This window comes from Rhinolophus ferrumequinum, chromosome 7 (genome assembly GCF_004115265.2).
Source record: "Rhinolophus ferrumequinum isolate MPI-CBG mRhiFer1 chromosome 7, mRhiFer1_v1.p, whole genome shotgun sequence".
NCBI lineage: Eukaryota > Metazoa > Chordata > Mammalia > Chiroptera > Rhinolophidae > Rhinolophus > Rhinolophus ferrumequinum.
In genome coordinates, this window is record NC_046290.1 from 90,021,530 (window position 1) to 90,165,708 (window position 144,179).

A 144,179-nucleotide genomic window follows, 5' to 3' on the forward strand; every position below is an offset into this window, starting at 1 on the left:
CTTCTTTACCTAATCATCTATCGAAGGAATCACACTTTGGTTGCTTCCTTGACTTGGCCACCATAAATAATACTGCTATGAATATTGGAGTATATATATCTTTACAGATAAATATTTTCAGATATTTTGGGTAGATACCCAGGAGAGGGATTGCTGGGTCATATGGTAATTCTATTTTTAATTTTTTGAGGAACCTCCACACTGTTTTCCATAGTGGTTGCACCAACTTACCTTCCCACCAACAGTTTATGAGGGTTCCTTTTTCTCCACAGCCTCTCCAACACTTGTTATTGTTTGTCTTGTTAATGATAACCATTCTAACAGGTGTGAGGCTGTATCTCATTGGACTATATCAAACTGAAAAGCTTCTTCATAGCAAAAAAATCCATGAACAACAAAAAAAACAGGCAGCCAACCGAATGGGAGAAGATTTGTAAACAACGCCTCTGATGGGGGGTTAATATCCAAAATATATAAGGAACTCACACTACTCAACAAAAAGATAAACAATCTAATTTAAAAATGGGCAGAGAACTTCTTCCAATAAGACATAGAAACGGCCAACAGATATATGAAAAAATCTTCAACTTCACTAGCAACTAGGGAAATGCAAATCAAAAGATCTTTGTTTTACCAGGCTCTGTATGCTGGCCCTGGATGAGACCAGCCTAGGGTCAGGCAAACACTTTAGGAAGTTACTGTAACAATTAGGTTAGACTGTGAAGTCTTTGCCCTTATGTTGCAACATACCCTGAGATGCCTATCTTTTTCTTCATCTTATGGATCCTATTTTATTAATATCTTTCCAGGTGGTCTTCTGAAATTTACCTACCATTCCTTGATTCCCCTTTCATTTCTTGGTTTCATCTCCTTTTACTTTCTGCTTTCTTGGAAACCTAAATGATTCTGATGGTGACATGTCAGAACTGTTTGTAACAGTTCTGCTGACTGTTTCAGCTGACACCAGCAGTTCAGTGAATATACTATTTAGTAATGGGTAGAAGGATGAGCATGTCGTTTTGGGGTCATAACTAGCTGTGCAGTATTTTTGCAACTACAGTGGAAGTGTGCTGGGAGGTGTGGAAGGAAATGTTTATACCATATGAGACCGACAATCTGCTAAGTTATTTCAGGAGACCCAAACAAGCCTATGGCGGGCTCAGTTTGGAATCACAAGGTCTGGCTCCATCCTCTGGATTCATGGTTTAGTTGCTTGGGCAAGACTCCTCTCCATCCTGAGCTCCTGTTTCCACATCCGTATAGTGGGAGTTAAAATTATCTCAACACTACTTATATCACAGGGTTGTTGTGAAGGTCAATTAATAGACATGTGAAAGAACCTCTTAAAATGTATAGTGCAGTAGAAATGTTAGAGGTTAGTGTATCAGGAAAGAGACACTCTGGGACAGAGGAGAAAGTGAGCAGCCTTGAGGAGTCCTTTCTCCTCTTTCCTTTGCTGTAAAGTCTACAGAAGTGCTTCTACTTCAGTGAAAGGGGGATTTTCTGTACTGTACGATGTGTGTGTGTCAGAAAGGATATACCCCTGCCTCACCCCTTCCCCCCTTGATGGGCTTGTTAGGGTGTCTCAGCTTGTCTCTGTGTTGGGCTAGAGCACTGGTCACTATTCTCTCAGAAGGCCTGGGCTCTAGTGCTAGTAACACCACGAATTCTTGAGCAAGTGAGCCTGGTTAAAGTTAAGACCTTGGGCTCTAAAGTTAGACAATCTAAATCTGACAATCTAAGTTTGTCTAAAGTTAGACAAACTAAATTAGTTATGCTAGTAATTAGTAAGGAGAACTGTATGATCACTTAACATTTCTGTGCCACAGTTGGCTCACCTTTAAAACAGGGATCATATCTCATAGGATTATTTGGGTGGATTGAATTAGTTAATGCAGCCTAGTACTCATTACAGTAAACATTATCTATCGTTTCCTGAGGTTAGGTCTTGGGGTGTGTGTGTATGTGTGTGTGTGTGTGTGTGTGTGTGTGTGTGTGTGTGTGTGCTGCCCCTTAGCTGAAGTCCTAGTTGAGAAAACACTCTAGAATTAAGAGCCCAGGACTTAAATGGGTACCTGACTTCACTTAGGTGCATCCTATTCTATCTTTGTCCTCAGGTGCTATCGGTTCCTGACTGGACTGGGAGACCTGGGGACCCTAAATGACAAGAAGGAGAATAAAAGAGGAGGATGGAGGATTTAGAAAATCCAAGAGGTACAGAGAGCCTGAGAGAGGCCAGCAGTGAAGGGGCCTTATTGTTTTCTAGATCCTCTGAGGTCAGTTCTGATCAATTTCCCTCACAGACAGGTGAGGAAACAGGCACAGCCATGCCCAAGGTCACACACTTCCAATGATCCAAGTCCTGTTGATTCTGTTGTCTTCATATCTTTCAAAGGAGAAGAGAGTTTGAGGAAAGAAAGGTCAACTGTGCCAAATATTGCTGCTTCATAGCACGTGTCCTGATTAATATTCAATATTTATTTGTGTGGTGAATTGTTTAATGTCTCTACCTGTTTTGCCTTCATGACAGCAAGGATCCTGACTCTTATATTTAGTATGGCACATGGCCTAAACACAGCAGGCACAGAATCCAATGAACACACATTGGGAGAGATTCCCATCTCCTCCAAGGCCAGAGAGAATGTCCAAAGACCTGCCATGTCGCATCCAGCGAGGGAACGAGAAGGGCGGCTTTAGGTTAAGTTTTAAGAAAGAAAGAAACAGAGACTTAATGCAGTTGAATCTCAGAGGACCAAGAGTCTCACAGTCATGAAAGACTGGAGCGCAAAATCAGGCCGACTGGTGGCTTTTATTGATTATACAAGGGAGTAAAAATTATCTTATCTCCGGTCTGTGAAACTCATCCATCATATCACAAAGGTGATTTAATCCAATTATCCCCACCTGCAAACAGCCGGAGCAGAAAGTCCTATGACTTATTTAAGGTGTGTACCCTCCTGGAGATAAGTCTCTCATGATAAAACTTTGTTGTTGAGCTAAACAGGGAGAGCTGATATTATCGCTCTCCTAACTTCTCTCACAATCAGGTGAGAGGGAAAGCCCATGTCAGCCGTGGCTTCCTTTAAGCAGAGGGAAGAGGAGGCAATGCTCCTTCCCATATTTTCCATAGTAGCTCATTGGGGGTCCCCCCACGGTTCCGCCTGTCTTAGGTTGTTCCTCACATGAGAAATCTTACCCATCCTTGGCTGGCAAACCATCTTTTGGGGACCAGACAGAGAGACATGAGATGTAAACATAAAGATGAAGCAAAGTCCCAAGAAGGCACAGTCTCACAGACTCTTCTTTCCTTAGGGAAGGTTACGAGGGGACAGTCAGCTACACTGCTGCGTGACAACACCGCCACTTTCTTCAACACTCCTCCACCAACTAAAGGCCCAGCTACCAAAACTTAGATACCAACTGGTTACAGTGAATTGGCAAGATCAAGTTTTGTGCTATAGAGAAGATGGGGAGTTGAGAGCTGAGTTATACATAACTTTGCTTTCATTTTTTGCACATTCAAAATTATGACCTGTCTGTTTTTCACAATGGGTTTGCTGCCAGAACACAGATGTAGTGAAAACCCCTGCGAAATCTAATCCAAAATGGGAAAGGAAAGGACACACATCAACATCGTTTTCACTGGACACATAGATGCCAGCAAGTCTCCCAGTATAGGTCATCTGATCTACAAATGTGGTGGGATCGACAAAAGAACCATCAAAAAATTTGAGAAGGAGGCTGCCGAGATGGGAAAGGGCTCCTTCCAGTCTGCCTGGGTCGGGGGCAAACTGAGAGCTGAACGTGAGCCTGGGCTCACCATTGATATCTCCCTGTGGGAATTCGAGACCAGCAAGTATTACGTGACCATCACTGATGCCCCTGGACACAGAGACTTTATTAAAAATATGATCACAAAAAAAAAAACATGATCACAGGCACATCTCAGGCTGACGGGGCAGTCCTGATTGTTGCTGGTGAATGTGAGACTGGTATATCCAAGAATGGGTAGACCCGTGAGTATGCCCTTTTGGTTTACACGCGGTGTGTGAAACAACTAATTGTTGGTGTTCATGAAAGGAATTACACCGAGCCACCTTACAGCCAGAAGAGATATGAGGAAATCGTTAAGGTCAGTTACTTCAATGTGAATTCTCACATTTATAAATACTGAAGTATTCCAAAGAACCTAAAATAAGGCTTCAGTAATATTGAGTATTGTCTTGCTGCAGTGAATTGTATCCAGCTTCTAGGAAAAATAAGCGATATTGGAAGTTAAAAAAAAAAGTGAAAAAAAGATTGTGACCTGTGAAATTTGAATCTAACACATTAATCATTTCAGAGCAACATTTCCTCCTCATCCAGTGAGTAATTCTCTGGGTCACTGCATCTCAGAAGGGTCATCCCAGAAAAGGTGCCACTTGGGCTAACATTAAAAAAGACAGAAATATCAGACTGATCATGCTCCTTGTATCACTGAGTCCCAATTACCTACCATATTGTACTGATATCTGAGCCTAATGCTTCCCTGAATGTTATTTGAGATTCAATTGACCTTTCGCTAAGTAGACAGAGAATGCAGATAAGCCATTCTCTGTTGATGAGGACATTTTGTATCTCATACCCATTACTTTAACTAGGCTATAAAATAATTATCTGTTAATTGATCTCTAAAGCAACCTGAATAATATCTGGGTCCTAATCATATTTGTACCCTAAGCATTTAGAGCAGAGTTTGAAAAGTAGGTGACGAGCACATAAATATACAAATGAGTAGTTGAGAGACAGGAGATGTGTGTGGTGTTTCTCTGACACACAGTGTATTTATTCACACATTCAGCACAACTCTTAGTATGTGAGTCTCTTTATGTTAGATGTTTCCTTCTGTGGGAGGAAGGGGCACAAAAATCATACCTTCTATTATTTCCACTTGAGGAACAAGGCCATTTGCATTGGTTAAGACACAGTGCTGGCTACACTTTAGTCCCAATGAATGACTAGTCTATGGCTGCTGCAATAGATTTCAAGCAGCCGGACCAGTCCATGAGGTGAATAGGACCAGGGGATGGTCTTATTAGGTTTCGTTGTGAAATCACTGCAGCCAAGTGTGACCTTGGAGGAAGGTAAGATATTAGTTTTCACAGAGGATTTGTTTCCAAGAAGAAGAATAAAGGCTTTGTGTTTAGGTGAGTGAATTAAGTTAATAGATATAAGATGACACCTAGTCTTTCCTTGTTTGGATGTATTTTGTGTACCTCTCTGGTTGGGAGCATAGATAGGAGACCCTACCCAACAGTACCCTTAGTATGGGACCCTAGTAATAGGGTCATGCTACTGTCCCCAGTTTATAGCTGTAGAAACTGTGATTCAGTGACTGTAAGTGGCTTCCCAAAAGCTATTTATCACAACACATTACAAATAAGCTAATATGAAGGGAGACTGAAAAGTCTTGCATTTGTCTTTGTTCCTGTTGAAGTGAAGTGGAGTCCTTTCTTCTGAAAGACCCATAGGCGTGCTGCTATGGGGGTCACTGTGGGGAGCCAGAATTTTAACCAATTGTTATTGCAGCCTTGGATCTTCACTATTTCCCATAGTGACCCTTATCAGGGAACGGCAAATGTTGACTACTGGCATTTAGCAGAAGACTTTTCAGTCTCCCTTCACATTAGCTTATTTGTAGATGCTGCTGTAATGAGTACCTTTTGGGAAGCCACTTGCAGTCACTGAGCTTCAGCTTCTACAGCTACAAACTGGGGACAGTAGCATGACCCTATATAACAGCACCCAGTGTGAACACCAAGAGGGGAAAGAAATGTGTTGGAATTCCTGGGACTTTCTATCCTACTTTTCCTAGGGATCATCTTTTAGCTTCCCCTGTCTGCCTTTTCTTGGTATTCAAGCTTGCAGCCCCTTCTTACTTACCTCTCTATAGGGCTCTATTATCCCACACTTTGCAGAGGTAAGCCACTTTCTCAGAAACATTATGTGTCTCTCTCCCTCCACTGGGAGGCCACTCCCAAGGACGGGGACTGTATGGCTTGTAGCCCACAGCCTGGCACGATATGACACATAACATTGACCCACTTGTCCTTGACTCAATGCGTGGATGAATAGATATATTTGCGCATTACACTTTCCAGTGGCAGCTATGGAATTTAACATGTCCTCCTGGAGAAAACCTTAACCCAAAGGTGACAAACCATGATGGTAGAAATTTCAGCTGCATGACAGGCTTCCAAGTAAATAAAAGGAAGTGGGTAAGATAGTTGGGACTTAACTGCACTTACCAATGAGGCATCCACCTACTCAGTCCAGTGTCAGGCAGCCCTGGGGACCTTCAGGCCAGAGGGACCTAAAGAATTGGCAACGGATGAGTATCACTTCCTGCAGAAGGGCTGAAAGTGAGAAAGGATGCAGAGAGAAGGAAGTGCACAAACACAATTTCAGTGTCTCCTCTTTCTTTGTGTATTAAGAAACTTTGAGGTTTTGTTTGTGACATAATCCACAGGGTCTCAGTCCAAGCAGACACAGAACATGCATCTGAGTGATGATAATGAGCCTGTGGAAATTCCAGATGCTCAGGCCTCACATTTCTCCCATCAGGAATGTGGCAGGGGTGGGGCGGTGGGGTTCTGGAGGGTGTCACAGGTGACACTGATTGCTACTATATGCCTTTCCTTACCAGCTCCTCAGTGCCCATTAAAAATGCCCCCACAGATCTGAAAGCAGGAAGTCACCTCTGCTATGACCCCTTTTGCCCCAGAAAAAATCTCATGTCATCTTTCTGCAGTCCTGTATACTGTGTGTATTACCCATAGTGACATTTGCCATGTCTGCTGTGGCTTAGGTGATCAGCGTCTAGTTGGCAATCCAAGCTGCTGTTCTTCTCTTCACACCCATTGTTCTTGGGCTTGTGGTGTTTCCAGAGAGAGGGAGCCATTCTTTTGTCATGAACCTGTCTGTTTTTCTACTGTAGGACCCTCTGAGGGGCAGGAAATAAAGTAACATGAATTGATAAGTTTGGTGTAGCCATCCCCTTTGTCCACATGTTGCCTCTACTTCAGGGGCCCTTTGTCAATGAAATCCTGATGCATCGGCCTGAACTTGAAGTGATGGTGGCTGAGGCACAACCAGGCCTTCTTGTTGTAGTAACAATCCAGGAAGATGGTGTAGTCACCAAAGAGCCACAAGGAAAGAATGCACTGGGCACACAGTAACCTCACCTCTACCAAATCAACTCCACCACTCTGCATAAAGTGCTCTCCTAGGGACTAGGAACATAATGGTAATTAATACCCAGACTGTGCCCTTGACAAGCTCTCAATCTGTTAAAGGAACTTGGTGGGAAGACCAATAGTGGTGCTGGAGGGTAGAAAGGACAAGAGAAGACTTGTGTACAGAGAACAGAAATTGTCCAGAGGAGGAAGTGATTTTACCTGTTCAAGGAGTTTGGTTAAGAAAAGATTCTATTTTTTCTGTCTGACTTATTTCACTTAGCATGATAATTCTCATGATCCATCCATGTTGCCTCAAATGGCAGTATTTCTCTTTACTTACAGCCGAGTAGTATTCCATTATGTATGTGGACCATGTCTTCTTTATCCAATCATCTACTGAAAGCTATTTTGGCTATTTTTATGTCTTGACCACCATGAATAATGCTGCAATGAAGATAGGAGTACATATATCTTTAAGGATAAATGTTTTCAAATTTTTTGGGTAGATACCCAGAACCGGGATTGCGGGGTCATGTGGTAATTCCATGCTCAATTTTTTTGAGGAACCTCCATACTGTTTTCCATAGTGGTTGTACCAATTTACATTCACACCAGCAGTATATGAGGGTTTGTTTTTCTCCACGACCTCTTCAACACTTGTTGTTACTTGTCCTGTTGACAATAGCCATTCTAACAGGTGTGAGGTGTCATCTCATTGTGGTTTTGATTTGCATTTCCCTAATAGCTGATGAGACAGAAAATATCAACAACCCTATGACTTCACTCATATGTGGGATATAAAACTGAAAGCAAGAAACAAACAAGACAAAAAAAAACAAAAACTCATAGACACAGACAACAGTTTAGTGGTTGCCAGAGGGTAAGGGGAGAGTGGGGGTGGTAGAAGAGGTTAATATATGGTGAAGGAAGGAGAACTGACTCTGGTGGTGAACACATAACGCAACATATAAATGATGTATATAGACTTGTACACATGAAACCTATCTAATTTTACTAAGCAATGTCACCCCAATAAACCTTATTTTAAAAAGAAAGGGGGTGGCCTGTTGGCTCAGTTGGTTAGAGTACAGTGCTCATAACACCAACTTGGCCAATTTGAGTCCCACATGGACCAGTGAGCTGAGCCCTCCACAACTAGATTGAAAACAATGACTCCACAACTAGATTGAAAACAATGACTCCACAACTAGATTGAAAACAACTACTTGACTTGGAGCTGATGGGTCCTAGAAAAACACACCGTTCCCCAATATTCCCCAATAAAAATTAAAAAAGAAAAAATAAAAAGAAAAGGAAAGAAAGACTTTAACAGAGAAGGTTCTGTCTGACCTGAGTTTTGAAGGATGAGTAGGAGCCTTCTAGGGGGCACACAGACATTTCTTGGCAGAAGACACTGCATGGGTAAAGATTTGTAGACCTACCTTGTTTGAAGGAATTCAAGTATTTTTTAGAGCAGGTAGCCATGGAGTCAAGGGCAGGTTAGAGATTTCAGGCCAGTGGCTTTACTTGAGTTTCTGTAACTTTTGGGCTTGCTGATAAGACTGAGTGAGTTGTTTATTGATTTCTCTCAGAACATGAACTCAGGGGTGGTCAAAGTGGAGTGTCCATGATGCTTTGCCAACTTTCAAGGTGGAGAGGGCGGGTGCAGCACAGATGGCCTTTCTACTGGCTGCAGCTGAAGCCCCACCCCCTTTCCCAGCACGTAAACATCCAGTCTCACTGAATATCCACTGGGGAAGGGAAGTTCTGTGCGCACAGGCTGGCAAAGACTGGCAGACACTGCTGAAAGGGAGCCTCAGAGTAGAGGATCTTAGAAGAAAACGGCCATGAACCTGATCCCAAGCTTTTCCACAGAGACCTGGCTTCTCCTGGCTACCAGCCTGGTGCTCCTCTATCTGTGAGTAATTGTCCAAATATGTGTCCTCTGCAACCCTGGACTTGGGGAGCTAATCAGGCCCCCTTTCCCCTATCTGTTTTGAAGATCAAACATTTAATGAAGGGGTAGCTGCTTACGCATCGGGCACTCAAACACCAAAGGGTTATTCTTGATATTACTCTAATCTGTTGAAGGAGTATCACCCCGTGACCCCCAACTCCTAATTTCTATAACACAGAAGGTTTAGTGACATTATTTGCTCCTGGGGATGATCTTTTGACTGACTGCCAGTTTGGATGGATCTAGACTAATCAACCAGAATTCAGCAGACACAGATAAAATCAACTGGCCTCTGTGCAGTGGGGTCCTCACTCCTTTCCCAGCTCTGGGGATCCTGGAGGCAGAAGGGACTGAACAGGGTTTGTGTCCCATTACATTGACTTTCCAAGCTCTGTATCTACTCTAAGAGATGTGTAGGAGGATTAGGGCTTGAGTAACTAGGTTGTTTCCTGTCCCCGCACTCCCACTGCCTGGCAGCATTTATGCAAAGTACCAGAGTACACCCCAGATTTCGTGGGGGTTGCAGACTACCCCACCATTCTCTTCACACTGGCTCTTCCCTCTTTTCTGTGTCCCTCCCCTCGTGCTCCCCTCCTAGGATTCATTCCCCCACTATGTAATAGACAGAAATATCTATCCTTAAATGAGAAATCTTTACAGCGAAACAAACTTGGCAAAAATCTTGAAATCATATTCTTTTCTTTCACCTTTTCCTTCCTGGTTTGGGGAAGGTCATCATCAAAATAGCGATTTATGTTCCCGCAATATAAAATCTGCTAACAGCGTGTAAAGCCACAAACCTACAAACCAATTGGAATTTAAATACTTTTTTTCCCTTGAAGTTACAGTACAGGAGGATGAATCAAATCACCTAGCAGAGGAATTCCGTTCAAGGGCGGGATTCTGGGCATCATGGAGCAGGTTGGGAGAGGAGTTATTTTTTATGTATGGGTAGAGAAGGCCCCCTCCATTTCCCATTTTCACTTTCATGAAGAGTAGGAAATCATGATGACATGAGTATACAAAATATAAACTTTGTTTCATTCTTTGAATGAAATGTTATGACGACAGGGTATTGTGGCAACATAGTTTTCATCTGATCACATTTTAAAAATATTGATGATGTTTAATTTTATTCTATTTAATGCTAGATTATTTTACTGAGATAAAACTAGTCCCAGCATGTTCTTTCTGGAGGATAAAAATAGGGCTGTTGATTCAGGATCTGTGGCTACAAAGTTGTATAAATAACCTTACCCTTCTAGAATAATGTCAGGAAATGAGTCTAGTGTACAAAATATACTTTTATGATATAGATTGTGTATATGTTTTTAAATATACCTGCTCAGCTGGTTATTTTAATCTCACAGTGCAGGTGATCAAACAAGATTGTGAGCTACTGATGGTAAAAGAGACATCCAGGCAGCAGTCTGGATGAAGTGGGAGAATATTTCCCCCAGATACTCTGGGTCCTGGCCCACAGGAGGTCACTCACAGGGCAGCAGGGGAAGCATCTCATCTGCTTGAAGCCTGGGGTCAGAGACACCATCTAAATCATATTATGTGACAGTATCCACTACTGTCACCAGTGGATACACAGCACTCTAGCCTTAAGTAACACTGGTACAGCCAAGGGTTGGTGGCTGTAGAGAGTATCCTCTTATGCCCACACAATGTAAATGCAATAGAAATGATTGGCTTTATGTTAGCCCCTTCATTTGTACCAAAGCAGTATTACTCTACCAAAAAGAGGGAAGCTGGAAAGAATAGTCCCCCCAGCCCACTCTCTGCCTTGATATGGAAACCTGTGAGTTTAGACCTTAGGTTTTCCCTTGGGATCAATGTTGCTGACACTTTCATTCAATTGCTTAGCCTCACTTGAGAGTTTATGTAACATGAAAGTTCAGAAGCAAAAACTGGTTATTTGATTTGCCATGGTTGTCATGGTGAAGGAAGGAACTAAGATGGCATGAACCAAGAGTACCCCATTTTTGACAGTCAGGGCTCACATTTCTACCAACTTTCTGTAGGAAGGATCTAAACACCCAGCTGTACTTGGCCGTACTGCCTCCATTGTGCCTTTCAGCATAAGTCGTTTCATGCAATTTGGGGGTTTATTTAATCACATATTATAAGATTACCTAAATTTGTACAGAATTTTAGGGTACCATACTTTCTTAAAGAGTAACCACAAAAAAAGAGCAGACAAGGTCTTAATTCAGCTCTCTGGAACATTTTGCAGTTACGAATTTTATGTTGTATAACGCGTCTTTTGCTATCAACAGGAAGGTACCCTGTTTGCAAGGCCACCTATCTTTCAGCTGAAAGCATTTGTAGGGTGCATGGGACCATCATACACAGCCTGCTTTTCAGCCATAATTCCCTAATCTGCCTCTATGGGCTTAGTCTTGTAGGCCTAGAAGCTTCATGGTTAAAATAGTTGCCAACGGCCTCTTCCTCAGCCTCTCTTCGTCCTCCCCTCTGACCTCTCTCAATAACCCTGGAGTGGGAAGGCTTGCAAGGTTCCAGAGCCCCCAGCTGTGGGACTCCACATATGACACATGGAGATCAATTTCAGGCAGGCCTGCCGGAGGAAGCACCAGCTTTAATGGGATTTTGAGATAGTTGACACACAGAGCCAGTAAACCAACTGCGTGGTGACTGGCCATCATGACAAACGGCGTGAGCCTGGCACTGCTTAGCAGGTGACCATCATAGGCTGGAGGACCAGATGCCACCAAGGGAAGAATGGTCTGGAAATGCATTATTTAGTCATTGGTTCCTTTACACAGTTTCATTCAGGGCACGTGTGGGACAATCACTCTTCTCTAGAGCACAAGGCACGAAATTTCCTGAGAACATGGGTGTAGCTGAAAGGCTATGAGGACAATGGAAGCCTTGAACCCAGTTTCGTGCTATAGAAATGAGCACACTGTGGCTAGTTCAAGGCCTCTTTGTGATTATATATTTAAGAAGATCCAGATCCTAAAACAGGGTCAGGAGCTAGAGGGAAGGAAAAGCATAAAGTCACAGAGCAAACTGTAAGAACACTGTCTCGGTGGGCTCTCACTAACCTTCAATCACTGATGGATGCAGTTTTGCAAAATCTCATCATTGGAGCAGAAAAACCTTTTTCCTTTTTCTGCCTAGAATTAGAATCTACAAAATCATGGAAGTGTCCTCTTACTAAATAGATGTGAGTGAATTTTCTGGAAGAATTCCAACCTGAGCCTCTTGGGAGCGCTCCAATCTGGAAACATTTATCAAGCATTCACTCTAGGATTGGGGCCCTGAAGTCTTCAGCTCCTGTTAGCTGATCACCATTAGTTTTTGTGACTCTCCCAGTGGAAGTGAGAAAGGAGATGACGAGTGAATGGAATTATTGCTGTTGGAATTGCTTTATTATTTATCATCTACATGTTACCTCCCCTTGACTGTTTCAGTTTCCAGTCAGAGACTTGCGATCTCTTTTACTTTATAGATATGGGACCTCTACACATGGACTTTTTAAGAAGCTGGGAATTCCTGGGCCGAAACCTGTGCCTTTTTTTGGAACTGTTCTGGGTTACCGTAAGGTGAGTGGTGTTTGGGCTCCCTCTTTCTCTCTTTTATTTTAGAGTACCATTTTTGTTTATAGTCTTTTTTTTTATCATTATTAGTTTCAGGTGTACAAAACATTGTAATAGTTAGACATTTACATCCCTCACGATGCTAACCCCCCGCCCCCAATCTACTACCCCTCTGACATCTTATATTGCGGTTACAATTCCATTGTCTGTCCCAGCTGAGTTTCATAGTCAAAGTGCCCTCCTCAGGAGGACGTTCTGAGGTTTCGCACTTTCCGGAAAGGGTGTCATATGCCCCACCCAGCGCTGGGCCAGGTTTACCCCAGGGCTCTGTTGTCAGCTGTTAGGAGTCTCAGGTCTTGCCTCAGTTGGGCAACAGTGCCCTCTGGCTGGTGCAGCACAGGACTTGGTGTTCCCACCTGTGAGCATCGTGAGAAGCATTTTCTTGCAGCCAGGTGAAGACCCCTAGACAGGCGTAATCGTACTTACTATTAGGTGAAAAGCATGAAGGAGGTGAGTGGCACTGCCTCATTACGGGTATAGGCTAGAGTAGACTTCCTGCTCGTAGCATGAGCTCCTGGTGGCTCTTGCTCCCTTCCTCCTGGATAGCTTCGAAACTTCAGTGTATTTGGCAGCCCAAGTGTTCACCATCGGGGAATTTGCCTACATGAATTCTCTAAGAACTGCTAAATGCCTGTAGTTATATCCATGGCTCCTACTCACCCTTTGCTCACCTTGACGACTTTGGGGAACAAGAGAAATGGAACAAGAGCTTTCTGCTTTACTTCTCTGCCCTCAGAGGAGGCACCTATGGGTGAGTCTGAGCAGGTATAACTGAGGCAACGTGGGGGCTGTCTATCAGCTGCAGATATTTAACCTCTAAATGAGTTGTGTGGGGTTTTTGTAAGTGAGAAAGAATTACTTATACAAAATCACTAGAAAGGAGATTATTTGACAAAATAATAAAAAAAATTGAATTTAACTGAATGGAATATAGTAGTTGACATATGGACTGTGGATTTTGGTGCGGACTTCATGATATATCCTCCCCTTATGCTTCACCCAGGGTGTGGCCCCTGGACAAAAGGTTACCAGCTCACATCCCTCAGGCCAGAAGGCAGAGCCTTGCGTGCTGGCTGCTCTCTGCCCAGATTTCCTTTCCCAAACAAGACCAGAGGTTTGTTTCTCAGATCCTAATTCTCCTCCAACTGAGGTCTTCAGTGTTTCTATTAGTCTAAAAACTTCCCATAGTTTTTACCTCTGAAAAAGCAATAATTTCCTTTCCACCTTGCCTGGATCAACTCCATATAGATGTACCCCTAGACCCGTATTTCTGGGACCTTCTTTTGCATAGTTAAAACATCTAATATCACAGCCGAAACTTAGCAATCGGAAGATTTGTTTTTTAAGTGACAGAAGTAAAAACTCAGAACAAGTGTGTTAATTTGCTCAGACCTGGTGGAATGGTGCCATCTCCCCAGCTTTTCCACGTTGAGCTGGAAAACCAGAAGGCAAATCCACTTTGTCATTCATTCATTCCCTCAGTCAGTTTCTTACTCAACAAATGTGTCTCAGATTTATTAAATCTGCTGGAGTAAAAGGGGTCACTGGTGTGTCAAACTTCCTAATTCTGCTGGAATTCTAGAGAGGGCTCATGAGATAAATGAAAATAATGCTTAACCAGGAGATCAAAGAGTGCGCAGGCCACTCTTACTTTCCCTCAGCTTCAGTTCTCAGTGTCCATGGAGGTAATAATTCTGGGGTTTAGGAGATTTTAGAGGCAACTCATGCACAACAAAAGCCTTCAGAAAGACAAGGAGTTAGTTAATATCATAATAAAGGAAGGGTAAGTCATTCAGTATCTGTACTAGTCACAGAAGTTTCAAGAGTGATTTTAAATTCTCCATTTCAAATATCTCTTTTATTTTTTCTCCATTTCCCAAGACACCTCTGAGTAAGAGTTTCCCTCTACCTGACAGTGAAAGACAGTAAGCCTGATTTCATGAACTTTGAATTATTCTCGTCCCAATTAGAGATAGGTTTCAGTACATTTAGATTAATAATCTAATTTTGTTTCTCTGCAGGGTTTATGGGATTTTGACAAGAAATGTTTTGAAGAGTATGGAAATATGTGGGGGTGAGTATACTGGAAACTTCCATTGCATAGCCTTGCTGATCTAATGAGACCCCACACCCACCCCGTGGTGTTGAAGACAATCTCAGCCTATAGTATTATTATAAACCTTTTGGAGGCTTATTCTACCAGGGATCCGATATGTCACCAGGTGTCCAGGTCTACATTCTGAATCGGCTGGAGAGGTGCCGGTTATCACTAGACTCCAGATTTGGTGGCCCAGGGACTCCTGACATCTCTCTCTGTCCAGGGTTTAATCGTTCTCCCCTTCTTTATTTTTCCTTCCTTAGGTCACCTTTAATTGGATAAAGTGCATTATTTCAGAGTTTTTTAGTTTATGCTCATAAATGCATGTCATGAGCATTTCCCACATGATTCACTATTAATTAAAAATCCAAACATTTTAAAATAAAATTTGGATTTATTATGTCATTTTAAAAATGGGCTGTGGGTATAGGTACACACAATGGAAAATTATTTCTGCTCAATGTTTTTTACTCTCTGGGCAAGTATGGAGTTTGGAATTTTAAATGAATTTAAGGCCAAGACTTTTCAATAGAAGTTTAGATTATACAAGTATTGCTTTATCTACCCTATTCTCCTACTTTGAGGAGATGTAGCATATTTCCAAACCACCCTGTTTCCTGGTGAGCTGGTGGACTTGAGGATTGTATGGAGTGGCCTAGGCCAGTTCCAGCAGCTGGTCCTCTTCGGAGCTGCTGGAGGTGTGGTGAGAGCAGTGGGAGAGGTGTAACATGGTGCTTGCATGCTAGAAGCAAGTGGGAGAAGGCTTTATCTCTCTGTACTGGCCATCTTCTCTCAAGTCGACAGAAACCATACAGTTCTACTGAGTTGGCGTGGCCCAGAAAGTCTGCGTGATGGAGTAGAATGAACACATAGCACTGGATCACCTCTGGTCCAGCTCAAACTGCCCCTTCCAACATTTCCTACTTGTGAGGTCTGGGTGGAGTCTCTTTCTTTGTTTAGCAAATGGTTCTCATGCTTGGATGTATATAAGAACCACCAGGGAGAGCTTGTTAATAACGCAGATTCTTGGGGCCCACCCCCTAGCAACACTGAATCTGGAGGATCTGAACTGGGGCCCAAGAATCTGAATGTTAACTAGTAGTGGAAGAAATAGTAAGGCTGGTATGAGATCATGGATATAAAAGGTGACCGAAAACCACTGTCTCTCCACCCAGGTGTTTTTGTAAAAACATGATGGGGAAGGGGACTTATCCAAGAAATATGATCAATTTGATCGACCCAAGTGCCACCACAATCACTTATGTCACTGCTTCAACACTAAATGTATTCAACACCTACTTAAACCTTCTGAGTTTTAGAACATTTTTTTTTTCGGAAATGGGCTGCATTAAGGGCAGTGGTTCTCAACCATTTTTATATTTGATCACAAAAGCATTTGAAATTCCTCCATGAAGTCAAAGAAAGAATAGTGAGTCTTGTGGAAAAATTTCCATTTTGTTCTAGCTGATGCAACTGATTTATTGTAAACAATAAAATGCCAGAGGATGGTGTAATTAAACTTATAGCAAACCAGTCAGGAGATCAGGCCACATAAGAATGTATCACACAGAAAGAGTGCACTTTACGTGGTACATATGTCAAAAGTGGGCTTGCCATGCTGCTAACAGATGTCACCCACATGGAGCTAAGGGCCCCGTTGACCCACATATAGAATAAATATAAGCAATGAAAAGAAGATATGTTTAAATTAATTGTGCATGCTCCTCTGTATTTTTTTATTCTCTTTGTCTTTTTGTTTTAAAATTTTCTAATCTTAGTCCTAACCAGGACTCAACTTTAATAGTTAAAATAATATTTTTTTAAAGGAATTGTAAACTACTAAACAAATTTTGGAAAATAGGGTAAATAAATCATTCATATTCCTACTAGATCTTTTTGAGCGTTTCAAGTCTTTTTCGTTTGCAGACACATTTTTACATATTTGTGATCAGTATGTCTGTATATTTCTGTGATCAGTATGTCTGTATATGTCTGTATATTTCATGTAGTATAACGTCATATGCATTTTTCATGTTTTGATGTATCTTCAAAAGTGTATTTTTAAATGACTGAGTGGGTGGACTCTCATTTTTTTCTGTTCCCAGATAATTTACTTTCCTTCAACTGTTTACTAACCTAATTTCTTTTTTGATTAATAAAATAATTAACACTCCCTTACTATGTTCCATTCACTGTTCTAAGTGCTTTAGATATATTAACTCACATGTTTAATAACATACTTCTTTGTGTGTAATAGGACAATAAAGTAATCACACTCTCATTTGTTGTTATTGGGTATATAAGTTGGATATAATTTCTAATGTGTGCAATATGGTAATATCTATTAAGATTACAAATGTATATAACTCTTTGATTCAAGAGTAACATTTCTGAGATTTCATTATTCAAATATACTTGCACACAAGCAAAATAATGTGAGTAGAAAGTTAATCATTGCCTCATTGTTTGCTGTAGTAAAAGGTTGGGGTGGAATCTAAATGTTCATCAGTAGCTAATTACACTGCAGTGTAAATTTATACAAAGAATTATTTTGCAGCTCAAAATAATGAGAAAATTCTCTGTGCTGATAAAGATTTCTAAAATATAAATTTAAAAAAGCAAGATAAAAAATAAATATTTCAAACTTACAAAAAATTATATATGATGGTATAGAAAATGCCCATGTGCACACCACCTGGACTTAAGAAATGTGCTAATATTATTTCTAATCATGATCTGTAGAAATATGGATTATGTAAGATCAAAGGAAAGTCTGGACTTCCAAGTGTGGCTGCGTCTGCAGATATTGGCTTGTTAAATTTAATCAACTCTGTTTTCCCGACACAGATTCTATGATGGTCGACAGCCTGTGTTGGCTATCACAGATCCAGACATGATCAAAACAGTACTGGTAAAAGAATGTTATTCTGTGTTCACAAACCGGCGGGTAGGCATTCATTCTTTTTTTAATTTAAAATCTATTTATTTGTTTATTAAATTTCAATTTTGAAGTAATAATGGATAAACAGAAAGTTGCCTAAAAATCCAGGAAGCTCCCATGCTATGTACCCTTCATTCTGTTTCCTCCATTGGTAATATCTTGTATGACTATAGTACAATATCAAAGCACAAAATTGATATTGGTACTAGCCAATATCAATATAGAGCTTATTCAGATTCATCAGTTTTCTGTGCACTATTTGTGTGTGTGCTTGTGTCTCTATAAAAATTCTCCTATGTGAAGATTTGTGTAACCACCACCACAATGAAGATACAGAACTGTTCCATCAACATAAGTTTCCCTCTCACTATTTTTCTTAGTCACAATGTGTAGCTTATCTTTTCCTCTTATCAGGGCCTTTAGCAAAGCAAACATTAATTTTGATGAAACCAATTTATCAATTTTTCCTTTTATGGGTTGTGCCTTTGGTGCTAAGTGTGAAAACTCTTCACCTAGCCCTGGGTCCTGAAGAATTTCTACTTTTCTAAATGTTATAAAGATTTATGTTTTACGTTTAAGTCTATGATCCATTTTATTCTAATTTTTATATAAGGTATGAAGTTTAGGCCAATGTTTGTTTATTTGTTTATTGCCTATGGATGTCTAATTGCTGCAGCACCATTTGTGGAAAGGCTAGCCTTCCTCCTTGAATAGTTTTTGCACCATTGTGATAAATCAGTTGAGAATATTTCTCATTCTCTTTTCTGTTCATTGATCTATGTATCTACCCTCCACCAGTACCACATAATTTTGATTACTGTATCTATATAGTAAGTCTCAACATGTAGAATGAATTATCATCCCACCTATTTTTCACAATTGTTTTAGCTATTCTATGTCTTTGACTTTCCATACAAAGTTAAGCTAAGATAATCTAGATTTACCAAAAAAAAAAAAATTGCTGAGATTTTTATAAGAATTGAAAGTAATCATATAGAGCAATTTGGAGAAAATCTGTATCATTGCTAGGTGAAGTCTTTCAATCCATGAACACAGTACTGTATTTTCCCATGTATAATATTCTTTCATGTATAATTTGCACCCACGTTTTTGGCCCAAATTTTTTTGGGAAAAATCTTTTGTTTCAATTTTTTAATTCAAAATTTTGTGTGTTTACATTTAGGTACTTGTTTTTTGTATTATGAAGAAATTTTAGCGTTATTTTTTAACATATTATGGTACAAGAAATTTTATGTGACAAATAATTACAAAACACAAGAACAAATACAAGGTTCAAGAAAATTTATATACCAATAACAAATTTATGATATTTATGCGTCATAGAAGGCTAAGAACTCTTTGTAGTTGCACGTTCATCGTAAGTTCAACAAAACCGATTATTGCATTCCAGAGTGTTATTTTGCATACATATTTCTAGAGCACCTCTTATAATTTTCAGAGTCTTATAATACATATTTCTAGAGTTCCACTTTTTTTTTTACAGGACTTTATTGGGGAACAGTGTGTACTTCCAGGCCTTTTCTCCCAGTCAAGTTGTTGTCCTTTCAGTCTTAGTTGTGGAGGGCACAGCTCAGCTCCAAGTCCAGTTGCCGTTTTCTAGTTGCAGGGGGTGGAGCCCACGGGACTGGAGGAGTCAAACTGGTAACCTTGTTGTTGAGAGCCCGCACTCCAACCAACTGAGCCATTCAGGAGGCAGCTCAGCTCAAGGTGCTGTGTTCAATCTTAGCTGCAGGGGGCGCTGCCCACAATCCCTTGCAGGACTCAAGGAGTTGAACTGGCAACCTTGTGGTTGAGAGCCCACTGGCACATGTGGGAATCGAACCAGCAGCCTTCAGAGTTAGGAGCATGGAGCTCTAACCTCCTGAGCCACCGGGCCGGCTCCTAGAGTTCCACTTTTAACTTATAGGCATAAATAAAAGAATTAAAAACACTTATAGAGATATGGAATTAGTACTCCCATGTATAATGCACATCCTTAATTTTCCCTCACAAATTTGGTCAAAAAAGTGTGCATGGATCTAATTTTTCCTGAAACAAATTTACATTTCTAGGATAAATCTTGCTTTTTTGTGGTGGATTTTTAAAAATAATCTGCTGGACTGAATTTGCTAATTCTTCATGTGACATTTTATATACGTGTGAATAAATTTGGCCTGCATTTGTGTATTCTTGTACAGACTGTCGATGTTGGAATGTACTAGTCCCTCAAATGAGGCAGAAGCTTTTATTTTTTCTTTTCTGAAAGTTTAAATGAGGTAGAGATTGTCTGCTACTTGAGGATGTGTTAAAACTCAATTTCAAATAGCCTGGGAAAACTCAGTTTTTTCATAGTTCTAGGTTTTCTGTTTCCCCTTAAATAAAATTTGAAAACATAGTTTTCTGGGGGAAAAAATGGCAAAATATGTGGCAAAATATGGTATGTCTCTCGATTTATTTAGGTTTTCTTTGATTCCTTTCTCCAATATTTTGTAGTTCTCAGCATAGGAATTCTATCCATGTTTTGTTAAATTTACACCTCAAGTATTTCATTTTCTTTGGATTGTAAATGGTAGTGTTTTCAGATAGTCATTGTTATTATATAGAAATGGGAATGATTTTTCTGTTGACTCGTATCCTACAATCTTGCTGAGCTCATTTATTAGTTCTAGAGGTTTTCTTTTTGTATTCCTTGAGATTTTCACATTGACAGTTATGTTACCTGAAAACAGGGATGCTTCGATTTTTTTGCTTTCCAATCTCTATGCCTTTTATTTCTACTTTTTGTCTTACTGCCCTAGCTAGGACTTCCAGTATGATATTATATAATAGTGCTTTGAGTGGACATTTTTGCCTTGTTCCTGACCTAAGGGGGAAGCATTCTGTTTTCACCATTTTTGAATTTTTATATATTTATTTTGACAAATAAAAATGTATATATTTAAGGCACACAGTGTGATATTTTAATATATGCATACATTGTAAAATGATTACCACAAATGAATGAACATATCCATCACTTTTCATAATTATCTTTTTTGGTGTGTGGTAAGAACATTTAAGATCTACTATTCTTAGTAAATTTCAAGTGTTGAAAATACAATATTATTAATTATACTCACCATGCCTTACATTAGGTCTCCAGAATTTATTCATCTTATAATTAAAGTTTGTATCCTTTGATCGATATCTTTCCTTTCCTTCATGTTCAGATAACCATTCTATTCTTTTACTATGAGTTTGGCAATTATTTTTTAGATTCTGTGTGAGATTATGTGATACATGCCCTTCTGTATTTGACTGAATTCACTTAGCATATTCTCCTCCAGTTTCATCCATGTTGCCGCAAATGGCAGGATTTCTTTCTTTTTAAGGCTGAATAAAGTTTCATTGTGTGTGTGTATGCACGTGCCCACATATGTGCGTGTACACACACACACATATACACACATACACAACTACATTTTCTTTATCCATTCATCTCTCCATTTGTATAGAAAGCAATTATTGATAGATAATGACTTACTACTGCCATTTTGTTAATCCGGGTGTGTCATAGATCCCTTGTTCCTTCTCCTGTCTTCTTGATTTTTGGGGGGAATTTCATAATTTTCTATAGTAGTGTGCTTTGATTCCTTTTTCTTTTCTGTATCTACTATAGGTTTTTGCTTTGTGGTTACCAGGGGCTTACAAGAAATATTTCATAGCTGTAACAGTCTATTTTAAGCTGATAACAACTTAACTTTGTCCCCATTTTATGTTTTGGTGTTAATATTTACATCTTTTTGTATTAGATATCCATTAAATTATTTGAGCTATATTTATTTTTAACCTTTATACTAGAGTTATAATTGATTTGCCCACCACCATTATAATATTACTGCATTTTGAATTTGACTATATATTTACATTTGCCAGTGAGTTTTATACTTTCATATGTTTCACTTTATTAGTGTCCTTTCTTTCCATCTTGAAGATCTTCCTTTAGTGTTTCTTGTAAGGCAATTCTTATGGTGATGAACTCTTTCCACATTTTTTTGTCTGATAATGTCTTTATGTTTGCCTTATTTCTGAAGGACCACTTTTCTGAGCAAAGTGTTCTTGGTTGGTAGTTTTTCTTTTAATCTTTCAGCACTTTGAATATATCATCCTACTGTCTTCTTGCCTTGAAGGTTTCTTCTGAGAAATCTGCTCATAGCCTTATGAGGGTTCCCTTGTATGTGATGAGTCCTTTTCTCTTGCTGTTTTCAAGATTCTCTGTTTTTGATTTTTGACATTTTTATTTTAATGTGTCTTTGAGAGGTGTTTTAGATCAACCCATTGGGGACCTTTGAGCCTCATGTGCCCGGCTTTCCATGTATTTCCACAGGTTTGGGAGGTTTTCAGCCTTTTTTTTCTTTTTCATTTTAAAAACATTTAAAAAATTTGTTTTACATGTTCAAAACAACATATTGATTAGATGTTTACCCACAAAGTGACAACCCCACTAAGGCTACTACCCATCTGACACCATACATAGCTACTGCAATATCATTGACTATATTCCCTGTACTGCACTATATACAGGGGATGCCAAAAAATGTATACACATTTTAAGAAAGGAAAAAAACTATTAAAATTGTAATATTCAATATATACGAATAACAAAAGATGAATACAAGTCAAGTTTGACTTGTATTATAAGACTCTGCAATTATAAGAGGTGCTCAAAGTGGTTACCATCAGCGTCCAGACACTTCTGGTTACGACAAACTACTGCTTGAGCAGCAGTGACCAAAGTGTCCACTTGTATACATTATTTTGGCACCCCCAGTACTTACAGGTGTATAGCACAGTGGTCAGGCATCGACACCATCCATGAAGTGATCTCCTTGATAAGTCCAGTGCCCATTTGGCACCCCACATAATCTTTACGTAATTGGTTATATTCACCATACTGTATTTCATATGCCTGTGACTATATAGAGACTACTCGTTTGTACTTTCTAATCCCCTTTACCCATCCCCCAACCCTCCTCCTATTTAGCAACTATCACTTTGTTCTCTGTATCTATGAGTCTATTTCTGTTTCATTTGCTCATTTATTCTGTTCTTTAGATTCCACGTATAAGTGAGATCACATGGTATTTGTTTTTCTCAGTTTGACTTATTTCACTGACCATAATATACTCTTAGCCCATCCATGTTGTTGCAAGTGGTAAGATTTCATTCTTTTTTTATGGCAGAGTAATACGCCATTGTATCAATATACCACAATTTCTTTATCCAATTGCCTGTTGATGGGCATTTCAGTTTTTCCATATCTTGGCTATTGTGAATAATGCTGCAATAAACATAGGGGTGCATATATTTTTTTGAATTAGTGTTTTGGATTTCTTTGAATAATACCGGGAAGTGGAATTGCTGGGTCATAAGGTAGTTCTGTTTTTAATTTTTTTGAGGAAACTCCGTACTGTTTTCCATAGTGACTGCAACAGTTTGCAATCCCACCAATAGTGCACAAGGGTGCCCCTTTCTCCACATCCTCACCAGCACTTGTTCTTTGTTGATTTATTGGTGATAGCCATACTGACAAAAGTGAGGTGGTATCTCATTATGGTTTATTTGCTTTTCTCTGATGATCTGAGCATCTTTTCATATGTCTATTGGCCATCTGTATGTCCTTTTTGGAGAAATGTCTCTTTATGTCCTCTCCCCATTTTTTAATTGAATTGTTTGGTCTTTTTGGTGTTAAGTTGTATGAGGTTTTCTTTATATATAAATTGTAGATGGTAGTCCCTTATCAGATGCATCATTGGCAAATATTTTCTCCCATTCACTAAGATGTCTTTTTGTTTTGTTGATGGTTTCCTTCGCTGTGAAAAAATCTTTAGTTTGTTGTAGTCCTGTTTGTTTATTTTTTCTTTTGTTTCCCTTGTCCAAAGAGATATATCAGTAAAAATATGACTTAGGGTAATGTCTGAGGGTTTACTTCCTATATATATTTTGAGTTTATTCTTGTATACGGCATAAGAAGGTGGTCCAGTTTCTTTTCCTTTCTTTCTCTCTTTCTTTTTTCTTTCTGTCTGTTTTTTTTTTTTTTGCATGTATCTATTCAATTTCCCAGCACCATTTACTGAATATACTGTCTTAACCCCAATGTAAATTCTTGCTTCCTTTGTCATAGATTAAATGACCATATAGGCATGGATTTATTTCTGGGCTCTTTATTCTTTCCATTAATCTATTGTGTCTCTTTTTATGCCAATACCATGATGTTTTGATTACTATGGCCTTGTAGTATAATTCAATGTCAGGTGGCATGATACCTCCAGCTTTGTTTTTCTTTCTCAGAATTGGGAAATTTGGGATCATTTATAATTCCCTATAAATACTAGTATTATTTGTTATAGTTCTGTGGAAAATGCCATTGATATTTTGATAGGGATTTCATTGAATCTATATATTGCTTTGGGTAGTATGGATATTTTAACTATATTAATTTTTCCTATCCAAGAGCATAGTATGTATTTCCATTTATTTGTATCATCTTTAATTTCTCTCTTCAAAGTCTTATAATTTTCGGAGTACAGGTCTTTTACTTCATTGGTTAAATTTATTCCTGGGTGTTTTTTTTTTAATGCAATTGTAAATGGGATTGTTGTCTTAATTTCTCTATGTGATAGTTTGTTATTGATGTATAAAAATGCAACTGATTTTTGCATATTAATTTTGTATCTGCTACTTTACTAAATTCATTTATCATTTTAATTGTTTTTTGGTGGAATCTTTGGGGTTCTCTCTATATAGTATCATGTCATCTGCAAATAATAACAATTTTACTTCTTCCTTTCCAACTTGGATGCCTTTTATTTCTTTTTCTTGTCTGATTGCTGTTGCTAGGACGTCCAGTACTATGTTGAAAAAAAGTGGTGAAAGTGAATATCCTTGTCTTCTTATTCGTGATCTTGAGGAGAATGCTTTTAGCTTTTCCCCATTGAGTATAATATTAGCTGTGAGTTTGTCATATATGGCCTTTATTATGTTGAGATATGTTTCCTCTATTGCCACTTAGCTGAGAGTTTATTTCATAAATAAATATTGGATTTTTTTTCAAACACTTTTCATGCATTTGTTGATATGACCATACGATTTTTGTTTTTCATTTTGTTTATGTAGTGGATCATGTTAGTTAATTTGTGGATATTGAAAAAACCTTGCATACCAGGAATGAATCCCAGTTGATCAAGGTGTATGACTTTTTGAACATATTGCTGAATTTGGTTTGCTAATATTTTGTTGAGAATTTTTGTATCTACATTCATTAGAGATATTGGTCTATAGTTTTCTTTTTTTGTAATGTCTTTGCCTGGTTTTGGAATCAGCGTAATGGTGGCCTTATAAAATGAGCTTGGGAACCTTCCCTCCTCTCGAATTTTTTGGAATAATTTGAGAAGAATAGGTGTTAATTCTTCTTTGAATGTTTGGTAAAATTCACTTGTAAATCCATCTGGTCCAGCACATTTGTTTGTTGGGAGCTTGTTGATTACTGGTGTGATTTCATTAGTCCTAATCGGTCTGTTCAGATTTTCTGTTTCTTTTTTATTCAGTCTTGGAAGATTGTATGTTTCTAGGAATTTATCCATTTCTTCCAGATTGTCCAATTTGTAGGTATGTATTTGCTTGTAGTAATTTCTTAAAACTTTTTTGTATCCGTTGTCACTTCTCCTCTTTCATTTCTGGTTTTATTTATTTGAGTCCTTTCTCTTTTTTTCTTGATGATTCTAGTTAAATGTTTGTGAATTTTGTTTATCTTTTCAAAAAACCGCCTCTTGGTTTCATTAATCTTTTGTATTCATTTTTAAAAGATTTTTATTAAAATATTGCTGATAATATTATATTAGTTTCAAGGTTACACCATAGTTGTTCAACATTTATATCCCTAAAGAAGTGATGATCATAAGTCCAGCTACCGTCTGACACCGTACCACGCTATCACAATATTATTGACTATATTTTCTATGCTGTATATTACATCTCCATGACTTATTTGTTTCATACCTAGAAACTTGGCCCTCTTATTCCTCTTCACCTTTCCCCCCCTTTTACAATTTTTCAATTGTAGTTGAAATTCAATAATATTTTATATTAATTTCAGGTGCTCAGCTCCTGGTTAGACATTTATATAATTTAAGAAATGATCCCCTTGACTAGTCTATTACCCACCTGGGACTATGCAGAGTTATTACCATATTATTGACTATATTCTCTATGCTTTACTTTGCAAACCGATGACTATTTTGTATCTACCAATTTACACTTCTTAATCCCTTCACCTTTTTCACCCTGCCCCCAACCCCCTCCCGTTTATCACCCCAACAAATCTAATACATACCCCAACAAATCTAATACATACCTGGCACTATACGTAGTTATTACAATATTATTGACTACATTCCTGTGCTATACCCTACATCCCCACAACTATTTTGTAACAACCAATTTGTACTTCTTAATTCCTTTCCCTTTTTTCACCCACACCTCCAATCCCCCTCCCATCTGACAACCATCAAAATGTTGTCTGTATTTATGTGTTTTTGTTTGTTTATTTTTTTCTTTAGATTCCATATATAAGTGAAATCATATTGCATCTGTATTTTTCTCTGACACTCCACTCAGCAATATATCTTCCAGGTTCATCCACACTACTGTAGATGGCAAGAACCCATTCTCTATCATGGCCAACCAATATTCCATTATAGTGTGTTTCCCCCAAAATAAGATGTAGCCAGACAATTGGCTCTAATGTGTCTTTCGGAGTTAAAATTAATATAAGACACAGTCTTATTTTACTATAAGACCAGGTATAATATAATATAATATAATATAATGTAATGTAATGTAATGTAATATAATATAATACAGTACAGTACAGTACAATACAATACAATATAATATAATATAATAATATAATACCGGGTCTCATATTAATTTTTGCTCCAAAAGACGCATTAGAGCTGATTGTCTGGCTAGGTCTCATTTTCGGGGAAACAGTATATGAGTATATGTACTATCTTTTTCTTTTTTATCTATTCACATCGATGGACACCCAAGCTGCCTCCACATCTTGGCCATTGTAAAATATTTTGCAATGAACATATCGATGCACATGTCCATTTGAAGTAGCTTTTGGGTTATTTTAGATAAATACCCAGAAGTGGGATTACCGGGTCCTTTTTGTCTCTTGTTATACTCTTAGTTTTAAAGTCTGTTTTGTCTGGTATAAGTATTGCTATCCCAGATTTTGTTTTTATTTTTGCTTTTTCATTTCCATTTTCGTGAAATAACTTTCCATCCCTTTACTTTCCATTTGTGTGTGTCTTTCCATCTAAAGTGAGTCTCTTGTATGCAGCATATGAAAGGGTTTTGTTTTCTTATCCATTCAGCCCTCTTAAGTCATTTTATTAGAGCACTAATCCATTTACATTGAAAGTAATTGTTGCTAGATATGTCGCTATCGCCATTTTATTATTCATAATTTAGATTTTTTTTTTTTTTCTGTCTTCAAGAAGTCCATCTAAGATTCCTTGTAATACTGGTTTGGTGGTGATGAACTCCTTCAGCTTTTTCTTGTCTGTCTAGGAAACTCTTTATCTCTCCTTCAGTTTTCAATGATAGCCTTGATGGGTATAGTAACCTGAGTTGTACGCCCTTATTTTGCATCACTTTGTATATTTCCTGCCATTTCCTTCTGGCCTGCAAATCTTCTGTTGAGAAATCAGCTGATAGTCTTATGGGAGCTCCCTTGTAAGTAACTACTTGTCTTTTCTCTTGCTGTTTTTTGGATTTTCTCTGTCTTTAACATTTCCCATTCTCATTATAATGTTTCTTGGTTTGGGCCTGTTTGGGTTCAATCTTGTTTGGGATGCTTCCTGGGCTTCTATGTCTGTTTCCTTCACCAGATTAGGTTTGTTTTCAGTCATTTTTTTCTTCATATATGTTCTCAGTCCTTCTTCTCTCCTTTTGGTACTCCTGTGAAGTGAATGTTGATGTGATCCCACAGGTCCCTTAAACTATTTTCATTTTTTTAACTTCTTTTCTATTTTTGTTGTTCCAATTGGGTGTTTTCTGCTACCTTGTTTTCTAAATCACTTATTTGTTCCTCTGCTTCATCTAATCTGCTGTTGATTCCTTCTAGTGTATTCAGCATTTCAGTAATTGTATTCTTTACCTTTGACTGGTTCTTTTTTTATGGTTTCTATGTCCTTTATGCTTACTATCTCTTTGTTGATTTCTACTAAGTTCTTTAAGAACTCTTTTTTTTTAAATTTTTATTGGGGAATATTGGGGAACAGTGTGTTTGTCCAGGGCCCATCATCTCCAAGTTGCTGTCCTTCAATCTAGTTGTGGAGGGTGCAGCTCAGCTCCAAGTCCAGTTGCCGTTTTCAATCTTTAGTTGCAGGGGGCACAGCCCAGCATCCCATGTGGGAATTGAACCAGCAACCTTGTTGAGAGCTCAGGCTCTAACCAACTGAGCCATCCAGCTGCCCCACCAGAAGCTCAGCAGCAGCTCATTGTCTTCAATCTAGTTGTGGTGGGCGCAGCTCACTGGCCCACGTGGGAATCGAACCAGCAACCCTGTTGTTCAGAGCTCATACTCCATCCAACTGAGCCATCCAGCTGCCCCTTTAAGCATTTTTATAACCAGTATTTTAAACTCTGTCTTGGTAGGTTGATAGCCTCCATTTCATTTATTTCTATTTCTAGAGGTTTCTACTGTTCTTTTATTTGGGACATGTTTTTTGTTTCCTCATTCTGATTGCCTCTCTGTGTCTGCTTTTATGTATTCAGAAGATCTCCTGTCTCTCAGTCTTTGCCAAGTGACCTTATATAGTAGGTGTCCTGTGTGGTCCAATGGCACAGTCTCCCTGATCTCCTGTGTGTATGTTTCAGGAATGTCCCTTGTGTGTGTTGTGTATATTCTCCTGTTGTAATTGAGACTTGATTGCTTTTGGCATGTCAGTGGGTGGGATTGACTCCCAGGCTGACTGACTGTGATGATTGGCTGTGGCCACAATATATGAGCTGCATTGTGGGGGCTGACACCCTCAGAGGGAGATTTGCCCCTCTGGGGTCCTGTGCCTATTGATACTATTATTGGGGTGTGCTGTTTGTGGGGCTAACCAGGTAGTGCTCTGGTGTGGTCTGAAGCCAGCCTTTGGGTGTTGTTTCTGGTGTCTCTTGGGAGAGGCTCACATACAGGCCAATTTCAGACTTGCCTGAGACAGGCGCAGGATTACCTAATAGGAGGCACAAAGTTATATGTGGTTGGTTGTTGCCTGTGCTGGACCTGGAGGCATGTAGTGTGGCCTCACTGTAACAAAGCTGGCTTCCACCAGTATTGGGCCTGTGGCAGCTTAGCAAAAGACCCAGGGCCCCCTAGGTTTGTTGTCACCTTCTGGCTGCCCATAAGGCTCAGCCATTGCAAGACACTCCATGTTGGTTGATGCAGTATTAAGAGTGCCCCCGGCAATGTGGCACTAGCTGGGTAAGGTAGTGTCCTGGGAGTTCTGAGGCATGGCTGGTGGTTTTTACAAAGTTAACGCAGATTCAACTCTTGTGCCAGTGCCTGGCCTGTGACCACTTTGCAAAATGACCTGAGAACACTGTGGCTAGCCACTGCTGGTCTTGGGTCCCTAGGTCCCAGAGAGCAGCCCAAGAGTGGCTGCAGCACAAATTGTGGCTTGCTGCTAGCCACCAAAAGTTTCCTGAGCAGCTGTGGGCCATCCACTGCTGTAAAAGTCTTCCACAGCTTGTGGGGCAGGGCTGGCCACTCAGAAGCCAAGAGTGCCCCAGGCGATGCAGTATTAGCTGTGTGGGGCAGAGACCCAGGGCATCATGAAGGTGGTGTGCATTCACAGATTTTACCAGACCAATATGGTCTCCAATTTGGCCCTTTGGGATAGGGTTCAACATGGATAAGATGGAGCCCTCCTGTAGGCTACATATGAAGCCAGCTCCACACAGGAAAAATGGCAGCTGTCTCTCCAGAATCCACACAACTCAGTTTTTTCCATATGTTTCTGACACCTCTTGCATTCCCTTCCCTCCACCAGAGAACAGGTGTTTGAAAGTGAGTGAGTCTGTGTGCAGGCCATCTAAGCAGGGGTCTGGGTTTCCAGCTGCCTTCTGTCCCACCAGGACAAACAGATAGAGTCCTTGGTGATCTTTTCTGCCAGATATTGTGGACACTCCTCTTCCTGGCACAGGACACTTGGGCTGTGGAGCCTGTTATGTGGCTGAGACCCTCCGTCTTCTGGGGGAACCTCTGCTACCGAGATGTCCCTGCTGGTGTTCATCCACTACGTTAGTGTTTGGAGTCAGCCCCTTTTGTATCTCCACCCCTTCTAGCATTCTCGATGTTGCCTCTTTTTAACATCCTTAGCTATATGGATTCTGTTCAACTAGTCTTCAAATGATTCTTGAGGTTGATTGTTCTATAATTTAGTTGTAATTTTGGTGTGATCCTGGGAGGAAGTAGGCATAGCATACCTAATCCTCCATCTTCCCAAAATCCTTTGACAGTTGTCTTAGCCATTAATTTTTAAAATAAGCTTTCTGCCCCTTTGTCTCTTCTCCTTCTAGGACTCCAATAATGATAATATTGTTTCATTTAATAGTATCCCATAATCCTGTAGGCTTTTTCATTCCTTTTCATTTTTTGAAAGATCTGTCTTTGAGTTCACTGTTTCTTGTTCTGCATGATTGACTCTGCTCTTGCAGCTCTCTGTAGCATTTATTTATTTCAGCCATTGTAGTCTTCAGCTTCAAGTGTTCTCTTTGTAATTATTTATGTTTCATATCTCTTTGTGGTACTTCTCATTTTGTTTTTGTAATTTTTCTATTTTGTTAAACTTTTAAAAATTAAATTTATTGAGGTAACATTGGTTAACACCCATGCACAGACACCATTGCAACAATCACAAACAATCAGGGACAATGACACCAAATGATCTTGTTAAATTTTTTTATCTGTGTTTCTTGTACCTCTCTGGATTTTATTGGAAAAATTATTTGGAATACCCTGTAAGACAATTTGTGATTTCTGTTTCTTTGAGGTCAGTTACTACAAGTTTATTGTGTTTCATTGGTGGTATCATCTCTTGCTGATTCCTCATGATCCCTGTGTCTTGAAACAATGTCTGTTCATTTGAAGAAGCAGTCACCTTTTCCAGACTTTATGAACTAACTTCAGAATAGAAAGACCTTTACTTTTGGGTTGGGGCACAATGGAGTATGCTGTGACCCTCAGTGTAGTGGTGTGTTGCTATTGTGGGGAGTGGGGTGGCTCCAGGTTAGTGAAGCATTGTTGGCCTATGCTGCTGGGGTTCACCACATCACCAACTGCATGATCCTTGGCAGCAAGAGCTGTTGAGTGTCCACGGTAGCCAAAAAGTGTCTTAAGCAGCATCAACAACTGCAGCAGTAAGGGACTTAGTCAGGCAGCCAAAGTTGGTGGTATGCAAATGCTTATCAGTGGGGGCTGACTGCAGGCACGTGCCCAAAGGTAACGGCCAGGGCTATTGGCAGGGGCTGGGGCTAAATGTGGGCATGGAGGTAGAATGCTCAGGCTGTCAGTGTGCACTCACATGACTGCAGAGGCAAGCTGCAGGTGCATGCACAGCAGTGGGGGCTGGTGGCTGGTGTTGAGGCTGACAGTGTCTAGGTGTGCAGATGTGCTGTGGACGCATGTGGCAGTTTAGTCAACTGACAGGAGTCAGGGTTATCTCTAGGTACCTGAACAGCTACAGGGAACTGGGCTTGAGTGATGCACATGCCCAGCCACATATGCCAGGGCTGGTTGCTTGTGCAGATCCTGGGGCTCAGGGTGGAAGCACTACTTGGGGTAGCTCTGGTGAGGATGGAGTGTGATAGGGCAGGTCTCAGTCTGTTGCAGTGTGCAAATGTGAAAACCTGTGTGGCAATCAGCAGCAAAACCTGCAGGGTGTTCACAACAGCTGTGCTAGCTCTTGCTTTCCTCAGCAGAAAAGGCTGTTGAGGTCTTCTGTAGAGCAAGAGAAATAAAAGCACAGTGAATCCTGTCACAAGCTGATCCTGGCAGTCCTTCCTCTTCTTCTTCATTCTTAGCAGCCTCTAGACTGCTCATCTATGCCGATATATTATTGGGCATAGTGAAATCATTTCACTATGGTCATTTGTGCAGTGCTCTGAAAGCCTGGGGAAAATTATGACTCACCCTGTTATTCTTTTCTCAGCAAGGCAAAGTCTCTCAGGCTGGGGAGTTCCCTCTTGGAACTGAGCAGTGCTGGCTGAGGGATGAGATGACGCAGGCAAAGTGAAACCATCCTCCCTATTTATTTTGCACAGTTATTCTTGCTTTTTTTGCTCCACTTTGTTGTTCAAGCTTCTTAAGTGAACTTCTGCTCTCTCCTCAACTTATTTTTGTTTCTGGACAGCTGTCTAATTGTTGCTCTTTGTGGGCCACAGAGGCTAGAGTCTCCTCCACCATGATCTTGGCGACGTTACTCCCGGTTTTCATCATTAAGTGTGATGTTATCTGTAGGTTTTTTTGTAGGTGCTATTTATCAAGTTGAGGAAGTTTTCTTCTCTTTATAGTTGATGTGTTGTTGTTTTTTTATCATGAATGGATATTGGAAATATTCATTTTAAAACAAAATATAGTGTTAGAAGTTGGAAGAGTCTTAAGCAGGTTGTTAGATAGGCCAGTCCCAAGCTGACAAATAGAATTACTTCCTTCTTTTTCCTTCTATATCTGGTGGAAATAGGTAAGAGAAAAGGATTTCCATGTAATTATATTATTTTATTTTCAGAATAGCAATAGATTCCTTATCTTTTAAGTGTTACCTACTGTTTTATTTTTAAAACCCACCATATTAAGACCTCCCTTTTTCAAGTTGCTCATGCTGTAGACCTAAGCAAAGCTAGAACTGGTCTGAAGCAACATAGAGTTTGCCTAGGCTATCTGGCTATCTGTCAACAGTCCCTTTTGTATTCTACTCAGCCCTGATAGGTGTACTATATCTTATTCGTACCTATTCTTCCTGGAAGAGTAGTTTCCCTAACTCATGTGTTATTTGAACTGAGAAAGAGATCGGAATACAAATGCTGAATACCATATTAGATGGCTAAATGTCTCCTCCACCCTTACAGGAAACTAAACATTTGGTATAAATATATATTGAGTCTCTAGCGTTGGATTTGCTATTTAGTAGACAGCCACTAAATATTCGTTGAATAACTGATGCCCATTTAACAAATTGTCCACAACTGTTGAGACCTCCAAAACTTATGTAGGGCAAAATGTCTTTTGCTTTTGCCTCTAGTTTTTGGGTCCAGTCGGATTTATGAAAACTGCCATCTCTCTGTCTGAGGATGAAGAGTGGAAGAGAATGCGAACATTGCTGTCTCCAACATTCACCAGTGGAAAGCTCAAAGAGGTAAGAAAATAGAGGACTTTTAATTAGAAACTTAAAGAGCGCATCTGGGGACAGGTAGAAAATAAGGTAGTTTCTTTCCAAGGAGTAGCCTGCCAAATTTGAGCTTTCTAAATATAGTCCTAAAAGTGACATTGTAAGATTCATTATAGGAGTTCCGGTCAGGATGGTGGAGTACTGAGAAGGTAAACATTGTGCTTCGTCCTCTCATGACCACATCAAATTTACAACTAAACTACAGAATAACCACCATTGACAATCAACTGGAGTCTAGCTGAATAGATGTCCTATATGAGGTGTGATCAAAACATACAGTGAATATGAAATTAAAACCATATATTACATTAAACAACACATTGTCATTAATCCCCCTCAAAATACTCCCCCTTGCTTTGAACACACTTATCCCATTGTTCTTGGCATTTTTTGAAGCAGCTCTGGAAGTCCCCCTTCATGAGTATCATTACTTCATTATCCATGATTACAAGGCTGCATGTCACTCATCGCTTCTGGTTGGCAATTTCTGTCAAATAAAAACATTACGGTGTGTCCTCATCCACCTTATGCACTGGATCTTGCACTGTGCAACTTCTGGCTCTTCCCCACAGTCAAAATGACCATGAATCGATTCAGGACATCAAGGCAGCCATGACAGCACAACTAAAGACATTCACAAAAGAGGACTTCCAGAACTGCTTCAGAAAGTGGTAAGAACAATGGGATAAGTGTGTTCAAAGTGAAGGGGAGTATTTTGAGGAGTTTAATGACAATGTCTCTTTCACTGCAATAGATTTTTTTATTTAAACATTTACTATATTATTTTCTCACACCTTGTAACTAAAGATATATAGCAGAAGCCATGTCAAGAATAGTAGGAGAGCAGAGATATGGAACAGGTTTGTCCCACACCCATATGTGGCAGTTGACAATCAGGAGGAATATCTCAGCTGCAGAGGTCTGCCTAAGGAGGAAAGGGTACCCAGCCCAAAATCAGGCACCCCGTCCCAAGGTTCCAGTGCTGGGAAGCAAAGTACCCATAACTTCTGACTGTGAAAACCGACGGAGATTGCAGCTGAGTGACATGGAGGGCTGGTGGAGTCCCAGGCCTTTCTTTTAAAGGGCCAACACATGGACTTACTCACTGACAGACTCACTCACTCTGAGCTCCATTGCTGGGGCAGTGGCTCAAATGGTACTGGGAACATACAAGGAAGAACTGAATTATCTGACTTCAGAGTGAGAACTACAGGGGCAGATTTTTCCCAGGCAAATGTGATCACAGAGGCCATTGTTCCTTTGTTGAGCTTCCCACACAGCATACAGACTCAGGCACCATATCTGTGTCTCCCTCACCCTAGATATCACTGTTCACCCTGCCCTCAGACCCCAACCCTACCCCCAACTTGCAGGCCCACTCAGGCCGCTTCCAGTGGATTTTCCATAAAAATGGCCTGTCTTGCCTCATGCTGCAGACATTCCTAAAATCTCTCAGGGGTTCACAAACCCCAACAATCAGTATCCAGCCACAGTGTGCTATGTACCTCTTGGTGTACAGCCCTAAGCCCCACAAGCAGAAGTTGGCCTCAATTCTCAGCTTAGCCTCTCCCAGGCAACACCAAGCCTAGTACACATGGCAACCATCTTCACATCACTTTGTAACTCACACCAAGTAGACCTGGGCTGGGTACAGGCAATGGCTGACTATGGCCTACAACACAGCTGCAACCAAGTGGCCCCAGAACCAAGACATCTAGGGGACTGGCTTTGGACAACCTTGGGGCATCACCCAACCACTTCCACAGGCAACACACCCAAAGGGCAGACTGGGCAGGCACCTGAGCCCTACTAAAGTGAATCCAGCTCCATAGGGTCAGCCCTTACACAACATCTCCTCCACTGTAGTCACAGCCAATCCTCACAACCAATCAGCCTGAGGACCAATCACACACATTGATGAACAAACATCAGCCAAGGCTCAACTACAACAGTAGAGCACACACAACGGACACACCTGGAGCACCCAGCTGAAGTGACAAGGGAGACAGCACCACCTGACCCCATAGGAAACCTCCTACATAAGGTCACTCTACTAAGACTGGGAGACATAACAGCTGAACCTAACATAGAAACAAACACATGGAGGCAGTCAAAATGGGGAGACAAAGAAACATTTTCCAAATGAAAGAACAGAATAAACCTGCAGAAAAAGAACTAAACAAAATGGAGAAAAGCAATCCACCAGATACAGCGTTCAAAACACTGTTTATAAGGATGTTCAATGATCCAGTGAGAACATCAACAAAGAGGTAGGAAACATAAAAATGAAGAGAGAAAACATAATAAAAAAGAACCAGTCAGAAATTAAGAATTCAATAATTAAAACGAAGAATACATTAGCGGGAATCAACAGTAGATTACATGAAGCAGAGGATTGAATCAGCAATTTGGGAGAGAATGTAGCAGAAAACACCTAATAAGAACAGCAAAAAGAAAAAAGAATCCAAAAATAAAGATAGTTTAAGAGGCCTCTGGAACTACATCATGTGTACTGACATTTACATCATAGGGGTGCCAGAAGGACAGAGAGAGAGCAAGAAATTGAGAAAAACTTATTTGAAGAAATAATAATGGAAAACTTCCCCAACCTGGTGAAGGAAATAGACATGTAAGCCCAGGAAGTGCAGAGAGTCCCAAACAAGGTGAAGCTAAGGAGGACCACTCTAAGACACATCAAAATTAAAATGCCAAAGCTTAATGACAAAGAGAGAATCTTAAAAGCAGCAAAAGAAAAGCAGTTAGTTACCTACAAGGAAGCTCCCATAAGACTGTCAGCTGATTTATCAACAGAAACTTTGCAGGCCAAAAAGGGGTTGGCAAGAAATATTCAAACTGGGGGGCAGCAGGATGGCTCACTTGATGAGGACGTGAGCTCTGAACAACAGGGTTGACTGTTTGATTCCCACATGGGCCAGTGAGCGGTTCCCTCCACAACTAGATTGAAGTCAATGAGCTGCCACTGAGCTTCTAGAGGGGCAGCCAGATGGCTCAGTTGGTTAGAGCGCAAGCTCTCAACAACAAGGTTGCCGGTTCAATTCCCGCATGGGATGATAGGCAGTGCTCCCTGCAACTAAGATCGAAAATGGTGACTGAACTTGGAGTTGAGCTGCACCCTCCACAAGTAGATTGAAGGACAATGATTTGGAGTTTAGGCCCTGCACAAACACACCGTTCCCCAATATTCCCCAATAAAAAAATAAAAATTAAATTAAAAAAAAATCAAACTGATGAAAAGCAGGAACCTACAACCAAGGTTACTCTACCCAGCAAAGCTATCATTTAGAATCAAAGGACAAATAAAGAGCTTCCCAGATAAGAAAAAGCTACTACAGGAGTTCATCAGCACCAGACCAGTATTGCAAGAAATGTTAAAGGGATATATTTTAAAAGAAGAAGAAAAACAAAGATCATAATATGAATAATAAAATTACAATAACTACATATCTATCAACAATTACTTTCAATGTAAATGGATTAAATACTGCAATCAAAACACATAGGGTGGCTGAATGGATAAGAAAAAAATAGATGATGTATTACAGAATTGTACACCTGAAACCCATGTAACTTTATTAACAATTGTCACCCCAATAAACTTTAATTAAAAAAAACCAAACCCTTGCACATGATGCTTATAAAAGGCTTACTTCAGATCAAAGGACAGATGCAGACTGAAAGTAAAGGAATGGAAAAAGATAGTACATGAAAATGGAAACAAACAAACAAATAAAAACAGCTGGGGTAGCAATACTTACTCCAGACAAAATACTTTAAAACAAATGTTAGAGAATAAGTGACATAGAGGACCCAGTAATTTTACTTTTGGTTATCTATCTGAAGATACCCAAAATACTACTTCAAAGTAACTAGCATTATGTACAACAGCCAAGATATGGAGGCAACCTGGGTATACACCAATGGATGAATTGATAAAAAGGTGGTACATGTTGTGTACAATGGAATATTACTCAGCCATATAAAAGAATGAAATCTTGCCATCTGCAACAACATGGATGAACATAGAGGGCATTGTGCTGAGTGGAGTAAGTCAAACAGAGAAAGAAAAATGGCAAATGATTTCACTATTGTGTGGACTCTAAAGCAAAAAATAAATGAACAAACAAAATAGAAACACTTGTAAATACAGAGAACATTTTGATGGTTCCCAGATGGGAGGGAGGTTAGGGATGATGAAAAGGGGAAGGGATTAAGAAGTACTGGTTGGTTGTTACAAAGTAGTCATGGGGACGTAGGGTATAGCATAAGGAATATAGTTAGTAATATTATAATAACTAAGTATAATATCAGATAGGTACTAGATTAATCAGAGTGATCACTTCATAAGTCATATAAATGTCTAATCACTATTTTGTACACCTGAAACTAATATAATATTGTATGTCAATTGTAATTGAAAATTTTAAAAATAGAGGGAAAAATTCATTATAAAATCTCACTTAATGCTGTAAGCTTGTGAAAGCTAGGTCCTTCTAGCACTGGAGTCTTAGATTTATCTTCAGGTGGTATTGTACTTTGCATCTAGATGTTCCCCATCATTGGCCAGTATGGAGATGTGTTGGTGAGAAACCTAAGGAAGGAAGCAGAGAAAGGCAAGCCCATCACCCTAAAAGAGTAAGTATGAGTGCAGCTGGTGGGATTCTGAGCTCTGCCCCGAGACGCTTCAGCTTCCACCACAGAGCTGAAATACCCACTGTGGACTTACTCTCATGACCAAACAGAAGTAGGTGTGTAGTGTTATAAATCCAAGAGGCCACCCAAGAAGAAATAGCTTACCCCTAAAGGCAAAACGGCCAGAAGGATAAATCTTCTGTACACATGAGCCAGGATTAATATATCTGCTTAAGTGTCACTTGGATATGCCAAAAAAACAAAAGTACATAGTTTAGAAAGAAGAAACATAACTGTAACCAAGTTTTGAATGTAGAGTGTATGGAATAGCGGCAGGGGAAGACACTTGGTACACGCTGGCAGGTGGTGGGGAGGGTAGGAAAGTTACAATGTGGAACTTATAACAACTTAAAGACCGCTTCATGATTTTCTGAGTCTACTAGCAAAATACTACGTACTAAATTTTATCACCACTTCTCCTTTCTTCAGTCTCAAAAGAGAGAAGGTCCTGTATAGACTATGATGGGTAGAGTGGCCATATCATTTGTCGTCTAAACTAAGATACTTTTTAGTTATGCAGGAATAATAGGTGTAAACTGGGGCTGATCTGGGATAAGTGATAACTGATTATATGTCCATTACCTATGGGATTTCCCCAAATCAATTTTGGAAATGAATTTTATATACATATATATATATGTATAATATATTATATATGTAATATATAATATATATGTGTGTATATATATACATATATATACATATATATATAAAATATATAAATATTCTAAACTAGGAACATTCTTAATTCTTATATTTATACAGAAATGAGTCTGCCCTCAGGGGAACCTCAGATCACTGGAGTTGAGAGCAGGTCTTTCACCTGCTCACCTTAGCAGGGATGTAGAAAAGGAAGGATGACATTCCTGGCAACTCAGACCAGGGTGCTGTTGCTCTGTAATGTGCTGAAGAGGAATCAGCTCAGCATAGACACTGTGGTGACACAAGACCCAGATCAATGTCGCCTTTTTTGACTCCACGAGGAAGAGTTGCTTTTTCTACCCTTTGTCCCCCTCAAACACAGTGCAGCTACTATTGCCCGCACTCAAAACACACTACTGTCATTTGTCTGATTATGGTCTCCATCCTTCTGTGACTGATCTCCTTGAGCTCACAGGGGGTGTAACTTGTCGTCATGACCCCATTACCCCCAGCACAGGACCAGCTACATCAGTGCCACCCGATAAACACCTCATGTGTGAGTGTGGCAAGAGCATAGAGCATGGACTCTTCAGAAGGTCCAGCAGATGGTTTTACAGCACATGGCTCTTTACCTGTCTGCCTGAGCATATGATCTTACATGCTCTTCTTGCTGCAGCTGTTGGATAAGGATAGCAAAGAGGTGCGGATGTTAATTTCCCATGTCTGTCTTTATGCAGCATCTTTGGGGCCTACAGCATGGATGTGATCACCAGCACATCATTTGGAGTGAACATCGATTCCCTCAACAACCCACAAGATCCCTTTGTGCAAAACATCAAATTGCTGTTAAAATTTCATTTCCTGGATCCACTCATTCTCTCAATAAGTATGTGGACTACTATATTTTTCTTCCTTCCTTCCTTCCTCGCTCTCTCCCTTCCTCCCTCCCTCCTCCACCTTGCTCTCTCCCTCTTTCTACAAAAGCTTTACTGAGATATAAGTCATATACTATATAATTCATCCATTTCAAATGTACAGTTCAATCACTTTTACAACCTAGTGTCCATCAACAGATAAATGGATAAAGAAAACGTGATATACATTCATAGAAACGCACACAATAGAATATTATTCAGCCAAAAAAGAAAGGAAATTCTCCCATTTGAGACAACATGGATGGATCTTGAGGGCATTATGCTAAATGAAATAAATCAGGCAGAGAAGACAAATATTGTATGATCTCACTTACATGTGGAATCTAAAAAAACACACAAACTCATAGAAAAGCAAGAAGTGATTTTTGGTTATCAGACGCAGGGGTTGAAGGTACAGGAATTGGATGAAGTTGGTCAATAGGTATGAACTTTCAGTTATAGGATAAATGAGAGTGTACATTCTAAAAGTTCCCATAACAAGGGAGAAAAAATTTTTGTATCTCTATGAGGTTATTTATATTAACTAAACTTGCTGTGGTAATTGTTTTGCAATATATGTATGTCAAGTCATTATGCTGTATACATCTTAAACATATTAGAACTGTATGTCAATTATAACTCAATAAAACTGAAAAAAAATGGTTTTACTATGTTCAAAAATATGTTCAGCCGTCACAATATTAATTGTTAGAACATTTTTATCAACTTAGAAACCCTGTACCTTTTCACTTTCAGCCCCCACTCCCTAAGCAACCACTAATCTACTTTCTGTCTCTATAGATTTGCCTATGCTAGACTTAATATAGATGGAGTCACATAATATGTGGTCTTTGTGGCTTGCTTCTTTCGTTTAGCATAATGTTTTCAAGGCTCATTCATGTTGTAGTATTTAACAGTACTTCGTTTCTTATTGTGGCCAAATAATGTTCCATTGTTTGGACATTCTGCATTTTGTTTATCCATTTATCAGTTGATGGACATTTGGGTTGTTTCCACATTTTGGCTATTGTGAATAGTGCTGCTATAAACATTTATGTACAAGTTTTTGTTTGAATACCTGTTCAATTCTTTTTAGTTTCTTTTGGTTTTGATGCTACCACTCAGGGACAGCATTGCTGAATTATATACTAATCTGCATTTACCTTATTAAGGAACTGCTGAACTTTTTTCCATCATACCTATACCATTTTACATTTCCACCTCTTATGTATGAAAGTTCCAATTCCTCCACATCCTTGCCAACACTTGGTCAACATTTTCTATCTTTTTGATTATGGCCATTCTAGTGGGTATCAAGTGGTATCTCATAGTGGTTTTGATTTGCATTCCCCTAATGAATAATTATGTTGTGCAACTATTTATATGTCTGTTGGCCATCTTTATATCTTCTTTAGGTAAATGTCTGTTCAAATCCTTTACCCATTTACAGTTGGATTGTTTATCTTTACGTTGTTAAGTTGTATGAGTTCTTTATATATTCTAGATAAAATTTCTTTATCAAATATATGATTTGAGAATTTTTCTCCCAGTAGGGGTCTTTTCTCTTTCTCAATAGTGTTCTTTGAAGTACAAAAATTTTAACTTTAATGATGCACAATTTATGTATTTTTCCCTTTCTGCCTGTGTCATGTCTAAAATCAGTTGCCAAATATGTCATTAATATTTACCCGTTGATTTTCTTCTAAAAGTATATAGTTTTCACTTTTATGTTTAGTTATTTGATCCATTTTTATTTTGTTTTTATATGTCGTGTTAGGTAAGAGTCCAACTTCATTCTTTTGCATGTGGCTATTCAGCTGTCCCAGTATGATTTCTCCCATTGAATGGTCTTAGAACCCTTCTCAAAATTCAGTTGACCTTAAGCTGAATAGACATTTCTCCAAAGAGGGCATGACCCTTAGATATGTGAAAGAATGCTCAGCATCACTAATCATCATAGGAATGCAAATTGAAACCACAAGGAGATGTCACCTCACACCTGTCAAAATGTCTATCATCAATAAATCAACAAACAAGTGTTGGTGAGGATGTGGAAAAAAGGGAACCCGCATGCACTGTTAGTGAAATTGTAAATTGGTGCAGCCACTATGGAAAACAGTATGGAGGCTCCCCACAAAATTAAAATTAAGCTACCATATGACCCAGCAATCCCACTTTTGGGTATTTATCTGAAGAACTCCAAAACATAAATTTGAAAATATATATGCATTTCTATGTTCATTGAAACGTTATATACAATAGTCAAGATATGGAAGCACCTAAGTGTTCATCAATAGACAACTGGATTAAGAAGATGTGGTACATATATACAATGGACTGCTATTTGTCTGTAAAAAAGAATGAAATCTTACTATTTGCCACAACATGGATGGACCTAGGTGGTATTATGTTACATGAAATAAGTCAGACAGAGAAAGACAGATATCATATGATTCTACTTATATGTGAAATCTAAAAAACAAAATAAACAAACAAATAAAACAGAAATAAACTCATAGATACAAAGAACAAATTGATGGTTGCCAGATAGAAAGCATTATGGGGTAATGGGTGAAAATGTTGAAAGGGATTAAGTACAAATTGCCAGTTATAAAAGAAATAGTCATTGGATGTATACTATAGCATAGAAAATACAGTAAATAGTATTGTAATAATTATGTATGATGTTAGATGGGTACTAGACTTATAGGGGTGATCATAAGGTATACAAGGTCTGACAATTAAGTTCGTGAACTTGCCACCGTGCGCTTACATTGGCAGCACTGTACAAACAGCTCGGTAAGGTTTCATAAGCTTAGTATACCAGTGTCTCACAGCTGTGCTCATGTCGACGCATGGCGGTATCTTGCTGAGTGGCATTCATTATTATTGTCACGTGTCTTTGTGTGCTGTCCCAAGAATGTCTGAGCTTGAATTAGAGCAACGAACAAACATTAAATTTCTTGTTAAACTTGTCAAGAGTGGAAGTAAAGTCAGGGACATGTTAGTCCAAGTTAATGGAGATAATGCCATGAAGAAAATGGCAGTGTACAAATGGATTAAAGTTTTTCTGAAGTGAGAGAACATGCCACTGATGAAAAGAGGTTAGGGTGGCTATAACGAGCAGAAGTTCATCAAATTGTGCATCAAAATCGTCGGCTGACGGTGAGAAGTATAGCAGACCAAGTAAACAGCGATAAATAGTTAGGAAAATCTTAACTGAAAATCTTGGTATGAGGAAGTTGTGTGCAAAAATGGTCCTGAAGGAGCTCACTGATGAACTAAAGCAAAGAAGAGTTGAAGTTTGCCAAGACCTTTTGGAGAGGCAAGACGATGTTTTGGGCTGTTATCTCCGGTAATGAAACATGGGTGTACCAACACGACCCTGAAACAAAGCATCAAAGTACACAATGGAAGTCAGCCAATTCTCCACGACCAAAAAAGTTTCGTCAGTCCAAATCAAGAGTCAAAATGATGTTGCTGACTTTTTTGATATCAGAAGAATTATTCATTATGAATTTCTACCAACTGGACAGTTAACCAAGCTTACTCATTGGAAGTGCTGGAAAGGCTGCATGAAAAAATTAGACAAAAAGACCTGAACATTTCGCAACAATTCATGGCTCTTGCATCATGACAATGCACCACCTCAAATAACACTGTCTGTGGGGGCGTTTTTAGCCAGTAAACAAATAGCTGTATTTGAACACCCTCCCTACTCACCTGATCTATTCCCCAATGACTTCTTTCTTTACCCGAAGATAAAGAAAATATTGAAAGGAAGACATTTTTATGACATTTAGGACATCGAGGGAAATACAACAACAGCTCTGATGGTCATTCCAGAAAAAGAGTTCCAAAATTGCTTTGAAGGGTGGTCTAGGCTCTGGCGGCATCAGTGCATAGCTTCCCAAGGGGAGTTCTTCGAAGGTATCCTTAGTAATACTCAGCAATGAGGTATGTAGCACTTTTCCCAGGATGAGTTCACGAATTTACTTGTCAGACTTAGTATGTAAATGTCTAATGTATATTGTACACCTGAAACAGATATAATACTTATCTCAACTGTAATTGAAAAATAAACTTAAATTTAAAAAATTTGCTTGACCTTAGACACATGGGTTTATTTTGCACTCTAAATTCTATTCTGTTGGTTTGTATGTCTGTCCTTAAGCCAGTACCACATTGCCTTGATTATTATAGATTTGTGGTGAGTTTTGAAATTGGGAAGTGTGAGTTTTACAACTTTAATCTTTTTTTCTGATTCATTTTGGTTATTCTGGGTCCCCTTCAATTTCATAAGGTTTTTAAATTGAACTTGTTGTCAATGTATACAAAAAAACTCAGGTAATATTTTGATAGGGAATGTATTAAATCTATAGATTGATTTGGGAAGTCTTGCCATCTTGACAATATTAAATTTTCTGAGCCATAAACATGGATGGTATTCTATTTACTTTTGATCTATTTTAATTTATTTTAACAATGTTTTGTAGTTTTCAGAGTATAAATTTTGCACTTCTTTTATTAAGTTTATTTATCATCTTCTTGCTGTTATTGCAAATGGAACTATTTTATTTTTTTTTTGAGTTTTCTTTAAGATTATTGGGGTGACAATTATTAGTAAAGTTACACAGGTTTCAGGTGTACAATTTTGTAATACATAATCTAGATATCACATTGTGTGTTCACCACCCAGAGTCAGTTCTTTTTCAAGATATATTTGATCCCTTTTACCCTCATCTACCACTCCTCCTCCTTACCCTCTGGCAACCACTAAACTATTGTCTGTGTCTATGAGTTTTTGTTTCGTCATTTGTTTGTCTTGTTCTTTTGTTGTTTGCAGTTTTATATACCACATATAAGTGAAATCATATGGTTCTCGACTTTTTATGTTTCACTTATTTTGCTTAACATAATAATCTCTAGATCCATCCATGTTGTTGCAAATGGCACTATTTCATCTTTTCTTATGGCAGAATACAAATGGAACTATTTTCATAATTTAACTTTTGGATTGTCTATTGCAGTTTATAGAAATACAATTGACTTTATATATTGATCTTGTATCATGAAACCCTACTTGTTTATTAGTTCTAATAGGTTTTTAGTGGATTTCTTAGGATTGTCTATATACAAGATCATACTATTGATAATAGAAAGAGTTTTTCTTCATTTCCTATGTCAATACCTTTTACCTATTTCTTTTTCTAATCTACTTCCCCTGGCTAGAACTTCTAGTACAATGTTGAATAGAAGTGGTGAGAGAGGCATCCCTATCTTGTTACTAAACTTAGGGGAAAGCATTCAGATTTTCACTATTAAGTATGGTGTTAGCTACGGGTTTTGCGTAGATGCTCTTTATCAGGCTGAGAAAATTCCTTCTATTCCTAGGTTGTTGAGTGTTTCTGTTACAAAAAGGTGTTGGATTTTGTATTTGATTTCTCTGCATCTATTGAGATGAACACGTGGTTTCTGTTTTTTATTCTATTGGTATAATATATTACACACCCTGCATTCCTGGGATAAACACCACTTGGTTATGTTGTATAGTTTTTTTGTTTTTATGTTTCTAGATTGAGTTTGCTAGTATTCTGTTGAGTATGTGCATCCATATTAATAAGGTATGACGGCTTGTAATGTTCTCCTCTGATATCTTCTCAGGTTTTAGTATCAGGGTAATACCATCCTTGTAGAATGAGTTTGGAAGAGTTCCCTCCTCTTCTATGGTTTAGAAGTGTTTGTGGAAAATCGGTGTTCATTCTTCTTCAAATATTTAGTAGAATTCACCATTGAAGCCATCTGGACCTGAGCTTTTCTTTGTGGGTAATTTCATGATTACTAATTGAATCTTTTTTCCTGTTATAGGTCTATTCAGATTGTCTTTTATTTTTTTCTTAGTTTCTGTAGTTTGTGGCTTTTTAGGAATTTGTGCCTTTCATCTAAGTTACATGATTTATTGATATACAATTGTTCATAATATTCCTTTTATTTTTTAATGTCAGTTGTAATCTTTCATTTTTTTCCACATTTCTTCCACTTTCTTTATTTATTTTTATTTTATTTTTATTTTTTTATACCTTAAAATTTTTATTTTATCTCAAAACACATTTTTTTATTAGTTTCAGGTGCACAAAACAAAGTAATAGTTAGACATTTATCATTTATATCCCTCACACTGTGTCAACCTCCCTTCCCACATTCACTATCCCTCTGACATCGCACACAGCCATTATATTTCCACTATTCCTAATGCTGTACTCCACTTCTTGTATATATAAAATTATAGTTGACATTCATTATTGTTCAGCTTCAGCTTCAGCTGTACAGTGCAGTGATCAGGCATCTACATCTTCCCTGAGGGTGGTCTCCCTAATAAGACAAGTGTCCATCGGATACCCTACAAAATCTTTACAACGTTATTGATTACATTCCCCAAATTGTCTTTCGTATCCCTGTGGTAATCTTGTGGTTACCCACTGTGCTTTCTAATCCCCTCAACTTCCCCCTTATCCCCACCCTCACCCTCCCATCTAGCAACCCTTAGTTTTTCCTCTATGTCTCTGAGACTGTTTCTGATTAGTTCATTCTTTATTCTTTTCTTTAGATTCCACATATAAGTGAGATCATATAGTATTTGTCTTTCTCTGTCTGACTTATTTCACTTAACGTAATGTTCTCTAGGTCCATCCATGTTGTTGCAAATGGTAAGATTTCATTCTACTTTATAACTGCGTAATACTCCATTGTATAAATGTACCACAGTTTCCTAATCCAGTCCTCCAACGATGGGCATTTCAGTTGTTTCCATGTCTTGGCTATTGTGTATAGTGCTGCAATAAACATAGGTGTGCATAAATTTTATTTAACTAGAATTTTGGATTTCTCCGGATAGATACCTAGGAGTAGAATTGCTGGATCATAAGGTAGTTCCATTTTCAGATTTTTGAGATACCTTCACACTGTTTTCCATAGTGGCTGCACCAATCTGCAATCCCACCAACAGTGGGCAAAGGTTCCCTTTTCTCCACATCCTCGCCAGCACTTGTTCTTTGTTGATTTATTGATGATAGCCATTTTGACTGGGGTGAGGTGGTATCTCATTGTGGTTTTTATTTACATTTCTCTAATGGTTAATGAGGTTGAGCATTTTGTCATATGTCTGTTTGCCATCTGTATGTCCTTTTTAGAAAAATGTCTTTTCATGTCCTCTGCCCATTTTTTAATTGGGTCGTTTGTTTTTTTGGAGATGAGTTGAGTGAGTTTTTTATAAATTTGGGATATTAACCCCTTATCAGATATATCATTGGCAAATATCTTCTCCCATTCAGCAGGATCCCTTTCTGTTTTATTGATGGTTCCCTTTGCTGTGAAAAAACTTTTTAGTTTGATGTAATCTCACATGTTTATTTTTTCTCTTACTTCCCTTGCCCGAGGAGATATATCAGTAAAAATCTTACTCCGAGTAATGTCTGTAAAGTTTCTTCCTATATTTTCTTCTAGGAATTTTATGGTTTCCGATCTTACATTTAAGTCTTTAAGCCATTTTGAATTTATTTTTGTATATGGTGTAAGGAGGTGGTCCAGCTTCATTTTTTTTTGCATGTGTCTGTCCAGGTTTCCCAGCACCATTTATTGAATAACTGTCTTTACCTCACCATAAATTCTTGCTTCCATTGTTGTAGATTAAATGACCATATAGGCATGGATTTATTTCTGGGCTCTCTATTCTGTTCCATTGATCTATGTGTCTGTTTTTATGCCAGTACCATGCTGTTTTGATTACTGTAGCCTTGTATAATTTGATGTCAGGTATAATTATGCCTCCCAATTTGTTCTTATTTCTCAAGATTGCTGAGGCTATCTGGGGTCTTTTATGGTTCCATATAAATTTTAGGATTATATGTTCTATTTCTGTGAAAAACGTCGTTGGTAGTTTGATAGGAATTGCATTGAATATCTATATTGCCTTAGGCAGTATGGACATTTTAACTATATTAATTCTTCCTATCCATGAACATGGGATGTGTTTCCATCTATTTGTATCTTCTTTCATTTCTTTCTTCAGTGTCTTATAATTTTCTGAGTACAGATCTTTTATTTCTTTGGTTGAATTAATTCCCAGGTATTTTATAGTCTTTGAAGCAATTGTAAATGAGATTGTTTTCTTAATTTCTCCTTCTGATGTTTTATTATTGGTATATACAAATGCAACTGCTTTCTGAATATTAATTTTGTACCCTGCTACTTTACTAAATTCATTTATCAGCTCTAATAGTTTCTTGGTGGAGCCTTTAGGGTTCTCTCTATATAGTGTCATGTCATCTGCATATAATGACAATTTTACTTCCTCCTTACTGATTTGGATGCCTTTTATTTCTTTTTCTTGTCTGATTGCTGTGGCTAGAACTTCCAGCACTATGTTGAATAGAAGTGGAGAAAGTGGGCAACCTTGCCTTGTTCCTGATCTTAAGGGGAATGGTTTCAGCTTTTCCCCATTGAGTATGATGTTAGCTGAGGGTTTATCATATATGACCTTTATTATGTTGAGATATGATCCCTCTATTCCCACTTTCTTAAGGGTTTTTATCATAAATGGCTGCTGGATTTTGTCAAATGCTTTTTCTGCGTTTATTGATATGATCATGTGATTTTTATTTTTCATTTTGTTAATGTGGTGTATCACATTAATCAATTTGCAGATGTTGAACCACCCTTGCATACCAGGGATGAATCCCACTTGATCATGGTGTATGATCTTTTTAACGTATTGCTGAATTCTGTTAGCTAATATTTTGTTGAGGATTTTTGCATCTATGTTCATTAGAGATATCAGCCTGTAGTTTTCTTTCTTTGTGGTGTCTTTGTCTGATTTTGGGATCAGGGTGATAGTGGCTTCGTAAAAAGTGTTTGGGAGCCTTCCCTCCTTCTGGATTTTTTTGGAAGAGCTTGAGTAAAATAGGTGATAATTCTTTTTTGAATGTTTTATAAAATTCACCTATAAAGCCATCTGGTCCAGGGCTTTTGTTTGTTGGGAGATTGTTGATTACTGATTCAATTTCCGTGGTGGTAATCAGTCTATTCAGATTTTCTGTTTCTTCTTGAGTTAGCCTTGGAAGGTTGTATGCTTCTAGAAAGTTGTCCTTTTCTTCCAGATTGTCAAATTTGTTGGCATATAGTTGCTCATAGTAATTTCTTAAAATTTTTTGTATTTGTGTGGTATCTGTTGTCACTTCTCCTCTTTCATTTCTGATTTTATTAATTTGGGTCCTCTCTCTCTCTCTTTTTTTTTTTTTAATGAGTCTGGCTACGGGTTTCTCAATTTTGTTTATCTTCTCTAAAAACCAACTCTTGGATTCATTGATCTTTGTATTGTTTTTCTGGTTTCTATTTCATTTATTTCCGCTCTGATCTTTATTATCTCCTTTCTTGTACTCCCTTTGGGCTTATTTTGCTGTTCTTTTTCCAGATCCCTTAAGTGTGAAGATAAACTGTTGATGAGTGATTTTTCTTGTTTCTTTAGGTAGGCCTGCAATGCTATGAATTTCCCTCTTAGGACTGCTTTCGCGGCATCCCATAGATTTTGGGTCGTCGTGTTTTCATTTTCGTTTGTCTCGAGATATCTTTTGATTTCTTCCTTGATCTCATGGTTGACCCATTCATTATTTAGTAACATGTTATTCAGCCTCCATGAATTGGTGTGTCTTTCAGTTTATTTCCTGTAGTTCATTTCTAATTTCATAGCACTGTGGTCAGAGAAAACAATTGTATGATTTCAATTTTCTTAAATTTATCAAGAATTGTTTTGTGGCCTAAGATGTGGTCTATCTTGGAAAATGTTCCATGTGCTCTTGCGAAGAACTTGTATTTTGCAGCTTTGGGGTGAAATGCTCTGAAAATATCGATTACATCCAAGTGGTCCAATGTGTCATTTAAGGCTGTTGTTTCCATATTGATTTTCTCCCTGGAAGACCTGTCCGTTGTTGTCAGAGGTGTGCTGAACTCCCCTACTATGATAGTGTTACTGTTGATCTCTGTCTTTATGTCAGTAAATATCTGTTTTATATAGTTAGGTGCTCCTATTTTGGGTGCATAGATGTTTACTAGGGTTATGTCCTCTTGTCGGATCGATCCCTTTATTATTATATAGTGCCCATCTTTGTCTTTTAATATGTTCTTCATTTTAAAGTCTATTTTGTCACATATAAGTATTGCAACTCCAGCTTTTTTCTCATTTCCATTTGCATGAATTGGCTTACTCCAACCCTTCACTTTCAGCCTGTGTGTGTCTTTTGATCTGAGGTGGGTCTCTTGTATACAGCATATACAAGGGTCTTGCTTTCTTATCCACTCAGCCATCCTATGTCTCTTGATTGGAGCATTTAATCCATTTACATTTAAAGGATTATTGATAGGTACATAGTTATTGCCATTTTTTAAATTTGTAGTTAGATTGTTTTCATCTTTCTTCTATTTACAGAAGTCACTTTAGTATTTCTTGCAATGCTGGCTTGGTGGTAATAAATGCCTTTAGCTTATTCTTTTCTGGGAAGCTCTTTATCTCTCTTTCAATTTTAAATGATAGCCTTGCTGGATAAAGCAATCTTGGTAGTAGGCCTTTGTTTTCCATCACTTTGAGTATCTCTTGCCACTCCCTTGTGGCTTGCAATGTTTCTGTAGAAAAGTCATTTGATAGTCTTATAGGAGTTCCCTCATATGTAACCCTCTGTCTTTCTCTTGCTGCTTTGAAGATTCTCTCTTTGTCTTTAACCTTTGACATTTTAACTATAATGTGTCTTGGGTGGACCTGTTTGGGTTTATCCTGGTTGGAACTCTCTGCACTTGCTGGGCTTGTATGTTGGTTTCCTTCACCAGGTTCGGGACGTTTTCGGACATTATTACTTCAAATATGTTCTTGATCCCTTGCTTCCTCTCTTTACCTTCTGGTATTCCTATGACACACATGTTGTTGCGCTTGATGTTATCCCAGAGGTCTCTTAAACCATCTTCATTGTTTTTTATTCTTTTTTTCTTTTTGTTGTTCCGTTTGGGTGATCTCTGCTAACTTGTCTTCTAAGTCACTGATTCGATCCTCTGCTTCATCTAACCTGCTGGTAATTACTTCCAGTGTGTCTTTATTTCAGTTATTGTATTCTTTAGTTCTAACTGGTTGTTCATTATGATTTCTCTGTCCTTCTTTATGTCGTCACTAAACTCCTTAAACATTCTTATCATCAGTGTTCTGAACTCTGTCTCTGATAGGTTGGTTACCTCTATTTCATTTGGTTCCAATTCTGGAGGTTTCCTCTGTTCTTTTAGTTGGGACATGTTTCTTTGTTTCCCCATTCTGGCTGACTCTCTGTGTTTGCTTCGATATATTAGGTAGATCCCCTAGAGTTCTTCGTTTTTGCTGGTTATCTTATGTAGTATGTGTCCTTTATATTTGACTTGAACCACTTCCTTCTTCTCCTCTGCGTGTGCTCCAAAGATGACTCTTGTGTTGTGTATAATGTCCTGTTAAAGTTGATCTTTAATTGTTTTTAGCTTGTGAATAGGTGGGATTGGCTCCTAGGCTGACCAGTTGTGAGACTTGACTCTGCCCACAGCAGGATGTTCTGCTGTGTGATCTCCAGGTTGTCCTATGCTGTACCAAAGAGTCCTCTGCGTATTGTGAAGACAGAGCTGGTCACCTGGTGCCCAGAGTGACATTGGGACTACCGATTTAGATGAGTGGCACTAAGGGGTCTGGATGGTAGTTTTTACAAAGTCAGTGCAGTTTCTGCTCTTGCCTGCACATGTGTGCACTGAGAGTAGCACCACCAGCCCACTGCCCAGTTCTCCTGAGACTTAGGGCACTTCTTCCGTGTGTGTGTGTGTGTGTGTGTGTGTGTGTGTGTGTGGCGGGCGGGAGATTTCTGAGCTGCTGAAAGCCTAGAGCTGTGTCTGCCGCCTACTGTTGATCCCTGGGAGTGTCTCCCCAGTTGTAATTGCCCTGCCCTAGGCAGGAAAGAAAGGGTGGGGGCTGGGGATGGAAGGGTCTTCTCTCTCCCAGCCCAGCAGTGTCACACTCTTCCCGCAGGCCAGAATAGGTGGTGGCTGGGGGTGGAGGAGTCTCTTCTCTCCTAGCCCAGCAAAATCACACTCTTCCCAGCCTCTTTCCTGGGTTAGCCAGTCTTCCCAGAACCACAGCACTATGGCTCCTCTCTAATCTGACACTACTCAGTTCAGGGGCCAGCTTAAGTCTCTGGGAGGGTGGGGGTAGGATTGGAGGGGGGGAGGGGCCCAGGTATGGCATTTATGTCCTTTGTCCCACCTAGGGCCCAGCTGGAGGTTTCAGCTGAGGTTACTGCTTCAAATGCTGGATATGCTGCCCTCTCAGTGGGAGAGATCGGCTGTGGGACACAGGGAAAGAGCCCACTTCCTGGCTTTTGTGGTCTATATTCCATCCTGGGATCCCCTGCGTCTCTGCAGCCGTGGATGCCGGCCGTGTTGGCTGTGTCTCCACTTCGCTCCCTTCCCTCTTCCCCTGCTCGCCCAATTTGCCCACCTTCAAGTAATCCTTGCATGAGTCACTTAGCTGTTCTGCATGATGAGCAGAGAGTCTTTTGATTGCTTATAGATGTTCCCTTTGTGGTAAGATCCGGAGGAGAACTCAAGAAGTCTGCCTTGCTGCCACCATTCCTATCCATCTTTTATTTCTGATCTAGTAATTTGAAATCTTCTCTCCTTTTTTTGATTAGTTTAGCTAAATGTTTTCAAAGAATCACGTTTTGATTTCATTGATTTTCTGTATTGTCTTTTATTATTTATTTTATTATTTTCTTTTCTCGTCTTTCTTTCTTTGCTTTCTGCTTGCTCCAGGCTTCATTTGCTCTTTTTATTCTCTCTCTTTTTGTTCAGTGTATTAAGGGAAAAGTGTGGTTATGGATTTGAGATCTTTGTTGTTGTTGTTGTTAATATAGACATTTGTAGCCATAAATTTCTCTCTGATAACTGCTTTTGCTACATCGATGAATTTTGGTATGTCATGTCTTCATTTTTATTCATCTCAAAGTAATTCCTAATTGTCCTTTTGATTTCTTCTAAGACCCATTTGTTACATAGGAGGGTATTGTTTAATTTCTACATATTTGCAAATTTCCTAATTTTCTTTCTGTTATTGATTTCTAATTTCATTCCATTATGGTTGAAAGTCATACACTGTATTTCTATCCCGACTATTTCTTGAACAGAACTATTAATTAAAGTACTGTACTATGGTCTATTTTGTCCAAAGTCATTTTAGTCCAATAGATAACGGGCTAAGAGTTCCGTGAATTTAATCTTGTTCTTTCCACATCCAAAGATGTGGAAATTGCCAGTGATCTCACTGCTTTAGGGAAGGGCCTTATGGGTGGACTTACACTTGCCTAACCATGGACTTGGAAATCTGAGCAAAGGTCATGGAAGCTTCGTGTGTTTTACTCTTCTGATTGGTAGAGAAAACTACAATCGCTTCAGGTATATTTTGTATTTTCATTGTGCTTTCTTTTTTCCCTACAGCACTCTTTCCATTCCTTATCCCAGTTTTTGAAGCATTAAATATCTTTATATTTCCAAAATATGTTACTGATTTTTTCACAAAATCCATAAGACGGATGAAAGAAAGTCGGCTCCATGATAAACAAAAGGTAAAATCTGGTGGTAGTTACATGGGTGTGTTCACTTTCTGATAATTTATTAAGCTGTATACATATGATTTGTGCATTTCTCTTTTTTCTTAATGTAGGTAGAGAACTCTAGGATTTAGAGCAAGAGAGTTAAAAGATTTTATGGGGAATGAAGAAGATGGAGCTTCAGAAAGGAAATAAAAAAATGAGTCAGTGAGGCAATGTTTAAAATGTGACAACAGAGAGGCAGCAGGCAGGCCAGCAGGGGGTGGGGGGACATCTTGTGATCCGGAGAGTGTCGGGTGGGCAGAGCAGGGGCAGCAGCCACCACATCTGTTCTCAGAGTGATGGGCCTCGGAGACTGAGGTGCCACCATGATTGGGGGTTTATTCATGTATAATCATAAGGGGAAGGTGCTCATCTCCCAGGTCTACCGAGATGACATCGGGAGGAACGTAGTGGGCATCTTTTGGTTCAGTGTTCCCGTGCCCAGCAGCTGGTGTACAGCATTATCACCCACATTGCCAGCATCAGTTTCTTCCATGTAAGTGGTCCAACATCTGGCTGGCAGGTGTCACCAAGCAGAATGTCAATGCTGCCATGGTTTTTGAATTCCTCTATAAGATGTGTGAAGTAATGGCTGCCTACTTTGGCAAGATCAGCGAAGAGAACATCAAGAACAATTTTGTGCTCATATATGAGCTGCTGGATGAGATCCTAGACTTTGGCTATTCACAGAACTCAGAGACAGGCACACTGAAAACCTTCATCACCCAACAGGGCATCAAGAGCCAGCATCAGACAAAAGAAGAACAGTCCCAGATCACTAGCCAGGTGACTGGGCAGATTGGCTGGCGGTAGGAAGGCATCAAGTACCCCCGGAAGAAGCTCTTCCTGGATGTTCTGGAGAGTGTGAACCTCCTCATGTCCTCGCAGGGGCAGATGCTGAGCGCCTGTGTGTCAGGCCGGGTGGTAATGAAGAGCTACCTGAGTGGCATGCCTGAGTGCAAGTTTGGGATGAATGACAAGATTGTCATGAAGAAGCAGGGCAAAGGCACAGCTGAAACAAGGAAGAGCAGGAAGCAACCAATTGCTATCAATGACTGCATCTCCCACCAGTGTGTGCGACTCAGCAAGTCTGACTCTGAAGGCCGCATCAGCTTCATTCCACCAGATGGAGAGTTTGACTCATGAGGTATTGCACCACCAAGGGCATCATCCTTCCTTCCAGGTGATCCCACTAGTGCAGGAAGTGGTAGGTGCCAAGCTTGAGGTCAAGATGGTCATCAAATCTAACTTTAAGCCCTCATTACTGGCACAGAAGATTGAGGTGAGGATCCCAACCCTACTGAACACAAGCGGGGTGTAGGTGATCTGCATGAAGGGGAAGGCCAAGTACAAGGCCAGTGAGAACGCTCTTGTGTGGAAGATCAAGTGCATGGGAGGTATGAAGGAATCGCAGATCAGCGCAGAGATTGAGTTTCTGCCTGCCAACGACAAGAAGTGGGCTCCACCCTCCATTTCCATGAACTTTGAGGTGCCATTCACACCCTCTGGCCTCAAGGTCCACTACTTGAAGGTGTTCGAACCAAAGCTGAACTACAGCGACCATGATGTCATCAAATGAGTGCATTACATTGGCCACAGCACCTAGTAGCAGTTAGCCTGCCTCCCTACCCACCCTTTTCCACCCCGCCACCACACAGCAGTGTCTCCTCCCTCCTGCTTTGATGTCTTCCCTTTGTGTCAGCCCAAGTCTAGGTCTGGACCAACCACATCATTGGTGGGACTCGTGGAGCCCTTCCTGGGCAAGATTGATTTAGGGATTCCTGCTTCTCCATCCATATGTCTGCCCTGGCCCAGTGCCAGGCTCTGAGTTCTGTGACTAAAGCCAGGTGGGCTCCCTCTCCTCCCCTGCCTGTGACCACATATCTTGAGGGGGAGGGTTGTCTGTCCCTCAGCTCAGAGCTCCCCCAATAGCCAGTAACAGATCCCCGGCCCTCAATCCCTACTCTGCTTTGGTAGTGTGAGCTTCATTTTGTACATGTGTGATTTCATCCAGTTATAAACCCAATAAACTCTGTAAAGCAGGAAAAAAATGCAGTAATAGGCACAATGATTAGTATATCATTGTGTGAATATTGTTGAGACAAAAAAATATACCATTTCCCTTCAATAAATTGTCAAGGTATAAAAACTACTGATTAAAAATTGTTTTCTTGGTATTATAATTTGTCCAGATCTTAAATTGGCAAAGAATCACTTCGATTCCAAGACTTTTTAAAATTAGTTTTAGGTTTACTAAACAATGTAATAGTTAGACATTTACACCCCTCACTAAGTGATAATACCTCCCCCAATCTACTACCTGACTGACATGGTATACAGTTGTTACAATTCCATTGACTATATTCCCTATGCTGTACTCCACATTCTGTGACCCTGTCTATATATATTTTATTACACTTGACATTCAATATTATTCAACTTCAGCTTCAGATGTATAGCGCAGTGGTCTGGTATGTATAGTCAATGAAGTGGTCTCTTATTTTACACATTCTGCAAAGGAATGCCCCATGAGACACCTGGTAGAGTACAGTTTATGTTAAATTGGAGCCCAGTCAGACACTGGAGAGGACAGGAGTCAACTCTGGGCATTGAGGCTGCAAGCTAGCCAACACAGATTTGCCTTCTTCAGGCCTAGAGGCCAGCACAAGAATGTCTGCATGTCAGGGGGACAAGGCTGGGTACCCGAGGGTGTCACTGAAGACTAGTCCTGGGAGGGTGGGTGTTTGAAACTGCTCTTAAAAAGCTGCCAATGGACTCCGCAAATGTCAGGGGATTCAGATATATGGCCATTGGTTAAGAATTAAGTCATGATAATAAAAAGTATTGAAGTCTGGGACTTCTTCCTGGGAAAGGAGGCATGATAGGGGAGGGAGCAGACAAGTCTTTAGCCAGGAAGCTGTGTTTAAAACCAGAGAAGTAGACGATCAGTTAAGACAAAAAACAGTTGGACTTGATGGCTGGATTTCCCTCAGGGAGACAGCCTGCTCTCCAAGATTTGTAGATGGATGTTTTCGTTCACTGATGATTCAGGCAGCACTAGTCAAACTTCTGGACTAAAATGGGCCATACTCTTAGGGAAGAGGTGAAGTACTGCACTCCTGATTTATTTCTGACTTCACAAGTGACTTTCTGTCATTGAACTTTCTCCTTCTGTTTCCAGCACAGAGTAGATTTTCTTCAGCTGATGATGAACACCCAGAATTCCACAGAAATGGACAACCATAAAGGTAACCAAGGTGAGCTTCAGAGGGCCAGTGATGGGGAAGCTCAGAGGTAGGAGGTTGGTTCTGAAAATGTGCAGGAAGATTTTTACGCAGGTAAGAGTTTCTGCCAAATGGAAGAAAGGCACATGTTCAGAGATAGAAGCTAGGCAGTGGCACTTTCAAGAAGTATGCAGACATGACTTTCTCCAAAGCTTAAATGGCAGCCATAAACAAGTTTTTCATGCCCAGAAATCAGTCAGTGGTCTGTACATCAGAAGCTCTGGGGAGCTTATTTCCAATGTCCATTCTCCGGCCTCATCAGCCCCACTGAATCAGAGTCTCTGCCTGGAAGTTTGCTTTAAGGCTCCATCACATCAGGGGGCACGTTGCCCCAGTGTGGGTGACCTTAACTTGGAACACTTGGTTGAAATTGTGTTCACTAGCTTATCTACTGTAAACTTTTATTTGTCCTTTGTAATTAATAAGTAACTTGTGTGGAAGCCTTTGAGACTAAGTAAATATTCTATTTTCTCTTCAAACTTTCCCCTACTAGTTTTATCATCTATGGATGGTTTTTGACTGAAATCATTATTACTGTGATGGTTGCAAATGATGACTTCCTAATTCCATCATTTCTTCTACATTTATGAGTTGATATTCCATTGTAAGGGAGAGCTCTTCGTTCTCCCTCGTTTTTTATTTATTTATTTATTTATTTATTTATTTATTTATGTCAGTATGATTGCATAAATTACCAATTACTCTCTTCCATTAGTCTTTTGTTGTTGGTGGTGATCAAATTCTCTCAGCTTTCTCCACTGGGACTCTTTCAAGTAAGCTTTGGGGTCCTTTTTTCTTCCCTTTGAATTTTTCAATAGACTTTATTTTTAAGAGCAGTTTAAAGTTCACCGCAAAATTGCAGGGAAGTGACAAAGATTTCCCATGTACCCCCCACTCCACGTATACTCAGCCTCCCTGACTATCAGAGTCCCTCATAGGTATGGATCATTTGTTATAATCAGGGAACTTACATTGACACATGATTATCACCCAAAGTCCATAGTTTACATTAGGGTTCACTCTTGGTGTTGTACGTTCCAAGGGTTGTACATTCTATGTATAATGACATATGGCCACCATTATAGTATACAGAGTATCCTGCATCCTTTTCCCCTACATTTTGTGAACACTTCTTTGCTTTCTCATATGAGCCATTTCAGGTTTCTCTATATGTCCCCTGATCAGCCCTAAAATCAGCCATTTCACCAAGGAGCTCTGGTTTATTTTAGTGAGATATGGTATTTAGTGTCAAAATCTGGGATTTGGGAATCCTCATTACTACTAAGGTTTCTTTGTGTCTAAATCCTTTCAGTGGACAAAGCTAAGAACATCAAATATATTTCCATAGCTCTAATAAACATAAACATATTCTCTCTCTCAAAACAAGAAAAATCCATGTATTACAGCTTATTTCCACGATATAAATACTCCCATGATGGTTAATTTCAAACTACCAATGGTTTGACATTATCTCACAAAGTTTGTGAATATTTAATAGTTGGTCATAGAGAGTAGGTATGAGATTACTCTAGTACACCAGTATAAATATGTCTATATATATACCTTTCTCTCTCCCTCTCTCTCCTACTCTTTCTTTCTTTCCTTTCTTCCTTCCTTCCTTCCTTCCTTCCTTCCTTCCTTCCTTCCTTCCTTCCTTCCTTCCTTCCTTCCTTCCCTCCCCCCTCCCTCCTTCTCTCCCTCCCTCTCTTCTCTTTCTTTCTTTCTTGCTTGCTTGCTTGCTTTCTCTTTCCTCTATTTGTATGTCTATCTACTTTCCTATCTATCTATCATCTATCAATCAATCAGTCTAGCTGTCTATCTATCTATCTATCTATCTATCTATCTATCTATCTATCTATCTATCTACATGGTCCAATACAACCTTCTGTGATGAAGGAAATATTCTATGTGCACATTGTTTAATACAGTAACCACTAGACACATATGTCTGTTGAGCACTTGACATGTGACCAGTGCAACTGATAACTGAATCTTAAATTGTATTAATTTTCATTAATTAAAATTTAAATAGCTACTGTGGCTAGTTGTTGCCATATTGGCCAGCACAGGTCTGAACTTTGAATATCATGGGCTATATTCTAACTGGGGGAAAGAATTCGATAGTTGAATTTACCCCCAGCAGCATCATAGAAATCCTCATTGGAAAATCAGAACTCTGCAGACATTTCTTAACTCATTTTGTATTGCATTTACTCACAAATTACATGGTTAGAGTGGGTCCCATGTTTATTTCAGTGCTCTAAGTAGCTACAGGTCCTAATCCAGTCCCAATCAAATAAATTAGAGCCTGACCATGCTTAGTTTCTCTCAGGAAAAAATTAAAAAGGAGGCCAATTTGATCATAAGAGCTGTTTGCTGAGTATACAGTAGAGGAAAGAGAGAGTGCGTGTGCTGAGAAAGATGACATTCAGGCCATGATTGAATAAGCATTGCTAATTCCACTCACTGGTGCTGATTTTTCTATATTTCATACTGGTCGATGCCCTTCTATTGATACATTCATTCTTCAGCTATTTTAATGCTACTAACTAGAAGAGAGTAGTGCACCCCTCTTCTAGCTTTGTGTCTATCTCTGTAATTTCTGTACACATCTGAGATCATCTGTGTTGAAGATATTTGCCCAGTCTTCTATTACCTGATGCCTTTTAAAGATATAATGCATGCAAATCACACATCTCTTGAAAGTTCAGATTGTGATTCAATAGTTCTACTGTGGAGTTTGAGATTCTGCATTACTAATAACCTCCCTGATGGTGCTGATTTTGCTGGTGCACAGACGATGCTTTGAGTAACAAGTATCCATTGCCCAACTTAAGTTTCATTTATGTTTAAATAAAAGATCCTTCAATTTTCCCCTGCATAAGCCTTAGTATTGTAAACTCTCTCAAAGTTTTTCAAGTGTATCTCAGCCAAAATAATTTGAATTTTTCCTGATGGAGAATGCTACCCCATATTACTTGTAGCTAAATTACTTTTAGGGTTCTCTGAAGAACATACTGATCACACTGTGTGTGTTACACAACAATGCTATCTCTGAAATTACACATCTGTGTTAGTGGTGAGAGTGGCATAACCAGGAGCAGATGGCCAAGAATAGCATGGACGTTGGGGAAAGCTAGATTAAGATAATTTTTGCATTTTTCTGGCTCTGTAAGATACACGTCAGTGGGCAAACCACTCCTAGTTTGACTCTGAATAGCTTTTTCATTTTTTCCCCTAGAGCTTTGGGAGTTTCATTTAGATTTCCCTTCACCAAAACTGTGATAATGTACATTGACCTTCTTTATGTAAAATGTCTTTCCTCTCCTTTTAGCTTTGTCTGATCTGGAGCTCGTGGCCCAATCTATTATCTTTATTTTTGCTGGCTATGAGACCACTAGCACTACTCTTTCCTTCCTTATGTATATTTTGGCCACTCACCCTGAAGTGCAGCAGAAACTGCAGGAGGAGATTGACACAACTTTCCCCAATAAGGTGAGTAGGTGATACCTGGAGAGGGAGGGAGAAAGTGAAGCCTTAGCAAGAATGTCTCCTAACCAGTTCCTAGAATTTTGAAGGACATAAACATCAATTCTTTCATCTGCGCTGTTTAGGAAGTGTGTAAAGAAACCAAAGAAAATGGAAAAACTTAGGTAATGTATGCTTTTCACGTATATATAAGATCTTTGAAAAAAGTGCTTGCGTGGCATATCAGTTATCTGATACCATAATAATTCCAAGTAAAAATCAACAAACCTCACTGAATATTAACAATAAGCATTTATTGCTCAAGTTTCTGGATAGTTATCTATGTTGATACTGGCTGGACATGCTTTCGTGTGCCTCTTGGCTGATCTTGACTGCCTTTGATAAGCTGGCTTGGCTGATTCAGACCCACATGGTCTCAATACTTCTCCCATACTCCAGAAAACTAGCCTGGGTGTGTTCTCCTTAATAATGGCAGAGGGCAGGAGCAAGAAACTCAATTATATAGGTACCTTTCAGAATCTGCCTGCATGACATGTAGCCAGCATACCTTTGGTTCAAAGCAAACCACATGGCCAAGCCCATAAGGGAGGGCTCCACAGAGTTAGATGGCGAAGGACATGGAAACAGGAAGGGGTGGAGAATTGGCACCAGTAGTGCAATGTGCCCTGGATAAACTTTGCAGACAAAGAGCAGCTGGTATACAGGAAAGAGCATAGGGTAGGAAATAGAAGACATGAGTTTGACTCCAGACTGTGGTTTTGGACAAGTCCAAAACCCTTTCTAAGTTATAGGTCATTTGGATATAGGATAAATATTTTAGGGCCTATCAAATGAGAGATTATCTGTCTTCTCTGGGAAAGCCCATCTTGGGATTCTTTTGATTGCAGGAAGATGGAAAGGTCACTAAAGCATTGTGACTACCTAAAGCATTGTGTTCTGCCCTTTTCATAGTAGTAATTGCAAAGAAATAACACTAAAGCTAACATTTGCTTTTTACTATATATGTGTATTCTAAATGCCTTCTATTTATAAATGAATTTAATATTCAAATCTTCTGTATTAGTCAGGATAGGCTAGGCTATGTCTCAGTAACAGATCGGCCTTCAAATCTGTGTGGCTTTATATAGCAAAAGTTTACTTGTTACTCACATTTGCATGTCCAACGTGGCTAGTTAATGGAGGGTGAAAGTGGGACTCTCTGTTCCACATTGTTACCCAGAACTATAGGCAAAAGAGGCTCCACTTTCTGGTAGCTGCACTGTCTGGAACATGATACATTCATGTGAGCTGGGGAATAAAAACCTAGAGCGTTGCTCTTTGGAGTTTCAAATGTTTTGGCCTCCAACTGACATATATCACTTCGGCTCACAGCCCATTCACAAAGTTGGTTTCCCTAACTTCAAGTGTCCTTGGAGATATGGGAGACTACAAGGATACTGGGTGAGCAGTGAATGTCTCTGCCACACAACCCTATGAAGAGTCAGCTCTAACTATCTCCGTGTAACATATGAGAAAACTGAGCTATGGAGAGACGAAGTCGTTTTCATCCACTAGTCACAAAGCTAGAGGTTAAGACCAGTGTATGAACCAGGGTGTCTAGCCTCTGAGTCCAACTCTTACCCTCTACAATATTGCCTCTTCAGTATGACACCAAGTGATAACCACCTTTTGCCCACAGAGTTTTCAGATCTCCGCTGAAACTGGAATGCTTTGTGGTGTGAAGAGACTGGCCTCTGGGGCTGGAGAGGCTTGTTTGAGGTCTTCACAGCTTACAGTCAAGCCCTGAAGTGACAATCAGGAGATTGTTCCAGTGAGACAGCATGGGGCTGAGTGGGGTCCATCTCTTTATAACTTTCCCTAAAATGAAATTGTGGACCTTGGAAGCATCCAGCCAAACCCTCCTATTGACATATTTGGTTTAGAAATGAGCTAGTTTCTCTCCAAATTATTTATAGAGTCTCTACATAATATAGTGTGCTTCATTAATTTATATATATATATATATATATATATATATATATATATATATATATGCATAAATTTAGCAAGTAGGGCTTTTTAACTAAAAACCACTATGTTAAACAGGGAATTTGGTCTTTTATAGATCCTCTTTCCTTGGTACAGATGTGAAGCCTGTCTTTTGAGAGGAAACAGTGACTTTGGCATATTTCACCTAAGAGTAAGGGCCATAGTTTATTAGTCACATTTGTTCACCAGAGAAGGAAAATCACTGCATGGTCACGTGAGGGATTTCGGGTCCTGTTTACAGAATAGTCTCAACAGTCTCACATAGTCATAACTACTCCACACACATCAGCGGGCCATTGAGCAGGTCAAAGTACACGACAGATATTAAAATCCCTATAAATTTTAAAGTGTTTTTCCAAAAAGAAGTCATTCTTTGTAGCTCCTAACAGTTCAGGAGTACTGCACAGGCTGAGTGCAAAGTCAATCCCAAATTTCAATTTATCAAAATCTGTTTCTTTCTTCCCAGGCACCTCCCACATATAATGCCTTGGTACAGATGGAGTATCTTGACATGGTGTTGAATGAAACTCTCAGATTATTCCCAGTTGCTGGAAGAATTGAGAGGGTCTGTAAGAAGGACGTAGAAGTCAAAGGGGTGCTCATTCCCAAAGGGACAGTGGTGATGGTGCCAAGCATTGTTCTTCAACGAGACTCAACATTCTGGCCAGAGCCTGAGGAATTCCGTCCTGAAAGGTACTGGGCTCCATGGAGAGAGAACCCACCCTGACGCAGGCTGGTTGGAGCATATTCTGATGTCTGTTAGTGAGATGAAAATGTGTGGTTGTACAATAATTGATTTGTACTTCTTTTTGTTTTAACAAGTTTGTTTACTTATTATAAGCGTGATTATTGTTTGTGGTCAAAATTTTACAAACTCTAGGCTAGAAGAAACCTGTGTCTGTCCACGGTCCCACTACCCTAAGATAGGCCTCATTAAGAATGTGATGTATATCATATTGACATTTTTCTAAGCATATATTTTTTAAGTTAAAATGGTCATATATTTTCTTTTATTTTGAACTGCTTACTTTATTTAACAGTGAAGTAAAAATAGCGTCCTGTTATATATACAATCTTATATAGGTGTATTTATAAACCATCATATACATATTTATGTGTGTGTGATTATATGCATAGGCCATAATTTACTTAACCACTATCTGATTTTAGGAATATAAGCTTTTTTTTTTCTTTAAGTTTTTCTGTGCTGGACTCTTTAGCTCTCTGAGTTTACCACAATGTTCCCACATTCTGCTTTTTTACACACTGGGCATCGTTCCTGTAGCGTTATTGTGAGAGTGCAGGCTGAGAACCTGACAGGTCCTCATCCCTGATGGTTTAAGCCGCCTCATTGAGGATGGAGGGGAGCTCAGGTCCCCCGGTACTTCTGTGGCTGCTGTCCTGTGGCAGCTCCCTCCTACTCTCAGCATTTGGTGACTCTTCCAAAGCGAAGTGATCTGTTTCTATATGTCGAGACACTCCTTGGGAGGGTGGAGGGAGTCTTTAGCTGACTCTCCTGAGAATTCAAAGCCATGGTTGGGCTTTGGGCACAGCTTGAACTCTGGAAAGAGCTGATATTTCCCATTTATTGTATTGCTGAGCAAAATTGGACTGAACTAATAGAGGCTCTAGCTGGGATCTAGACTTTTATCAGCTCGACACTACGATCCCTAATGGCAGGGACCTTGTCTCGTTTGCCTTCATGTCCTCAGCTCCAGCGTAGAGCCGACACATGATACTTACTGAAAGAAGAAGCTAGAGTTGACCAAGTGCTCTGTTTCCTGGACCAGGGCAACTCTGTGTTTCCTCCAAGCTCAGCAGTTTCCCTCACTGTAGTTTCATGAACATGAAACCAGAGATCCTTACTGTACTTCTCTTTTTTTATTAAATGTATTGGGCTAACTTTGGATAATAATACTATATAAATTTCAGGGGTACATCTTTATAGTACATCTGTATACCCTATAGTGTGCTCTCTGTCTGAGAGCTGGCTTCCTTCTTTCATTTCGTATTTCCCCCTCTTTACCCCCAAGCTCCTTCTTCCCCGACCCCCCACTCTCCTTCACTTCTGGTAATTGACATTCCATTATCTGTATCTTGTTGTTTGTTTGTCTTGTTCTTGCTTTTTGTTTTACACCCCACAGTGAGTGATATCATGCTGTTGTTGTCCTTTTCTGTCTCAGTCATTTCACTTAGCTGAATACACTCAAGATCCATCCATGTTGTCACAAATGGCAATATTTCATCTTTTTTATGGCCGAGTAGTATTCCATTGTGTGTGTGTGTGTGTGTGTGTATCACATCTTCTTTATCCAATCATCCCTCAAATGATACTTGGGTTGTTTCAATGTCTTTGCTATTGTAAATAATGCTGCAATGAACATAGGGGTACACGTATCTTTACAAATAAATGTTTACAAATTTTTCAGGTAGATACCCAGAAGAGGAATTGCTGAGTCATATGGTAGCTCTATTCTTATTTATTGATGAACTTCCATAGTGTTTCCCATAGCGGCTGCACAAGTTTAAATTCACACCAACAGTGTTTGAGGGTTCCCTTTTCTTCACATCTTCTCCAGCATTTGTAATTTTTTGTCCTGTTTTTGTTTGTGTGTATTCCCTCTATTTATTTATGTATTTTTGGTTTTAACTTTTTCTTTTAATTAAAGTGTATTGGGGGTGACAATGGTTAGTTAAAGTTACATAGGTTTCAAGTGTACAATTCTGTAATACATCATCTGTATATCACACAGTGTGTTCATCACTCAGAGTCAGATCTCCTTCCATCGCCATATATTTGATCCCATTTATCCTCATCTACCACCCTCCTCCCAACTTACCCTCTGGTAACCACTAAACTATTGTCTATGTCTATGAGTTTTTGTTTGTCTTGTTCCATTGCTGCTTTCAGTTTTATATCCCACATATCAGTGAAATCATATGGCTTTCGACTTTTTCTGTTCTGACTTGTTTTGCTTAGCATAATAATCTCAGGATCCATCCATGTTGTTACAAATGGAACTATTTCATCTTCTCTTATGGCAGATTTGTCCTACTTATATTATAGTAGCTTTCTAAGAGGAATGAGGTTAGTTTTGATTTGCATTTCTCTTACAGCTGCTGATATGAACATATTTTCATATATCGGTTGGCAATCTTGTAATTCTGTTTGATTCATTCAGTCATCATACAGAGAGTAAGTGCTTACCATGTGTGAGGAAGTGGGCAAAGCAGTGAGAAATCCAAATGTTAAAATAATGGCTATATAGAAAATTTTTGACATGTACACAAGTATATGTGTACTTGATATACACACGAGCATTTTCTATAGGCATAAGGGATGTGTCTGTAGAATACTATGGAACACTTGAATGCATCTATGTGAGTCCATCACCTGCCTTAGAGCCATCAGCCCATGTCCACTGTCCCACCCACACACCACTACCGCCCTTCTCCTGATTCCCATATTACTTTAAGGCACATCGTCTGTAAATAGACAATGTTCTCCAAAATATGGAGACTGTTAAAAAACAGGTAACAACAATGCCATGATTACTTTCTCCAATATCAGATTTTTCCTCAATAAAATCAAATATTGAGGAATCAAATTTAAATAAAACATAGATCTAACCATCAAGAAATTTACAGCCCAGCGGAACAGACAGACAAGGAAATCAGGGATTAGAGTAAAGTAGAGTCATATGCCCATGAAAATCATCCAATTTATGCTATTCTGTGGGAGGTAGGGGGACAGAAGCTGAGAGGCCAGGGGAGAGGGTGGGAAGGAAGTGAAGACAGAGGAAGGAAAGGGAAAGGAAGGGAAAGAAAAACTAACAATGTAACTAATGGGAGGCATTCTTCCTGCTTCCTTCCTCCCTGAGCATGTGACCAACGTGAGTTTGAGTGGAGACAGGAACCCACTTTTCCTTCAGTCTCATTTCTTCCTTGCAGCTCAGAGGGTGAATATCTCACACTAAATGTAATTTTAGTGTTTGAAGATAAATTTTCCTTTAAATAGCACTCATCTTGTGTCTTCAATGAGACTGAAAGCTCCTATAGCCTAAGGAGAATGGAAAGGGCCTGTAGCTTACAATTCTCACTGCAAAATAATCAGAGCAGCATCTCAATGACTAGCCCAGGAAGTATCCTGTGTATCTCTGGTTAAGGAGTCTGAGCGAGAACCCCAAACATGTAAGGGTTGTGGTGTTTATGTTTCATTAACTTGTTTTCATCTACTGTTGTGGAACCAGGTTCAGTAAGGAGAACAAGGACGGCATAAATCCTTACATATACCTGCCCTTTGGAACTGGACCCCGAAACTGCATTGGCATGAGGTTCGCTCTCATGAACATGAAACTTGCTGTCGTCAGAGTCCTGCAGAATTTCTCCTTCAAACCTTGCAAAGAAACCCAGGTCAGACAGTTAACTTTCTGCATACATAATGCTGCATTGGGAGATTTTTCTTACTGGGGGATACATATGCATATATATTATGAATGTGCTCACTCACTGTTTGGTAATTTAGTCTACATGCCAGAGAATCTATTTGGAGTCATCTGTGACCTGTAAGATCCTATTAGCTCTGGAGTGCTAAGTCTGTGTCTTTATAAAAACCCAGCTGTAAAGGTCATCTAGAATCAATGCAACATAATGCTTCACAGTCCTTTGAGCAAAGTTTTAAATTTGGTTTCAAGTCCACTGGAAGGGAAGGGAAGTGTTGTGTGCAGTCATGAAGTGCAATGAGAATAACCACGTCGTGACTTTTGAACAATGCTCTTCTCCGCCTGAGCTTCCAGAAGCTCTTACAGCAGTGGTTCTCAACTACTGTCTGTGCACTGAAATCAGAGGGGAGTTTAAAAATTCCTGATGCCTAGGTCATCTCAGATTCTAAAATCATCCATCCTGTGTGACTTTAAAAGTGCCCCCGTTGATTCTCATGTGCAGCCAAGGTTGAGAATCACTGATTAAAGCCTTTCTGCCAGATGTGAAGGACTCCCGCAGTCCAAGGCCATCCTGGCTACTTGACCCCACCTCCTGGGAGCCCCACTGCATTCAAGCTTGGCTCCTTTTACATCTGAATAAAAACTCTGTGATGTTCTTCTCTCTCTCCTCTCTATTCTGTTCTCATCTTTCCAGTCCTTGTTCAAATGCCCACCCCCTCTAGGAGCCGTCTCCATCTAGTCCAGAGCCTGTTCTCTCCTCTGCTCTGTTATTGCTTACTGCAGGCTGGTATCGTTGCTTGTACCACCTCACCTAATACTTTGTCATAAATCATTCAGTGGTTCTCCTTTTCTTTGAACCTAAGAAAGGTGCGAAGCACCACGTTTTGTTCCTTTATAAATTACCTTGTACTCATGCAGGAAATGCTTAAGGAGTGAATTGAGGTTGATTTAAAGCTCTTGGATGTCAATTTTAAACAACTTAATTTCAAAAATTTGACAAATAACATTTGCAATATGCATCTTGTACGAGTGCTGGTTGTTTATAGGAGAAATATATACATGCAATTTTAAATTTTAAAAATAGAAAGTACATTCATACAGTAGAGTATTATGCAGCCATAAAGAAGAATGAAATCTTACCATCTGCAACAATATGGATGGACCTAGAGAACATTATGCTAATTGAAATAAGTCAGACAGGGAAAGACAAATACCATATGATCTAACTTATATGTGGAATCTAAAGTTTAGAATAAATGAATGAACTAATCAGAAACAATCTCAGAAACATAGAGGAAAAACTGAGGGTTGCTAGATGGGAGGGGGTTGGGGATAAGGGAGAAGGTGAGGGGATTAGAAAACACAATCGGTAACCACAATATGCCACAGGGATATGAAAGTCAATTTGGGGAATATAATCAATAATGTTGTAAAGATTTTGTAGGGTACCCAATGGACACTTGTCTTAATAGGGAGACCACTTCAGGGATGCTGTAGATGCCTGATCTCTGCACTGTACACCTGAAGCTGAATAATAATGAATGTCAACTATAATTATATATATATATATATATATATATACATATATATATTCACAAGAAGTGGAGTACAGCATAAGGAATAGAGACAATGGAAATGTAACAGCTGTATGAAATGTCAGAGGGGTAGTAGATTGGGGGAGGGGGTTTATCACTTTGTGAGGGGTATAAATGATAACTGTCTATTACAGTATTTTGTACCCAGGAAACTAATAAAAAAATAGAAAGGTTTCACACTAATAGAGAGATCTGGAATCTCTCCTCTGAAGAACAGAGAACAGCTGCCACTGGTTCATATCAAGTAAGGCATAATAAGGCTTATTTCTAGGCCTCGTGCGTTTAATATTCACCCACTCCCCTTAAGGAGGCTTTCTCAGGGAAGGAGGAGGGTAGAGATGGTTCTCATCTTATTTGCGGCTTTGGGCAGCTGAGGAGCCGTCCTGTAAATGTGGACCAGCAGGGGACTGAGTCCTGAGAGGAAGTGGGCTCTGGCACAGCTGGGTGGGGCAGACACTCCTGCAAACTCCCAGTCATCCACGGCTGGTGCTTCTCAAACTCCATGACAATTTGCTTGCCCTTCTCTCAACTGAGATCAGAAGTTATCCTGTTGGTGACGCTCCCAACACTGAAGGAGTGACTAGGTGAGAATGGAGCTAATAGTATTCGTCAAAACACTACATAGGCCTTCAGACGGTCACCATTTACATTACACTTGGGAGCCAGGAGATGTTACAACACAGGCATAATGCTTCAGAGAGAACTCTTCCCATCATGAAACTGGGAAACTCCCATCATTCTATTGGGAGAGGTGACTGGACTCTAGAAGTCAAGGATGGTCCACACTATTAAAATGCATAATACGTACTCAGGATTACTTTGCAATTTTCAATATGCACAAAATTAACTCTATATGGCTTTTCAAAATACTTTGCCATAATGCCTAAGAATCTGGTTTAAATTTTAAAAAATCATCTTTTTTATTTAAATTTGAACCAAAACAAACACAAACCAACATGATTTTGTCTCTGGCCTCGTATATAATAGGCACTGTATAGATATTTTGTTGAATGAATGGATGAGTGCATGCTTTCACTATCCAGTCTTGACACAGCTGATTGAATAAGTATTAGGAATCAAGATGTATGAGGCTAAAAGTAGTTTTTATATATTTGCAAGTCATTATGGTTCTTAATGTATCTTGTCTACTTTGCTACTGTTGTTGACAATGCTTCATTAATCGATTCTCATATGCTGTTTCACTTTTGCAGATCCCTCTGGAATTAGATACTCTGGGACTTACTCAACCACAAAAACCAATTGTTCTAAAGGCTGAGTTGAGAGATGGGACTGTAAGTGGAGCCTGACTTTCCCTAAGGACTTACGCTTTGTTCTTCAAGGGAGCTGCATCCCACAACACCCAAGACCTCAATTTACTTTGTGAATAAAGCCCAGAAATAACGATGAGCTCTACCTACTGCACTTGATGGATAACCAGGGGGTCTGTACATTCACTTCGCTTTCTCAGTATCTACAAAGTGTATCCTACACTGTGTAATATAAAAGACGTGACTAAATAAGTGCCAGATATGCAGACCCAGTTTATTTGGTTCTCATAGTACTATCTCCATTCACCCCCACTTAGGACCATTTACTCTTCCTGAGCACTGATCAAGAATACAAATTTCTCAACAATTTTATCACAAACTTTAATAAAAACAAGAATTATTGTGAAAACTGCAGTTGTGACATTTATATCCCATGTTTTATTTTGAATATTTTATATTGTATATTACATTGAGCAAGTCAAGCAACATCTCTCTACAATAGTATTATCTGCTGCCTTCATGCACAGTAAGGGGAATCGAATCAGTGAGAGCCAGTGACTAAATATTTTTGACCCTCACAACGCTGGCTGGGTGGGGCCTTTTTCAGAACTCCAGTTTGATATATTAATGTGGGTAAGAGTTAATCCCCTGTGACTTGGCCCATTATTTACAAAGCACATTCATAGTTTAATTCTACTATTTTGGTGAACATATTTTTTTCATGTTCAGCTGAGGCACTTATTTTTATATTTTATTTTTGAGTTAATTTTTTATCTCATCTCTCTGACATTTCTGGAAGGCAAGAAACATGTTTTCTTTTATCTCTTTGTAAACTATCCTCACCTCCCAACTGTCTTAACACAACGAACTAAGGGCTCCCACACAGCACTGAACGTATACTCTCACCAAGTCTGGGTGGAGGCTGGGGCCAGGGCCTGGGTGCCAGTGAGAAGTGCCCAGGGGTGACTCTCAGGTCTCATAAAGCCCCGAATGCAGCAGCTGACCCTCTAGGAGCCTCTGCAGAAGACGGCAGGGAGCAGACGTGGCCTACCAGGCCCCGGGGGAGGGTGAAGGTCTGAGGCTCACTTTCCCATTCCATAGTTCATACCCCTCATTATCCTGACCTCATCCTGGGAGGAGCAGAAAAAGGAGGGGCTCAGAAAATCCAAACTCAGAGAAGCTCCTTACACAAATGAGACCACAAAGTTGTTTTACGGTAACCAAAAAATTCTCCCTTCCCAATCCTGCCTCAGGTAGGGTCTCACGAGGATGACGATCTCATTTATGAAAAGTTAAAACACTGCATTTTCTTTGAGCATCTGTGTGCATTTTCAAAAGTGCTATATCTCTCATTTCTACAGTTGGTACAATAACACAGATGATTCATAGACAAGGATGAAATGAAAATCGGACAGAAGTCATCTCAGAGGTCAATCCAAAGCTTAAGTTTACAGATTTCTCACTTATTTCTCCTAACAGCCCTCAGAGGAGACTGAGGCACAGAGAAATGAATGACTTGCCCAAGGTGAGAGTTGGGAAAGGCAGAGCCTCCCAGACCTGGGGCCTTAACCATATGCGGTGCTGTGGCCAAACAGCCTCCTGAGTCTCACTGCTGGGATAAACCCCAGGAGACCCCAAAAGGGCCACGGTGACTTTAAGGCTAAGCTGGCCACACTAATGTCCTATTTGGGCCTAGCATATTGCTGAGCACATATTAGTGCTTCAATAAGAACATCTCATGTCAGTTTGTGAAACATGAATTAAAAACAGCATGTGGATTCCCACTCATCTTTATGCCATTTGGGGATTTCCCAAGACCTGCTATCAGGAGGTTAACTGATCCTCAAACATGCGTGGAGGTCAGCAAGAAGGTTCTTGCCTGGGCTTCTGTTTAAGTCCACAAACATTTCCTGATCCCCACTTTGAGCTGACACGAGACACTTCCAATTTGATTGGGAAACGTCAGACTCATGAACAGATTAATTTACTATAGTGGGAGGTCAGCCTGGTACTTTTGGAGCACAGAGAAGGGCACTTAGCCCCAGAGGAGGTTTGGAGGAGGTGACATCGGATCTAAGACTTTAAAAAATTCATTTAAAAAATAAAATTTATAGATGTACATGCTTTAATTTTTTAAGATTTTTATTAAACCATAGCTAACATACAATATTATATTATTTTCAGGTGTACACCATAGTTATTCAACATTTATATACCTAACGAAGTGATCACCATGATAAGTCCAAAACCATCTGTCACCATAACACGCTATCACAATATTATTGATTGTTACACCACCATAACTTAATTGTTTTATACCTGGAAATTTGGACCTCTTATTCCCCTTCACCTTTCCCCCACTTTTTAAATTTTCAATTACAGTTGACATTCAATGTTATTTTATATTAATTCCAGGTGTACAGCACAGTGGTTACACATTTATATAATTTAAGAAATGGTCCCCCTGACTAGTCTAGTACTCACCTGGCACTATACATAGTTATTACCATATTATTGACTATATTCCCTGTGCTTTACTTTAAATCCCCATGACTACTGAGTAACTACATATTTGTACTTTTTAATCCCTTCCGCTTTTCACCCTGTCCCCACCCCCCCTCCCATCTGGCAAGCATCAATATGATCTCTGTATCTATGAGTTTCTTTCTGTTTTGTTTGTTTATTTTGTTCTTTAGATTCCACATACTTATAAGGGAAATCACATTGCATTTGTCTTTGTTTTATGGTCCACTCAGCACAGTACCCTCCAGGTTGCTCCAAGCCACTGCAGACGGCAAGAATCCATTCCCTTTCATGGCCAAGCAATATTCCATTGTATATTAACTTCCACCTCCTCTTTATCCATTCTTCCATAGACAGACACCCAGGTTGCCTCCACATCTTGGCCATTATAAGCAATGCTGCAATGAACATATAAATGCACATGTTCCCTCATAATACCATTTGGGTTTCTGCAGACAAATACCCAGAAGTGGGATTACAGCGTCCTTCCTTGTCTCCTGTTATAGTCTTTGTCCTAAACTCTATTTTGTCTCATATAAGTACTACTATCCCAGCTTTTTCTTTCCATTTCCATTTTCATGAAATATCTTTTTCCTTCCCTTTACTTTTCGTGTGTGTGTGTGTGTCTTTTGATCTAAAGTGATTCTCTTGTAGGCAGCATATGTAAGGGTTTTATTTTCTTATCCATTCAGCCCTCCTATGTTTTTTTTTTTTTTTTTTTTTTTTTTTTTTAATTTATTGGGGTGACAATTGTTAGTAGAATTACATAGATTTCAGTTGTGCAATTCTGAATCACATCATCCATAAATCACACTGTGTGTTCACCACCCAGAGTCAGCTCCCCTTCCATCTCCATACATTTGATCCCCCTCACCCTCATCCCCCACCCCCAACCCCCTTACGCTCTGGTAACCACCAAATTACGTTCCCCAGATTAATTTTCAAACCCCGTGGCCATCCTGTGGTCACCGACTGCCCTCCAATCCCCTCACCCTCCCCCCCACCCCCCACTCCCCCCGCCCATCTAGCAACCCTCAGTTTTTCCTCATTGTCTCCCAAACAGTTTCTGATTAGTTCATTCACTTATTCTTTTCTTTAGAATCCGCAAATAAGTGAGATCATATGGAACTTATCTTTCTCTGTCTGACTTATTTCACTTAACATAATGTTCTCTAGATCCATCCATGTTGTTGCAAATGGTAAGATTTCTTTCTTCCTTATGGCTGCATAATACTCCATTGTATAAATGTACCACAGTTTCTTAATCCAGTCATCTACCGATGGGCATTTTGGTTGTTTCCATGTCTTAGCTATTGTGTATAGTGCTGCAATAAACATAGGAGTGCATAGAGATTTTTGAATTGAAGTTCTGGATTTCTCCGGATAGATACCTAGGAGTGGAATTACTGGATCATAAGGTAGTTCCATTTTCAGAATTTTGAGATACCTCCATACTGTTTTCCATAGCGGCTGCACCAGTCTGCAATCCCACCAACAGTGCACAAGCGTTCCCTTTTCTCCACATCCGCGCCAGCACTTGTTGTTTGTTGATTTATTGATGATAGCCATTCTGACTGGGGTGAGGTGGTATCTCATTGTGGTTTTTATTTGCATTTCTCTGATGGTTAGTGAGGTTGAGCATTTCTTCATATGTCTGTTTGCCATCTGTATGTCCTTTTCAGAAAAATGTCTCTTCAAGTCCTCTGCCCATTTTTTAATTGGATCGTTTGTTTTTTTGGAGTTGGGTTGAGTAAGTTTTCCATAGATTTGTGATATTAATCCCTTATCAGATATATCACTGGCAAATATCTTTTCCCATTCAGTAGGATCCCTTCTTGTTTTATTGATGGTTTCCTTTGCTGTGAAAAAACTTTTTAGTTTGATATAATCCCACATGTTTATTCTTTCTCTTAGTTCCCTCGCGCGAGGGTGTATATCAGTAAAAATCTTACTCCGGGTAATGTCTGAGAAGTTTCTTCCTATATTTTCTTCTAGGTATTTTATGGTTTCAGACCTTACATTTAAGTCTTTAAGCCATTTTGAATTTATTTTTGTATATGGTGTAAGGAGGTGGTCCAACTTCATTTTTTTGCATGTGTCTGTCCAGGTTTCCCAGCACCATTTATTGAATAGACTGTCATTACTCCATCGTACATTCTTGCTTCCATTGTCGTAGATTAAATGGCCATATAGGCGTGGATTTATTTCTGGACTCTCTATTCTGTTCCATTGATCTATGTGTCTGTTTTTATGCCAGTACCATGCTGTTTTGATTACTGTAGCCTTGTAGTATAATCTGAAGTCAGGTATTGTTATACCTCCCACTTTGTTCTTATTTCTCAAGATTGCCTTTGCTATTCGGGGTCTTTTATGGTCCCATATAAATTTTAGGATTATATGTTCTATTTCTGTGAAAAACGACGTTGGCAGTTTGATAGGAATTGCATTGAATATGTATATTGCCTTAGGCAGTATGGACATTTTAACTATATTAATTCTTCCTATCCATGAACATGATATGTGTTTCCATCTATTTATATCTTCCTTCATTCCTTTCATCAGTGTCTTATAATTTTCTGAGTATAGATCTTTTACTTCTTTGGTTAAATTTATTCCCAGGTATTTTATAGTCTTTGGAGCGATTGTAAATGGGATTGTTTTTTTAATTTCTCCTTCTGATGTTTTATTATTGGTATATACAAATGCAACTGATTTCTGAATATTAATTTTGTATCCTGCCACTTTACTAAATTCATCTATCAGCTCTAATAGCTTCTTGGTGGAGTCTTTAGGGTTCTCTATATATAGTATCATATCATCTGCATACAATGATAACTTTACTTCCTCCTTACCAATCTGGATGCCTTTTATTTCTTTTTCTTGTCTGATTGCTGTGGCAAGAACTTCCAGAACTATGTTGAATAGAAGCGGAGATAATGGGCATCCTTGCCTTGTTCCTGATCTTAGGGGGAATGGTTTTAGCTTTTCCCCATTGAGTATGATGTTAGCTGTGGGTTTGTCATATATGGCCTTTATTATGTTGAGATAAGATCCCTCTATTCCCACTTTCTTAAGGGTTTTTATCATAAATGGCTGTTGGATTTTATCAAATGCTTTTTCTGCATCTATTGATATGATCATGTGATTTTTATTTTTCATTTTGTTAATGTGGTGTATCACATTAATAGATTTGCGGATGTTGAACCACCCCTGCATACCAGGAATGAATCCCACTTGATCGTGGTGAATGATCTTTTTAATGTATTGCTGAATTCTGTTTGCTAATATTTTGTTGAGGATTTTTGCATCTATGTTCATTAAAGATATCGGCCTGTAGTTTTCTTTTTTTGTGGTGTCTTTGTCTAATTTTGGGATCAGGGTGATAGTGGCTTCGTAAAAAGTGTTTGGGAGTCTTCCCTCCTTCTGGATTTTTTGGAAGAGCTTGAGGAGAATTGGTGATAATTCTTTTTTGAACGCTTTGTAAAATTCACCTGTAAAGCCATCTGGTCCAGGGCTTTTGTTTGTTGGGAGACTGTTGATTACTGATTCAATTTCCGTGGTGGTAATCAGTCTATTCAGGTTTTCTGTTTCTTCTTGAGTTAGCCTTGGAAGGTTGTACGCCTCTAGAAAATTGTCCATTTCTTCCAAATTGTCAAATTTGTTGGCATATAGTTGCTCATAGTAACTTCTTAAAACTCTTTGTATTTCTGCAGTGTCCGTTGTCACTTCTCCTCTTTCGTTTCTGATTTTATTAATTTGGGTCCTCTCTCTCTTTTTTTTAATGAGTCTGGCTAATGGTTTGTCGATTTTGTTTACTTCTCTAAGAACCAACTCTTGGATTCATTGATCTTTTGTATTGTTTTTCTGGTTTCTATTTCATTTAATTCTGCTCTGATCTTTATTATCTCCTTCCTTGTGTTCCCTTTGGGCTTATTTTGCTGTTCTTTTTCCAGATCCCTTAAATGTGAAGATAAACTGTTGATTAGTGATGTTTCTTGTTTCTTTAGGTAGGCCTGCAAAGCTATGAATTTCCCTCTTAGGACTGCTTTCGCGGCATCCCAAAGATTTTGGGTCGTCGTGTTTTCATTTTCATTTATCTCGAAATATCTTTTGATTTCTTCCTTGATCTCCTGCTTGACCCATTCATTATTTAGTAATAAGTTATTCAGCCTCCATGAATTGGTGTGTCTTCCCGTTTTTTTCCTGTAGTTCATTTCTAATTTCATAGCATTGTGATCAGAGAAGACAATTGGTATGATTTCAATTTTCTTAAATTTATCAAGACTTGTTTTGTGGCCTAACATATGATCTATCTTGGAAAATGTTCCATGTGCGCTTGAGAAGAAGGTGTATTTTGCAGCATTGGGGTGAAATGTTCTGAAAATATCGATTAAATCCAAGTGGTCCAATGTATCATTTAAGGCTGTTGTTTCCATATTGATTTTCTGTCTGGAAGACCTGTCCCTTGTGGTCAGAGGTGTGTTGAAGTCCCCGACTATAATAGTGTTACTGTTGATCTCTGCCTTTATGTCAGTCAGTACCTGTTTTATATATTTAGGTGCTCCTATGTTGGGTGCATAGATGTTTACTAGGGTTATGTCCTCTTGTCGGATCGATCCCTTTATTATTATATAGTGCCCATCTTTATCTTTTAGTATGTTCTTCATTTTAAAGTCTATTTTGTCAGAAATAAGTATTGCAACTCCAGCTTTTTTCTCGTTTCCATTTGCATGAAATATCTTACTCCAACCCTTGACTTTCAGCCTGTGTGTGTCTTTTGTTCTGAGGTGAGTCTCTTGTATACAGCATATACAAGGGTCTTGCTGTCTTATCCAGTCAGCCACCCTATGTCTTTTGATTGGAGCATTTAATCCATTTACATTTAAAGTGATTATTGATAGGTACATAGATATTGCCATTTTTAAATTTGTAGTTAGGTTGTTTTGATCTTTCTTCTATTTACAGAAGACCTTTTAGTATTTCTTGCAATGCTGGCTTGGTGGTAATAAATTCCTTTAGCTTATTTTTTTCTGGAAAGCTCTTTATCTCTCCATCAACTTTAAATGATAGCCTTGCTGGATAAAGCAATCTAGGTTGTAGGCCTTTGTTTTCCATCACTTTAAGTATCTCCTGCCACTCCCTCCTGGCCTTCAATGTTTCTGTAGAAAAATCATTTGATAGTCTTATGGGAGTTCCCTTGTATGTAACCCTCCGTCTTTCTCTTGCTGCTTTTAGGATTCTCTCTTTGTCTTTAAGCTTTGCCATTTTAACTATAATGTGTCTTGGTGTGGACCTGTTTGGGTTAATCCTGGTTGGAACTCTCTGCACTTCCTGGACTTGTATGTTGGTTTCCTTCATCAGGTTGGGGAAGTTTTCAGACATTATTACTTCAAATATGTTCTCAATCCCTTGCTTGCTCTCTTCACCTTCTGGTATTCCTATGATGCGCATGTTGTTGCGCTTGATGTTATCCCAGAGGTCTCTTAGGCCATCTTCATTGTTTTTTATTCTTTTTTCTTTTTGTTGTTCCGTTTGGGTGATCTCTGCTACCTTGTCTTCTAAGTCGCTGATTCGATCCTCTGCTTCATCTAGCCTGCTGGTAATTCCTTCAAGTGAGTTCTTAATTTCGGTAATTGTGTTCTTTAGTTCCAACTGGTTTTTCGTTATGATTTCTACATCCTTCTTTATGTTTTCTCTAAGCTCGTTTGTTATGATTTCTACATCCTTCTTTATGTCTTCTCTAAGCTCCTTAAACATTCTTATCACCAGTGTTCTGAACTCTGTCTCTGAGAGGTTGGTTACGTCTGCTTCATTTGGTTCCAGTTGTGGAAGCTTCTTCTGTTCTTTTATTTGGGACGTGTATCTTTGTTTCCCCATTCTGGCTGACTGTGTTTATTTTGATATATTAGGTAGATCCCCTAGAGTTCTTAGTTCTTGCTAGGTTATCTTGTGTAGTATGTGTCCTTTATATTTGACTCGCACCACGTCGTCCTCCTCTGCGTGTGCTCCAAAGGTGAGTCTTGTGTTGTGTACACTGTCCCGTTCAAGAAGATCTTTAATTGCTTCCCGCTAATGAGCAGGTGGGGTCAACTCCTGGGCTGACCTGCCGTGAGACTTGGCTCTGCCCCCCGCAGGGCACTCTGCTGCGTGAGGGTTGACCACCCCAATGTGGTTTGGCCTCTATGGGCTCCAGAGCCTGCCGAGAACCCCCTCTAGGTATGTGACCTGCAGGTCAACCCCGGCTGCACTCCGATTTGGTCTGGAGTTGGCCCCCAGATATGCCGAGTCCCGTGCCACCCAAGCTGGGCCCCGGCAGGGAAGTCCCAGAACAAGGCAAATCACCAAGCACAGCAGCAACGACAACAGCAAAGAAGAAGGAAAAAAAAAAAAAACAAAAAAAACAAAAAAAAAAAACAAACAGCCGATAACCCCCGCTGGACACAGGCAAAGATATCAAAGATACAAGATAAAGCAAAACAAAACCAAGCAAAGCAAAACAAAGCAAAACAAAAAGCAGCGACCGTCTCGGCCTGAGCCCATCAAGCAATGACCAGGTTGTCCTCTGCTGTACCAAAGAGCCCCCTGCTTATTGCGCAGGCAGAGCCGGTCACCTGGTGCTCAGAGAGACTTTGGGACTGCAGACTTAAAAGCGTGGGCCTGAGGGGTCTGGATGATAGTCTCCACAAAGTCAGTGCAGCTTCTGCCCTTGTCCGCACGTATGCACACCGAGAGGAGCACCACCAGTCCTTTGTCCAGAGCTCGTGAGTCCTAGGGCACTCCTTCAGTGTGTGTGTATGGGTACGGGCGGGAGATTTCTGATCTGCTGACCGTGCCTCACAAGCTGGGCCCCGGCAGGGCAGTTTCAGAACAAAGCAAATCACCAAGCACAACAACAACAACAACAACAAAGAAAAATATCAAATACGTTCACATGCAAAAACCACCTGATAACCCCACTCGACAGAGGCAAAGATATCAAAGATATAAAGACAAAGCAAAACAAGACAAAACAAAGCAATACAAAAAGCAGCGACAGTCTCGGCCTAAGCCCACCAAGCAATGTCCAGGTTGTTCTCTGCTGTACCAAGGAGCCCCCTGCTTATTGCGCAGGCAGAGCCGGTCACCTGGTGCCCAGAGAGACTTTGGGACTGCAGACTTAAAAGCGTGGGCCTGAGGGGTCTGGATGATAGTTTTTACAATATCAGTGCAGTTTCTGCCCTTGCCTGCACAAATGCACACTAAGAGTGGCACCACCAGATATGTGACCAAAACTCTTGAGTCTTAAGGCACCTCTTCAGTGTGTGTGTGTGAGTGCGGGCAGGAGATTTCTGATCTGCTGAAAGCCCAGAGCTGCGCCTGCCTCACTGCTGATCTCCGGGTGTGTCTCGGCCGCTGCACCCACCCCACCCTAGGCAAGCCAGGAAGGGTGGGGGCTGGAGATGGAGGGGTCTTCACTCTCCCAGCCCAGCCGTGCGTCGCCCTCTTCCCGCAGGCCAGAAAAGGTGGTGGCTGGGGGTGGAGGCGTCTCTTCTCTCCTAGCGCAGCCAAAATCACGCACACTGCCCAGTCTGCCTGGGTCAGGGCTGCCCGTCAGGCTTCCCAAAGCGTGAGCTTTTGATACCACTTCTCGGTTCAGGGGCCGGTTTAAGTCTCTGGAAGGGCGGGGTAAGATTGGGGGAGCAGGGCGGGGGGGAGGGGCCCAGGTATGGAGACTGCGCCCCCCGACCGCCGCAGGGCGCGCCGCCTTCCCGGCGGGAGAAATCAGCCGTGGGAGCAGGGAAAGGGCCTACCCCCGGTCTCTGCGCTCTCCGCTCCGCCTGGGATCCCGCGCCTGCCCGGCTCCGTGGTTTTCGGTCCTCGCCCCCGCCAGCTGAGGCTCCGCTGGGGGCTGGGCTCTCCCGCCGCTGCCGGCCGGGCGCTCCCACGCCGCTTCTCCTCCTCCTCTCCTTGCTCCGTCCAGTTAGCTTACCCCCAAGAATTTCTTAGCTTCAAGCAATCCACGAATCTCTCCACTATATTGTGTGGTGAGCGAAAATTTCCTCGATGGGTTATAGTTCCCGTTTGCAACAAGATCTGGAGGAGAACTCAGAAAGTGCGCCCTGCTGCCGCCATTCCTATGACGTCACTCCCTCCTATGTTTTTTGATTGGAGCATTTAATCCATTTACATTGAAACTACTTGTTGATACATATGTAGCTATTGTCATTTTATTATTCATAATAGTAATCTTTTTTTTTTCTTCCCCTATCTTAAAGAAGATCCTATACTGATTTGGTGGTGGTGAACTCCTTTAGCTTTTCCTTGTCTGGGAAGCTCTTTTTCTGTCCTTCAATTCTAAATAATAGCCTTGCTGGGTAGAGTAATCTTGGTTGTAGGTCCTTGCTTTCCATCACATTGAATGTTTTATGCCAATCCCTTCTGGCCTGCAAAGTTTCCGTTGAGAAATCAGCTGACAGTCTTATGAGAGCTCCCTTATAAGTTACTAGTTGCCTTTCTCTTGCTGCTTTTAGGATTCTCTCTTTGTCTTTAACTTTGTTATTCTAATTATAATGTGTAATGGTGTGGGCCTCTTTGGGTTCATCTTCTTTGAGACTCTCTGTGCTCCTGGATTTGTATGTCTGTTACTTCACCAGGTTTGGCAAGTTTTCAGTCATGATTTCTTCAGATAGGTTCTCAATCCCTTGCTTTCTCTCTTCTCATTATGACACCCCTATGATGTGAATGTTGCTATACTGGATATTGTCCTAGAGGTCTCCTAAGCTATCCTCATTTTAAAAATACTTTTTGATGTTCTGACTGGGTGATCTCTGCTATCTTCTCTTCCAAATCACTGAATCGATCCTCTGCTTTATCTAGACTGGTAGTGCATCCTTCTAGTGCATTCTTCATTTCAGTTATTGTATTCTTCACTTCAGACTGGTTCTTATTTATGGTTTCTATGTACATTTTTATGCTTGCTATCTCTTTGTTGAAGTTCTCTAAGTTTCTTGAGCATCCTTATAACCATTGTTTTGAACTCTGTCTCTGGTAGTTTGCTTGCCTTTTTTTTGTTTAGTTCTGTTTCTGGAGTTTTTTTCCTGTTCTTTCATTTGTGATGTGTTTCTTTGTTTTCTCATTTTTTATGCCTCTCTGAGTGTTTTTATATATTAGGTAGATCTGCTATGTCTCCTAGACTTAGCTGGGTGGCCTTATGTAGCAGGTGCCCTATGGGGCTGTGGGGACAGAGCCAGGAGTGCAATTTCTAGGCTCTTGCCCTCACGTGGAAAGGTGCTGGCTCAGGTAGTAAATGGCCATCAATTGTGATTGGATGGCCATCAGCTGTGACTAGTTGGCCGTCAGCTGTAACCAGTGAGTCATTGGCCACTAATATAACTGCCGTGGCTACGCTAACAGAAAATGGGGGTTAGCAAGAAGATGGTGGCTGAGCTAGCAAGAGCGGAGTGTGGCGGAGTGTGGATTGCAGATTCTGTGGCTCCTGCTTCCTGTGTCTCCAACCCAGCCACCAGCGAGAATATACTGGTATGACTCCCCTATCTATGGCTCCGTGGGTGTTCCTTTTAGGCCTCACCATGTCCTGCGTTCTTATGTGGGGAGCAGGACCAGAGACAACACATGACTTCCTGCATGACAGGGGCCCTGGCACAGTCTCCCTAGTCACCTGCTGTGGCTGCTCCAGGAATGTCCCTTGTGGGGGGTTGTGTGTGCCCTCCAGTTATAGTAGAGCCTTTTTTGCTATTGGCATGTCAGTGGGTAGGATTGAACCTCAGGCTGATTGGCTGTGGGCTTTAGCCATGTCCACAGCTTACAGGCTGCTGTGTGGGGGGCTGACTCCACTGAGACAGATTTGCCCCAGTGGGCTCCAGTGCCCTTTGTGTGTGCCACTTGTGGGGTTAATTGGGTGGTGCTCTGCTGTGATCTGAAGCCAATCTCCAGGTATGTTGGTTTTGAGGTCTTTTTGGAGGGGCTTCGGTGCACGCCCAGGTCACCCACTGACTGTGACTGGTCTGGGGCTACCTGGGAGGAGCTACAAAGTGATCTATGGTTGTTCATTGTTCGTGGTGCATGGGAGAGGCCACACTGCAAACCAAGGATGTCTGCCACCAGTACCAGGCCTGGGGTAGCTCTGCAAAATACCAGGATACCCTGAGATGTGCTGCCACCTGCCAGCTCCTATAAGGTTCAGCCACTGATAAAGCTTCATGTGGTATGCACTTTGGGTGATGCAGGGACTCAGGGAGTCACTAGAGTGGAAGAGTTGTTACCAGGTTAATGTATATTCTGGTTGGTACCAGTGCTGAGCCTGGAGCAACTCAGCAAAAGTCTCAGAGCACACCAAGGCCAGTTGCTGCCTGCCTGGGGTCTGTCGGAATCTGATAGTTTTCCAAGAGTACAATTCAAGCACGACAGGTTGCTCTCATCATTAAGGTTGTTGGGTCAGGTAGCGTCCGAGTGAGTCAAAAGGGCAGAGCTGTGGAGCTCACCAGATGAATTCAATTCACATTTGGCCATAAGCATACGGGATGGGCTCAACACAGGAAAGATGGTGCCAGCCTACTGGATCCCACACAGGTTAGATGACGACTGTTCTCCAGCCATCCCACTGAGCTCACACACCTCAGTCTGTCCCCTGTATGCCCCTGACACTCCTCGAGTCACCGTCCCTCCGCTGGAGCCCAAGGTAAGTGCCTGTAGTGAGTGAGTTTGTGCACAGGCCCTTTAAGAGGAGGCCTGGGTTTCCAGCCGCCTTCCATCTCACCAGGGTGGTCGGAATCCCCTTTGTTTTTTGCAGCCAGATGTTGTGTGGGCTCCTCTCTGGCATCAGTACTCTGGTCTGGGGAGGACAGTGGGGCTGGGATCTCTTGCTCCTCTAGGGGGAACCTCTGTAGCCAAGATATCCTTCTTGGTTCTCAACCACCAAACGAAGTTTTGGGGCCAGGCTGTTTCACATCTCTGCCCCTCCTGCCAGTCTCAACTTGGCTTCTTTATATTCTTAGTTATAAAACTTCTGTTTAGCCAGACTTCAGATGGTTCTCCAGGCTGATTGTTTTCTAATTTATTGTAATTTTAAGGTGTTCACAGAAGGAAACGGGCACAGTGTTTATCTACTCTGCCATCTTGGATCTCCTCTCTAGATGTACATGGTTTAAAAACTCAGACAGTCCTACAAGGTTTATAACAAAACTATTGTTGCCTTGCTCTACCTGATCCCCACTGCAGTGTTACCATCCAGAGTCCACTTTCAAATAGTTTAGTAGTTTCTTCTAGTGTTTATTTCTTGATTACTATGGAAGATAAGTGTTCAGGTTCCTACCATCCTCCTCTGCCTCACCCCACTTCCCACCTTCCCAAAACAAGGATGGGACTCTGATTCCTATTCAGAGTTTGCATCAGTATAACTTAAGGGTCTATTATTCACAATTGAGCCACACGCACTCTGTTCTTCCATTTATGTTCTTGACAACTTTTCATCTTCATTTTCCTTGACACCAATAGTACCTTTTTGTAATTTGATGAGTTTTCTCCGTCCTTATCATCCGTTTTCCACCAGAACTGTAAGTCCCCCCTCTGCCCCTTTAAGCCCTCTGGAGGCCCTCTCCTTGCTTTCCATCTGGACTGCTTACTCCTGATGGCTTCTGCACAGCCTTGCCCCCTTGCCTCTCAGCTGTGCTGAATGACCTGTTCCCAGATCCTGTGCCTGTCTCTCTCTCACTTGGTTTTCACCATCCTTTTGGTAGGGTGTTATCTTGTGACTTGCTGAGGAATGATGCATTGGAGTAAATTTTTTAAATAACTTGCACATCTGAATACATCTAATATATGTACCGTGATGGTAGGTTGATAGTTTGGGCATAGAATTCTAGGCTGGCCAGAATTTTCTCTCTGCATTTGGAGACATACAGTGTTGCTTCTAATTTTGCTGTTGAGAAGTTTAATGCCCTTATGAATTCTGAACCTTTGTATGGGACCTTGTTCCTGCACCCCCTACCCTTTCTGCCAGCTTTGATATCTTCTTTTTGTCCTTGGTGTTCTGAAATTGCATTACAATATGTCAAGGTGGATCTGTTTTCATCCATTATTCTAGGCCAGAACTGTCCAATCAACCTTCCTGTGATCATGTAAATGTTCTCTGTCTGTGTTGTCTAATAAGGTGGTTGCCAGCCACATAAGGCTATTGAGCACAGGGGAATCGCATTTATGATTTTATTTAATTTTAATTAATTCCTATTTAATATGACCATCAATGTGCCTAGGGGCTACTGTATTGGACAGAGCAGTATATCAGTTTTGCATTTGGAGATTCCCGTCCTTTGATTCTGGGAAATTTCCTTGAATATTTTTTTATTTTTTTCTATTTTCTGTTTTGATACCCCTATTGGACAGAAGATGGAGCTCCTAGAATGCTTCTCTAATTGTCTAATGTTTCTCTTCCATTTTCCATCTCTTTAGTTGTCTTTTGGAGTGAATTAAACTTTCCCTTCCTACCTTTCTATGGAATGTTACCTCTTCTGTTGTATTTTTTATTTCCAAAAGTTCCTTTTTACTCTGTTCTCATTTAATGTGAGCACATCTCTCAGGTCATTATGGCTGCTTTCCAAGCTCCATTCCTACCCCACACTGCTTGTTTTCATCTTTTCCTTAAATGCTGTCTGGTCCTTGCCGGTTTGCCTGTATTTGAGAGCGTGTGTAATTTGTCAGTAGTGGGCTTTGGGGTAGAGCCATCTGACTGGAGGACCCCTAAATCTCCATACCAGTAGCTCATTGGGACTGTTCAGCTTCCCAAGGAGGAATTCTCTGGTCTTCTGCCCAGGAGGCAGAGGGTAAGGGAAATCTCATGATTCCTGTCCAGTGCCCCCTTCTCCTCTCTGCCAGGGGTCCCCAAGTCCAGAGTGTGTCCAGTTCAACATGGACTCTGGAGTCGTGTCCACAGTCTTCTGCAGGGTAGGAGAGGTGGCCGTAACAAAGCACCACAAACTGGGAAAGTGGTGGCTTAGTACAACAGAAGTTGATTGTCTCACTGTCCTGGAGGCCAGCAGGGAGAGGTCAGGGTGCTGGCAGGGTTGATTTCTATTGGGCCTCTGAAGGAGAATCTGTTCCATGCCTCTTCCTAGCTTCTGGTGGTTACCGGCAATCTTTGTATTCCTTGGCTTCTGGTAGCATCATTTCAAGCTCTGCCTCCGTCTTTACACTGCTGCCTTCCTTACGGGGGGTTCTGGGTTTCTTCTTACAAGGACACCACTCATTGAATTGGGGCCCACACACTCCGGTATGACCACATCTTACCTTAACTAACTACATCTGCAAATATTCCGTTTCCCAATAGAGTCACATTCTGAGGTTGCTGGTGGACATGAATTTTGGGGGACCACTATTCAAGCCAGCACGGGAGGAAATCTGGAAATCTATTTATTATGCAGACTTTAAGCAATCATCCTGTTCTCAGTCACACCTCCCGATGGTAGACATGCCTGTGCATTCAGTTCCTGAGTCTTTGTGGGCCTGGTGGCCTGGTTCTGCTTTGTCTGGTCTCCCCAGTGCTGCGGGCTCAGCTCCAGCTTTCTCTGTTCTGCACAGTGAGTGACTTTTCATGGCAGATATACAGTGGTCATGCGCGTAAATTCTGGGGCCAGAATACCTAGGTTTAAATCCTGGCTCGGTGGCTGTGTGACCTTGCAAAAGTAAGTTAACTTCTCTGTGCCTCAGTTTGCTCATTCATAAAAGGCGTTTGCTAATAAAGGCACCTACTGCATACAGTTATTCTGAGGAGTAAGGGGAGTGTTTAGAAAGGTGTCGGCAGGCAGAGCTTGTGATGACTCTTGGCTACTTCTACTTCTAGGTTTTAAACACTTGGAGGCGATTGTTTGCTCTGGTTGTCTTTGTCACTGTGGATTTATGGCTTTTAAGAAAGCACTTCAGTGTACTTTACGGGCCTCTGGAAGCTTCAGAAGTAAATGCGTGTGTTCAATTACCATGTTTAAGAATCTGAGAGGAATCTTAAAGATGAGGAGGTGATTGAGAGAGAAGAGGCAAGCAGAGTAATATGAGCAAATGTGTGGAGATGTGAGCACCAGGGTGTGTGCCAGGACCTGTAAAGACTCCAGGGTGACACAGCGTGAGGTCTGAGGACGGGCACTGGGAACACAGCAGGTGCAGTCAGTGACCTCTCACCCGGGCGTGGCACAGGCAGTGTCTAATGTGATGGATCAATTCTGGGAGCGCCCTGACTGATGTGCAAAGGTCACCCAGGAGGCTGTGGTTATGGTCTAGGTCAGAGATGACAATGTCTGAATAAGGCAGGGGGTGCAAAATGAGAAGGGGGGAAGTTTGAAAGATAAGTAAAATCTTTAAAAAGTGCTATAATACCTTTCTGAGATTTTATAATGATAATTTTCAAATATAGAAAATTTCAACAGAAAGATGGGGAAAATATTGTGTAGTAAACCCTCATATACCCACCACCTAGATTCTACAATTAGCATTTCTTTACTTGGTTTATCATCTATCTGTTCAGGCCTCACTCCATTCATCAACCCGTTTTAATTTTTGATGCATTTCAATGCAAGTTACTGAATGAGAACACTGTGCTCCTGAACACAGCAGTATGAGTGTAATTACCTCTATGGACCTTGCTGTGTAAATAAAATTAACCTACTGATCCTCCTTTTATTGAAAATTTTAATATTTTGTTCCCCATGTTTTTTACATTACTCTTGATTTTTTAAAATATTGCATTAAAATGTAATTAATAATTATTACTGAGGAGGCAATCTTGTACTCAAGTAGAATGATTCCCTCGATTCATCCTAGTCGTGGCCCTGCCAAGAAGTCCCCACTGATTTTTATAAATACCCTGTGTTAGTAAAGACGGAATAAGCTCTCCCTATTCCTTTATATGGTTCCTTTGGGTTTTGCCATTTCTCTGCCTATAAAGTAAAGTGTTCAACTTTGGGAACTGTTTAAAACAAGTTCTGCTGCACCTGAGGAGGGTGAGAGGGATTTAAATCCATGGGGGCTTCAAGATCGCACAAGAGTGGGAAAAGGTGGGGTATCGTGGGCCTGCTCCAGGCCCGGTGCTCACACAGTTGGACAGACAGTTCCAGCCCGAATTAGAATCTAGGGAATTAAGTGTCTCAACATTTATGAGCTCAGCAGCTCCTCACCCAGCAAGTAGTAAAAAGAGCCATTTATTTTATTTATTTTTAAAAATTAAATTTATCGGGGTAACAGTGGTTAATAGCATTATACAATTTTATATAATTATGTAATACAAGATTATAATTGGACATCTGTGTACCCTGTTGCATGCTCTGCAACCTAAGTCTAGTTTCCTTCTGTTACCATATACTGTCCTTTACTCACTCTTCCTGCCTCCCACAGTCTTTCCCCTGTGGTTACCACCAGTCAATTGTCTGTACCTATCATTTTGTTTTTGTTTGTTTTATTATTTCATTACTTTTTGTTCTGTATTCCACATATGAGTGAATTCATATGGATTTTGTCCTTTTTCATCTGACTTATTTAACTTAGCACAATACCCTCCAGATTCATCCATGTTGTCAAAAATGATAATATTTTATTTTTTTATGGCTAAGTAGTTGTCCTTTGTATATATGTACCATAACTTCTTTATTCAATAATCTGTTAAGAAGCACTTAGGTTGTTTCCATGTCTTGGCTTTTGTAAATAATGCTGAAGTGAGCATAAGGGCACAAATATTGTTAGGAATTTGTTTTCATATTTTGGGGATAAATACCTAGAAAAGGAATTGCCAGATCATATCATAGTTTGATTCTTAATCTTTTGAAAAACCACCATACTGTTTTCCATAGTGACTGTATTAATTTATACTCCTACCAAAAGTGTAGGAATGTTTCCCTTTCTTCACATCCTCTCCCACACTTGTTATTTTATGTCTTTTTGATAATAGCAATTCTAATGGGTGTGAGGTGGTATCTCATCGTGGTTTTGATTTGCATTTCCCTAGTAACTAGTGATGTTGAATATCTCTGCATACGTCTGTTGGCCATCTATTTGTCTTCCTTGGAAAAGTGTCTATTTAGGTCCTCTGCCCATTATTTAAATGAGATTGTTTGTTTGTTTGTTTGTTTGTTTGTTGTTGAGATGTGTAAGTTCTTTATATATTTTGGATATTAGCCCCTTATCAGAGGTATCACTTGCAAATATCTTTTATCATTTGGTAGGCTGTCTTTTTGTTTTGTTGATGGTTTCTTTTGCTGTGTAGTAACTTTTTAGTTTAATGTAGTCCTATTGATTTATTTTTTATTTTACTTCCCTTGTCTTTGGGGTCAAATTTACAAAAACCCTTCTGAGACCAACGTCCATAAGTTTGGTACCTATGTTTTCTTCTAGGAGTTTTATGGTTTGGGGTCTTACATTTAAGTCTTTAATCCATTTTGAATTTATTCTTGTATATAATGTTAGATAGTAGTCTAGTTTCATTCTTTTACATGTGTCTGCCTGGTTATCCCAGGACTATTTATTGAAAAAGCTATTTTTTCCCCTTTGTATATTCTTGTCTCCTTCGTCATAGATTAAATGACTATATAGGCATAGGTTTATTTCTGGGCTCTCTCTTCTGTTCCACTGATCTATATGTCTGTTTTTCTCCCAGTACCATGCTGTTTTGATTATGATGGACTTGTAGTATAGTTTGATATTCAGTATTGTAATACCTCCAACTTTGTTCTTCTTTCTCAAGATTGCTTTCTTTATGCAGGGGTTTTCAAAAAAGAGATTGTTATTAAAATATACCTAACATACAATATTATATTAGTTTCAAGGGTACACCATAGTTATTCAACATTTATATACCTAAAGAAGTGATCACCATGGTAACTCTAGCAACCCTCTGACACTGTACCACACTATCACAATATTATTGACTATATTCCCTATACTGTACATCACATCCCCATGACTTATTTGTTTTATACCTAGACATTTAAACCTCTTATTCCCCTTCACCTTCCCCCTCCCCATTTTTAAGTTTTCAATTACTGTTGATATTCAATATTATTTTATATTAATTACAGGTGTACAGCATAATGGTTAAACAGTTACATAATTAAAGGAGAGATCCCCCTGACTAGTCTAGTACCCACCTGGCACTGTACATAGTTATTACCATATCATTGACTATATTCTCTATGTTTTACTTTATATCCCCATGACTGCTTTGTAACTATCAATTTGTACTTAATCCCTTCACTTTTTTCACTCCCACCAATTCTGCTCCCATCTATCACCCTGATAAATCTAGTACTTATCTGACACCACACATAGTTACTACAATATTATTGACTAGATTTTTTTTGTGCTATACCTTACATCACCATGACTGCTTTGTGACAACCAATTTGTACGTCTTAATCCCTCCCCTTTTCCAAACACCCACCAAATGCTCCCATCTGGCAACTATCAAAATGTTCTCTGTATCTATGAGTTTGTTTCTGTTTTGTTTGTTTGTTTAATTTGTTCTTTAGATTTCACATATAAGTGAAATCACATTACATCTGTCTTCCTCTGTCTGACATACTTACACAGTCATCTATTGATGGGCACTTAGGTTGCTTCCATATCTTGGCTCTTTTAAGCAGTGAACATAGAGGTGCATATATCTTACAAAACAACAACAAAAAATAAACAAATGGACCTACATCAAGCTAAAAGTTTTTGCACAGGAAACGAAACCATTCACAAGATGAAAAGACAGCTTACTGAATGGAAGAAGATATTTGCCAATGATACATCTGATAAGGGTTTGATATCCAAAATTTATAAAGAACTCATAGAATTCAATTCCAAAAAAATAAACAATCCAATTAGACCTGAATAGACACTTCTTCAAAGAGGACATAATGATGGCCAATAGACATATGAAAAAAAGCACAACATCACTAATCATCAGAAAATGCAAATTAAAACCACATAAGCTATCACCTCACACCTGTCATAATGGCCATCATCAATAAATAAAAAAACAGCAAGCGCAGGTGAGAATGTGGAGAAAAGGGAAATTTATATACTGTTGGTGGAGCTGCAAATTTGGTGCAGCCTCTATGGAAAACAGTTTGGAAGTTCCTCAAAAAATAAAAAAGAGAACTATCTTATGACCCAGCAATTCCACTTCTGGGCATTTATTCGAAGAAATCCAAAATACTAATTCGAAGCTTCCTCGCCAGCCTGGGGAGATATATAAGAAAAAATTCCTAAGAATCATGTCAGAGTATTTACTACCTATATTTTCTCTTAGGAGTTTAATGGTTTCCGATCTTACATTTAAGTCTTTAATCCATTTTGAGTTTATTATTGTATATGATGTGAGATAGTAGTTTAGCTTCATTCTTTTGCATGTTATCGGTCCAGTTTTCCCAAAACCATTTATTGAATAGACTGTCTTAATCCCATTGTATATTCTAAAGCTGATATTTCCCTATTGACTTTCTTTCTGTCTGGATGATATATCCATTGCTGCAAGTTGGGTGTTCAAAACCCTTTCTGAAATAGTATTTTTGTCATTTTCTCCCTTCAGGTCTGTTATTAATTGCTTTATATACTTGGTGCTCACAGATTGGCTGTGTATATATTAATAAATCTTTTGATGAATTTTCCCCTTTATCGTTATAAAAGGTCCATCTTAGTCTCTTTTTAACGTTTTGGTCTTGAAATCCATTTTGTCTAATGTAAGTACTGATATACCAACTTTTCTCTGAATGTCATCAGCAGTATCATCTTCCACCCCTTCTCTTTAAGCCTATGTTTGCCTTTGGATCTCAGATGAGTCTCCTGAAAGCAGTATATAGTTGGGTCTTGTTTTTTTTAATACATCCCAGCACTGTCTCCCAAGAAGAGCCATTTAAAGACAATCGATAACATGGAAAAGGCCAACAGTTCACAATCAGCAAACTCCCAACATTCTAATTATTTTTCAACTAAAACTTGAAGTTGTTTCCCCTTCTTGCTAAAAGAAAATACATTACACAATTTGGAGTTACACTATAACTCTTGTCCTCTCTCAGCCACTGGTTGAACTGTTTATGAGTTCACATGAGTGAACATTTCTAGATGAACTGTTCATCTAGATGAAAGGGTCAGCTATCTGGCTCGACAATGTCATATGTTTTCTTCAGTCGTAGTCACCATGAGTCAGACTTGCAGATCGAGGTCTCAAACCACGGCAGTTCACAGATCAGGGTCTCCTCTGCTCAGGGTTCCTTTGGGAAGGAAAAGCATAAAATATTAATGCTCATTTTATTAATGCTCATTCAGCAACTGAGGCGGAGGGTGCTTAAGTAACTCCTAGAGGGCCTGTGGATCTCTATTAGCTGGCTGTGCACACACAGAGAACATACATGTCCCTGGAGTCCATAGAAAGCTCAGGCCAAGTTCCCAACCACACCCTTTACTTGTCCCCCTTGGTCCCTGGCTTGTTCTCACAGAGTCTTACCCATTATATTGCACAAAGTCAAAATCCCAGAAAAATTAGCACTTTACAACCACTAGGATGGCTGTTAAAGAAAAATAACAAGTGTTGGTAAAAATGTGGAGAAATTGAAACCTTGTACATTGCTGGTGGGAATGAACATATGGTGCAGCCACTGCTTTTCTTTCTCTCACCTTCATGTAACCTTCCTTCCATTCCCTCATTAATTTCAAATGCATAATAGGAACTATGAAACTGTTATTCTCTAGAATATTTTAAATTTTGCTCTCTTGAATATGCTGTGAGTTTGGATCAAATAAACTCTAACAAAAAAAATTCTTTTAAGTCTGTAACTTCTATCTTATGTACCTGCCTCTAGTAGTTACACCCCTGTGTAATCACCTCTCCATGGTGTGGGCTGGATCACATGACTTGCTTCTAATGAATATAATATGGCAAAAGAGATGGGATGCCACTTCTGAGATTAGGTTATAAAAAGTCTGTGGCTTTCATCTTGGACTCCTGCTGTCACTCACACATTCTGAAGGAAGCCAGCTGCCATGTTCTAAGCTGCTCTATGGTGGCAGAGACCCAGGTGACAATGACCTGACAGAGGCCTCTGGCCAATAGCCAGTGATGAACTGAGTCCATGATCTTGTAAGGAACTGAAGCCTGCCAATGACCACCTAAGTGGACTTGAAAGTGAATTCTCCCCCAGTGAAGTGTTTGGTCAGGAATGCAGAGCTGAGTGACTTCGTGACTGTAACTTCATGAGAGAGCTTGAGCTAGAGGTTTCTATCAGGATTCCTAACCAAGAATATGTGAGAGAATAAAAGTTTGTTGTTTTAAGCTGTTCTATTTTGGGATAATTTGTTGGACAGCATTAATAACTAACTTACCATTCCTGGTCTTTGGCCACTTGTTTGGTTCCAGCCACCAAACAGGGACCATCTTTGCATAGGTTCCAACTTAAGTTGCATAGGTGTAGCCTGAGAGTGCATCCCAACCTACCAAACCATCTATAACACAGAAGTTTTGAAGATTTAATGCCCCATAGGTAGAACATTTGACCAACAGGAGAAGGAAACCAGTGGATACCTTGTTCCTCTTTCCTTCTCCTAGATGGGCTGTCCTGGATGTACTGGACATGTGGCCTCTCAGAAGCCAGTCTCTCTTCATCGAAGTCCATTGCTTTGGATAACAGGTGTTATCTTGTTATCCGGGAGGGTAAGGAACCCTCCAGTAAGTTCTCCTTCCTTCCATGCTTCATTCCTATGTTCTTTCACTCTTGCTCCCCTGAGATCATATTCTGTAACAAAATAGTAGCACAAACACCTGTCTCTGGCTCACTTTTCTTGGAATCCAGGATGAGGCATATTTGTTCCTTGAAGGTTATTGTAAAACTTTATGGACATGGTGTTTTCTTTGTGGGAAGATTTTGACATCTGCTTATGGTCTTTTTAGTATTTTTTAGATTATTTAGCTTTTTATTTCTCCTCAGGTTATTTTTGGTACATTATGTGTTCCTAGGAACTACCCCATTGCTTCTAATATTTCAAGTAATATTACTCAGAATTCCTGTTAAGAATTATGATTTTTCTTGAATTTAGGTCTTCAAATTAAAAATATATATATATGTGTGTGTGTGTGTGTGTGTGTGTGTGTGTGTGTGTGTGTGTGTTACTCATTAATGGCTAGAAAGTGCTTGCATTTGATAAAGTGAATGCACAAGCAGCAAATGAATATTAATTGAACAACTGAGAAATGGTCAATTATGCCTTTTTCCTTATAGACATGTATACTTGTAGCTGTAATTTTATATTCCAAGTCATATATCATAGTTTTATTTTTGCTTAGTAGTGTATCTCATAGTTGGTATGATAGAATTAAAAATATCAGTATTTCATGAAACAGACGCGTGGCGTCTGGAAGCAGTTACCTCCTAAAGAAGCTTGAGAACTGTTGGCTTTTCTCCGACGTGTGACCAAGTCGGAACCAGCCATGCCTTCCACCTTCACTACCAAGTTCCTGCTTTGAACCTGGCCGACTAGGGAGCAGTGCCAACAGAGGTCTCCAGAGACTCTCAGGTGACAGTGCTAATGTTTACTTTATATAGGAAACTATTTTGGGTTTTCCTCCTCTGGAGCAAACAACCCCCTTAAACCAACTGGCTTCCCTCAATGGTGTTTGCATTATTTTACATGACTTGGATGGCTGCTGTGTTGGATTGGTCAGATCCTTCTTGGTCATTGGCCTCATTACTTGACCATTTCTGAAATTTATCTCCCTGATTACTAGCTTACTAGCTGGTTACCAGCTTAGGAGATGCTCACTGTCTTACATGCTACTGTTTCTTATTTTTGATTTCCAGGCTGTCCCTTGCTATCTTCTCAACTCTCATTAACCTTCATCGATTTGATTCATTCAGTCAGTTTTCCATTCATTCAGCATATATGTACTAAGAGTCTGGCCAGTGTGTGCCGGCCAGTGTGCTGGGCCAGGGAGACACAATGAAGAAGACAGAGTTCCTGCGCTCAAGGAGGAAATCCATGTGCAGTGTACCTCATCTCCCCTAGCAGTTTCATCCCTGGCTGTATGTTAGCGTGACTTGGAGGAGAAAGTTGTTAATTTTGGTGGTGTTATTTGTTTTTTAATGCTAATCTTTTTTTTCCCACCTTCAGATATTCTGGCGGGCCTGGGCATCAGTTATTTTTTAAAGCTCTTTGCACATGGAATGTAATGAGAATTCAGAGCTAAGAGTCACTCCTTGTTGCTCTATAGGTAGAACGTGTAGAAGTGGGGTGCTCCCTACCACCCACCTGCTGAGGCAGTGGAATGATGCTCTGGCTCCTGGAGGATGGCTAGAAATTGACCTGATGTAAAATGGGTGGGGCCCATTCCAGGTGGGAGAACAGCTTGTGTGAGTACAACAAGGAGATGCAAACATGTCGCATTTGAGGAGACTTGGGGAGTGGCAAATCATACCATTTGCTTAAAACATCGTGTACACATGGGAAGTGTACCAAGAGAAGACTGAAGAACACAGCGTTGGCCAGATGGACAGGGTCTCAAGTTGGTACCCTAAGACATTAAATTTTATCCGGGATGATAGTAGGTTTTGGAAGGATCTGAGCAGAGAGAAATATTAAAAGTTCTTTGGGTTTTTTTTTTTAATTAAAGTTTATTGGGGGGACAGTGGTCAACAAACTACATTGGTTTCAAGTGTACAATTCTATAATACATCATCTATATATTGCATTATAATGTTCAGCACCCAGAGTCAGTTTTCCTTCCATCACCATATATTTGAACTGTTTTTCCTCTTCTACCACACCCCCTTCTCTCTTTCCCTCTGGTAACCACTAAACTGTCGTCTGTGTCTATGAGTTTTTGTTGCTTTACTTATTTGTCTTATTCCTTTGCTGCCTTCAGTTTTATGTGTCAGTCATATGATTCTCTACTTTTTCTGTCTGACCTATTTCATTTAGCATAATAATTTCAAGATCCATTCATGCTGTCGCAAATGGCACTATTTCATGTTATGGCAGAATACTATTCCATTATGTATATATATATATATGTATCACATCTTCTTTATCTAATCACCTATCGAAGGACACTTTGGTTGCTTCCTTGACTTGGCCACCATAAATAATACTGCTATGAATATCAGAGTACATATATCTTTACAGATAAATATTTTCAGATATTTTGGGTAGATACCCAGGAGAGGGATTGCTGGGTCATATGGTAATTCTATTTTTAATTTTTTGAGGAACCTCCATACTGTTTTCCATAGTGGCTGTACCAACTTACCTTCCCACCAAAAGTTTATGTGGGTTCCTTTTTCTCCACAGCCTCTCCAATACTTGTTATTATTTGTCTTGATGATAACCATTCTAACAGGTGTTATCATCTGTTAGATCATTGGATTATATCGTTGGACCGTATCAAACAAGAAAGCTTCTGAACAGCAAAAGAAGCCATCAACAAAACAAAACAGGCAACCAACCGAATGGGAGAAGATTTGTAAACAACGCCTCTGATGGGAGGCTGATATCCAAAATATAAAAGGAACTCACACATCTCAACAAAAAGACAAACAACCTAATTACAAAATGGGCAGAGGACATGAACAGAAACTTCTCCCAACAAGACATGCAAATGGCCATCATGTATGTGAAAAAAATGTTCAACTTCACTAGCTGTTAGAGAAATGCAATCCAAAAATCTTGAGTGATAAAACAAGAGCCTTGTGTTACCAGGCTCTGTATGCTGGCCCTGGAAGACACCAGCCTACCGACAGGCAAAACAATTTAGGAAGTTACTGCAACAATTAGGTTAGATTGTGAAGTCTTTCCCTTATGTTGCAACCCTGAGATGCCTATCTTTTCCTTCATCTTACAGTTCCTGCTTTATTAATATCCTTCCAGCTGGACTTCTGAAATTTGCCTACCATTCTCTGATTCCCCTTTCATTTGTTGCTTTCATCTCCTTTTACTTTCTGCTTTCCTGGAAACCTAAATGATTCTGATTGCAACATGTCAGAATTGTTTGTAACAGTTCCTGTGACTGTTTCAGCTGACACCAGGAGTTCAGTGAATACATTATTTAGTAATGGGTAGAAGGATGAGCATGTCGTTTTGGGGTCATAACTAGCTGTGTAGTATTTTTGCAACTACAGTGAAAGTGTGCTGGGAGGTGTGGAAGGAAATGTTTATACCATGTGAGGTTGACAATCTGCCAAGTTCTTTCAGGAGGCACTTTGAAATCCAAACAAGCCTATGGCCAGCACAATTTGGAATCACAAGATCTGGCTCCATGCCCTGGTTTCATGGTTTAGTTGCTTGGATAAGACTCTTCACCATCCTGAGCTCCCGTTTCCACATCCATATAGTGGGAGTTAAAATAATCCCAACACTACTTATCTCACAGTGTTGTTGTGAGGGTCAATTAATAGACACGTGAAAGAACTTCTTAAAATGTATAGTGCAGTATAAATGTTAGAGATTCATCACATGTTACAAATATTCATCAGCTATTCATCACAACATATTACAAATAAGCTAACTTGAAGCGAGACTGATCATCTTTGCTCCTGTTGAAGCGAGGTGGAGTCCTTTCTTCTGAAAGACCCATAGGCGTGCTGCTATGGGGGTCACTGTGGGGAGCCAGAATTTTAACCAATTGTTATTGCAGCCTTGGATCTTCACTATTTCCCATAGTGACCCTTATCAGGGAACGGCAAATGTTGACTACTGGCATTTAGCAGAAGACTTTTCAGTCTCCCTTCACATTAGCTTATTTGTAGATGCTGCTGTAATGAGTACCTTTTGGGAAGCCACTTGCAGTCACTGAGCTTCAGCTTCTACAGCTACAAACTGGGGACAGTAGCATGACCCTATATAACAGCACCCAGTGTGAACACCAAGAGGGGAAAGAAATGTGTTGGAATTCCTGGGACTTTCTATCCTACTTTTCCTAGGGATCATCTTTTAGCTTCCCCTGTCTGCCTTTTCTTGGTATTCAAGCTTGCAGCCCCTTCTTACTTACCTCTCTGTAGGGCTCCATTATCCCACACTTTGCAGAGGTAAGCCACTTTCTCAGAAACATTATGTGTCTCTCTCCCTCCACTGGGAGGCCACTCCCAAGGACGGGGACTGTATGGCTTGTAGCCCACAGCCTGGCACGATATGACACATAACACTGACCCACTTGTCCTTGACTCAATGCATGGATGAATAGGTGTATTCGCTCATTATACTTTCCAGTGGCAGCTATGGAATTTAACATGTCCTCCTGGAGAAAACCTTAACCCAAAGGTGACAAACCATGATGGTAGAAATTTCAGCTGCATGACAGGCTTCCAAGTAAATAAAAGGAAGTGGGTAAGATAGTTGGGACTTAACTGCACTTACCAGTGAGGCATCCACCTACTCAGTCCAGTGTCAGGCAGCCCTGGGGACTTTCAGGCCAGAGGGACCTAAAGAATTGGCAACGGATGAGTATCACTTCCTGCAGAAGGGCTGAAAGTGAGAAAGGATGCAGAGAGAAGGAAGTGCACAAACACAATTTCAGTGTCTCCTCTTTCTTTGTGTATTAAGAAACTTTAAGGTTTTGTTTGTGACATAATCCACAGGGTCTCAGTCCAAGCAGACACAGAACATGCATCTGAGTGATGATAATGAGCCTGTGGAAATTCCAGATGCTCAGTTCTCAAATCTTTCCTTACCAGCTCCTCAGTGCCCATTAAAAATGCCCCCACAGGTCTGAAAGCAGGAAACCACCTCTGCTATGACCCCATTTGTCACAGAAAAAAATCTCATGTCATCTTTCTGCAGTCCTGTATACTGTGTGTACTACCCATAGTGACATTTGCCATGTCAGCTGTGGCTTAGGTGATCGGTGTCCACTTAGCCATCCAGGCTGCTGTTCTCCTCTTCACACCCATTATTCTTGGACTTGTGGTCTTTCCAGAGAGAGGGAGCCATTCTTTTGTCATGAACCTGTCTGTTTTTCTACTGTAGGACCCTCTAAGGGGCAGGAAAGGAAGTAACATGAATTGATAAGCTTGGTGTAGCCATCACCCTCTTGTCCATGTGCTGCCGTTCCTCAGGGGCCCCTTGTCAACAAAATCCTGATGCATCAGCCTGAACTTGAAGTGATGGTGGCTGAGGCACAACCAGGCCTTCTTGTTGTAGTAACAATCCAGGAAGATGGTGTAGTCACCAAAGAGCCACAAGGAAAGAATGCACTGGGCACACAGTAACCTCACCTCTACCAAATCAACTCCACCACTCTGCATAAAGTGCTCTCCTAGGGACTAGGAACATAATGGTAATTAATACCCAGACTGTGCCCTTGACAAGCTCTCAATCTGTTAAAGGAACTTGGTGGGGAGACTAATAGTGGTGCTGGAGGGTAGAAAGGACAAGAGAAGACTTGTGTACAGAGAACAGAAGTTGTCCAGAGGAGGAAGTGATTTTATCTGTTCAAGGAGTTTGGTTAAAAAAGACTCTATTCTTTCTGTCTGACTTTCTTCACTTAGCATTATAATCTCAAGATCCATCCATGTTGCCTCAAATGGCAGTATTTCTCTTTACTTACAGCCAAGTAATATTCCATTATGTATATGTACCACTTCTTTATCCAATTATCTATTGAAGGACATTTTGGGTTTTTTCATGTCTTGGCCACCATGAATAATGCTGCAATAAACATAAGAGTACATATATCTTTACGGATAAATGTTTTCTGATTTTTTGGTAGATACCCAGCAGAGGGATTGCTGGGTCATATGGTAATTCTATTCTCAAGTTTTTGAGAAACCTCCATACTGTTTTCCATAGTGGTTGTACCAATTTACATTCTCACCAATAGATGTGAGGGTTCGTTTTTCTCCACAACCTCTTCAATACTTGTTATTACTTGTCTTCTTGGTAATAGCGATTTTAGCATTTGTGAGGTGATATCTCATTGTGGTTTTGATTTGCATTTCCCTAATATCTGATGAGACAGAAAATATCAAGAACCATCTGACTTCATTCATATGTGGGATATAAAACTGAAAACAAGAAACGAATAAGTCAAAAAAACAAAAAATTATAGACACAGACAACAGTTTAGTGGTTACCAGAGGGTAAGGGGAGAGTACGGGTGGTAGAAGAAGGTGAAGGAAGGAGAACTGACTCTGGGTAGTGAACACATAATGCAACATATAAATGATGTATTGTAGAATTGTACACATGATACCTATCTAATTTTATTAAGCAATGTCACCCCAATAAACTTAATTTTAAAAAAAGCAAAGAAAAGGGGAAGCCAGTTGGCTCAGTTGGTTAGAGTTCAGTGCTCATAACACCAACGTGGCTGTTCGATTCCCGCATGGGCCAGTGAGCTGTGCCTTCCACAGCTACATTGAAAACAATGACTCTACAACTAGATTGAAAACAATGACTTGACTTGGAGCTGAGCTGCGCCCTCCACACCTAGATTGAAAACAAAAACAACAACGACAACTTGACTTGGAGCTGATGGGTTCTAGAAAAACACACTGTTCCCCAATATTCCTCAATAAAAATTTTTAAAAAAAGGAAGAAAAAGGAAAGGAATGAAAGACTTTAACAGAGAAGGTTCTGTCTGACCTGAGTTTTGAAGGATGAGTAGGAGCCTTCTAGTGGGCACACAGACATTGCTTGGCAGAGGACACTGCATGGGTTAAGATTTGTAGACCTACCTTGTTTGAAGGAATTCAAGTATTTTTTTTTTAATCTTTTAAGCCATGTTTATCAATGCATAAAAATGTAAGTACCACCGACAAGAACATATACATATCTAGAGCAATCAACAACATTATCTTTATATACAATCAAAATGCAGAAAGCAAGCTACAAGTTGTCATGGGTTACTTGATTTATACTCAATAGACTCTACCTTCTCATTTTCCATTCTTCCTGACCAACAGCTCAGTTATTGATATCTGAATTTGATGATGAAGTTTATTTATTTAGTCTTCCAATATTATGAGCAATTCATCCCCATTATCATGTTTGGTCACATAATGAGACATTTGGCTATGCAATATTTGACATGTTCTCTGAATCCTTTGAGCTTTAAAATATAGTGGCAAAGACACTCATTCAGCAATTTAAGCAAGTGCCATGCAGTAGAAAATGTGTTAGACACTAGGGGCATAGTTATAAGCAATGGGTTTTGTCTTTTTTTTTGTTATGTAAAAAAAAAAAACTAATGTTTTACAATATTTGTTAGAAAAGTGAAAGTATTAAAGGTTATAGAAACATATAACATTAATTCAAGTATTTTTTAGAGCAGGCATCCATGGAGTCAAGGGCAGGTTAGAGATTTCGGGCCAGTGGCTTTACTTGAGTTTCTGTAACCTTTGGACTTGCTGATAAAACTGAGTGAGTTGTTTATTGATTTCCCACAGAATACGAACTCAGGGGTGGTCAAAGTGGAGTGTCCATGATGCTTTGCCAACTTTCAAGGTGGAGAGGGCGGGTGCAGGTGGAACACAGATGGCCCTTCTACTGGCTGCAGCTCAAGCCCCACCCCCTTTCCCAGCACATAAACATCCAGTCTCATTGAATATCCACTGGGGAAGGGAAGTTCTGCGCGCACAGGCTGTCAAAGACTGGCAGACACTGCTGAAAGGGAGCCTCAGAGTAGAGGATCTTAGAAAAAAACGGCCATGGACCTGATCCCAAGCTTTTCCACAGAGACCTGGCTTCTCCTGGCTACCAGCCTGGTGCTCCTCTATCTGTGAGTAATTGTCCAAATGTGTGTCCTCTGCAACCCTGGACTTGGGGAGCTAATCAGGCCCCCTTTCCCCTATCTGTTTTGAAGATCAAACATTTAATGAACGGGTAGCTGCTTACGCATCGGGCACTCAAACACCAAAGGGTTATTCTTGATATTACTCTAATGTGTTGAAGGAGTATCACCCCGTGACCCCCAACTCCTAATTTCTATAACACAGAAGGTTTAGTGACATTATTTGCTCCTGGGGATGATCTTTTGACTGACTGCCAGTTTGGATGGATCTAGACTAATCAACCAGAATTCAGCAGACACAGATAAAATCAACTGGCCTCTGTGCAGTGGGGTCCTCACTCCTTTCCCAGCTCTGGGGATCCTGGAGGCAGAAGGGAGAGAACAGGGTTTGTGTCCCATTACATTGACTTTCCAAGCTCTGTGTCTACTCTAAGAGATGTGTAGGAGGATTAGGGCTTGAGTAACTAGGTTGTTTCCTGTCCCCGTCCTCCCACTGCCTGGCAGCATTTATGCAAAGTACCACAGTGCACCCCAGATTTCGTGGGGGTTGCAGACTACCCCACCATTCTCTTCACACTGGCTCTTCCCTCTTTTCTGTGTCCCTCCCCTCGTGCTCCTCACCTAGGATTCATTCCCCCAGTATGTAATAGGCAGTGGGGGAATGATAGAGAAATTTCTCATTTCTCTATCCTTAAATGAGAAATCTTTACAGCAGAACAAACTTGGCAGAAATCTTGAAATAACATTCTTTTCTTTTACCTTTTCCTTCCAGTCTTTGGGGAGGGTCAGCATCAAAATAGCGATTTATGTTCCCGCAATATAAAATCTGCTAACTGCCTATTAAGCCACAAACCTACAAACCAATTGGGATTTAAATACTTTATTTCCTTTGAAGTTACACTACAGGAGGATGAATCAACTCACCTAGCAGAGGAATTCCGTTCAAGGGCGGGATTCTGGGCATCATGGAGCAGGTTGGGAGAGGAGTTATTTTTGATGGATGGGTAGAGAAGGCGTCCTCCATTTCCCATTCTCACTTTCATGCAGAGTAGGAAATCATGATGACATGAATATAGAAAACAAACTTTGTTTCATTCTTTGAACGAAATGTTATGACAACAGGGTATTGTGGCAACACATTTTGCATCTGATCAAATTTTTAAATTAATTGATAATATTTAATTTTATTCTATTTAATACTAGATTATTTTACTAAGATAAAACTAGTCCCAGCATGTTCTTTCTGGAGGATAAAATAGGGCTGTTGATTCAGGATCTGTGGCTACAAAGTTGTATAAATAACCTTACCCTTCTAGAATAATGTCAGGAAATGAGTCTAGTGTACAAAATATACTTCTATGATACAGATTGTGTATGTGTTTTTAAATATACCTGCCCAGCTGGTTATTTTAATCTCACAGTGCAGGTGATTAAATAAGATTGTGAGCTACTGATGGTAAAAGAGACATCCAGACAGCAGTCTGGATGAAGTGGGAGAATATTTCCCCCAGATACTCTGGGTCCTGGCCCACAGGAGGTCACTCACAGGGGCAGCAGGGTAGGCATCTCATCTGCTTGAAGACTGGGGTCAGAGACACCATCTAAATCATATTATGTGACAGTATCCACTACTGTCACCAGTGGATACACAGCACTCTAGCCTTAAGTAACACTGGTACGGCCAAGGGTTGGTGGCTGTAGAGAGTATCCTCTTATGCCCACATAATGTAAATGCAATAGAAATGATTGGCTTTATGTTAGCCCCTTCATTTGTACCAAAGCAGTATTACTCTACCAAAAAGAGGGAAGCTGGAAAGAATAGTCCCCCCAGCCTACTCTCTGCCTTGATATGGAAACCTGTGAGTTTAGACCTTAGGTTTTCCCTTGGGATCAATGTTGCTGACACTTTCATTCAGTTGCTTAGCCTCACTTGAGAGTTTATGTAACATGAAAGTTCAGAAGCAAAAACTGGTTATTTGATTTGCCATGGTTGTCATGGTGAAGGAAGGAACTAAGATGGCATGAACCAAGAGTACCCCGTTTTTGACAGTCAGGGCTCACATTTCTACCAACTTTCTGTAGGAAGGATCTAAACACCCAGCTGTACTCGGCCGTACTGCCTCCGTTGTGCCTTTCAGCACAAGTCGTTTCATGCAATTTGGGGGTTTATTTTATCACATATTATAAGATTACCTAAATTTGTACAGAATTTTAGGGTACCATACTTTCTTAAAGGGTAACCACAAAATAAAGAGCGGACAAGGTCTTAATCGAGCTCTGGAACATTTTGTAGTTACTAATTTTATGTTGTATAACGCGTCTTTTGCTATCAACAGGAAGGTACCCTGTTTGCAAGGCCACCTATCTTTCAGCTGAAAGCATTTGTAGGGTACATGGGACCATTATAGACAGCCTGCTTTTCAGCCATAACTCCCTAATTTGCCTCTATGGGCTTAGTCTTGTAGGCCTAGAAGCTTCATGGTTAAAATAGTTGCCAACGGCCTCTTCCTCAGCCTCTCCCTCCTCCCCTCTGACCTCTCTCAGTAACCCTGGAGTGGGAAGGCTTGCAAGGATCCAGAGCCCCCAGCTGTGGGACTCCACATATGACACATGGAGATCAATTTCAGGCAGGCCTGCCGGAGGAAGCACCAGCCTTAATGGGATTTTGAGATAGTTGACACACAGAGCCAGTAAACCAACTGCGTGGTGACTAGCCATCATGACAAACGGCATGAGCCTGGCACTGCTTAGCAGGTGACCATCATTGGCTGGAGGACCAGATGCCACCAGGGGAAGAATGGTCTGGAAATGCATTATTTAGTCATTGGTTCCTTTACACAGTTTCATTCAGGGCACGTGTGGGACAATCACTCTTCTCTAGAGCACAAGGCACCAAATTTCCTGAGAACATGTGTGTAGCTGAAAGGCTATGAGGACAATGGAAGCCTTGAACCCAGTTTCGTGCTATAGAAATGAGCACACTGTGGCTAGTCCAAGGCCTCTTTGTGATGATATGTTTAAGAAGACCCAGATCCTAAAACAGGGTCAGGGGCTAGAGGGAAGGAAAAGCATAAAGTCACAGAGCAAACTGTAAGAACACTGTCTCGGTGGGCTCTCACTAACCCTCAGTCACTGATGGATGCAGTTTTGCAAAATCTCATCATTTGAGCACAAAAACCTTTTTCCTTTTTCTGCCTAGAATTAGAATCTCCAAAATCATGGAAGTGTCCTCATACTAAATAGACGTGAGTGAATTTTCTGGAAGAATTCCAACCTGAGCCTCTCCGGAGCGCTCTACTCTGGAAACACTTATCAAGCATTCACTCTAGGATTGGGGCCCTGAAGTCTTCAGCTCCTGTTAGCTGATCACCATTAGTTTTTGTGACTCTCCCAGTGGAAGTGAGAAAGGAGATGACGAGTGAATGGAATTATTGCTGTTGGAATTGCTTTATTATTTATCATCTACATGTTACCTCCCCTTGACTGTTTCAGTTCTGAGTCAGAGATTCGCCATCACCTATTCCACAATCCCTTCTTTCTCTTTTACTTTATAGATATGGGACCTCTACACATGGACTTTTTAAGAAGCTGGGAATTCCTGGGCCGAAACCTGTGCCTTTTTTTGGAACTGTTCTGGGTTACCGTAAGGTGAGTGGTGTTTGGGCTCCCTCTTTCTTTTATTTTAGAATATCATCTTTGTTTATATTCTTTTTTTTATTAGTTTCAGGTGTACAAAACATTGTAATAGTTAGACATTTACATCCCTCACGATGCTAACCCCTCTCCCCCAATCTACTACCCCTCTGATATCTTATATTGCGGTTACAATTCCATTGACTCTGTCCCAGCTGAGTTCCATAGTCAAAGTGCCCTCCTCAGGAGGACGTTCTGAGGTTTCGCACTTTCCGGAAAGGGTGTCATATGCCCCACCCAGCACTGGGCCAGGTTTACCCCAGGGCTGTGTTGTCAGCTGTTAGGAGTCTCAGGTCTTGCCTCAGTCGGGCAAGCAGCGCTCTAGCTGGTGCAGCACAAGATTGCTCTTCCCACCTGTGAGCATCGTGAGAAGCATTTTCTTGCAGCCAGTGAAGACTCCCAGACAGGCGTAATCGTACTTACTATTAGGTGAAAAGCATGAAGGAGGTGAGTGGCACTGCCTCATTACGGGTATAGGCTAGAGTAGACTTCCTGCTCGTAGCATGAGCTCCTGGTGGCTCTTGCTCCCTTCCTCCTGGATAGCTTTGAAACTTCAGTGTATTTGGCAGCCCAAGTGTTCACCATCGGGGAATTTGCCTACATGAATTCTCTAAGAACTGCTAAATGCCTGTAGTTATATCCATGGCTTCTACTCACCCTTTGCTCACCTTGATGACTTTGGGGGACAAGAGAAATGGAACAAGAGCTTTCTGCTTTACTTCTCTGCCCTCAGAGGAGGCACCTATGGGTGAGTCTGAGCAGGTATAACTGAGGCAGCGTGGGGCTGTCTATCAGCTTCAAATAGTTAATCATTTATCTAAATGAGTTGTGTGGGGTTTTTGTAAAGGAGAGAGAATTATTTATTTAAAAAATCACTAGTAGGAGATTATTTGACAAAATTGTGAAAATTGAATTTAATTTAGTGGAATATACTAGTTGACACATGGAGTGTGGATTTTGGTGCGGCCTTTGTGATGTATCCTGCCCTTATGCTTCACCCAGGGTGTGGCCCCTGGACAAAAGGTTACCAGCTCACATCCCTCAGGCCAGAAGGCAGAGCCTTGCATGCTGGCTGCTCTCTGCCCAGATTTCCTTTCCCAAACAAGACCAGAGGCTTGTTTCTCAGATCCTAATTCTCCCAACTGAGATCTTCAGTGTTTTTTTAGTCTAAGAACTTCCTGTAATTTTTCCCTCTGAAAAAACAATAATTTCCTTTCCACTTTGCCCGGATCAACTCGTTATGGATACACCCCTAAATCCATACTTCTGGGACCTTCTTTTACATATTTAAGACATCTAATATCACAGTTGAAACTTAGTAAAAATAGGAAGATTTGTTTTTTAAGTGTCAGAAGTGAAAGCTCAGAGCAAGTGTGTTAACTTGCTCTGTCCTGGTGGAGTGGTGCCATCTCCCCAACTTTTCCGTGTTGAGCTGGAAAACCAGAAGGCAAATCTACTTTGTCATTCATTCATTCCCTCAGTCAGTTTCTCACTCAACAAACATGTCTTACATTTATTCAAATCTGCTAGAATAAAAGAGATCACTGGTGTGTCAAACTTTCTAATTCTCCTGGAATTCTAGAGAGGGCTCATGAGATACATGAAAATCATGCTTAACCAGGAGATCAAAGAGTGCGCAGGCCAATCTTACTTTTCCCTCAGCTTCATTTCTCGGTGTCCATGAAGGTAATAATTCTGGAGATTTGAGAGGCAACACATGCACAACAGAAACCTTCACAAGACAATGAGTTAGTTAATATCATAGAAAAGGGTCTGTCATTCAGTATGTATACTAGTCACAGAAGTTTCAAGAGTGATTTTAAATTCTCCACTTCAAATATCTCTTTCATTTTTCCTCCATTCCCCAAGACACCTCTGAGTAAGAGCTTCCCCCTACCTGCCAGTAAGCCTGATTTCAAGGAATCCGGGTCATTTTTGTCCCAATTAGAGACAGGGTTCAGTACATTTGGATTAATAATCTAATTTTCTTTCTCCTATAGGGTGTATGGGATTTTGACAAGAAATGTTTTAAGAAGTATGGAAATATGTGGGGGTGAGTATACTGGAAACTTCCATCAGATAGACTTGCTAATATAATGAGACCCCACCCCCCAACCCATGGCGTTGAAGACAATCTCAGCATATAGTATTATTGTAAAGCTTTGGAGGCTTATTCTACCAGGGATCTGATATGTCACCAGGTGTCCAGGTCTACATTCTGAATCAGCTGGAGAGGTGCAGGTTATCACTAGTCTCCAGATTTGGTGGCTTGGGGACTCCTGACATTTCTCTCTGTCCAGTGTTTTATTATTCCCATCTTCTCCATTTTCCCTTTCTTAGATTACCTTTCATCAGATAATGCATCATTTCTGAGCTTTCTGATATATGCTCATAAACGCATGTCATTCCCTTTTCCCCACATGATTCACTATTAATTAAAATCCAAACATTTTAAAATTAAAATTTGGATTTATTATGTCATTTTTTAAAAGGGCTGTGGGTATAGGTACACAGAATGGAAAACTATTTCTGTTCAGTGTTTTTTACTTTCTCCACAAGTATGGAGTTTGGGATTTTAAATGAATTCTAAGCCAAGACTTTTTAATAGAAGTTTAGACTATACAAGTATTGCTTTATCTACCCTATTCTCCTACTTTTAGAAGATGTAGCATATTTCCAAACCACCCTGTTTCCTGGTGAGCTGGTGGACTTGAGGATTGTATGGAGTGGCCTCAGCCAGTTCCAGCAGCTGGTCCTCTTCAGAACTGGTGAAAGCTGTGGGAGAGGTGTAACGTGGTGCTTGCATGCTAGAAGCAAGTGGGAGAAGGCTTTATCTCTCTGTACTGGCCATCTTCTCTCAAGTCGACAGAAACCATACAGTTCTACTGAGTTGGCGTGGCCCAGAAAGTCTGTGTGATGGAGTAGAATGAACTGCACAGCACTGGATCACCTCTGGTCCAGCTCAAACTGCCCCTTCCAACATTTACTACTTGTGGAGTCTCTTTCTTTGTTTAGCAAATGGTTCTCATGCTTGGGTGTATATAAGAACCACCAGGGAGAGCTTGTTAATAATGCAGATTCTTGGGGCCCACCCCCTAGCAACACTGAATCTGGAGGATCTGGACTGGGGCCCAAGAATCTGAATGTTAACTAGTAGTGAAAGAAATAGTAAGGCTCGTATGAGATCAGGATATAAAGGGTGACCGAAAACCACTGTCTCTCCACCCAGGTGTTTTTGTAAAAACATGATGGGGAAGGGGACTTATCCAAGAAATATGATCAATTTGATCGACCCAAGTGCCACCACAATCACTTATGTCACTGCTTCAACACCGAATGTATTCAACACCCACTTAAGCCATCTGAGTTTTAGAACATTTTTTTTTTTTCCGGAAATGGGCTGCATTAAGGGCAGTGGTTCTCATCCATTTTTATATTTGATCACAAAAGCATTTGAAATTCCTCCATGAAGTCAAAGAAAGAATAGGTGAGTCTTGTGGAAAATCTTCCATTTTGTTCACCTAATGCAACTGATTTATAATAAAAAATAAGATGCCAGAGGATGGTGTAATTAAACTGATAGTCAACAAGTCAGGAGATCAGGTCAAATAAGAATGTATCACACAGAAAGAGTCCACTTTGCGTGGTACATATGTCAAAAGTAGGCTTGCCATGCTGCTAACAGATGTCACCTACACTGAGCTGAGGGCTCCGTTGGACCCACATATAGAATAAATATAAGCAATGAAAAGAAAATATGTTTAAATTAATTGTACATGCTCCTCTGTATTTTTTTATTCTTCGTTCTTTTGTTTTAAAATTTTCTGATCGTAATTCTAACCAGGACTCCTCTTTAATAGTTAAAATAATATTTCCTTTAAGAAATTGTAAACAACTAAACAAATTTTGGAAAATAGGGTAAAGAAATCATTCATATTCCTACTAGATCTTTTTGAGCATTTCAAGTATTTTTCATTTGCAAACACATTTTTACATATTTGTGATCAGCATGTCTGTACTTTTCATCTAATATGATGTTATATGCATTTTGCATGCTTTTGATGTATCTTCAAAAGTATATTTTTGAATGACTGAGTGGATGGACTCTCATTTTTTTCTTCTCTTCCCAGATAATTTACTTTCCTTCAACTCTTTTCTAGCCTAAATTCCTATTTTACTAATAAAAGTAATTAACACCCTCTTGCTATGTCCCATTCACTGTTCTAAGTGCTTTCGACACCAACTCACGTGTTTAATAACACACTTCTTTGTGTATAATAGGATAATAAAGTGATCATACTCTCATATGTTGCTAGTGGATATATAAGGTGGATATAATTCCTAAAGAGAGCAATATGGTAATATCTAGTAAGATTACAAATGTATATACCCTTTGATCCAGGAGTAACATTTCTGAGAATTCATTATTCAAATATGCTTGTACACAGGCAAAATAATGTGACTAAAAGGTTAATCATTGTCTCATTGTTTGCTTTAGTAAAAGATTGGAGATAAAAATCTAAATGTCCATCAGTAGCTAAATACATTGCAATAAATTTATACAAAGAAATATTTTGCAGCTGTAAAAATAATGAGAAAATTCTCTGTGCTGATATAGAAAGATTTCCAAAACACAAATAAAAAAAGCAAGATTTTTTTAAAAAGAAATATTTTAAACATACAAAAAATTATATAGAATTTTATAGAAAATAACCGTGTACACACCACCAGGACTTAACAAGTGCTCTCATGTTATTTCTAACCATGATCTCTAGGAATATGGATTATGTAACATCAAAGGAAAATCTGGACTTCCAGGAGTGGAATTTAATCTGTAATACATAATCTATATATTTTTATCTGTAATACATCATCTATATAAATTTAATCTGTAATACATCCTCTATATTTTACAGGGTTGATTAAATTTTACAAGACAATATCTGCAGATGGAACCACTCCTGGAAGCCCAGACTGTCCTTTGATGCTACGTACTCTGTATTACAGAATTGTACACTTGAAATCTATGTAATTTTACTAACCATTGTCACCCAATAAATTTTTTTTCAATAAATTTTAATTTAAAAAAAAGTCACTCCACTAAAAAGAAAAATTAACTAACTCTATTTTCCCCACACAGGTTCTATGATGGTCGACAGCCTGTGTTGGCTGTCACAGATCCAGACATGATCAAAACAGTACTTGTGAAAGAATGTTATTCTGTGTTCACAAACCGGCGGGTAGGCATCCATTATTTTTTTTTTACTTTAAATTTTATTTATTTATTAAATTTTAATTTTGAAATAATAATGGATAAACAGAAAATTGCCTAAAAATCCAGGAATGTCCCATGTCACGTACCCTTCATTCTGTTTCCCCCATTGGTAATATCTTGTATGACTATAGTACAATATCTAAGCACAAAATTGACATTGGTACTAGCCATAGAGCTTATTCAGATTCATCAGCTTCTGTACTCTATTTGTGTATGTGTTTGTGTCTCTATAAAAATTTTCATATGTGAAGATTTGTATAACCACCATCACAGTGAAGATACAGAACTGTTCCATCACCATAAGTTTCCCTCTTATTATTTTTTTTAGTCACAGTGTGTAGCTTATCTTTTCCTCTTATCAGGGTCTTTAGCAGAGCAAACATTAATTTTGATGAAACCAATTTATCAATTTTTCCTTTTATGGGCTGTGCCTTTGGTGCCAAGTCTGCAAACTCTTCACTGAGCCCTGGATCCTGAATAATTTCTCCTACTTTTTTCTAAATTTTATAAAGTTTTATGTTTTACATTTAAATCTATGATCCACTTAATTCTAATTTTTATATAAGGTATGAAGTTTAGGTCAAAGTTTGTTTGTTTGTTTGTTTGTTTGTTTATTGCCTATGGATGCCTAATTGCTGCAGCACCATTTGTAAAACAGCTAGCCTTCCTCCTTGAATGGCTTTTGCACCATTGTCAAAAATCATTGGGCCTATTTGTGTGAGTCTGTTTCTCATTCTCTGCTCTGTTCATTGATCTATGTATCTACCCTCCACTAGTTCCACACAATCTTGATTACTGTACCTATGCAGTAAGTCTCAGCATGGAGAAGAATTATCGTCCCACCTTTTTTTCAGAATCGTTTTAGCTATTCTATGTCTTTGCCTTTCCATACAAAGTTAAACTAAGCTAATCTATGTTTACAAAGAAAGAAATTGCTGAGATTTTCATAAGAATTGAAAGTAATCACATAGACCAATTTGGAGAAAATCTATATGGTTACAAAGTCAAGTCTTTCCATGAAAACACAGTATGTCTCTCGATTTATTTAGGCTTTCTTTGATCCCTTTCTCCAACAGAAATTCTATCCATGTTTTGTTAAATTTACACTTAAAGTATTTCATTTTCTTTGGATTGTAAATGGTAGTGTTTTCAGACGTCATTGTTATTATATAGAAATGGGGTTGATTTTTCTGTTGATTTCGTATCCTACAGTCTTGCTGAGCTCATTTATTCTAGAGGTTTTCTTTTTATATTTTTTGAGATTTTCACATTGACAATTATGTTACCTGAAAACAGGGATGCTTTGATTTTTTGCTTTCCAATCTGTATGCCTTTCATTTCTACTTTTTGTCTTACTGCCCTAGCTAGGACTTCCAGTATGATATTATATAATAGTGCTTTGAGTGGACATTTTTGCCTTGTTCCTGATCTAAGGGGGAAGCATTCTGTTTTCACCATTTTTAAATTTTTATATATTTATTTTGACAAATAAAAATGTATGTATTTAAGACATGCAGTGTGATATTTTAATATATGCATACATTGTAAAATGATTACCACAAATGAATGAACATATCCATCACTTCTCATAATTAGCTTTTTTGGTGTGTGGTAAGAACACTTAAGATCTACTATTCTTAGCAAATTTCAAGTATACAATACAGAATTATTAACTATATTCACCATGCCGTACATTAGGTCTCCAGAACTTTTTCATCTTATAACTAAAAGTTTGTATCCTTTGATCAATATCTTTCCTTCCCCTCACACTCAGATAATCACCATTCTATTCAGTTACTGCGAGTTTTGTTATTTTTTTCTCTTTTTTCAGATTCTGTATGTGAGATTATGTGGTATATGTCCTTCTGTATCTGACTTATCTCACTTAGCATACTCTCCTCCAGGTTCATCCATGTGGTCGCAAATGGCAGGATTTCCTTCTTTTTAAGCTTGAATTAAATTTCAGTGGGTGTGTGCATATATACAAGTGTGTGTGTATATATACACACACAATGCGGGGACACAAACACACACACACACACACACACACACTACATTTTCTTTATCCATTCATCTCTCCACTTATATGGAAAGCAATTATTGATAGATAATGACTTACTATTGCCATTTTGTTAATTCAGGTGTGTCATAGTTCCCTGTTCCTTCTTCCTGTTGTCTTGTTTTCTTTTGGGATTTCATAATTTTCTATAGTAGTATGCTTTGATTCCTTTTTCTTTTCTGTATCTACTATAGATTTTTGCTTTGTAGTCACCAGGGACTTACATGAAATATTTCATAGATATAACAGTCTATTTTAAGCTGATAACAACTTTGTTCCCATTTTATGTTTTGATGTTATTCTTACATATTTTTCTATTAGATATCCATTAACAAATTATTTTAGCTATAGTTATTTTTAACCTTTGCACTAGAGTTATAATTGATTGCCCACCACCATTATAATATTACTGTATTTTGAATTTGACTATATATTTACACTTGCCAGTGAGTTTTATACTTTCATATGATTTTATCTTATTTGTTAGTGTCCTTTCTTTCCATCTTAAGATCTTCCTTTAGTGTTTCTTGTAAGGCAGTTCTGGTGGTGATGAACTCTTTCCATATTTGTTTGTGTGGAAATGTCTTTATCTCTCCCTTATTTCTAAAGGACCACTTTTCTGGGCAAAGTGTTCTTAGTTGGTAGGGGTTTTTTTGTTTTTGTTTTTATCTTTCAGCTTTATTTATTTATTTATTTATTTATTTATTTATTTATTTATTATTTTATTAGTTTCAGCTGTACAAGACAATGTAATAGATATTTACATCCTTCACAAAATGATAACCTCGTTCCCCCAATCTACTACCCCTCTGGCATTGTATATAGCTCTTACAATTCCATTGATTCTATGCTGTACTCCACATCCTGTGACTATATACATACATATATTAAATTATAGTTGACATTCATTATTATTCAGCTTCAGCTTCATGTGTACACTGCCGTAGTCAGGTACTTACACCATCCCTGAAGTGGTCTCCCTAATAAGACAAGTGTCCATCGGATACCCTACAAAATCTTTACAACATTATTGATTATATTCCCCAAACTGTCTTTCATATCCCCGTGGAAATCTTGTAGTTAAAAATTTGTGCTTTCTAATCCCCTCACCTTCTCTCTTATCCCCAACCTCCTCCTATCTAACAACCCTTAGTTTTTTCTCTGTATCTCTGAGACTGTTTCTGATTAGTTTGATCATTTATTCTATTCTTTAGATTCCATATGTAAATGAGATCAAATAAGTCCATCTGACTTATTTCACTTAGCATAATATTCTCTAGGTCTATCCATATCTTTGCAAATGGTAAGATTTCCTTCTTCTTTATGGCCCAGTAATACTCCATTGTACCACGGTTTCTTAGTCCAGTTGTCTACTGGACATTTAGCTGATGGACATTTAGTTGATGTCCATCCAGTTGATAGACATATTGGTTGTTTCCATTTTTTGGCTATTGTGAATAGTGCTGCAACAAACATATGTGATTACATCAAACTGAAAAATTTTTTCACAGCAAAGGAAACCATCAATAAAACAAAAAGACATCGTACTAAATGGGAGAAGATATTTGTCAGTGATACATCGGATAAGGGGTTAATATCAAATTTTTTTAAAAAAACTCTCCCAACTCAACACCAAAGAAACAAAAAATCCAATTAAAAATGGGCAAAAGACATGAAGAGACATTTTTCTAAAGAGGACATACAGATGGCAACAGACATATGAAAACATGCTCAACCTCACTAACCATCAGAGACATGCAAATGAAAACCACAATGAGATACCACCTCACCCCAGTCAGAATGGCTGTCACTAATAAATCAACAAACAACAAGTGCTGGCGAGGATGTGGAGAAAAATGAACCCTTGTGCACTGCTGGTGGGATTGCAGATTGGTGCAGCCACTACGGAAATCACTATGGAGGTATCTCAAAAACCTGGAAATGGAATTATCTTATGACCCTGCAATTCCACTCTTAGGTATCTATCCAGAGAAATCCAAAACACTAATTCAAAAAAAGATATGCACCCCTATGTTTACTTCAGCACTTTGAATATATCACCCTACTGTCTCTGGCCTTGAAGATTTCTTCTGAGAAGTCTGCTGATAGCCTTATGAGGGTTCCCTTGTATATGATGAGCTCCTTTTCTCTTGCTGTTTTCAAGGTTCTCTGTCTTTGATTTTTGACAGTTTTATTGTAATGTGTCTGAGTAAGGTATTTTTAGATCAATCTGTTCATGAAATAACTTTTTCCATCCCTTTACTTTTCATCTGTGTGTGTCTTTCAATCTGAAGTGCATCTCTTGTAGGCAGGATATGTAAGCATTTTGTTTTCTTATCCATTCAGCATTTCTATGTCTTTTGATGAGAGCATTTAATTCATTTACATTTTTAAAAATTGTTAATAGATATGTTGCTATTGCCATTTTATTATTCATAATTTTTATCATTTTCCCCCTATCTTCAAGAAGTCCCTCTAAGATATCATGTAATACTGGCTTGGTGGTGATGAACACTTTCAGCTTTTTCTTGTATAGGAAGCTCTTTATCCCTCCTTCAATTTTATATGATAGCTTTGCTGGATAGAGTAGTCTTAGTTGTAGGCCCTTATTTTTCATCACTTTGAGTATTTCCTGCCACTTCCTTCTGGCCTGCAAAGTTTCTATGGAGAAATTAGCTGATAGACTTATGGGAACTAACTTGTAAGTAACTACTTGTCTTTCTCTTGCTGTTTTTTGGATTTTCTCTTTGTCTTTAACCTTTGCCATTCTAATTATGATGTGTCTTGGTGTGGGCCTGTTTGGGTTCATCTTGTTTGGGACTCTCTGCACTTCCTGGGCTTGTATGTCTATTTCCTTCACCAGGTTAGGGAAGTTTTTGTCATTATTTCTTGAAATAGGTTCCCAATCTCTTGCTCCCTCTCTTCTCCTTATGGTGCTCCTATGATGTGAATGTTGTTACGCTTGATGTTGTCCCACAAGTCCCTTAAATGATCTTCTTTTTTTTATTCTTTTTTCTTTTTGTTGTTCTGATTGGGTGTTTTCTGCTCCTTGCTTCTGAATCGCTTATTCAACCCTATGCTTCATCAAATCTGCTGTTGATTCCTTCTAGTGTCAGTTTTTGTATTCTTTGTTTTATTTAGTTATTGTATGCTTACTATCTCTTTGTTGAAATTCTCACTAAGTTCCTTAACAATTCTTATAATCAGTATTTTGAACTCTGTCTCTAGTAGGTTGGTTGCTTCCATTTCATTTAGTTCTATTTCTGGAGATTTCTCCTTTCTTTTATTTGGGACATGTTCCTTGTTTCCTCATTCTGTTTGTCTCTCTGTGTTTGCTTCTGTGTATTCTGCAGATCTCCTGTGTCTCTCAGTCTTTGCCAGGTGACTTTATATGGTAGGTGTCCTGTGTGGTCCAATGGCACAGTCTCCCTGACCTCCTGTGTGTATGTTCCAGGAATGTCCCTTGTGTGTGTTGTGTGTATTCTCCTGTTGTAATTGAGCCTTGATTGTTTTTGGCATGTCAGTGGGTGGGATTGACTCCCAGGCTGACTGACTGTGAGGACTGGCTACACCCACAGTGTATGAGCTGCTGTGTGGGGGCTGACCCTTCAGAGGGGTATTCGCCCCTGTGGAATTTTGTGCCTCTTGAGACCACTTTTGGGGTATGCTGCTTGTGAGGGTAACCAGGTAGTGCTCTGGTGTGGTCTGAAACCAGCCTCTGGGTGTGTTGTTTCTGGTGTCTCTGGGGAGGGGCTCCCCTGAAGGCCACTTTCAGCTTTGCCTGTGACCGGCCCAGGGCTACCTAGAAGGTACAAAGTCATATGTGATTGGTTGCTGTTTGTGCTAGATCTGGAGGCATGTGGAGATGGCCTTACTGTAATGAGGCCAGCTACCACCAGTATTGGGCCCGGGGTAGCTTGGCCAAAGGCCCAGAGACCCATAGGTTTGTTGCCATCTGCTGGCTGCCTGTAAGGCTCAGCCATCGAAAGAGCATCCTTAGATGTGTGGGCTGGGCTGGTTGGCGCAGTATGCAAGTGGCACCAGCAATGTGGCACTAGGTGGGCAGTGTAGTGTCTAGGGATTTCCAAGCCATGGCTGGTGGTTTTTACAAAGTTAATGCAGATTCAGTTTTTGCACTAGTGCCTGGACTGTGACCACTCTGCAAAATGTCCCAAGCCACTGCTGGCCTGGGCCCACAGAGCCCCGAGAGCTGCCTAAGAGTGGCTGCAGCACAAGTTGTAGCTCACTGCTCACCACCAAAAGTTCCCTGAGCAGCTGTGGGCCACTCACTGCTGTAAAAGGCTACTGTAGTTTGTGGCATGCAGCTGGTCACCCAAAGGCTGAGAGGGCCCATGGAAATGCAGCCCTACGTGAATAGGGTGGGGTTTCAGAGAGCCTGGGGTATGGGAAGTGGTTTTTACAAAATTAATGCAGTTTTGGTTCTTGCACCAGTACCAGGCCAGTGACTAATTTGCAAAAATACTCTGAGAACACCACAACCAGTCACCACTGGGCTCAGGCCCACAGATTCCCAAGAGCCACCCCAGAGAGGCTGCAGTGTATGTTGTGGCTCAGTGCCCACCACCAAAAGTTCTCCAGGCCTCCACAGACCCTCCACTGCTGTAAAACTCTTCTGCAGCTTGTGGGGCAGGGCAGGCCACTCAGAAGCCAAGAATGCCCCAGGTAATGCAGTATTAGCTGTGTGGAGTTGGGTGCATGCATAGATTTTACCAGACCAATGTGGTCTCAGATTTGGTCCTTCAGGGGAGAGTTCAACATATGCATGATGGAGCCCTACAGTACAGGTACTGTACGCTACCTGTGAACCAGACTACACACAGAAAAAATGGCAGCTGTCCCTCCAGCCCTCACCTGACAGCCATACATCTCAGTCTTTCCCCATATGTCTCTGGCACCTCTCGCATTGCCACCCCTCCACCAGACGCCAGGTGAGTGTTTGCAAGTGAATGAGTCTATGTGCTGGCACTTTAAGAGGGCATCAGGGTTTCCAGCTGCCTTCTGTCCCACCAGGACAAACAGATAGAGTCCTCACTGATTTTCACTGCCAGATATTTTGGGAACTCCTCTTCCCAGCACAGGACACCAGGGCTGGGGAGCCTGATAAGGGGCTGAGACCCCTCCCTCTTCTGGGGGGACATCTACTACCGAGATGTCCCTCCCAGTGTGCAACCACAACCTGTGGGTTTGGGGTCAGCCCATTTTGCGTCTCTGCCCCTCCTACCAGTCTCAATATGGTTTGTTCATTATATCTTTAGTTATGTGTGTTGTGTTCAGCTAGTCTTCAAATGATTCTTGAGGTTGATTGTTCTATAATTTAGTTGAAATTTTGGTGTGATCCCTGGAGGCAGTGGGCATAGCATTTACCTAATCCACCATCTTCCCAAAATCCTTTGGCAGTTGTCTCAGCCATTATTTTTTAAAATAAGCTTCCTGTCCCTTTATCTCTTCTTCTAGGACTCCAATAATGAGAATATTGTTTCATTTAATGATATCCCATAATCCTGTAGGCTTTCTTCATTCCTTTGCATTCTAAAAAAAGATCTATCTTTGAGTTCACTGACTGTTGTTCTGCTTGATTGAATCTGCTCTTGCAGCTCTCTGTTGCATTTATTAAACTCAATCATATAGTCTTCAGCATCAAAATATCTTTTTGTAATTTTTTATGTTTCATATCTCTTTGTAGTATTTCTCATTGTGTTTTTGTAATTTTTCTATTTTGTTAAATTTTTTAAATTAAATTTATTGAAGTAACATTGATTAATACTTATGCACAGACACCACTGCAACATATAGGGGTCACAAACAATCACGGAAAATGACACCAAATGATCTTGTTAAATTTTTGTTAATCTGTGTTTCTTGTACCTCTCTGAGCTTCTTTGGAACAATTATTTTGAATCCCTTGTCAGGCAATTTGTGATCTCCATTTTTTTGAGGTCAGTTACTACAAATTTATTGTTTTCCTTTGGTGGTATCATCTCTTGCTGATTCTTCATGATCCCTGTGTCTTGAAATAATGTCTGTTCATTTGAAGAAGCAGTCACCTTTTCCAGACTTTATGAACTAACTTCAGTAAAGAAAGACCTTTACTTTTGTGTTGGGGCACAATGGAGTGTGCTGTGACCCTCAGTGTAGTGGTGTGTTGCTATTGTGGGGAGTGGGGTGGCTCCAGGTTAGTAAAGCATTGTTGGCCTATGCTGCTGGGGTTCACCACATCACCAACTGCATGATCCTTGGCAGCAAGAGCTGTTGAGTGTCCATGGCAGCAGAAAAGTGTCTTAAGCAGCATCAACAGCTCCAGCAGTGAGGGACTTAGTCAGGCAGCCAAAGTTGGTGGTATGCAAATGCTTATCAGTGGGGGCTGACTGCAGGCACGTGCCCAATGGTAAGGGCCAGGGCTGGTGGCAGGGGCTGGGGCTAAATGTGGGCATAGGCTGTCACTGTGAACTCACATGGCTGCAGTGGCCAGCTGCAGGTGCATGCACAGCAGTGGGGGCTGGTGGTTGGTGTTGAGGCTGACAGTGTCTAGGTGTGCAGATGCAAGGATTAGCTGTGGACGCATGTGGCAGTTTAGTCAACTGACTGGAGTCAGGCACCTGAATAGCTGCTGTGGACTAGGCTTGAGTTATGCACATGCCCAGCCACATATGCCAGTGCTGGTTGCTGGTGCAGATCCTGGGGCTCAGGGTGCACCAACTTGGGGTAGCTCTGGTGAGGATGGAGTGTGATAGGGCAGGTCTCAGTCTGTTGCAGTGTGCAAATGTGAAAACCTGTGTGGCAATCAGCAGCAAAACATGCAGGGTGTTCACAACAGCTGTGCTGGCTGTTGCTTTCCTCAGCAGAAAAGGCTGTTGAGGTCTTCGGTAGAGCAAGAGAAATAAAAGCACAGTGAATCCTGTCACAAGCTGATCCTGGCAGTCCTTCCTCTTCTTCTTCATTCTTAACAGCCTCTAGACTGCTTGTCTATGCCGATATATTGGGCATAGTGAAATCAAAGCTGATCATTTGTGCAGTGCTCTGAAAGCCTGGGGAAAATTATGACTCACCCTGTTATTCTTTTCTCAGCAAGGCAAAGTCTGTCAGGCTGGGGAGTTCCCTCTTGGAACTGAGCAGTGCTGGCTGGGGGATATGATGATGCAGGCAAAGTGAAACCATCCTCCCTATCCATTTTGTACAGTCATTCTCAGGTTTTTCGCTCCACTGTGTTGCTCAAGCTTCTTAAGTGAATTCCTGCTCTCTCACTGACTTATTTTTGTTTCTGGACAGTTGTCTAATTGTTGTTCTTTATGTGGCTACAGAGGCTAGCATCTCCTACCCCACAGTCTTGGTGATGTTACTCCAGGTTTTCGTCATTAAATGTGATGTTAGCTGTAGGTTTTTTTTGTAGGTGCAATTTATCAGTTCAGAAAGTTTTCTTCTCTTCATAATGGTGAGTTTTCATCATGAATGGATATTGGAAATATTCATTTTAAAACAAAATATAGTGTTAGAAGTTGGAAGAGTCTTAAGCAGGTTGGCTTGATAGGCCAGTCCCAAGCTGACAAATAGAGTTACTTCTTTTTTTTCTCCTTCCATCCCTGGTGGGAAAATGTAAAGGAAAAGGATTTCCATGTAATTGTATCATTTTTTCAGGATAGCTAATAGATTCCTTATCTGTAAAGTTTAACTACTATTTTATAAAAAGTTACCATGTTAACACATCACCTTTTTAAGTTGTTCATGCTATAGACATAAGTAAAGCTATAACTGGTCTGAAGCAACATAGAGTTTGCCTAGGCTATGTGGCTATCTGTCAACAATCCCTTTCTATTCTACTCAGCCCTGGAAGATGTACTATATCTTATTCCTATCTATTCCCCCTGAAAGAGCAGTTTCCTTACCTCATGGGTCATTTGAGATTGGAATAAAAATGCTGAATACCATATCATGTAGTTCGATGTCTCCTCCACCCTTACAGGATGTAACACATTTGGGATAAATGTATATTAAGTAGTGTAGGGTCTGCTACTAAGTAGACAGCCACTAAATATTTGTTGAATAATGGATGCCCATTTAACAAATTGTCCACAACTGTTGAGACCTCCAAAACTTATACAGGGCAAAATCTCTTTTTCTTTTGCCTCTAGTCTGTTGGTCCAGCTGGATTTATGAGAAGTGCCGTCACTCTGTCTGAGGATGAAAATTGGAAGAGAATACGAACATTGCTGTCTCCAACGTTCACCAGTGGAAAGCTCAAGGAGGTAAGAAAATAAGAGGACTTTTAATTAGAAAGTTAAAGAATGCATCTGAGGATAGGTAGAAAATAAGTTTGTTTCTTTCCAAAGGGTAGCCTGCTGAATTTGAGCTTCGTAAAAATAGTTCTAGAAGTGACTTTGAAAGATTCATCATAGGAGTTCCAGTCAGGATGGTGGAGTAAGTAAACATTGTGCTTGCCTCCTCTTGCAACCATTCAAAGTTACAACTAACCTACAGAACAACCATCACTGAGAATCAACTGAAGTCTAGCTGAACAGAAGTCCTATAACGAAGGATATACAGAAGAAGCCATGTCTGGTAAGAGGGGCCGAGACATGGAACAGGCTGATCGCACACCCACAAGTGGTGGTTGAAAATCAAGAGGAATGTCTCAGCTGCAACGGTCCACTTAAGGAGCAGAGGCTCCTTAAGCCCCAAATCAGGATCTCCAGCCCAGGGTTCCAGTGCTGGGAAGAGAAGTCCCCACAATTTGGCTATGAAATCTCGTGGAGATTGCAGCTGAGTAAAATGGAAGACTGGTGGAGTCCCAGGCCTTCCTCTTAAAGGGCCAACACATGGACTTACTCGCTGACAGACTCACTCACTCTGAGCTCCAATGCTGGGGCAGCAGCTCAAAAGCATGAGGAACATACAAGGAGGAATTGGATTATCTGATGTCAGGACAAGGGATGGAGGGGTAACTTTCTCCAGGCAGAAGCGATGACAGAGGCCATTTGTTCCTTTGTTGAGTCCTCACTCCACCCAGTATGTAGATGCAGATAGGCACCATATAAGCTCCCTCAATCTGGCTGACACCATTCACCCTGCCCTGGTAATTCCCTGAGATCCCCTCTCCTCCAACTTGTGGGCCCACCCAGGCTAATTCCAGTGGCTTTTCCATAAAAATGGCCTATCTTGGCTCATGCTGAGGACTTTCCTAAAATCTCCCAGGAGTTCACAAACCCCAAACAAGCAGCATCAGACATTAGTCCGTTATGTACCTCTTGGTAAACAGCCCCAAGCCCAACAAGCAAAAGCTGGCCTCTATTCTCAGCTTAGCCTCTCCTAGGCACCTCCAAGCCCAGCACATACGGCAACCATCTTCACATCACTTTGTAGCTCATGCCAAGTGGACCTGAGCAGGATACAGGCAATGGCTGACCATGGCCTGTAACAGAGCTGCACCCAAGTGACCCAGAACCAACACACCCAGGGGGCTGGCTTTGGACAATTTTGGAGCATCACCCAACCACTTCCACAGTCTGCCCAAAAGGCAGACTGGGCAGGCACCCAAGTCCTGCTAAAGCAAATCCTGCTCTGTAGTGTAAGCCCCTGCACAATAGCTTTTCCATTGTAGTCATAGACAATCCTCACAACCAATAATCCAGAGGGCCAATAACACCCATTGATGTACAAAGAGCAATCAAGGCTCAATTACAACAGGAGGGCACACACAAAGAACACACCTGGAGCACCCGGCTCAAGTGACCAGGGGACTGCAGCACTGGGCCCCACGGGACTCCTGCTACATAAGGCCACTGTACTAAGACTGGGAGACATAGCAGCCCTACCTAATACACAGAAACAAGCATAGGGAGGCAACCAAATGGGGAGACAAAGAAACATTTTCCAAATGAAAGAACAAAACAAACTGCAGAAAAAGAACTAAACAAAATGGAGAAAAGCAACCCACCAGCTGCATCATTCAAAACACTGGTTCTAAGGATGTCCAATGATCTCAGAACATCAACAAAGAGATAGGAAACATAAAAATGGAGATAAAAAGCATAATAAAAAAGAACCAGTCAGAAATGAAGAATTCAATAACTGAAATAAAGAATACATTAGAGGGGCCAGCCCGGTGGCTCAGGCGGTTAGAGCTACATGCTCCTAACTCCGAAGGCTGCTGGTTCGATTCACACATGGGCCAGTGGGCAGTCGAACCACAAGGTTGCCGGTTCGACTCCCACAAGTGATGGTGGGCTGCGCCCCCTGCAACTAGCAATAGCAACTGGACCTGGAGCTGAGCTGCACCCTCCACAACTAAGACTGAAAGGACAACAACTTGAAGCTGAACGGCACCCTCCACAACTAAGATTGAAAGGACAACAACTTGACTTGGAAAAAAAGTCCTGGAAGTACACACTGTTCCCCAATAAAGTCCTGCTCCCCTTCCCCCAATAAAAAAAAAAAATCTTAAAAAAGAATACATTAGAGAGAATCAACAGTAGATTACATGATGCAGAGGACTGAATAAGCAATTTGGAAGAGAATGTAGCAGAAAATCCAATCAGAACAGCAAAAAAAAAAACTAATAATAATAATCCAAAAAATGAGAATAGTTTAAGGGTCCTCTGTGATAACATCAAGCGTACCAACATTCACATCATAGGGGTGCCAGAAGGACAAGAGAGAGAGAGCAAGGAATTAAGAAATAATAATGGAAAACTTCCCTAACCTGGTGAAGGAAATAGACATACAAGCCCAGGAAGTGCAGAGAGTCCCAAACAAGGTGAAGCCAGTGGCCCACACCAAGACACATCAAAATTAAAATGCCAAAGCTTAACGACCAAAGAGAGAATCTTAAAAGCATCAAGAGAAAAGTTGTTAGTTACCTACAAGGGAGCCCCCACAAGACTGTCAGTTGATTTCTCAACAGAAACTTCATAGTCTAGAAGGGATTGGCAGGAAATATTCAAACTGATAAAAAGTAAGGACCTGCAACTATGATTACCCAGCAAAGCTATCATTTAGAATCAAAGGACAAATCAAGAGCTTCCCAGACAAGACAAAGCTACAGGAGTTCATCAGCACTGGACCAGTATTACAAGAAATGTTAAAGGGATGTCTTTAAAAAGAAGAAGAAAAAAAGATCAATTAAATGAATAATAAAACGGCAATAACTGCATATCTATCAACAATTACTTTCAGTGTAAATGGATCAAATGCTCCAATCAAAAGACATGAATGGTGACTGAATGGATAAGAAAACAAAATTCTTACACATGCTGCTTACGAGAGACTCACTTCAGGTCAAAAGACAGACACAGACTGAAATTAAACAGATGGAAAAAGATAGTTCATGAAAATGGAAACAAACAAACAAACAAAAACAGCTTAGGTAGCAACACTTATTCCAGACAAAATAGACTTTAAAACGAAGGTTAGATAACAAGAGACAAAGAGGGACCCAGTATTCCCACTTCTGTTTATCCGAAGAAACGCAAAATACTACTTTGAAGGAACATGTGCATCCATATGTTAATTGCAGCATTATGTACAATAGCCAAGATATGGAGGGAACTTGGGTGTACACCAATGAATAAATTGATAAAGAGGTGGTACATATATACAATGGAATATTACTCAGCCATATAAAAGAATGAAATCTTGTCATCTGCAACAACATGGATGGACATAGATGGTATTGTGATGAGTGGAGTAAGTCAAACAGAGAAAGACAAATGACATACGATTTCACTTCTATGTGAAATCTAAAGGACAAAACAAACAAACAAACAAAAAACCAGAAACAAACTTATAAATATAGAGAACATTTTGATGATTCCCAGATGGGAGGGGCATTGGGGGTAAGCGAAATAGGGGAAGGGATTAAGAAGTACCACTTTGTTGTTACAAACTAGTCATGAGGATGTAGAGTGTAGCATAGGAATATAGTCAGTAATATTATAATAACTAAGTATAATGTCAGGTGAATACTAGATTTATCAGGGTGATCACCTCATAAGTTATATAAATGTCTAATCAATATTTTGTACACCTGAACCTAATATAATATTGTGTCAAATGTAATTGAAATTTTTAAAAAATTGTTAGGGAAAAGATTCATTATAAAATCTCACTTACTGTATGCTTGTGAAAGCCAGGTCCTTCTAGGACTAGAGTCTTGCCACTTATCTTTGGTTGGTATTGTAATTTGCATCTAGATGTTCCCCATCATTGGCCAGTATGGAGATGTGTTGGTGAGAAACCTGAAGAAGGAAGCAGATAAAGGCAAGCCTGTCACCCTAAAAGAGTAAGTATGAGTGCAGCTGCTGGGATTCTGAGCTCTGCCCCGACACAGAGCTGAAATTTCCACTGTGGATTTATTCTCATAATCAGACAGAAATACGTGCATAGAGTTACAATCCAACAGCCCACCCAGAAAGAAATAGCTTATCCCTAAAAGCAGAACAGCCAGGAGAACAAGTCTTCTCCTGTATACATGAACCAGGATTAATTTATCTGCCTAATTGTCACCTTGGATATTCTGAAAGACAAAAATATATAGTTTAGAAAGAAGAAACATAACTGTACCCAAGTTTTGAGTGTAGAGTGTATGGAATAGCGACAGGGGAAGACACTTGGTACACGCTGGCAGGTGGTGGGGAGGGTAGGAAAGTTACAGTGTGGAACTTATAACAACTTAAAAACCGCTTCATGATTTTCTGAGTCTACTAGCAAAATACTACATATTACATCTTATCACCACTTCTCCTTGCTTCAGTCTCAAAAGAGAGAAGGTCCTGTATAGATTATGAAGGTAGGGTGACTATCTTTTCTTGTCTAAACTAAGATATTTTTTTAATTATGCAGGAGTAAGGGGTGTAAACTGGGGCTGATCTGGGATAAGTGAAAAGTGATCATATGTTCACTTACCTATGGGATTCCCCCAAATCAATTTTGGAGTGATCTATTATATATATTTTTAAACTAGGAACATTCTTTTTTTTTTTTACCTTTTATTTATTTAAGTGTGTTTTTCCAGGACCCATTAGCAGCTCCAAGTCAAGTAGTTGTTTCAATCTAGTAGTGGAGGGCGCAGCTCACAGTGGCCCATGCAGGGATCGAACCGGCAACCTTGGCGCTATGAGCATCGTGCTCTAATGAACTGAGCCAACCGGCTGGCCAAACTAGGAGCATTCTTAATTCTTATATTTATACAGAAATGAGGCTGCCTTCGGGGGAACCTCAGATCACTGGAGTTGAGAGCAAGTCTTTCACTTGCTCACCTTAGCAGGGGTGTAGAAAAGGAAGGATGACGTTCCTGGCAACTCAGAGCAGGGTGCTGTTGCTCTGTAATGTGCTGAAGAGGAATCAGCTCAGCATAGACACTGTGGTGACACAAGACCCAGATCAATGTCTCCTTCTTTGACTCCACGAGGAAGAGTTGCTTTTTCTACCATTTGTCCCCCTCAAACACAATGCAGCTACTATTGCCCGCACTCAAAACACACTACTGTCATTTGTCTGATTATGGTCTCCATCCTTCTGTGACTGATCTCCTTGAGCTCACAGGGATGTAACTTGTCATGACCCCATCACCCCCAGCACAGGGCCAGCTACATCAGTGCCACCCGATAAACACCTCATGTGTGAGTGTGGCAAGAGCATAGAGCATGGACTCTTCAGAAGGTCCAGCAGATGGTTTTACAGCATGTGGCTCTTTACCTGTCTGCCTGAGCATATGATCTTACATGCTCTTCTTGCTGCAGCTGTTGGATAAGGATAGCAAAGAGGTGCGGATGTTAATTTCCCATGTCTGTCTTGATGCAGCATCTTTGGGGCCTACAGCATGGATGTGATCACCAGCACATCATTTGGAGTGAACATCGATTCCCTCAACAACCCACAAGATCCCTTTGTGCAAAACATCAAATTGCTGTTAAAATTTCATTTATTTGATCCACTCATTCTCTCAATAAGTATGTGGACTACTATATTTATTTTTCTTCTTCCCTTTATCCTTCCATCCCTCTCTCCCTCTTTCCTTCCCTCCCTCCATCCACCTCTCTCTCTCCCTCTTTCTATATAAGCTTTATTGAGATGTAAGTCATATACTATGTAACTCATCCATTTCAATTGTACACTTCAATCACTTTTACAATCTAGTGTCCATCAAAGGATAAATGGATAAAGAAAATATGATATATATTCATAGACACACAATGGAATACTATTCAGCCAAAAAAGAAAGGAAATTCTCCCATTTGAGACAACATGGATGGATCTTGAGGGCATTATGCTAAGTGAAATAAATCAGACAGAGAAAGATAAGTACTGTATGAGCTCACTTATATGTGGAATCTAAAAGAATACACAAACGCATAGAAAAACAAGAAATGATTTTTGGTTATCGGATGCAGGGTTTGAAGGCGCAGGAATTGGATGAAGTTGGTCAATAGGTCTGAACTTTCAGTTATAAGATAAATAAGAGTGTAGATTCTAAAAGTTCCTATAACGGGAGAAAAAACTTTTTGTATCTCTCTGAGGATATTTATATTAACTAAACTAACTGTGGTAATTATTTAGCAATTATGTATGTCAAGTCATTATGCTGTATATATCTTAAACATATACAGAACTATATGTCAATTATAACTCAATAAAACCGGAAAAATAGTTTTACTGCATTCAAAGATATGTTCAGCCATCACAATATCAATTATTAGAACATTTTTATCAACTTAGAAGCCCTGCACCTTTTAACTTTCAACTCCCACTCCCTAAGCAACCACTAATCTACTTTCTGTCTCTATAAATTTTCATATAGATAGAGTCACATAATATGTAATCTTTTGTGGCTGGCTTCTTTCATTTAGCATAATGATTTCAAGGCTCATTCATGTTGCATCAATGTTTCCCTGAAAATAAGATCTAGCTGGACCATCAGCTCTAATGTGTTTTTTGGAGCAAAAATTAATATAAGACCTGGTCTTATAAGACTGCGTATAATATAATATAATATAATATAATATAATATAATATAATATAATATAATATAGTACTGGAACACAATGGAATATTATTTGGCTGTAAAAAAGAATGAAATCTTACTATTTGTGATAACTTTGGTGAACCTAGACAGTATTATGCTTAGTGAAATAAGTCAGACAGAGAAAGATAGATACCATATGATTCCACTTATATGTGAAGTCTAAAAAACAAAATAAACAAACATATAGAACAGAAACAAACTCATAGATACAGAGAACAAATTGATGGTTGCCAGATAGAAAGCATGCTGGGGGAATGGGTGAAAAAGTTGAAAGGGATTAAGAAGTACAAATTGCCAGTTATAAAAAATAGTCATTGGATGTACAGTACAGCATAGAAAATACAGGCAATAGTATTGTAATAACTATGTATGGTGTCAGACGAGTACTAGACTTATTGGGGTGATCATTCATAAGGTATATAAATGTCTAATCAGTATATTGTGCACCTGAGACAGATACAATATTTATCTCAACTGTAATTGAAAAATAAACTTAAATTTAAAAAATTCATTTGACCTTAGACACATGGGTTTATTTTGACTCTAAATTCTATTCTGTTGGTTTGTATGTCTGTCCTTAAGCCAGTACCACACTGCCCTGATTATTATAGATTTGTGGTGAGTTTTGAAATTGGGAAGTGTGAGTTTTACAGCTTTAATCTTTTTTTGGTTTTGGTTATTCTGGGTCCCTTTCAATTTCATAATATTTTTAAATTGAACTTGTCAATTTCTACAAAAAAAAAAAGCCAGCTAGTATTTTGATAGGGAATGCATTAAATCTGTAGAGTGATTTGGGAAGTCTTGCCATCTTGACAATATGAAGTTTTCTGAATCCATGAACATGGATGGCATTCTATTTATTTTAGCTCTATTTTAATTTGTTTTAACAATGTTTTGTAGTTTTCAGAGTATAAATTTTGTGTTATTAATGTTACTGCAAATGGAACTATTTTCTTAATTTCACTTTTGGATTATTTATTGCAGTTCATAGAAATACAATTGATTTCTTGTATCATGAAACCCTACTTGTTTATTAGTTCTAATAGGTTTTTAGTGTATTTCTTAGGATTATCTATATACAAGATCATATTATTGATCATAGAGATAGTTTTTCTTCATTTCCTATATCAATACTTTTTATTTCTTTTTCTAATCTACTTCCCCTGGCTAGAACTTCTAGTACAATGTTGAATAGAAGTGGTAAGAAGTGGTTATGTCGTTCCTAAACTTAGGGGAAAGCATCCAGATTTTCACTATTAAGTATGGTGTTAGCTACGGGTTTTTCATAGATGCTCTTTATCAGGCTGAGAAAATTCCTTCTATTCCTAGGTTGTTGAGAGTTTCCGTCACAAAAAGGTGTTGGATTTTGTCAAATGATTTTTCTGCATCTATTGAGATGATCACGTGGTTTCTGTTTTTTATTCTATTGGTATAGTATATTACACAACTTTTCATTCCTGGGAGAAACAGCACCTGATTATGGTGTCTACTTCTTTTTATATGTTTCTAGATTGAGTTTGCTAGTATTTTGTTGAGGATTTGTGCATCCATATTCATAAGATATGTTGATTTGTAGCATTCTTTTCCTTTTTATATCTTTCTCTGGTTTTAGTGTCAAAGTAATACTGGTCTTGTGGAATGAGTTCGCAAGTGTTCCCTCTTCTTTTATATTTTAGGAGGGTTAGTTAAAAAAAAAAACTGGTGTTCGTTCTTCAAATATTTAGTAGAATTCACCATTGAAGCCATCTGGACCTAAGCTTTTCTTTGTGGGTAGTTTCTTTATTACTAATTCAATCTTTTTTCTTGTTATAAGTCTATTCAGATTTTCTAATTTTTTTTAGTCAGTTTCCATACATAGTTTGTGGCTTTCTAGGAATTTTTCCATTTCATCTAAGTTATCTAATTTATTGGCATACAATTTTTCATAATATTCCTTTATACGTAGTCCTTTTATTTTTTAATGTCAATAATAATCCTCCTTCTTTCATTTCTGATGCTAGTGATGTGAATCTTCTCTCCCTTTTTTGATCAGTTTAGCTAAATGTCTTCAAAGAATCAGCTTTTGATTTCATTGATTTTCTGTATTGTTTTTTATTATTTATTTTATTAGTTTCGTGTCTCATCTTTATTTCTTTGCTTTTGCTTGCTCTTTTTTTATTTGCTCTCTTTTTTTTTTCAGCGTATTAAGGGGTAAATGTGGTTATGGATTTGAGATCTTTTTTTCTTTTTAATGTAGACATTTGTAGCCATAAATTTCTCTCTGAGCAATGCTTTCACTACATCCATGAATTTTGTTATGTCGTGTCTTCATTTTCATTCATCTCAAAGTAATAGTTAATTGTCCTTTTGATTTCTTCTAAGGCCCATTGGTTATATAGGAGGGTATTGTTTAATATCTACATATTTGCAAATTTTCCAATTTTCTTTCTGTTATTGAATTCTAATTTCATACCATTGTGGTTGAAAGTCATACACTGTATTATTTCTATTCTGACTATTTCTTGAAAAGAACAACTAATTAAACTAGTAAACTATGGTCTAGTTTATCCAGAGTAGTGTTAGTCCAATAGGCAAAGAGCTGAGAGGTCTGTGGATTTGATCCTGTTCCTTTGGTCACTCCAAAGATGTGGAAGTTGCCAGTGATCTCACTGCTATAGGGAAGGCCCTTAGGGGTGGCCTAGCCATGGACTTGGAAGTCTAAGAAAAGGTCATGGAAGGAATGGCTCCTGGTGAGAAGCTTGGTGTGTTTTACTCTTCTGATTGGTAGAGAAAATTATAATTGCTCCAGGTACATTTTGTATTTTCATTGTGCTTTCCTTTTTCCCTACAGTACTCTTTCCATTCCTTATCCCAGTTTTTGAAGCATTAAATATCCTTGTATTTCCAAAACGTCTTACTGATTTTTTCACAAAATCAATAAAAAGGATAAAAGAAAGTCGCCTCCGTGATAAACAAAAGGTAAAATCTGGTGGTGGTTATATTGGGTGTATTCACTTTTTGATAATTTATTGAGCTGTATACATATGAAGTGTGCATGTCCCTTTTTTCTTAATGTAGGTAGAGAACTCTAGGGTTTAGACCAAGAGAGTTATTAAATTTTGTGGGGAATGAAGATGATGGAGGTTCGGAAAGGAAATAAAAATGAGTCAGAGAGACAATGTTTAAAATGCAATAATAGGCAAAATGATTATTATGCCATTGCATGGATATTGTTGAGGTAAAAGTATACCACTTCCCTTTAGTAAATTGTCAAAGTGCAAAAATTACTGTTTAAAAATTATTTTCCTTGTATTATAATTTCTCCAGATTAAATTGGCAAAGATCACTCAAATACCAAAACTCTTATTTTACACATTCTGCAAAGGAATGCCTCATGAGACACCTGGTAGAATATAGTTTATGTTAAATTGGAGCCCAGTCAGACACTGGAGAGGACAGGAGTCTTCTCTGGGCATTGAGGCTGCAAGCTAGCCAACACAGATTTGCCTTCCTGAGGCTTGGAGGCCAGCTCAAGAATGTCTGCATGTCAGGGGAACAGGGCTGGGTACCCCAGGTTGTCACTGAAGATTGTTCAGCATTCTGGGAGGGTGGGCATTTCAAACTGCTCATGGAAAAGCTGCCGATAAACTCTGCAAATATCAGGGAATTGAGATATGTGGCCATTGGTTAAGAATTAAGTCATGAAAATAAAAAGGATTGAAGTCTGGGACTTCCTCCTGAGCAAGCAGGCATGATAATAAAGGGAGCAGACAAGTCTTTAGCCAGGAAGCTGTGTTTAAAACCAGAGAAGTTGAAGATCAGAGACAGTGAAGACCAAAAATCAGTTGGACATGATGGCTGGATTTCCCTCAGGGAAATCCTGCTCTCCAAGATTTGTAGATGGATGTTTTTGTTCACTGATGATTCAGGCAGCACTAGTCAAATTTCTGGACTAAAACGGGCCATACTCTCAGGGAAGAGGTGAAGTACTGCACTTCTGATTTATTTCTGACTTCACAAGTGACTTTCTGTCGTTGAATTTTCTCCTTCTGCTTCCAGCACCGAGTGGATTTTCTTCAGTTGATGATGAACACCCAGAATTCCGCAGAAATGGACAACCATAAAGGTAACCAAAGTAAGCTTCAAAGAGCCAGTGATAGGAAAGCTCAGAGGTAGGAGGTTGGTTCTGAAAATGTGCAGGAAGATTCCCAGGCAAATAAGAATTTCCTCCAAATTGAAGAAAGGTACATTGTCAGAGACAGAAGGTAGGCAGTGGCACTTTCTAGAAGTATGCAGACATGACTTTGTCCAAAGCTTAAATGGCACCCATAAACAAGTGTTTTATGCCCAGAAATCAGTCAGTGGTCTGTACATCAGAAGCTCTGGGAAGCTTATTTCCAATGTCCATTCTCCGGCCTCATCAGCCCCACTGAATCAGAGTCTCTGCCTGGAAGTTTGCTCTAAGGCTCCATCACATCAGGGGGCACGTTGCCCCAGTGTGGGTGACCTTAACTTGGAACACTTGGTTGAAATTGTGTTCACTAGCTTATCTACTGTAAACTTTTATTTTTCCTTTGTAATTAATAAGTAAATTGTGTGGAAGCCTTTGAGACTAAATAATATTCTATTTTCTCTTCAAACTTTCCCCTACTAGTTTTATCATCCATGGATGGTTTTTGACTGAAATCATTATTACTGTGATGGTTGCAAAATGATGACTTTCTAATTCCAACATTTCTTCTACATTTGCAGTTGTTGTTCTAGTGTAAGAGAGAGCTCTCCATTCTCCCTCATTTATTTATTTGTTTATTTATTTATATCAGTATGATTTCATATATTACAAATTTACTCTTACTGAATCAGTCTTATTTTTGATGGTCATATTCTCTCAGCTTTGTCTACTGGAGCCCTTTCAAGTGGGCTCTGGGGTCATTTTTTTCTTTTTTCTTGCTTTTTAATTTTTTTACTTTGTCAATAGACTTTATCTTTCAGGGAAGTTTTAGGTTCACAGCACAATTGAGTGTAACAGACACAGATTTCCCTTCAGACTTTCCCCCTTTGCCATCTATACTCAACCTCCCCAACTATCAAAATTCCTTACAGGTGTGTATGATTTGTTATAATCAATGAACCTACATTGATGCATGATTATTACCCAAAGTCCATAGTTTCCACTAGTGTCCACTATTGGTGTATGTTGTATGGGTTTTGACAAACGTATTATGACATATATCCACCATTATAGTATGCAGAGTGTCCTGTATCCTTTTCACCTATGATTTTGTGAGTACTTCTTTGCTTTCTGGTTGAGAAAATTCTAGGATTCTCTGTATTTCCCCTGATCAACCCTGGAATCAGTCATTTCTCCAAGGAGCTGTGGTTCATTTTAGTGAAAAATAGTATTTAGAAACCAAAATATGGGATTTGGAATGCTCATTGCTACTTGGATTTCTTTGCTTTTAGATCACCATAGGGGACAAGCTAAGAACATCAAATATATATACGTAGATATGATAAATATAAATATACCCATAATCAGACTAGTGATGTAAAGATATCTCTCTCTTTCTCTCTTTCTCTCAAAAAAAAATCTTTTATTTACAGTTTATTTTCATAATATAAATAATCCCATCATAATTAATTTCAAACTACCAATGGTTTGACAATCATCTCACAAAATTTAATAGTTGAATATTAAACTATTCTCACTGAATATTTAATAGTTGGTTCTAGAGAGCAGGGATGAGATGACTCTAATACACTAGCATAAATATATCTATATATATGTCTATACCTACTTATTTCTTTCCTTTTTTATTAGTTTCAAGTGTACAGAACAATGTAATAGTTAGACATTTACACCCCTCTCAAAGTGATAACCACCTCCCCCAATCTACTACCTTTCTGACATCATATATAGCTGTTACAGTTCCATTGACTCTATTCCTATGCTATACTGCATCCCGTGACTATATATATATATATTAAATTATAGTTAACATTCAATATTATTCAGCTTCAGGTGTACACCGCAGTGGTCAGGCATCTACACTGCCCATGAAGTGGTCTCCCTAATAAGACAAGTGTCCATCTGACTCTTCTTTATTTCTTTACCTTTTATCTATCTATCTATCTATCTATCTATCTATCTATCTGTGTATTTATCAATCTATCAATCGTCTACCTGGTCCAAATTTCTGGAATGGAGGAAATATTCTATATCTACATTGTTCAATACAGTAACCACTAGACACTCGTGTCATTTGAGCACTTGACATGTGACCAGTGTAACTGAAAACTGAATCTTATATTTATTAATTTTAATTAATTAAAATTTAAATTTAAACTGTCACATGTGGCTGGTGGCTACCATATTGGACAGCACAGCTCTAAACTTTGGATAACATGGGGTATATGCTAACTGGAGGTTAAAAAAATTTATAGTTGACTTTACCCCCAACAGCATCATAAAAATCAGAAACTCTGTAGATCTTTCTTACACTTATTTTGTATTATTTTTGCTTGTGAATTACATGGTTGGGTGGGTACCATGTTTATTTCAGAGCTCTAAGTATCTAAAGGTCCTAGTCTAGTCCCAGTCAAATAAATTAGAACTCAGTTTCTCTCAGAAGATGCTCAGTTTCTCTCAGGAGAAAATTAAAAAGGAGGCCAATTTGACCATAAGAACTGATTGCTGAGCATACAGTAGAGGAAAGAGAAGGTGCATGTACTGAGAAAGATGGCATTCAGGCTATGATTGAATAAGCATTGATAATTCCACTCACTGATACTTGTTTTCTTATATTTCATGCTGGTCTTATATTTCATTGACACATTCTTCTGCTATTTTTTTAATATTAAAAATGGAATGCTTATACAATACAGAGGACAATGAACTATGGATCCTGGCTGGCACACATATATTTCACTGTTCTATCAGCTGACAGGGCCTAGAAGCAACAACACCTCAGTATCAAGAGCACATCTAGCCCCCAGATCTTGGTTCCTTAATACTATTAAAGAATAAAGGAACCAGGGCTCCTTGGAAGAATGATTGACTCAGAGATTGGGACAGGAAAAATACAAAATGAGCCGAGAGCATCTTATAGAGCCATAAAGTGAGACATGCTTAAAAACAATATTAACCCCACAATGCTGGGAGTGTACAGAAGGGACACAGAAGCCTACTGAAAGAGCTCCCAATGGCCAAAGATGGAACACTTTGAACAAAATAAAGTATTATTGCATTATTTCCCAAAGTATAAAATCAATATCCATGAGTTCATAGTGGTATAAATAAATTGAATAAATGGGGGAGAAAAGACTAATTTCTTTCTGAAAAATTCCAAGTAACTTATGTAGACATTCCACCTTTAAGGAGAGCACAACTCCCCTCTCCTGAAGGGTGGGCAGTACACAGTGACTTCATTGCAAAGTGTGCAGTATTGGGTGGAGAGGAGAAACTTTACAGTGGAGAAACCTGGCAAATAAGACCTCAGCCAGGTGACCATGTCTAACATCAACAGTCATAAATCATGTTGTTATCATGTACTCTTGATATGTGATGGGAATAGCACTTTACCTCTGTGGTCTTCCTCTCAAAATTCCTTAAGCCCAGCCTAATCATGAGAAGAACTCAATCCTAACTGAGGGACTTTTTACAAAATACCTGACTCAAAAACTCAAGGTCATCAAAAACAAGGAAAATCTAAGAAGTTGTCACAGCCAAGAGGAGCCTACAGAGACATGATGACTAAATGTAATATCCTCAGTGGGATCCAAGTTCTCTTTTGTGTGAATTCCTAGCCACCGAGCCTCCTGTTAGTGTCTCTTTGGGGCATGTAGATTTATTCCTCCGGGGTTTGTTTCCCTGATTAAAATTTGAGACGTGACCCAAATTTTCAGTACAAAAGTCTGTTGACAATAATTTCTTTCAACCTAGTTATTTCTTTCAATAAGTAGTTATTTATCTTGGTGTCACACAGGGTTAGCTATCAGACATCTGAGGTCATGATGGAGGCAGGTTTCTCACTCAGGTGAAGGCATCTGAAAACTCCATACACAGACTGTCCACCTGCCACTAATTTCCTCTCTTCAAAAGAGCCAAGGATGCCCTACTTTCAAGTCTTCCTGGCACTGCATCTGACCAAAATCTACAAGTGGCCCCTCTGCACGTGTCTGGAACTCTGCTGGGGTACGCCAACCCTGGCAGAACCACAGGGAAAAGACTCTTCTACTATTTTAATGCTACCGATTACAATAGTATAGTGCACCACTCCTCTAGCTTTGTGTCTAGCTCTGTAGTTTCTGTACACATCTGAGATCATCCATGTTGAAGACATTTGCCCAGGTCTTCTATTCCCTGATGCCTCTTAAAGGTGTAACCCATGCTTCTCGACCTCAGTTGTGCACACAAATCACCACATATCTTGAAAATTCAGATTGTGATTCAATCGTTCTAGTGTGGGGTTTGAGATTCTGCATTTCTAAGAAACCTCCCGGGTGCTGCTGGTGCTGCTGACCCACGGACAATGCTTTGAGTAACAAGTATCTGTAGCCCAACTGTTCTCTTAAGTTTCCGCAAAATGTTTAAATAAAAGATCCTTTAATGTTTCCCTGCATAAGCCGTACTATTGCAAACACTCTCAAAATGTTTCCAAGTATAATTTAGCTAGAATAATGTAAATGTTTCCTGAGGGAGAATGCTAACCCATATTACTTGTAGCTAAACTACTTTTGGGCTCTCCAAGAAACATACGGATCACACTGTGTGTGTTACACAAAAATACAATCTCTGAAATTACACATCTGCGTTAGTGGCATAACCAGAAAAGATGGCCAAGAATAGGAAAAGCTGGATTAAGACAATTTTTGCCCTTTTCTGGCTCTGTCTGAGGCACATCAGCATGCAAACCACTCCCAGTTTGACTGAATTGCTTTTCCAATTTTTCCACTAGGGCTTTGGGAGTTGAATTTACATTTTTCATCATCAAAACTGTGATAATGTACATTGACCTGCTTATATAAAATGTCTTTCCTCTCCTTTTAGCTTTGTCTGATCTGGAGCTCGTGGCCCAATCTATTGTCTTTATTTTTGCTGGCTATGAGACCACTAGCACTGCTCTTTCCTTCCTGATGTATATTTTGGCCACTCACCCTGAAGTGCAGCAGAAACTACAGGAGGAGATTGATACAACTTTCCCCAATAAGGTCAGTAGGTCCTGGAGAAGGAGGGAGAAAATGAAGCCTTAGCAGGAATGCCTCCTAATCAGTTCCTAGGAGAATTTTCGCAAAGAGCCTACGAGGTCTCACAATTAAGTTCGCAAACTTGTTGCAATGATGTTGCTAACCATTTTTGATATCAGAGGGATTATTCATTATGAATTTGTACTAAGTGGACAAACGGTTAACCAAGCTTACTATTTGGAAGTACTAAAAGGCTGCGTGAAAAAAGTTAGACAACCTGAACTTTTCACCAACAATTCATGGCTCTTGCATCACGACAATGCACCAGCTCACACAACACTGTCTGTGAGGGAGTTTTTAGCCAGTAAACAAATAACAGCATCGGAACACCCTCCCTACTCACCTGATCTGTCCCAATGACTTCTTTCTTTATCCAAAAATAAAGGAAATATTGAAAGGAAGACATTTTGATGACATTCAGGACATCAAGGGTAATATGATGACAGCTCTGATGGCCATTCCAGAAAGAGTTCCAAAATCGCTTTGAAGGGTGGATTAGGTGCTGGCATGGGTGCATAGCTTCCCAAGGGGAGTACTTCGAAGGTGACCATAGTGATATTCAGCAATGAGGTATGTAGCATTTTTTCTAGGATGAGTTCGCAACCTTAATTGTCTGACCTCGGGAGCATCAACTCTTTCAGCTGGCCTATTTAGGAAAAGTGTAAAGAAACAAAAGCAAATGGAAAAACATAGGTAATGTATGCTTTTCACAGATATATAAGATCTTTGAAAGAATTGCTTATCGTGGCATATCAGTTATCTGTTACCACAATAATGTTAATTAAAAATTTAAAAAAAACCTCAGTGGCAATTTCTTGCCCAAGTGTATTGATAGATATCTCTGATGATATTGGTGGGACTTGCTTTGTTCTGGCTGTTGGCTGGTCTAGACTAAACTTGGCTAAGCTGGCTGGGCTGACTAACATACCACACATGCGCCACGTGACTCCCATACTCCAGAAAGTTAGCCTGCGTATGTTTTTCTTTTTTTTTTCTCTCTTTTTTCTTCTTCTTTTTTTTTTCTTCTTATTTTATTTTCTAACGTGTGTTTTTCTAAGGTAATGGCAGAAGGCAGGAGCAAGAACTCAATCATATAGGTACCTTTCAGAATCTGCCTGCATCACATGTAGCCAATATTCCTTTGGTTCAAAGAAAACCACATGGCCAAGCCCATAAGGGAGGGCTCCACAGAGTTAGATGGTGAAGGACATGGACATAAAGGGGTGGAGAATTGGCACCAGTAGTGCTATGTAGCACCCTGGGCAAACTTTGCAAACTAGGAGAAGCCTGGTATACAGGAAAGAGCATAGAGTAGGGAATAGGAGACATGAATTTGAGTTCAGACTGTGGTTTTGGATAAGTCTTATGACATTTCTGAGTTATAGGTCCTTCAGATATAGTGTAAAGATTTTAAGGCCTATCTAAATTAGAGATTATTTTTCTTCTCTGGGAAAGCTCATATTAGGATTCTTTTGATTGCAATAAGACGGAAAGGTCACTAAGAGACACAGAATACTCAAGTATTGTGTCCTGCCTTTTGTATAGTAGTAATTGCAAAAAAATAAAAACACTAGAGGTAAAATTTGCTTCTTACTATATATGTCTATTCTAAATGCCTTGTATTTATAAATGAAATTAATCTTCAAATCTTCTGTATTAGTCAGGATAGGCTGGGCGCTGTAACAGATTGGCCCTCACATCTGAATTGCTTTGTGTAATAAAAGTTTACTTCTTACTCACATCTGCATGTCCAACGTGGCTTGTTAGTGGAGGATGGGAGTGGGACTCTCTGTTCCACATTGTTACCTGAAAATATACCGTGTTTCCCTGAAAATAAGACCGGGTCTTATATTAATTTTTGCTCCATTAGGCCTTATTTTCAGGAGATGTCTTTATTTTTTAATGTACAACAATCTATGTTTATTCAAATACAGTCATGTCATCTTCTCCAGGAACATCGTCATAACCTCCTAAATGCGTCTGTCTGGCTGAGATGTTAACTGAAGCTTATTTTCAGGGTAGGTCTTATTTTGGGGGAAACACGGTAGGTAAAAGAGGCTCCACTTTCTGGTAGCTACACTGTCTGGAACACTATGCCTTCGTGTGGGCTGGGAAATAAAAAACTAGCATGTTGCTCTTTGGAGTTTCAAATGTTTTGGCCTCCAACTGACATATATCACTTTGGCTCACAGCCCATTCACAAAGTTGGTTTCCCTAACTTCAAGTGTCCTTGGAGATATGGGAGACTACAAGGATACTGGGTGAGCAGTGAATGTCTCTGCCACACAACCCTATGAAGAGTCAGCTCTAACTATGTCCGTGTAACATATGAGAAAACTGAGCTATGGAGAGACGAAGTCGTTTTCATCCACTAGTCACAAAGCTAGAGGTTAAGACCAGGGTATGAACCAGGGTGTCTAGCCTCTGAGTCCAACTCTTACCCTCTACAATATTGCCTCTTCAGTATGACACCAAGTGATAACCACCTTTTGCCCACAGAGTTTTCAGATCTCCGCTGAAACTGGAATGCTTTGTGGTGTGAAGAGACTGGCCTCTGGGGCTGGAGAGGCTTGTTTGAGGTCTTCACAGCTTACAGTCAAGCCCTGAAGTGACAATCAGGGAATTGTTCCAGTGAGACAGCATGGGGCTGATTGCAGTCCATCTCTTTATAACTTTCCCTAGAATGAAATCGTGGACCTTGGAAGCATCCAGCCATACCCTCCTTTTGTCAAATAGGGAATTTGTTATTTTATACATCCTCTTTCCTTGGTACACATGTGAAGTCTCTCTTTTGAAAGGAAACAGTGACTTTGGCTCATTTCACCTAAGAGTAAGGGTCCTAGTTTATTAGTTACATTTGTTCACCCATGAAGGAAAATCGCTACGTGGTCATGTGAGGGATTTTGGGTCCTGTTTAGGGAATTGTCCCAACAGTCTCCCATAGTCATAACACCTCTACACGCCTCAGTGGGCCATTGAGCAGGTCAAAGGACATGACAGATATTAAAATGCCTGTAAATCCTAAGTTTCTTTACCAAAATAAGTTATTCTTTGGAGCTCCTAACAGTTCAGGAGTACTGCATAGAGTGACTTGAGAGTTGATCCCAAATCTCCATTTATCAAAATCTGTTTCTTTCTTCCCAGGCACCTCCCACGTATGACGCCCTGGTACAGATGGAGTATCTTGACATGGTGTTGAATGAAACTCTCAGATTATTCCCAATTCTTGGAAGAATTGAGAGGGTCTGTAAAAAGGATGTAGAAATCAAGGGGGTGCTCATTCCCAAAGGGACAGTGGTGATGGTGCCAAACTTTGTTCTTCAACGAGACTCAACATTCTGGCCAGAGCCTGAGGAATTCCATCCTGAAAGGTACTGGGCTCCATGGAGAGAGAACCCACCCTGACGCAGGCTGGTTGGAGCATATTCTGATGTCTGTTAGTGAGATGAAAATGTGTGGTTGTACAATAATTGATTTGTACTTCTTTTTGTTTTAACAAGTTTGTTTACTTGTTATAAGAGTGATTATGTTTACTTACAAAGTTTAACAAATTTTAGACTAGCAAAGGAAAACTGTGTTTTTCTACAGTCCCACTACCCTAAGATAGGCCTCATTAAGAATGTGATGTATACCATATTGACATTTTTCTATGCATATACTTTTTAAGTTAAAATGGTCATATATTTTCTTTTATTTTGAACTGCTTACTTTAACAGTAAAGTAAAAACAGCGTCCTGTTATATATACAATCATATATAGGTGTATATAAACCATCATATACATATTTATGTGTGTGTGATTATATGCATAGGCCATAATTTACTTAACCTATATTCCTGATTTTAGGAATATAGGCTTTTTTTCTTTAAGTTTTTCTGTGCTGGACTCTTTAGCTCTCTGAGTTTACCGCAATGTTCCCACATTCTATTTTTTTACACACTGGCCATCGTTCCTGTAGCGTTATTGTGAGAGTGCAGGCTAAGAACCTGACAGGTCCTCATCCCTGATGGTTTAAGCCGCCTCATTGAGGATGGAGGGGAGCACAGGACCCCCGGTACCTCTGTGGCTGCTGTCCTGTAGCAGCTCCCTCCTACTCGCAGCATTTGGTGACTCTTCAAAGCAAACTCATCTATTCTCTATATGTCTGAGACACTCTTTGGGAGGGCAGAGGGAGTCTTTAGCAGGCTCTCCTGGGAATTCAGAGCCAAGGTCTGGCTTTGGGCACAGCTTGAACTCTTGAAAAAGCTGATATTTCCCATTTATTATATTGGTGAGCAAAATTGGAATGAACTATTGGGGGCACTGGCTGGGATCCAGACTTTTATCAGCTCGACTGTAAGATCCCTAATGGTAGGGACCTTGTCTCATTTGCCATCATGTCCTTAGCTCCAGCATAGAGCCGACACATGATACTTGTTGAAAGAAGAAGCTAGAGTTGACCAAGTGCTCTGTTTCCTGGACCAGGGCAACTCTGTGTTTCCTCCAAGCTCAGCAGTTTCCCTCACTGTAGTTTAATGAACATGAAACCAGAGATCCTTACTGTACTTCTGTTTTTTATTAAATTTATTGAGCTAACTTAGTATATAAATTTCAGGGGTACATCTTTATAATACATCTGTAGACTCTATTGTATGCTCTCTATCTGAAGGCTAGTCTCCTTCTGTCACTTTGTATTTCACCCTTTTTACTCTTTTATTCCTCCCCCTATTCTACTTCCCTTCTGGTAACCACCATTTTGTTATCTGTGTCTTTTTGTTTGTTTGTCTTGTTCGTTCGTTTGTTGCTTTTGTTTTATATCCCACATATGAGTGAAATCATGCTGTTCTTGTCCTTTATTGTCTGATTTATTTCACTTAGCCTAATACACTCAAGATCCATCATATTGTCACAAATAGCAACATTTCATCTTTTTTATGGCTTAGTTTATTCCATTGTATATATGTACCACATCTTTATCCAATCATCCATTAAAGGATACACGGGTTGTTTCAATGTCTTGGTTATTGCAAATAATGATGCAATGAACATAGGGGATTCACATACCTTTATGAATAAGTGTTTACAAATTATTCAGGTAAATACCCAGAAGAGAGATTGCTGGGTCATATGGTAGCTCTATTCTTAATTTATTGAGGAGCCTCCATATTGTTTTCCATTGTGGTTGCACAAGTCTATATTCACACAGGCAGTGTACAAGGGTTTTCTTTTCTTCACATCTTCTCCAACATTTTTTGTGGTTGTTTTTTTGTCTTATTGATAGTAGCCTTCTAACAGGAGTGAGGTAGTATAGCCCCATACTTTATTTTTGGTATATATTTCTTTTCTTTACATATACATAGAAGAACACGTCCTCCCGTTTTACAAAAAAAAAAAAAAATCCTGTTTTTTGTTTATTTTATTTTATTAGTTTCAGGTGTACAAAGCAGCATAATAATTAGACATTTACACCCGTCACAAAATAACACCCCTTCCCCAAGTTCCTACCCCACTGACATCTTATACCTGTTATAATACCATTGACTATCTTCCTTATGCTATATTCTACCTCCCGTGACCATATATATATATATATATATATATATATATATATATATATATATATATATATATATATTTCAGCTTCCATTGTACAGTGTATTGGTCAGGCATCTACACTGTCTATGAAGTGATCCCCTTGATAAGTTCAGTACCTACCATCTGGCACCTTACATAATCTTTACAACATTGTGATTATATTCCTCATACTGTATTTTATATCCCCATGACTATATTGTGTCTACTAATTTGCTCTTTCTAATCCCTTCACCCTATCATTATACTTTTGATTTACATTTCCATCACAGCTAGTGATGTTGAACATTTTTTCATGTATCTGTTAGCAATCTTGTACCTCTCTTTGATTCATTCAATCATCAGAGAATAACTGCTTACCTGTGTCAGACAGTGGGCCAGGCAGTGAGAAACCCAAATGTTAAAAAAAAATGCCTAATATGGAGTATTTTTGACATATACACAAGTATGTGTGTACTTGACATATGTAGAAGCATTTTTTTATAGACAGAAAATGCCTAATATGGAGTATTTTTGACATATACACAAGTATGTGTGTACTTGACATATATAGAAGCATTTTTTTTATAGACAGAAGTCTCTGGAAGATTTTTAACACATCTATGTGTCCCCATTGCATTCCTAACAGCCTTCAACCCATGTCCACTACCCCATCCACATGTCATTGCCACCCTCCTCCTGATCCAATGTTATTTCTTTTATTAAAGTTTACTGGGGTGACAATGGTTAGCAGAGTTACATCGTTTTCAGGTGTGCAATTCTGTAATACATCTGTATACCACATTATGTGTTCACCATCCAGAGTCAGTTCTCTTTCTATCACCAAGAAACAAAAACTCATAGGCACAGACAATAGTTTAGTGGTTACTAGAGGGTAAGGGGGAAGCAGGGTAGTAGATGAGGGTAAAAGGGATGCGATGTTTTAAACACCATCTGTAAATATTCCAATGCCTCCAAAATATAAGGACTTCTTAAAAAATACATAACTACAAGCCATGATCACTTTCCAAAATCCACATTTTTCCTTAACCAAATATTGAGGAATCAAATTTGAATAGAACATAGGTTTAACATTTGAGGAATTTATAGCCCAGCGGAACAGATAGACAAGGAAATCAGTGAGTAGAGTAGCATCATATGCCCATGAAAATCATCTGATTTATGCTATTTTATGGGACAAAGAGGGACAGAAGCTGAGAGGCCAGGGGAGGGGAAGGGAAGAAAGTGAAGAAAAAGGAAGGAAAGTGGAGAGAAGGGAAAGAAAAAAATAACACTGTAACTAATGAGAGGCATTATTCCTGCTTCCTTCCTCCCTGAGCATGTGACCAACATGAGTTTGAGTGGAGACAGGAACCCACTTTTCCTTCCCTCAGTCTCATTTCCTCCTTGCGGTTTAGAGTGTGAACATGTCACCACCCTGAATGTAATTTTAGTGTTTAAAGATAAATTTTCCTTTAAATAGCACTCATCTTGTGTCTTCAATGAGACTGAAAGCTCCTATAGCCTAAGGAGAATGGAAAGGGCCTGTAGCTTACAATTCTCAGTGCAAAATAATCATAGCAGCATCTCAATGACTAGCCCACGGAAGTATCCTGTGTACCTCTGGTTAAGGAGTCTGAGCAAGAACCCCAAACATGTAAGGGTTGTGGTGTTTATGTTTCATTAACTTGTTTTCATCTACTGTTGTGGAACCAGGTTCAGTAAGGAGAACAAGGACGGCATAAATCCTTACATATACCTGCCCTTTGGAACTGGACCCCGAAACTGCATTGGCATGAGGTTCGCTCTCATGAACATGAAACTTGCTGTCGTCAGAGTCCTGCAGAATTTCTCCTTCAAACCTTGCAAAGAAACCCAGGTCAGACAGTTAACTTTCTGCATGCATAATGCTGCATTGGGAGATTTTTCTTACTGGGGGATATATATGCATATATATTATGAATGTGCTCACTCACTGTTTGGTAATTTAGTCTCATGTGCAGCCAAAGTTGAGAATCACTGATTAAAGCCTTTCTGCCAGATATGAAGGACTCCCACAATCCAAGGTCATCCTGGCTACTTGACCCCACCTCCTGGGAGCCCCCTTGCACTCAAGCTGGGCTCCTTTTACATCTGAATAAAAACTCTGTGATGCTGTCTCTCTCCTCCCCATTCTGTTCTCATCTTTCAAGTCCTAGTTCAAATCCCTACCCTCTCGAGGAGCCGTCCCCATCTAGTCCAGAGCCCGTTCTCTCCTCTGCTGTTATTGCTTACTGCAGGCTGGTATCGTTGGTTGTACCATCTCACCTAACTCTTTGTCATTAAATCATCCAGTCTGGTTCTCCATTTCTTTCTACCTAAGAAAGGTACAAAGCACCTCATTTTGTTCCTTACATAAATTCCCTTGCACTAATGCAAGAGGTGCTTAAGGAGTGATTTGCAGTTGATGTAGAGCTCTTGGATATAAATTTAAAAACTTATTTTGAAAACTTTAACAAATAATATTTGCAATGTGCATTTTGTATGAGCGTTGGTGTGTTTACAGGGGAAATATGTACATGCAATTTTTAATAAATTAAAGTTTATTGGGGTAACAATGGTTAGTAAAGTTACATAGGTTTCAGGTGTACAATTCTGTAATACATCATCTATATATCACATTGTGTGTTCACCACCCAGAGTCAGTTAT

At 39.7% G+C, this 144,179-nt stretch overlaps 2 protein-coding genes and 2 pseudogenes across 4 annotated transcripts in view; all 4 read left to right on the plus strand.

Moving 5' to 3' along the window:
* The first annotated feature begins 3,605 nt into the window (after positions 1-3,605).
* On the plus strand, positions 3,606-4,174 carry LOC117024643 (elongation factor 1-alpha 1-like; annotated as a pseudogene).
* A 4,770-nt stretch (positions 4,175-8,944) lies between these two features.
* On the plus strand, positions 8,945-69,808 carry LOC117024570 (cytochrome P450 3A12-like). 2 transcript variants are annotated; one of them, XM_033109987.1, is made up of 13 exons: positions 8,945-9,135; positions 12,656-12,749; positions 14,825-14,877; positions 17,749-17,848; positions 33,184-33,297; positions 37,895-37,983; positions 39,420-39,568; positions 53,139-53,266; positions 56,475-56,541; positions 59,912-60,072; positions 62,561-62,787; positions 66,345-66,507; positions 69,343-69,808. In XM_033109987.1, the coding sequence occupies exons 1-13, from the start codon at positions 9,065-9,067 to the stop codon at positions 69,436-69,438; spliced, it is 1,512 nt and encodes a 503-aa protein (XP_032965878.1). In that variant the 5' UTR covers positions 8,945-9,064; the 3' UTR covers positions 69,439-69,808. The 2 variants fall into 2 exon arrangements, with proteins under 2 accessions (XP_032965878.1, XP_032965877.1); XM_033109986.1 differs by having other exon boundaries at positions 8,946-9,135; positions 56,475-56,550.
* Positions 53,278-54,899, plus strand: LOC117025074 (AP-2 complex subunit mu-like; annotated as a pseudogene).
* A 30,654-nt stretch (positions 69,809-100,462) lies between the features above and the next one.
* Positions 100,463-144,179, plus strand: part of LOC117024571 (cytochrome P450 3A12-like) — a 52,423-nt gene continuing 8,706 nt past the window's right edge. Inside the window, exons 1-12 of one of the 2 annotated variants that reach the window (XM_033109988.1) lie at positions 100,463-100,642; positions 104,209-104,302; positions 106,348-106,400; positions 109,488-109,587; positions 119,829-119,942; positions 123,885-123,973; positions 125,494-125,642; positions 129,546-129,673; positions 130,754-130,829; positions 135,744-135,904; positions 139,085-139,311; positions 143,207-143,369. In XM_033109988.1, the coding sequence (XP_032965879.1) occupies positions 100,572-100,642; positions 104,209-104,302; positions 106,348-106,400; positions 109,488-109,587; positions 119,829-119,942; positions 123,885-123,973; positions 125,494-125,642; positions 129,546-129,673; positions 130,754-130,829; positions 135,744-135,904; positions 139,085-139,311; positions 143,207-143,369 (1,425 nt within the window). In that variant the 5' untranslated portion in view covers positions 100,463-100,571. The remainder of the gene's footprint in view (positions 100,643-104,208; positions 104,303-106,347; positions 106,401-109,487; positions 109,588-119,828; positions 119,943-123,884; positions 123,974-125,493; positions 125,643-129,545; positions 129,674-130,753; positions 130,830-135,743; positions 135,905-139,084; positions 139,312-143,206; positions 143,370-144,179) is intronic. The other variant, XM_033109989.1, reaches the window with a different exon arrangement.

Coding starts and splice junctions, on each gene's coding strand:
- LOC117024570 (XM_033109986.1), top strand. CDS start 9,065: ATGAACCTGATCCCAAGCTTTTCCACAGAGACCTGGCTTCTCCTGGCT. Junction 37,984..39,419: donor AAGCCCATCACCCTAAAAGA/GTAAGTATGAGT, acceptor GTCTTTATGCAG/CATCTTTGGGGCCTACAGCA. Junction 53,267..56,474: donor GGCTCCATGATAAACAAAAG/GTAAAATCTGGT, acceptor TTCTGTTTCCAG/CACAGAGTAGATTTTCTTCA.